A 127,621-nucleotide genomic window follows, 5' to 3' on the forward strand; every position below is an offset into this window, starting at 1 on the left:
ACAGGTGCAGAGAGAGATGGGGAGACAGGTGCAGAGAGACGGGGAGACGGGAACAGACAGGGGAGACCGTGGGGAGAAGAGAGAAAGGCAAAAGGAGGGACAGAGACAGAGGCCGAGTCAGAAAGGCAGAGGCGGGTGGCTCAAGGCCCCGGCGTTTGTGAGGGTGGTCCGGGTCCCGTAAGTCCCCCTGATCCCACCCACATCCCGAGCTGCTGCTTGCTCTCCTCGCTGCCCTTCCTGTGCTGAGTTGAGCCCGGGAGTCGGCAGCAGGAGGGGCTGTGGTCAGCCCCGAAGAAGGACTTCCAGGGAGTGGGGCAGTGGGCGTCCTCAGGTCTGGGGTGAGGGGTTCTCACGGTCCAGGTGGCTTTGGCGGATCCTGGCTGCATCCTGTCCGTGGACGAACTGGTAGCAGCTGCGGCCCACCAGCTCCGAGGGCCCCAGGTCCATGTGGTCGCTGACTCTGAGGGCAGGGGGGCGACAGAGAGAGGCGGGGAGGAGGGGTCCGAAACCAGGGGGTCGGGGAGAGAGACAGAGTTGGCTCCAGCAACACCCAGGGTCCAGACCCTTGCCCTGGAGTGCTCTGGGCCTCAGTTTCCCCTCTGTAAAAGGGGCGCGAGAATATTTACAATAAGAGGGTGGCTATGGGCGTTCAAGCACATGGCACTCCTGGGCGTGGGGTGGCCCAGCACCCCGGGGGGGCTCAGAGCGTGGGCACCATCTCACTAGGTAATTTTCCCCACCGCGTGGTGCCGGAGAGAGACGATGAGAGATGGAGACTGGAGAGGCCCAGAGAGCAAGGGGCTCTGCGGAAGGGAGGGCCCGGTCCCTCCTCCATCCCCAAAAGCCCCGCCCCCGCCCCCTCTCCCGGTCACCCCCGGTCCTCCGCTGCTCTGCCGCCTCCCGTGGCTCCCCAGTGCCCCAGCCCACAGACCGGGGCTCCCCCGTCCGCCCGCCTCGGCCCCCAACCCCGGTACCTGCTCTCACAGGCAAGGATGGTGAGCCCCAGGCTGAGACGGAAGACGATCGTGTGTCCGTGGAGGGGCAGCTCAGCCAGTGGCGCCGGGGGCAGCGTGTGCCCGAGGGCCACCAGCCCCAGCGCGCGGGCCCGGAGGCGGCCGGTCACGTGGATGACCTGCGGGCGGGGGGCGTGGCCAGGGGCCGGAGGACCACAGTCTGGCCGGGCCGGGCTCTGGCTGTCCCCCTCAGGTGCTGGGGCCCCGGGACAGAGCTGGCAGGAATGCAGGACTCTCCTGGGCGGGGAGGGGACGTGAGGGTCCGAGGCCGCGGCCACGAGCTCGCACCCACCTTGTACCCCGAGGCCTTGACGTGCAGCCCCCTCTTGGTGAGGGTTGATTTCATGCGGATGAAGAACGAGCGCTCCTGGACCCCGGAGGAGGGGGACCCCTCGGCGGGGCTGGCCTCTGGGGGGAGAGCGAGGGCGGTTGTGGGGTCCCCAAGAGGGAGCACACAGGCCGCCCTGCCCCCCCGCAGAGCCAGCCAGAAACGGGGTCACGGCCTCAGCTGCTCAGCGACAAACTCACTCACCTTGTCCACTACCCCCGCTCCCAGCAGCAGCCGGCCGGCCAGCCGCGTCTTTCTAAAGCTCGGGCCTGACCTTGTCCCTCCGCTGCTCTGAACCTGCCATGGCTCCCTAGGACTTCTGGGAGAAAGCCTAGCTACTCAGGGTGGCCTAAAAATTTGGTCTCCTGCAACCTCCAGGTCTCAGGTCAGACGTCCCTCCTTCTTGGAGGAGTCCAAGAAGCCCTCCTTAACGCCAGGCTGGGTCGGCCGCTCCCGCTGGGGTCTCCCATCCCAGCCCTGCCGCTCTGGGTCGCTACGGTCTGGAGACGGGTCAGTCTCCGCCACTGGACTGTGAGCCCTGGGGGCGGGGGGCAGCTGGGCTCTTGTCACGACTGTGTCCCCAGCTGGGCACAGATCAAGGGCTCAGGGTATAGCGACAAATAACACTCACGAATACAGATTAGTCCATAAACGCATCATACCGTCTTAGAAACACGCTCACACGCAGATGACCCTGGGCCTCAAACTTAGGTGCAAACACAGTCGCCCTCCCTGACAGTCCTGCACGTGTCACAAACATCTCCCAGGCTTGCCAGCACTGCTGATAGCCCAGGTGTTTCTGGAATTTTCCAGGGGAAAGGAGGGTTAGACGCACAGACCCTGGAGCCAGACAGACCTGGGCTGGAGTCCAACTCAACCACTTATAGCTGTGTGGCCTGGGGCAATTAACTTAACCTCTCTGTGCTGTGCCTCAGTTTCCTCCTCTGAAAAATGGAGATAGTAATACTTCCTGGTTTGTGGGGCTGGGGTTAGGATTCATGAAATTATGTATTAAAGGCACAGCACGTGTAAATGCCCCGTAAGCGTTGTTATTGTTCTTTACCAAAGTCTGGTTCCATCTGTCACGCACAGGCACCCTCCTCTCAGCAGCCAGAGGGGTTTTTCTTTTTCTTTTCTTTTTTTTTTTTTTTTTGAGGAAGATTAGCCCTGAGCTAACATCTGCCGCCAATCCTCCTCTTTTTGCTGAGGAAGACTGGCCCTGAGCTAACATCCGTGCCCATCTTCCTCTACTTTCTATGTGGGACGCCTGCCACAGCATGGCTTGATAAGCGGTGCCATGTCCGCCCCCGGGATCCGAACCCGCGAACCCTGGGCAGCCAAAGCGGAATGTGGTACTTAACCGCTGTGCCACTGGGCTGGCCCCCAGAGGGGTCTTTCTAAAGCTCAGATCTTGGGTGGGCAATCTTAGGGAGCTTCGGCAATTGTAGGGAGCCAAATCTTCCTGCCTCAGTTTAGACTTTGACTCATTTTATGAAAATTCGCTTTGCACAACGCTAACGAGAGCAGTCTTTGTCTAAATGAAACAGCTGGATACAGCGGACCCGGTGTCCCCTCAGACCTCATTCTTTGGGGGCCCCTGGAATTACCGATCTCGGGGGTATCCGTAAGCGAGGAAGACGAGGAGGACGAGGAGGAAGAGGAGGGGACGGAAGGCGGGGTGGGGGGCCCGGGGGTGGGGGCCCGCAGCCCCAGTTGCTCCAGCACCTCGGAGTGGTCCCCCGGATGGATGTAGTCAAAGACGCTGCTGCCCGTCAGCTCCACCTGCCGGCCACCGCGGGGAATGCAAGGGGCGGGTGAGGTGCGCGCGCAGTCACTCGCCCGCCGGTTCCGCCTCAGACTTACTCGCCTACGCGCAGGCGCGCTTCATGCCGGGCTTGTGTTTTTCTTAGGGTTTTTTTTTTTTTTTTCACCTTTTTAATGGAGGATACAAACTTAGGCTCTTCTCATGCCCTCCCGCTTTGAACTCAGTGATTATTAAGTATTTCCTGCCCCTACTCTATTAAGAAGGAGCCGTGCAGGGCTTGGGATGGGGGAGGTCAGAGCCTCCATTCACCCAACTCCTGCTTACTCGCTCCCACCTCCCTAAAGCAAACAAGCGTGCCCTGAAATGAATCACAGGGCGTCTCAGCAGGAATGGCACTCAGGACACAGCAGTGGAATGGTTCTCGAACTCGTTAAAGAGTTAGAACCTTTTAATCAGACAGACTTTTTCACTCAGTTTCACTCCCCAGGTCTCCTGCAGCAGTCCCCTTCTCTCCACGCCTCCCCCAGTCCAGGCCCCCATCTTCTCCCCGCTGCGTTCCTGCCCCAGCATCCTCACTGGTCTTCTGTCTTCAGTCCCTACTCAATATATCTTCACAAGTTACTCATCTGAACACAGCCCTCCTTCCAGATGCCTCGCATGTCTTCACTGCCCCTGGGCTTGGGGTCACAGGCTTCCCTCTATCCCTCACCCCTCTGAACTCCTCCCCTCACTAAACCCTTTCCTCCACTCTTCCTCCCTCCCTTCCTCTTGTCCATATGTCCCTTCCTTCAGAGTCTTCCTCCTCCAGGAATCTCTCATGACTCACTGAAAAGCTGCTCACAAAGGCCAAATACCAACACATCAAATTTTCTAAATTTACCATTTGCCAAAATCTTTGTAAAAACGATAAGAACTGATAGCAATTTGCGTTGAATAGATTGGCAAGGCCTAAGATGTCACAGGGAGCCAGGACTCCAGGGATGGGGCTTTTGGTCTCTCCCTGCCCTCCCTTTTTTTTTTTTTTTTTTTTTTTTGCTGAGGAAGATTAGCCCTGAGCTAACATCTGCCACCAATCCTCTTCTTTTTGCTGAGGAAGACTGGCCCTGAGCTAACATCCATGCCCATCTTCCTCCACTTATATGTGGGACGCCTGCCACAGCATGGCTTGCCAAGCGGTGCCATATCCGCACCCGGGATCCGAACCGGTGAACCGTGGGCCACCGAGAAGCGGAACGTGCAAACTTAACCGCTGCACCACCGGGCTGGCCCCTCCCTGCCCTCCTTTTGTCATTGGGCCACCAGCTGCAGGAGCTGGGGCAGAAACAAAGATAAAACAAAAGCCAGTCAACCAAAATGCCACAGAAAATCTTCCAAAGCTGGCCAAACCCAAACCCTTCCAATACTAATTGCTGTAAACCTTTAAAATTGTCAGAAGAATCAAAATTTTGGTGAATGTGGTACATTTGGCAACCATTCCCTGCCACACTGGTCTTTCTGCTCATTCGCTTTCTCCAAATTGACCCGTTACTTTAATAACCCTCCTCTGCCTGTGGGGAGGACCCAGATATTCGGTGCCATGTGGGGTTCCAGGGAACACACTTTGGGAGCCACAGATCTAGTCCGTTTTCATGCTGGGATGGCGAGGTCGGGAGAGAGAAAGGGCAAACACGGGCCGGCAGGGGAGTTGGTGGCCGAGCCAGTCCGGGCAGCCTGCTGCGGGCCCCTTACCTGTGAGAGACCCAGATAAATGGAGACGGTCTCCGAGATGTAGAGGAACTTCCCCTCCTGGTTCAAGGCAAACACGAAGCCGTCCAGGGACTAGAGCGGGGAGAGACAGGGAGGGAGGGGAGGGCCTGGCATCCGTCTGTCCAGCCGGCAAGTGGCAAGAGGTTCTGAAACCAGGATCTCCGGCTAGGAGGGATTACTCTGGGGGTGGGGAAAAGGGTCTTTGGTGGTCCTCGGCTGGGTCAGGTAGGAGGGGGAGCCCCAGTATTCGGCTCCCCAGTCCCGGGGCTCCCTGTGGGATGGATGCTGGAGAAAGGGGTGCTGTTCCCTGACGCGGCCACCAGGTGGCAGCAAGGAGCAGCAGGCAGGGAGGGGACCCACCTGCAGGATGTGTCCTCCCAGGTGTTGCTCAAAGATTTCGGAGACCAGCGCGGCGGGACCCCTGCGGCCGGGGGCTGCGGGCAGAGGGAGGGGTGGGGTGAGGCGGCCGGTCGGTCTGGCTGACCCCCCCCCCCCTTCTGCGCAGGCCCCCAGGGAGCCAGGCTCCAAATCTCCTTTTTCTCACCCGGGTCCTGCAGCCAGCTTGAGACACTGGGGGCCCTGGGCAGGGAGAGGCCAGGGGTGTGGGGAAGGATGGAAGGGGCAGGCTGGGCCGGACAGACAGACCGACAGACTGAGACACACAGAGACACCAGGAGGTGCAGAAAGGGATTCATTCATTCACTCATCATTCATTCATCCTGCAAACTCTCTCCAAGCACCGACCGTGCGCCAGGCCCTGTGCTGAGTGGTGCTGGGGACAGAGGTGGCCGGGACAGCCGGGTTCTGTCCTCACAGGGCACCCAGGCCAGGGGCAGGTAAACAACAAGCACCGAACAAAGAGAGAATTCTCAGCGGTGGCCGGTGCCGCAGAGAAGTGAGTAGGTGGCGTGACATAAAGAAGGACGGCCGAAGGCTTGTGGAAGGAGGGAGCGGTTGAGCTCAGACCTGGAGGATGAGAAGCAGACAGAGAGGAGACCCAACGGAGAGACAGACAGACAGAGAGGGAGGGAGAGAGACATTGAGAGACCAAGACAGAGACAGACAGATGGACAGAGAGACGCACAGAGAGATATAAAGGACTAGAGAAAGAGAGAAGGACGTCACAACTCGACAACAGAAAGCAAAACAACCCAATTCAAAAATGGGCAAAGGACTTGAATCGACATTTCTCCAAAGAAGACAGACACATGGCCAAGAAGCACCTGAAAAGATGCCCGACGTCACCAGTCATTAGCAAGATGTAAATCCAAACCACGAGAGACCGGTTCACACCCACCAGGAGACCGGGAAAAAGAAATAGAAGAGTGTTGCCGAGGAGGGGGAGAAATGGGAAACCCCACGCGTCAGCGGCGGAAAGGGACAGTGGGGCAGCTGCCCTGGAAAACAGTTTGGCGGCTCCTCAGTAAGTTAAACATAGACTTATCCTATGACTCGGCGATTCCACTCCTGGGTATAGACACAAAGGATTGAAAACAGATGCTCTAACAGGCACGTGAACATGTGTCCACGGCAGCATTATTCCTCTTAGTTGAAAGGTGGAAACAACCCGGATGTCCATCACCTGACAACCGGATAAACAAAATGTGGTCCATCCACACAATGGAATATTATGCAGCCACGAAAAGCAATGAAGCCATGACCCGTGTGATAACATGGATGAACCTTGAAAACGCTGTGCTGAGTGACAAGCCAGACACAAAAGGCCACATGGTGTGTGACACCGTTTATATGAAATGTCCAGAATAGGGAAATCCATGGAGAAAAACACGGATTAGTGCTTGCCAGGGGCTGGGGTAGAGGTTGGGGGTCTGGGGAGTGACTACGAATGGCTCCGAGGTTTTACTGGGGGTGGTGGAAATGTTCTGGAACTAGATAGAAGCGATGCTTGCACAACATTGTGACTGTATGAGATGCCACTGAAGTGAGCGCTTTAAAATGGTGAATTTCATGCCACATAAATTTTACCTCAGTAATTTTTTTAAAGAGATAGGGGCGGAGACATACATAGACACAGAGAAACCGAGACGGGGTAGAGAGACAGAAAGGGCCAGAGAGACATAACGAGATGGAGAGACAGAGGAAGAGAGACACACAGAGAGAGATACAGAGAAAGACAGATGGGGAAACTGAGGCAGAGAGAGACCCAGCCCCCCCTCAGTTGGGAGCAGAGGGCTCCAGACATTGGAGCTGGAGCTGGGTGGAAGCCCAGGTTGTCCTGGACCCTGTTCCCACCCAGGACCCCCCAAGGGGTCCTGTGCCCAGACCGGGGAGCCAGGGGGAGGTCTCCATGACCTGGAGGGTCCCCAGGTGCCTGGCTCCTGCAGGGCTAAGGGTCCAGGTTTGTTGTGCAGCCCCAGCGCTGTCCCTCCCCAGCTGTGTGCCCTGGGACCAGTCCCTTGGCCTCTCTGTGCCTCAGTTTCCTCCTCTGTCAAGCGGGTTTGCTAAGGGCGCTGACCTCCCTGGCGGGATGAGCGTTCAGGCAGCTTAAGGAACAGAAGAGCGAGGGCCGCCTGGCACCCAGCAGGCGCTGCTGGGATCAGTATTAATAGCGTGATGACTATTGTTATTTCCGGGCCATCAAAACACCGGGCGGGCTGCGAACCCCCGGCCCCGCCCCCTGTGGTCCAGGCCCCGCCTCCTCCTCTCCGGAGCCGCCCGCCCCCCACATCCTCCCGGCTGTGCGCACCCTTTTTCCACCCCCGCCGGAGCTCCAGGAACAATAACCCGCGGTGTGGGGTGGGGGGGTGGATGGGGACCCTCCCCCGAGATGCAGCGCGAACCAGCCGGGTGACAGTCGGGAACAATGCCGCCCGCTAATTGTCGCAATTTTCCCCTGTCATTTTTGCTAATTCCTTCATTTTCCCTCCCGCAGGATCAGCCCAGGTCAGGCTGAACAGGCTGCAATTAACGGCGCTAATGGGCACGTCGGGTGGGGGCGCAGGGGAGGCTCAGCCCCTGCTGGTCCCCCTCCGCGGGGGCCCGGGTGCGTCCCCACCCCTGACTGATGCCCCTTCTTACTCCAGCCTCCCACCTCCTCTGGCCCCCAAATCCAGCCGGTGGCTCTTCGCGGCTCCCGGATCTGCCCCCTCCTCACGTCCAGACCCCAACCCTCGCTCACTCATTCAACAAACACTGGCTGAGTTTCTCATCCAGCCCGACTCCGCTGGAGAAGAGAAGCTGTCCCAGTGTCACCGTCCCTTACACACGGCGGGGGCCGAGGGGCAGAGGGGGGAACCCGAGCCTCTCCCGGGCCTCAGGGGGCTCCTCTTCTCCTCTCCTTCTCCATGGCCCCGAGCAACATGCTGACGGGCATCGTGGGGATGAAGGGCTGGGACTCTGTCACCCTTCGGGAGTCTGAGAGGGGACCAGCCAAGTGATCAGAGTGCCTCGCTCCCGGGGAGCAGGTCTGCGGGCCGCAGGGGGCATTTCGGCCTCCACTTTCCTGAGCCTCATCCGTACAATGGGTCTAGCGACAGAGCAGACCGGGTTCCCCCGTAAGTGGCGCACAGTAGGTCCCTGATTCCTGAGTCCTCACTCTCTGCTTACCGGTGTTCTGTGGGCGACCTCGGAGCGCCTCTACCCTTCCAGATAGCTCCCTGCTGTCCCCCTGGGCCCCGCTCTTTCTCTGCACCCACGTCCATTTTCCTGAGTCCCACGGGCTCTGCCCTCCCTGCATCGCCAGACTCCAGCCACCTCTCACCGCACGGCTGGTCCCCACCCGGGTCTAGCTGCCTCCTCACTGGGCTCCCTGCTTCTACCCGCACCCCCAGCCCCTCCGTTCCCGTTTTTCTTGGGGTGACAGCCAAGGCCTCACCATGGCCGGTGAGGCCCTGCAGGACCAGCCCCGGCGACCACTGCCCGCCTCACTTACTCCTCTGCAGACCCCTGGCCTCGAGCCTGTGTCCTGCTCCCAGCAAGCTGATTCCTGCCTGCCTCAGGGCCTTTGTGCTTGCTGTTCCCTCTGCCTGTACAGCTCTTCCAGCTTTTCTCAGAGCTGGCTCCCTACTTCCTTCCAGTCTTGGCTCCAAGGTCGCTTCCTCAGAGAGCCAGTGCCTGACCTGTGAATTAAGATGTCACCCCCCCACACACACACACTCCATTCCAGTCACTCAGCTGGCGAACTGAGTCCTCACTGTGCCCAGGCAGGATTCTAGGCTCAGAGACAAGGTGCTGAGGGAGACACACAATAAACAAGAGAGAGAAGAATTATATAGTGTCTGGTGTCCGATGCCGGTCAGTGCTATGGAAAGATGGTGGGAAAGGAAGACAGGGGGTGTTGGGGGGGGGCGTTGTCATTTTTCACAGAGTGGTCAGGGAAGGCCTCACTGGAGAGCTGACATTCAGAAGGAAGGGAGTTCCTGGCAGAGGCACAGCACGTGCAAAGGCCCTGGGGTAGAGAACGCACACGTTTCTCTGGGGAAATGCAAGGTGGCCAGCATGTGTGGGGGGTTGGAAGAGGTGAGAGGTGGAACAGATGACAGCAGGGAGGTGGGGGCAGGGGACCTGCCATGCAGGGTTTGTAGGCCCACCCTCGAGGGCAGGGCTTTGCGCTGTTCCCTGCTCTGTCCCCAGGACAGCGCCTGGCACAGGGAAGGTGTTCAATGGGCGTTTGTTGAATGAATAACCAACGCTGATATGAGACCAAGGCTGTCTCCTCCCCTGACTCAGAGGCCCAGGGCTAGCCTCTCACATCTGTTGTGCTGTTTTACAGATGGCAGACTGAGGCCCCGAGAGAGGCCCAGACCTGCCAGGTAGGACCCATCCCTGGAGACCTATGAACGTGCCAGGTATGATCATTGAGAAGGTAGACCCTGGAGCCAGGCCGTCTGAGTTGAAAGCTCAGTGGGCCCGTTCCTGGCCTTGTGATCTTGGGCAAACAGCTTCACCTCTCTGGGTCTCAGTTTTCCACTTCAATAAAATGGGAATCCTAACGTTGCCTCCCTCCGAAGAGTTTTGAGCGGATTAAGTGAGTCAGTTTGTCTACAGGGCTCAGCCGTGGCTGCCATGCGTGTTATCGAGGAGGACATGGGGATCCCTCCTCTGCTATCTGACTTCAGGGAGCCACTGTCCTCAGTTTCCCCATCTGAACTATGGAATCAGGTGCTGGGCCTCTTGTTGGGGGCCCTGTAGAGCAGCAGAACCCCACGATTTCCTAATCGGGCAGGGGCGGGCGGGCGTCCACACAGGACCTGCCCCTGAGTCCGGGGCACGGGCAGGGAGTCCATGAAGTCGGTGGCCGTGGCCTCAGCGCTGGGCCTTGAGCCTCTGCCCCCCAGTTACCCATCCAGGCAATGGGGGGGCCTCCCCGGGGCTCTCCCACCCCCTCCCCCGGCTCAGGGACAATAGACAAGCTGTTTGTCCCCCCGCCGGCACACATGTTGTTCGCGGTAATGACAGTAATCAGCGACTAATGCCGCATTCTCTCGGCGCCAGTCAATTCGCCTAATTACCGCCTGGGAAGCCGGATTATTTAAATTTAAATGGTGATTTATTGCGAGCTTAATCAATGCTATTTTCTCTCCCTCTCCCCTCTGGGACCGGGGCAGAGGGAATTGGAGCCCCTCCAACCCCACCCTAAGGACACCCCTTCTTCTGGGGCGGGGGCGGGGAGAGGCCTGGGGTACCTGGTCCCTGTCACCTGCGACCTCAGCTTAACACTATTCACTGTCTTCTAGAAATAAGAATGAAGCAGTAATACATGAACTCGACTGACAATATCACACTTGCATGTATCTATCAATAAGAACGTCTGAATAATAATAAAAGGGGAAGTCTCTATATATATCTGTGTTTTACATATTCTATAGTTTTTACGGATGACAAATTGTATTTCTTTGTTTATTTCGTTGCTGTGTCTTGGGCCCTAGGATGGCGGCCTGTCCGGGGCCGGCACATTCCTCTAGTTCGCTTCCTGCCGGGGCCCAAGGGCTCAGCACGGACGCCGGCAAAGAGCAGATGCCCATAAACCGCAGCCCCACGACTCCACAAGGTGACCATCGATCCCCGGGGTCCCGCACATCCATCGCCTGCCCTGCACCAGGCACGTCCAGGGGCTTTACGCCCATCACCCGGGGGAGCCGCTTCTCAGCCCCCGGAGCGGAGCTTTCGTCACCATTCCCATGTCACAAATGAGCCCCAGAGAAGGGAGGCGTCCTGCCCGGGGTCACCACTCGGCCTCTGACCCCGGCTTTCCCGAACGGGGCGCGCAGACTCGAGTCCTTGGGTTCCCTCTGCGCCCCTCCGGGCTGAGTGCGCGGGAGGCCTCAGCCGGTCCCCTCCGGCCCGCCCAGGGCGCCGCGGGGCTCCTTTGGGATAATAATAATTCATCTCCTCTGATAAAAATAAGAGTATTTCCTAGTGGCGGGATCTCGGCCGTGGCCAGGCCCTCGCTCAGGCCAGAATTCCTGGAATCTTCCCTACCCGTTTTGCAGATGGATAAACTGAGGCTTGGAGACCAGAAGCGACCCGATAGGGACCCGCGAAAGGTCTGACTCGCTCGAAACCCGGTGGTCCCCCTGGATCAAGGAGCTGAGCGAGGGATGGCGCGGGGACCCCCCCCCACCGGCCTCCCCCGCGCGCGCACGCGCACTCACCCAGGCCGGCCGGCGGCCCCGCGGCCCGCAGCCCCCAGGGCGGCGCCCCGAGCGCAGCGAAGCGGCGCAGGCGGAGGTAGGTGACGCTGAGGCGCACGATGGACGCCTTGTCCAGTTGGCTCGAGATGGCCCCGGGCAGCGGGAGCAGCTTGGCCAGCTCGAAGAACTCCAGGTTCTCCTTCCCGCGCCGCGAGCGCGCCGCGTTCCGGGACTTCTCCTTGCGCTGCGCCTGCAGGCTGGGCGGGCGGCGCGCAGGGGGCGTCAGCCGGGCCCGGGATGGGGGGTCCGGGTCCTGGGGGCGAGCCCCGCCTCCTGGGGCCTCGGGGACGGGACGGGACGTTGGCAGTGGATTCAATACTCTGGAGGTGGGGGCAGAAGCTGAGTGGGGACTCTACACCGGGCCGTGGGGACAGAACCTTGGGTGTCAATTCTGGGGGACAGGAGGCAGAGGGGGAGATTGAGTGTTGGGTGTGAATTCCCAGGAAGGGGGGGTTACAGGACATCGGGTGAGAACTCAGGGTAAGAAATTCCAGCCCCTGGGGACGGGGACAGAAAGGGGTGTAGTCTCCGGAGGGGCGGGGCAGAAAGTGAGTGGGAATTCTCCCAGGACACCTCCTGGGGGGCGAGGCCAAGATCGAGGGGCGGGGCCATGACCCAGGGGCGGGGCTTTGCTCACCAGGGTCCCGGGGGTGCCTTGACCATGAGCCCCGGCAGAAAGTCCCAGGCGATGCTGCCGCCACGACCTCCCCCGCATTTGACCTCGCCGCCGCCGCCCCTGCCGCCGTAGGGCGCCGCCATCGCCGCGGGGACCGCTCAGACGGGCCCGGAGCAGCCTGCGGGCCTCGAGATCCGCGTCTCCTGCAGCGGGAAGGAGCCAGACGCGCTCATGGCCCGAGGGGGCCTCCGGGAGACCTGTGGGGAAACTGAGGCCCGTGCGCAGCTCAGGGTAGCAGCAAGGAGCTGGGGGTGGGGGGGGGGGGGGCTGGAGAGTGCCTCAGTTTCCCCTCCCTGCAGGCCCGGGTCCAGAGCCTGCAGCTCACTCCAGCTGGGCCTCGGGCGCAGCGCGGGGCGAGGACGTGCCCCGCCGCCGCCTCCCCCGCGCCGCCCGCCAGCGCGCCCGCCTCACGCCCGCGCCGGGCCGGCTCCCGCATACCAATAGGCGCACGCGGCGCGCATACGGATCCGGGCGGCCCGCGCGCTGCGTGCCAAGCATGCCCAAGCCGGGCGGGGGGCGGGCGCCTCGCCGGGCCCGGGCGCGCCCCGCGCCAGCCCGCAGAGCCCTCTGCCCCGGGGGTCCGCCCCGCAAGCCCATCCTGAGAGCCCGGTGCCCCGCATCTGCGGTGCGCCTATTTTCCAGGCTGGGCGAGGGAGGAGGTCGGAGGGCAGAGGGCAGGGACCCCACCCCAGGCTCTGCCCAAGGGCCACCCCCAGCTCCTCGGGGGTGGCGCCACGTGTCCCGGCCGCCAAATCTCCGCAACCACAACTTCCACCATGAAGACCCGGGCGTGGGAGCCACAGCCCCGACGCAGCGGCCACAGCCTCCGCCCGAGGACGCCCCCAGATGGACCCGACACTCCGGACCCAGGTGTCCTGGTGTCCAGATGCCCCAGAACCAGGAACGTGCTCAGTTAGGCTTCATTTCTCCAGGCCTGGGCATTCAGGACGCCCTCTCCCCCACCCACCGCCCCCAGGATCCAGGCTGCCCCCAAGCCTCCCCAACCAGGTGTTCAGATGCCCTAGACCTTGGCGTCCAAGTGCCCTGCCCTCTATTTCTCCAGGATCCCCCAAACCTCCGAGTACCCCATCCTCCGGCCTCAGGATGCAGGCGTTCTGATATCCTGGCCCCCAGGACGCTGGAGTTCCAGCCCCTGCTGCTGTAGGACCCAGGAGTTCCCCGTCCCCTCCTGCCAGCCTCCAGGCAGCGCCCCCCACCGCGGGACCCTCAGCCTCGTTACCTGGTCGCGGGGCGGGCTCCGGGCGCGGCGTGGGGCCGGCCAGGCGGCGCAGAGGGGCGACCCCATAGACCCCGGGGCCGGCGGTGCTCGGCGGGGCGCGCGGGCCGTGGCGCTCCGGTCCCCGCGCGCACGGCGGCCTCGCAGACTTGGAGACGCGCGGACAGCGCGGGCAGGGGCGTGGCCTGAAGGAGCCCCGCCCCCCGAGCCTCCGCCCCGCCAGCCTGGTCTGGGGGTTCCCGGCCCGGGAGTCCCCAGCTGCCTGGGGTCCGAGTCCCGTAAACCCCCGGCAGCATCGGGGGCCCAGCCCCCTCCCCCCAGGAAGAGAACCTCGGAGTCGGAGCCTGCCCACCCCGAGAGGGTGACCCGGCGTCCGGGCACTAACTGCACCCTATCGGGAGGAACGGGCGCCCCAGCTGCCCCAAGGGAAGCCGGTGACCCCGCGGGGGCCAGGCAGGCACCCGCCCCGAGCGCCCCCCAGGGGCGGAGGCCCAGACGGCAGTGCCCCCTGCAGGACGCGAGTCCAGGCGTGCGAGACCCTTCTCTAACTTCGGGGTGTCAGCACGCCCCCCCCCCCCCCCCCCCCCCCGCCCCGGGCAAGGAGGGGAGCCCGCACCCAAGCCCACCCTCCTGTACAAGGCCAGGATTTGGCATCCGGGCCTCTCAGGGACCGGGACACAGACATGCGAGGAGGAACTGCAGAGATCAGGGTCCTGGGGTCGTATCTTCAACCCCCTCACCGCCCCCTACACACACCGCAGGGACCGGAAGCCTGACATCCGAGCTCCGCATTAACTCATCAATAGGAACTCGGGGGTTGGAGCGCCTCCCACCCAGAAGGGGGACCCAGGCGTCCGAGCCAGGCCCTCCCCACTCTGATGGGAGGTCCCCCCATCCCCCTCCCAAGCCCCTTCAGCCCTGGCGTGGGGGTCTCCAAGCGCTTAAACGCTCCCGGGAGACCCCATTGCAACGGATGTCTTCAGAGAGGCGGGTAGGCGGGGGCTCCGCCTCGGGTTGCACAGATGGAGAAACTGAGGCATACACCTCTGAACAGCCGTGTGCCCCAGCTGATAGGAACACGCTTAACCCCGCGCCCGATAACCGCGCTTCACAAGTAGGGATCGCTGCGTTCCGTGAATCCTCTCCGGCTCTGAGCTGGCCTCCATTACTAAACCTATTTTACAGTTAGGGAAACTGAGGCACGCAGCGACTAGATAGCTGGGTCATGATGGTCTCTTGGCCAATAATATTTCCCTCTTTATCCCCAGAGAGACTTGGGAAGGCGTCAGAGTAGGGATTCAAGCTCAGACCACACTGATGTGTCCTGACACTGCTTCCTGGCTGTGTGGCCCAGGCAGGCGCCAGGCTGGGCCTTGAGATGTGCACTCATCCTGTGCAATTTCTTTAGGATTGCACACACTCTGATCTTGTCCAGGTTAAGAGCCTGATTGCTGGGGTTCAAATCGCAACTCTGCCACTCACTGCTGTGTGACTCTGGGCAAGTGGCTTCACCTCTCTGGGCCTCAGGTTTCTCTCTGGTAACGTGAGGAGAATTTGATCCCAGCACACACCTCATAGCACTGTTGTCAGCGCTGAATAAGGGCAGCCAGCAGTTCTCAAAGTGCAACCCTGAGACCCTCTCGGGGGTCTGCTAGGTCAAATTTCCATACCGAAATGTTTTCTGCTTTTTTCCTTTCATTCACCCGTGACTGCCCAGCGGAGCTTTCCAGAGGCTGCACGGCATTCGATGTCGCAACACGCTGCACACAGAAGCAGCCAGGGCACCCAGCTGGCTTCCGTCGCGCCGGACTTTCCGGAGATGTGCCAAAGTGTAAAGTAATGGCCCTCTTCTCACTCGGATGTTTTGTGTTGGAAAATATATTTTTCATAAATTACATTATTTATGTTAACCTGTACTGGGTTTATTATTGCTACTTAAAAATAACATTATCTTAAAAAATTCTCAGTTTTGGTTTCTGATGTGGCTTATAAAACCAGAATCAAAGCTCTCCAGTCTTCCCTGGGAATGGAAAGAAGTCGTGAGACCAAAAAGCTCAAAAACCGCTGAGTTACGCCATCTCAAGCTGAGAGCGAGCCTGGCATTAAATATGCTGGATACGATCGTCAACATCCTGGACGCAGACACCCTCCTGGACCCAGATGCACATGCTCTGACCACCACTCGTAGAGTCGCTGAGACTCACCCAGACACTGTTTGGGGGTCTTAGTTTCCCATCTGTGAAATGGGTGGGCTGCCCTGGATTTCCGCACCCCCAGAGGAGGGAGCTGGGGTGCTGCAGTGGGTAACCGAGGAGCGTTTGGTAAAGGCTTTTAACAAAGGTTTGGGGGGACCCACGAGGGTGGGTGCAGCACCCCAGGTCAGGCAAAGCAGGGAGCAGTTGCCATTTGGGGCTGGAAGCGGGAGGGGAGGGAGCCGGTAGGGGATCCTGGGGCTGTGGATGCTGAGACCTTTGTGGTCAAATCTCCCATCCCCCCTGCCTGGCCTGGCCACCTCTCAGCTGCATCCGGCTCTCCTTGGCCTTCCTCTGCTCTGAAGAGGCTCCCCAGTCAAAGTCCTGAGGCCCCAGTGCTCCCAGAGCAGCCTGGGTGGAAGAGATGAAGGACAGTGTGTGCCTTTTGGAGGTGGTGAGCTCCCTGTCGCTAGGGGAAATCAAGGAGAGGGGTAAGATTTTGGTGGGTTCTGAGAGCATGGGGGTGGTACGTGTAAGAGTGTGTGTGTTTGGGGGGATTCCAGTGACTTCCTAAACATTTTCATTCTTCTCTCTTGGCAGGTGGAGGGCATGTGACGCAAGGGCTCAAGTTCTAAATCTGGCTCCACTTGTGTGAGCTTGGGCCGCTTCCTTCATCTCCCAGTGCCTCGCCATCCCTCTCTGTAAAATGGGGGTATTCCAAGAGTACTCCCCAAATAAATGAACCCCTGCTCCCCACATCCACAGGAATCTCAAAAATAGAATATTGGTGAAAGAAAGAAATAGTGGAAGAATTCCTCCAGAATGAGTTCATTTTGATAAGGTCCAAACGCAGGCACCATCAAGGATTTCTTCCTTAGGGATGTGCCCCCGGGTGCTAGAAGAATAATGGATAGTAAACCAAAAGAATGAGTAATGGGGGAGTTTGCAGCGTGCCTGAGTCCGGGGTAAGGGGAGGAGGATGCAGGGGGGGGGGGGGGGGGGGGGGGGGGGGCCGTAGCAGGGGTCTTGAGGGGCCGGTGCGGCCCCAGATGGCCATTTAGTTATTATTATTACTTAATCCAGGCGGATGTATTTGTGCAATCTTTCGCCGGCACGACCTAGTTCGCAATGACAATAGGAAATGGGGAAGGGAGGGGTTTGGGGTTGAACTGTGTCCCCCCACAAGGATATGTTGCAATCTAACCCCTGGTACATCAGAACGTGACCTTATTTGGAGACGGGGTCTTTACAGAGATAATTTAGTTAAAGCAAGGTCAGTGGGGTGGGCCCTGATCCCATAAATATGACTGATGTCCTTCTAGAAAGGGGCCATCTGGACACAGAAGCACGGGGAGAATGCCGTGTGAAGATGGAGGCAGAGACAGGGGTGACATTTCCCAAAGATGCTGGCAAACCAGCAGAAGCTGGAGAGAGGCCGGGAACAGAGTGTCCCCCGCCAGCCTCAGAGGGAACCAGCCCAGCCGACACCTTGATCTTGATGCCTTCTGGCCCCCAGGACGGAGACAATCAAGGTCTGCGGTGTCCGTCCCCCGGTTGGTGGCCCTTTGTGATGGCGGCTCCAGAAGGAAGGCGGGGGGCGGGGAGTCACTGCTCATGGGCAGCGGGCTTCTTTTTGGGAGATGAAAATATTCTAAAGTTGACCGTGGTGATGGGTCTGCAACTCTGGATACCCTAACGACTGCTTTAAAAGAGTACAATGTATGGTGTGTGAAACAGCTCGATAAAGCTGCTATTAAAAAACGAATAGGAAAAAAACAAGAGGACATTCCTTCTAGAGTTGCTGCCGTCATTCAATAACTAATTCAACAAATGTTTATTGTGCTGAGCTCTGTGAAGCAGACAGACAGAAATCTTAGACCTCCCGGGGCTGACTTGTATGCGTGTGACAAGCTCAGCGCTGCGTCTGGCATGTGACAAGTGAGTGATACATTTTAGCATTCATCGCTGAGTGGGGCTGGTCCATCCTTCTTTCCTGAGGTGGCAGAAAGGGGATTCTGTCAATCTTGGCATTCTCCATCCTCATTTCTCCAAAGGCACTCAGTCACTTACTCATTCAACAAACACATCTGAAACAAACATGTATAAAAAACATGTGCGAAGGGCTGGCCCCGTGGCCGAGTGGTTGGGTTCGCGCGCTCCGCTGCAGGCGGCCGGTGTTTCGTTGGTTCGAGTCCTGGGCGCGGACATGGCACTGCTCATCGAACCACGCTGAGGCGGCGTCCCACGTGCCACAACTAGAAGGATCCACAACTAAAATATACAACTATGTACCGGGGGGCTTTGGGGGAAAAAAAAGAAAAAATAAAATCTTTAAAAAAAAAAAATGTGCAAAAAAAGGCAAAATAAACAACCCTTGACTGCCAAAGAGACTGTAAACAACGTGAAAAGATTAGCACCAGGATGGAAAAAACATACACAAACTATATAAGAGACAATGGATTAGTATACATCATAAATAAAGAACTCCTATCAATCAATAAGAAAAAGGGCAGACAACCCAATACAGTGAACTCCATGGGAAAAATGGTCAGTCCACACAGAGCCAATCGCAGAAGCAGTGTCATTGACAAATAAACCAATGAGAAGGGGCTAGACCATAACAGTAATCAGGGAACTTGAAATCAATAAGGCCACAAGTCATCTTTGGACCATAAAGTCCATATAGATGGACTTTATTTTTATTTATTTATTTTTGATTAAAGATTGGCCCTGAGATAACATCTGTTGCCAATCTTCTTTTTTTAAATTCTTCTCCCCAAAGCCCCCCAGTACGTAGCTGCATATTCTAGTTGTGGGTCCTTCTAGTTGTGGCATGTAGGACGCTGCCTCAGCGTGGCCTGATGAGCGGTGCCATGTCCACACCCAGGATCCGAACCGGTGAAACCCTGGGCTGCTGAAGAGGAGTGAGTGAACTTAATCATTCGGCCATGGGGCCAGCCTCAGACAAGGTGTTTATGTGTGTATGGGAGCAAACACAAACAAACAAATGAACAAATAAGAGGATTTTGGTTAACACAGAGTGCCAAGAAAGAGATAAAACAGGGGAAGGTGAGGGAATGACTGGAGGTGGTGACGGAGGCAGGGAAGGCTTCCCAGGGGAGGTGACATTTGCTGGGGAACTTGAGGTATGAGAAGAATCCATGCACCAGGCAGGAGGAATGGCAGGTGCAAAGGCCCTGAGGCGGGATGGAGGAACTAGGGGGCGGAGGGAGGATGCCTGCGTGTGTCCGGCAGGGAGAGAGCACAGAAGAGAGTGGAAGGAGGCAGGTGGGGATGTGCGGGGAGGGGTTTGGCTTTGGCTGGACCAAGACAAGACCGGAGGGTGCTAGGTTGGGAGGGGCCTTATCTGATTCCCGATTCTAAAGACAACTTTGGCTGCTGGGCCAAGAAAGGATGAAGAGGTGACAGTTGAAGCCGGGAGCCCCTTTGAGGAGGTGACTGGAGGAGTCCAGACAGGAGCTGAGTCTCCTTCCCCTCGGGACCTCCTGGGACATTCCTGCAGCCCCCGAGTCCCCAGCAGACCCCAGCCTTTCACTTCCCGGGAAGTCCTACCTCGTGTCTGATCCTCATCCCTGCTGCTTTCGCTCAGGGACTTTGTAAACCTGAACTGAGCATGCCTGGAGCCAGGCCTTGCTCAAGGCCAAGGTTCGGGTGCCGGGTTGCCAAGGAGAACCGAGAGGGAGACGTTTCCATTTAAAGCACAGTCAATGGATGACGAGGGCTCGTTTGAGACTGGGAGGCCTGGTTTGGCCCCAGAGTTGCCCTGTTTTTGTTTTTGCTCCAGCAAACATTTATTGAGCACCTACTGTGTGCCAGATGCTGAGCACCTACTGTGTGCCAGATGCTCTAGGGATCCAGCAGGGAAGAGATTCCTGTCACTAGAGCTCACAGCCTGGTGGGGCGTCAGACAACAGACAAACCAAGAAAAAATATAAGGCAGATGGAGTAAGTGCTGGAAAAATGAAGCGTGTGCATGTGTGTGTGCGCATGCGTGCATTTTTGGTCGGCTGGTCAAGCACTGATAGCTACTGGGAAGATACACAGGAGTCGGGAAATGAGAGAAAAACACCACTGACCAACTCAGCAAATGGCCCCACAGCTAAGCGTCACTCGGCCTGACACTGGGTGTCGTCCCCGTGCCTGCGTCTGCCTTACCTCTGCTTCCTGCCCACTGGGCCTCCCAACTCTGGGCCCCAGTCTTGTCCCCTTCAGGCCACCCGAGGTGTCAGTGGAGAACTCCAACCTCATAGAGGACGGCAGGGGCTAACCTGTCACCTGTCCACAGGTGTCCAAGAAGACAATGAGCCTCAGGGGAACAGAGGGTCGTGTTAGCATCAGCACAGCGCACAGCAGGAGCGGCAGCATCGTTGGGCTGCTGCCCTGGCCCCAGGGGACGCGGGGCGAGGCCGAGCGAGCGGATCCCAGGTGGATGCCGCAGCGCTGATTTCGGCAGCCAGCCGTAAAGAAGCCAGTTTGTCCCGGGGGAGCGAGCAGCGCCTGGTGGTCCACTCTGTCGTCGCCTCGATCTGCTCGCCTAGGGGACCGGGTACAGACACAGCTCGGGGTCTGGGGACAGTCAGGCCTCGTGGTCCTGTACACTCAGGAGAGACAGGCAGGGACACTTGGGGCACTGGGCCGACTGCCTCTCCCAACCAAGGGCCGCTCCCCCAGAGAGACAGGGCCTCTCTCTCTCCAGGACCCTGCGGAGTGCCCCCCCGGAGAAGGGATGAGACTGAGCGCCAGCTGGCAGGCAGCAGAGGAGGCAGAAGAATGATGCGACGCGCTCTGCGTCTATTAAGCACCTACTCCTTGCTGTCCCTCCCTTCTGGACGGCCCTCTCCAGGCTGCAGACTTTCCCTCCTTGGGCATCTCTCATGTCCTTCCAGCCCCGAGCTGCCCCTCAAGGTAACAGCACCAAGGACAGCGATGCTCCTGATAGCAGCAGGGGAAGAGTTGTAGGGCCCCCAGGAGATATGTCCTGGGCCCAACCCTGGGACGTGGGAATGTGGCCTTATTTGGCAAAAGCATCTTTGCAGATGTATTGCAATGAAGGACCTCGAGATGAGGTCATCCTGGATGATCGGGGTGGGCCCCAACTCCAGCGACAAGTGTCTTTCTAAGAGACAGAAGAGGAGCAATACCCCAGGAGAAAGGAGAAGGCCGTGTGAAGACAGAGGCCGAGACGGGAGAGACGTGGCTCCAAGCCAAGGAGCGCCTGGGGCCACTCGAGGCCGGAAAAGGCGAGGAAGAATTCTCTAGAGCCTTCGGAGGGAGCGCCGCCCTGCCCACTCGTTGGTTTTGGGCTTCTGGCCTCCACGTCCAGGAGAGACTGCACTGGTGTTGTTGAAGGCCAGCCAGCGGTGGGCATGTGTAATGGCAGCCGCAGGAAGGGCCGTGCGCTCTGGAGGCAGATGAGCAGGGTTCGAATCCTGGCCCCCATGTCCCAGCTTGTGATGTTGGACAAATCACTTGGCCTTTTTGTGCCTCAGTTTCCTGATCTGGAAAATGGAGACAATGAGAAGCCCTTCGTCATAGAGTTTGTGTGAAAATTATGTGAGTTGATACATGAAAAATGATTAAAACAGGGCCTGATACTTCTCACGTGTCCATCAATTGCTAGCTTTGATTCATATCACTTGTCTGGCTAGCATTTATGTCAACTGCATGCTCTGCGATCCCCACCTGGGAGGCAGGGTTCCCTGGAGCCTGTACCTGTCCATCCCCACTTTCTTCTCCCTCCTCTCCACTTCTGCAAATCTGACCCAGTCTCTCCCCTGCTCAAACGGCGTCCATGGCTCCCACGTGCACTCAGGACAAACTCTGAGCTTATCATCTGGCCCTACGAGGCCCTGTGTGGCCTGGTTTCTGACCTCCTTTGACTGGATAACCGAATAATGGATGGAGGCATGGATGGATGGACAGATGCATGGATGGATGGATGCACGGATGGATAGATGCATGGATACATGGATGCATGGATGGGTGGATGAATAGATGCATGGATGTATGGATGCATGGATGGAGGGATGGATAGATGCATGGATGGTTGGATGGATACATGGAGGCATGGATGGATGGACAGATGCATGGATGGATGGATGCACGGATGGATGGATGCATGGATACATGGATGCATGGATGGGTGGATGAATAGATGGATGGGTGGATGAATAGATGCATGGATGGATGGATGGATGCATACATGGACGGATGGACGGAGGCATAGATGGATGAAATGACAGGAACACTAGCTTGTCCTCTTGCTTCTGGGACACTTCCCACCCCTCCTTCCTAGTCCCCACCGCTCCCTCTAATCTTGCTTTCCTGGCCCCCTCCCTTAAAACACCACGAATCGAATCGCGCCTCCAACGCTCCCCAGGCGCCACCAGGGCCAGGCAGGGTGGCGCTCTGCTGACCCCTGGTGGCCACGTGGAGTGACACACCACATTCTCCACTCCCTGGCAGTGGGCCTGGAGCTCGGGAGCGCATGGGGTCCCTGCCAGGTGGCGGCTGCAGCTTGGGGAACACAGCTCCTGCCCCGTGGGTCCCACAGGGTGGTGGGGGAGCCGGATGGCAATCAGATACACGACTGTGTCACCCTGGAGTCATCCCACCTCCTCTCACAGGCTCGTGCCATCTTGAGCAAATTCTGTGGCCTCGACCCTCCAGACGTCCCCACTCCCACCTCCCCTCTCCCCTTTCACTGGCCCGCTCCGGTCTCACCCGCCATCGCAGCCCTCCCCCGATTCCTGGCTTCCTCTGACCCATTTCTCCTTTGCCTCAGGCTTCAATATGGCTCAGCACTGTTACTGAGTCTGTTTTTACCTAAAATTTTGATCTTTTTTTTGGTACTCATTTTGATTTTTAAAACACGGATTGCGATGAAACATTTTTATCCGGATCACTGAGGTTTTTTTGTGTCCCCTTAAAATTTGTACCCAGGGTGAGTGGGCCCCCGTTCTGCTGCAATGTCATCAGCTCCCTGACCAGGCTAACCCCCAGACCCACCTCCTCCTCATCTCCTCATCTGTGCCTGACGCGAGGGCCTCTGTCCATTTCTTTGCCTGCTACTCTGTCTGTCCCAGCTGTGTCCCGGGCACACTCCTTCCATAGCAAAGGAGTCCCTCTGGGTCTGGGGTAGGGTGGGAGGGTTTTGAGAGGAGGAACTGAAATCTGAAGGTTAAGGAGGGAGCGAGCGAGGAGGGGTGGGTAGGGGAGAGGACAGTGCCCAGGGGGGCAAGGCAGGTGTAACAGTGCAGACGGCCTGAGGCAGGCAGGCAGGCCCTCGGGGAGTCGGAAGGCCGGCACGCAGGGTGCGATGGGAGGCTCCCCGGGAGGTCCTCACAGGGCCTGCTGAAGAGCCTGGGCTTTTCTCTAAGGGCTCTGGGGAGCTCTGGAAGGTGTTAAGGGAGGGGTGACACGCCAGGTCCATTTTGAAAAGCTCCCTCTGGCTGCCACAGGGAGATGGAAGGGAGGGGTGAGACTGGACCCTGGGAGGCTGGGGCACATGTCTGGGTGAAGTTCACCAGGATGGTGGCAGGGCACGGGGAAGAGAGTGGTGGCGTTGGATGGCTATGTGGAAGATGAATCGGAAATTGGAGGTGGGTCGGGTTGATGGCAAAGGGAGGGGGCCCCCCCGAGGCCTCCAAGGTCTCTGTTTGTGGGGGACCGTGGGGCGTGAACAGGTGTGGAGAAAGGGGTCAGGAGTTTGGCCGTGGGTGTGTCACACTGGTGCCACCAGGTGGAGTGTCACAGGCAGGTGGACATGAGTGTGGCACTTGGACTGGCGGCCTGGCCTGGAGAGTCACATGGGAGAGGTGAGTTACAGACGGAGACTCAACCAGGGCAAGGTTGAGAGCATCACGTTCTGCAAACCGAGGGACACCTCGTCCAAGGCATCCTGGGAGGACAGATCGGGGAGCCACAGGCCCTGCCCCCAAAAAGCCCCGGACTTGGGTGAATGGTGCCTGAAAGGTACAAGTATACAAGTACACAGAACTTGAACAGCAAGAACTAGAGACAAAGACTGATTTATGTCAGCACACACACAGTGCCAACTGTATACCGTAGAGATGTTTTTAAAAGTGACCAAAGCTGAAACATTCATGGGGCATCACATAAACCCCCAGCGCAGGCGAATAGCGGACTCTGGGCGAATCAACGTGTGGAAGGGTCAGGGGAGAACCTCCAGGGAAAACCAGCCTTGAAGGACAGGCAAGGGTCTGAGGGGCAGAGCTGAGCTCAGGGGCGTGTGGATCACAGGAATCCCAGGCAGAGGGAACGTTCAAGCAGCACGAAGCAATCGAGAGCATTCACAGAATGAGAATCCAACTGTGACCGACGCTGAACATCTGGAGCAGCACGAGGGGGCAGGTTGGACCTAGAGGGCGCGGTTTCTGCATGGATCAGAGCCTGGGCCACAGTGGGCGCCCATTCGAGTGACTGCCCAGCGAGAAGCCAGCTCGTCGGTCAGCAGTGGTGGCCTGGAGGTGTGTGCAGGCCCGAGCACTGCGGGAATGTCCTCATCGATGAGTCACGTCTGCCACGGGAAAGAGGGGAGAGGCACCTTAAATGTTGTCTGGTTCCCATCCCCGCCCTAGGTAACAAGAAGGCAGGTCTTCCTTCTGGAGTAACTTTGGGGTATGAAGATGGACCGGAAGGGGCAAGACCGAGGGCAGGGAGGACACTGAGGGTGCGGGTGTCCCCGAGGCCAGTGAGCTGGAGTTAGGGCCTGTGCCTGAAGGGAGGCGGTGGGAAGAGGAACGGCCCGGCTGCCAGTGGACCTGGGGCCCTGGGAGGAGCCGGGAGGAGGGGCAGGGATGGGGCAGATCCAGGCTTCTCTGGGGGGCCGCCAACCTCCCCGCCAGGCCATGGCCTCAGTGAAGGTGCAGCGAGGCTGGGTCTCCAGGGCGGACTCCCAGCACCACTGGTGTGGCCTCAGACAACGGGGGTGTGTGTGTAAGAGAGAAAGGGAAGGACAGGGGCTGCCACTTTCAGCGTCCCCCGGGCCCGCTGGGTGCCTCCAGCCGTGGGTGTGCAGGATGCTTTGGGAACGAGCTCAAGTAGCCTTGAACGCAGGGACACCGTCCTTCTTGGGAAAGAGGCCACTCTGCTGGAGGAGGGGAGAGACGGCGTGTGGAGGGTGAGGGGGCGACTGGCCAGCCTGGGCCAGCGGTGGAAGGTGCCAGCAGCTCCCCAGACCAGCTCAGCCGGGGCCGCCTCCTGGGCTCTCTGGACCCCGCCCCGTGGCCAGAGAACCAACTCCTCCTGCTTGATGGTCACTGGCCACTGCCTCTGAGGATGAGCTGGCGGGCCCCCTGGCCGAGGGGCAGGAGCCCAGCCTGGTGGCCACACCCACAGGTGCTGGGGCCCAGGTGGAGGGGCCGCCTTCATTTCTCTCAGGTGTGGTTTTTTACAAGATTGATTTATTAACTATGATACATATCACATAAGGCCTTTTCAGTTTTTTACACCATTCCCATTGAGACAAGTACAATACTCTGTAGCAAATACATGATTTTAAAAAACAAAACCAAACAAAAACACCTCTGTCGGAGATGCCTCAGCCTTCGATGGCGGCTGACCATGCACTAATCAGGTTCGAGGCTCGAAAACCCACGACGTGTTCAAAGAAAAGTCTGGAAATTAAGCAAACATTCCTAACACCAACTAGAGGATGTCCTGGTTAAAGCCCCTAAGATACAAAGGAATAGCTGTTAGACTTTCTTTACAGACAGTTCTCCACTTTTGCTGCGAAACAGAACTGGGGCACACGGCCGGACTAACACATCTCAATACCATTAATATGCTTTTGTTTTTCTCAGGAAACTCAAAATATTTGTTAATTCAACATATATAAAGATCATTTAACATGTGAAAATACAAGTACCAGAAAAATAAGCTGGCAGCAGCACTATTCCAAATTTTCAAACAGGTTTTATTCCCATACAATTCAGAGACATCTTCTTCAATGTACACAGGGCACAGGACTCCTTCCGCCAACAATAACTTAGGCCCTGTCTAGACGGCACCGAAGTGTGACGCCACTGCCGGGGAGCTGCCCCTCCGGGAGCCAGGGCAGGCAGCCAGCTGAGGGTTCCCAGGGGAGGGGTCCCCCCGGGACAGCGACGGCAGGCCCGACCCTGTGAGCCCGGCCTTGAGCCCCGGGAGCCAAGCAGCCTTTCCCCTCACACCTCCCCCTCGGCTGTGATCCCCGGCAGTCCTGGGTGTGATTTAGGTTTCCGGCATACGCGACTCAGTCTGTCCCTTCACCTAAGCACACACGAGCGGCTTGAACCTGCCAAGCGATAGGAGTGACGGCAACTCCTCCGTGCACTGTCTGCGGACTCAGCCGTGTTTGGGAGCAGGCGCTGGGACTGTCCCCAGCAGATGTCAGAGGCTCTGGCCTCTGGGCCCATTCCCGCGCTCCACGGCCTGCCACGCCCCCAGCAGGGGGACTGTGGAGCGAGGGCACCTGCTCCCCCAGCACCCACCCAAGTCCCCAGAGCCGCCTCCTCTTGGAAAAGCAGCGCTGACTGAGCAGAGCCCTCCGCAGCAGGGGCGCCAGCTCCTGGCCACTGTCCAGGACTCTCTGCAGACCCTGCCGAAGCAGCGTGGCTCCCCTCCCAGGAGGCGGCGGGGGGGGGGGGGGCGCACAGGTGGAGGTGACTTGTTTTTATGAATGTTGCAGCTTGTTTCCAAGTTTCAGGGCTGAGCTAGATGCCCCACGGCCGCAAGGCCCGCAGACCTCCAACCAGTGCCCAGAAACGGGGGTGAGGGACCCCTTCCAGCTGCTCCTGTGATGTCACCCAACGTCCACCCTGGCAAAGGCAAAGAGTATGCCAGAGGAATCTCACCCGGTGGCAGGCTTCCTGCCTTAGGCAGGACACATCGAGGTGGCCGAGGTGCGGAACGGCAGTCCACCTCACGCCGCCAAGGGCAGGGAGGAACACATCGAGGAACGCAGGGAGAAGAGAGCCCCGTGGGACACTCAAGAGGGGACAGCCCAGAACCAGGGCCACTCACTAGCCACGCCTCCTGACCTGGCAGCCTCCCTCCGTGGAAGGCACTGGTGTCACAAACCCAGAGCCAGCCCCCACCAACAACCGTGTCTGCACTGGCGGACGTAGAGACCGCGCAGGGAGGGCAGGGCCGGGCACACCACACTTCGCCGTGGCCTGGAGCAGCCCCACGCCCGTGGCCTGCTCTGAGAACTGCGGTGCGGCTCCCGGAGACCCAGCTGTGAAAGCGCTTGCCAGAGCGTAACCGCAGGACGAACGTGCGGGCAGGCAGCCTGTCCTGACACTCGCCCAGGCTCTCCCATTTGGTCCGAATGCTGACCCCCCACCTGGAAGCTGAAGCCCAGGGCCGCCACCAGTGGCACAGCCAACTCAGAAGAGCGGAGAGCTGCCCTCCAGCCTGAGTCAGCCTGGAGAAGAGAAGAAGCTGCAGAGCTGGCAGAGAAAGGAGAAACAAGAGGGCCCCGGGCTCTGGCCACTGCAGCTCCTTCGGGGCATGAGCCAGCGACCCCGCCTGCACCCCTTTACGCCCTGGCAGGACTGCAGCTGCCCACGAGGGCTGGCGCAGGCACTGCTGGGCCAGAGGCCACCTGGGGAAGCCTGGTTTCCAATACTTCCGCACAGGCAAGAGCGCCAAGCACAGGGGTCCCCTCTCCCTTCCAACACAGCCAGCAAAGCCACCCACCCTCCACTCTCATCTGTGTCGTCTCAGGGCTGGGGGCGCGGGAGGATCCTGGTGCAGAGCTGAGGTTGCAAGCGGCAGCGTGGGGGGCGTGGCCTGGGGAGCCAGTGGGAGGGAACCGGGCCACCTCAAATGAAGGACAGTGGTCCCAGGCCACCCCCACCATCTTGAAGAGCTGACTGGGAGCGAGTGACTGTGTCCTTGAGAAAGGCTGAGATTACGTCAATGGAGGACTTTCCTCTGAGGCTCGGACTCAGAGCTGGGGAGAGGGAGCGCCAGAGAACCAGGGCTGTGACCGCAGGCAAGATGGCCCAAGCATCATCTTCCAGCCCGGGCTGCCACGGGCAGCAGGCCCGAGCCAGCAGGAGAGAAAACAGCGCCTCATGAGACAGTGACACGCCCTCCTGTACCTTGGCTCCATCTCTGACGTGCATTCTTACAAAAGGGGTAAGACGGGAGGGGACGGAGGATTTCGTTTCCCAAGCACCTGATTCTGCAATAGGACAGGAAGGCAGCCGCCCACCCAGGGGAGGGCAGGGCTGGCCGGCAGGAAGGGTTTGGGGGGCAGGGATGGTTCCGAGGCGCCTCCCACATTGTCAGGCCCCTGGCTGAAGTGCCCCGGGCCTCCTCAGACATAGCATGGGGGCTGCTTCTTAAAGTGCAAAGAGACCTGCGGGGCTGAGCGGCGTGCGGGGCCTCCAGCCCGTGCCCCGACGTCAGGTACCTTAGTGTTAGGCTGCTCGGTGCAGAGGCCGGGCTGGCAACCAGCGTGGGGGCGACCACCATCTGCAGCAGCCTCAGCAGGGTCGCTGTGTTTAGGGGGCAGGGGTGGGGCACGAGAAGGGTTCTCCCAGGGGCCAGTGCAAAGGCCAAGAAGCTCCGGGGAAAGCCACTGCCCAGGGAAAGGTGGCAGGGAGGCCACGGAGGGGCAAAGGGCGCAGTGCCCTCCTCGTGACTCTGACAGTCATTAGCTCCTGATGGGCACCAGCAGACAGCAGACTTCAGTTTCCCCCACACTGCCCACTTCCCAACAGCCCTGCTAGCGGCATTTGACAGCGCAGGAGGCAAACGATTCCATGTCAACACCGACCCCGAGTGTAGGCCAGCGCCCTCCAGCTGCCCCTCCCTCCCGGGCGAGCCCCTCCACGCACACGCATGCACGCAGTAGTGTTTCCACAGCACTGTAGTGTGTTCCAGGGCAGACCAGGGTCCGGGCTGGTCTGGCGGTCTCCCAGCCTTTCCCACCGAAGGCTCAAAGCAGCTCATTGGGGAAAGGGGTGTCTGGTGATGGGACATAAGTGGGACCCCCCAGCTCTCAGGCACCCGCCCCCACATCCCTGTTCTGCTGCCACAAAGACAAAGACCACCTTCCACCTGTTTGCCTCTCAGAGAGGGAGGAGAACCGAGTCTTGAGGTCTGTAGTGTCTTCCTTTTTCTTCTTTAGCTCAGCGGAGGGTTCTCTCCTTTTTCTTCCAGTGTTCCTTTGTTTAAAGGGAAGGCCTCCCCGAAGACTATGTGTGTGTGGGGGGGTGTCGAGGGGAAGCTGCACCCGCTCTCTTGGTCCAGGCACAAGGCGACCCTCCCTCTGTTCTGATCTGCCAGGCAAACGCCCTCAGCATTGTACCCTGGGGTGGCAGAGCCTCGGCTGACGTGTTCCCAAGGAGGGTGCTACACAGGCTGCAGCCCGCAGCTGGGAGGAGGGTGCAGACACGGAAGGCGGGGAGACAGACGAGCCAGGCGGGCAGTGTTCTCCTCAGGGGCTGCAGCCCTGCCCTGGGGTGGCCCGAACCTCGGCCCCTCCGCCTCCCTCTGCGGAGGCTGCGCCATTTCAGCAGCGGGCAGCCACCCTGAGGCTGGTGTGTGCAGACAGGCGGGCAGGTGGGGAGGCGGTCCAGAGAGCAGTGAGCATGTGGACGGCCACTGGGGCCGCTGCCTGGCCAGTTCAGTCCCCAGAGGGGTCCTAGTCAAAGGGCAGGGCCCCCTGGCCACTGCCTGTGGCCAGCCCCGGGCTCAGGGCCCTGACAGGCCAGCCGATGGTGGACTGCTGGCTGGTGCTACCGCTGAGGTCTTCAGGAGGCGACAGGGGAGAGGGGACCCCTCCCTGCCCCTGCCCCTGCCCCACGGAACCTCGTTTTGTTCAAGGCCAAATGCCACCCCATCAAAGAGAGAAGACGGAGCCCCCTGCAGCCCCAGGCCTCGGCGGCTCACAGCGTGTGTTCGGCTTGAAGCTGGGAGGGGAGCAGCGGCTGCATCGGGGACTGGGGGGTGGGTGGAGGGGACTGGGGCGGCGACGGCTGGCCGGCGACAGGTGTGGAAGTGAGGAGCGGCCCGGTGGGAGCCCCGGCGGAGGGGGAGCTGGGCGCGGCGCCGGGCGGCTCGGCGATGGGCCGGTTGTGGAAGAAGAAGGGGCACTGCTGGATGAAGAGCTCGATGATGGTCTGGTAGGTGCGCGTGGCCGTGAGCGCGTCCATGGTGCTGAAGTCGGGCCGCATCAGGGTGGGCCAGAAGCAGATGGACAGGTTCTCACTGGTCATGAGATTCACCTTGTTGTTGTGGCTGACCCTGCAGGCGACAGCAAACGCGTGCTCAGAGCCCTGATGCGGCGGGCCCGGCTGAGGCCCCATGCCAGCCGGGCCCCTGTACCGCCCCACACGCGCACGCAGCCACTGTCACCCCAGCTGCTCTTCCTGCCTGCTGCCCCACAGCCTGCAAACAGAAAAGGCCAGGCGCAGCTCGCTGCGGCCCCGGCCCCGCCCTCTGCTGCAGCCTCTCCACCCAGCAGAGCCCGAGGAGCGGCTCTGAGACCCGGGCTCACGGGAGGCCCCCGGCCCCGGGGGAGGATGGACCGCCTCAGGGCCTCTCACCCAGACCACAGAGGAGTGGCTATGCTCTGGCTGTGCAGAGAGAGGCAGCGTGCATGTCCCCAGCCACAGCTCCTTCAGACACCACTTTGCCAAGAGAGGAATCGGTTTACCTGAAAACACACCTCTTCTGTGTGTGACTAAGTCTGGGAGATGTCAGTTCACAGGCCTCCTGCCCACCGCCCTGCACACACTTGCCTGGTCGCTGCTCTGCTCCACAGGCCCTGCCTGGGCCCCGTGTGCTGTCACACCCCAGTCGGGAGACGTGAACACTGGAGAGAGGACTCAGGGCACACCTGGGGCCATGGAGGCCCCTCAGACAGAACGAGGACGGAAACCTGAGGACGCCCCTCGGCGAGCCAGACGCACCCGCAGCGATGGGGTGGACCAGCACCTGGCAGGCCAGGGCCCATCCCGTGGCTGGGCTGAGCCAGCGGCCTCGTCCTACTGCCACCTGGCCCTGGCTGGCGCCTTCCGCAGGAGAGGAGACCACGGCCAAGGCCTGCAGCGTACCTGTTGAGGTGCGAGATGACGTACTTGAAGACTTCGTGGTTCTCCTTCGGAAACTTCTTGAGCACCTCCTTGAGGGCATGCAGCTTCTGCTCCCGGTCGTTGATTTCTGAGGAGAGGGAAACCAAAGACTTGCACGGCCACTGCCGGCGGGTGTTCTGGGCCTCAGAGCAGATCCTGGTCCGGGGCAGAGGGTCACAGCAGGGGTCTGGCGGCCCCTGGAGGGTGCGCTCTGTGTTGGACCTTCTCTGAGGGCAGCCCTGGGCTCTTGGACAGGGCCATCCTCCTTCCTTCCCCCAAGTCTGTGCCCAAGGCCGGCACCTGGCAGTGGCACAGGCCCAGGGGCCAGGCGTACCTCTGGGTCCCAGGCCCCTGCTGAAGGGGAGCACTGTGCGCCTGGGCTTCCTGGCCCCCACCCTCAAGACTCCACGCTGCAGAGGGACTCCACCATAAAGAACACCATTCTTTGCTCATCGGGTTGCCCCTGGAGACAGGCGCCCCAATGCAGAAAGCCTGCCTGCTTCCTGACCAGACGCGAGAGCGCCGCCACCCACCCACGCCAACAGACTGTCTAGGGAGGAGTTTGTCACAAGACCAGGGCTCTGTCCTTTTGCTAGAGTCCCAGAGACCCTCCCCACATCTCCCTCTCGGAGGGGCTGACGGAAACAGTGGGGGAATTCTTATGCAGTCCACCAAAGGGACTACGCACCCCTTCCCCCACTACTGCCCACACTTTGCCCATCAGGGAATCCTAACGTCCCGGGAGAGCGAAAACAAGCGAACCCAAAAGACACGCTCCATCCAGGCCAGGCCTGGTTCAGCTGGTCCTCAGCATCCCACGAGGCAGGGGCCGTTACTGCCCCATTTCAAGGACAGGACTCTGAGGCCCAGTGAGGCTGCAGAGCTGGGAATCACACTCCGTCCGACTGGCCATGGGCTCTGAGCAAGGCCAGCTGTGCTCCCTGGGGTCCTGGCTCCCCTTGGCCGGGAGAGGGGGCCCGGGCTAGGGAGGCAAAAATGGTCGAGAGCCCACCTGGAACCAGCTGGCCAAGACAGCTTTCTCTGAGCATGGGGTTTTCCTCACGGCTACTTGTCGGAACGGAAGGCCATCTCTAGGACTCCAGGGCTCAGAAACCCACAGGAGGGCCCCATGACGAGACGGCAGCTATGCCACTAATGGCTGTGGGGGTGGGTGGACAGGTCCCTAACTGGTTTGGTGGTGTGGGCTCCTTGGGGATGGATGAGAGCGCTGGGCCCTCTGCCCACAGACAGACTGTGCACACATCTGCTGACGGCTCCTGGAGGCTCAGACTCCCCAAGCCCATGTATTCTAGGAAGCCTGTGCCCTCCGAGTTAAGAGCCTCTGCGGTAGGTGACCATGTGTCTAGAAAGTCAGGCCGGGAAGTGCGTGAGGAGCCCGGCTTGAGCTGGACTTGGAAGGACAGACGAGTGCAGATGGCTGGGGAGGGGTGGGGAGGTCCGGCAAGGGCTTGGCTGGGAGGAAGCGTTGTGTGGTGGTCCAGAACCCAAAGCCGACCCACACAGTCCTGGGTACGAATCCTGTCTGTGACACCAGTCAGCCAAGTGACACACCTGAGCGTCAGTCTCCTTGCCTGCGAAAGGGGCTGATGACAGCGCCTCCCCCTCCCTCCCTTGGTGACTCCACACTGTGAGATGAAGCGCTCACCCAGACACACAACAAGAGCCCGGGAGGCAGTCTGACTCGCAGGGAACTGGTGGAAGGGAGGCTGCGAAGATGGGTGGGGACAGAGCTATCGAGAGCTTGTGCTGGAAGGTTAATGAGCTGACACTGGTTGACTTTTTTGACTTGAAAAAAAACAGTGTTTGGTAACATGTGTCTGTTAGAAAATGACTAAAAAGCCCACAGGAACTAATTACATGGGGCCATTATCAGCTTCATTTCTCTGAACCCAAGATTTATTTTAAGGGCTCAACCTCAAGGGCACACTTTCTCTCTAGCCTTGAATTTGAGAACCCTTTACTGTTAAGTTTCAATGAAAAGTTCACCTAAAAACAGCAGCGCGCGCCCGGGCGGAGGCGCTGGTCCCGAGACAGCGGAGTATGTGCCTAGAGGCTCACTCCAGCTCAGGCCTCCCGGCACCCACATGGCGCATCCGCAGCGGCCTGTGCCCTCCTCGGGCTCTCAACCGCAGCCGCCCGGCTGGCCGCCCGGTGGAGGCAGGAAGAGGGCTGGCGAGGCCGCAGCCGCCCGGGATGCCCTCTCCTTCCTGTCCGCTGAGCAGCAAGGAGGGCTGCTTCCTCTGCCTCTTCCGCGGCGGGGGGGGGGGGGGGGGGGGGGGAGCGCGGAGGGAGATCGGCCCGGTGTGACAGTCACCCAGGGACCCTCCTCGGGACGCCAGCCTCCCGCCCATGGAGCACGTGGACGCAGTGCCTAACAAGGACGGAGACGTCCACCGCCTGGTGCTCTCCCCCTTTCTCCCGCCAGCTGTGTGGTGCAGGGGCTCCTGCGCCCCGAGGAGCATCCGGAGTTTGGCGAGAGGAGGAGGTATGCCACGGAGAGCAGCAGAAAGCCTCCCCGTGCAGAGCGGGCCCAGCGTCTGTCCCCATCTTGTGAGCGTCCTTCTGAGACTCGTTCACCTCCTCCTTTGTGCAAGCAGAGCCCCACCTGCCTGGAGGGACCTTCCCCGGGCTCAGGCTGGCAGCCTCTGCGCAGTGGCCGTGACACTGATTTCTCCCCTCTGGCCGGGGCTGCAACACTGGCAACACACCCTCACAGTCGCTCTCTGTGCAGCCCTTGCTACACAGCCGAGAGCAGGTAGGGCCAGGCTCACCCCACATGCTGGCTGAGAAAACCTGCTCAGGGCAACCCCAAGGACACGAGCTGGGGAGGGGACAGAGGCTGGGCACCAGGCTGTCCCCCAGCTCCACACGCCGCCCAGGATCGCTGGCCTTCCACCACGCTGCAGAGCCGGCTCCAACCTCACCGACCCTGTCTGAAAGGCAGAGGGCACCAGGCCTCGGGCCTCCCCCAAGGATACACCATCCCTTTTTTTTTTTTGAGGAAGATTAGCCCTGAGCTAACTACTGCCAATCCTCCTCTTTTTGCTGAGGAAGACTGGCCCTGAGCTAACATCCATGCCCATCTTCCTCTACTTTATATGTGGGATGCCTACCACAGCATGGCTTGCCAAGCGGTGCCATGTCCGCACCAGGGATCCGAAACGGCGAACCCTGGGCCGCTGAAGCGGAATGTGCGCACTTAACCACTGTGCCACCAGGCCGGCCCAAACACACCATACTTTTCAAATTAGATCTCACTCAGCTGAGACAGCAAAACAGGTTCAGGAGAGGCATTCTGCGGCCAGCCGAACCAAGATGCAGTCTGGACACAGACCAGGCAGTTTAGACCTGAGGCCTCAAGAACTTAGAGGGAAGAGGAGAGAGCTAGAGGCCACCGGGGACATAGAGGCTGGCTCGCCACACCCGTTATGGCCTACAGATAAACCAAGGCTCAAAGAAGTCAGAATACCGGTCCAAGGTCACAAAAATTGGTGTCAGGGAGCCTGACCCAAACCCTATTCTTGCCCTGGCTGTGCCACTCTGCGACCATCTTTAGCACCCAGGCTGTGAGCCAGGCTCCAGGCTGGGACCTGCTGCCGCCCAACTCAGGGCCCAGGGTAAAACCCCCATGGCCTTCGACCACCTCGCACACCTGCACCGCCAGGAAGGGAAACACCCGGCTCGGGGTCACAGCCCTCAGTGGTGTGTGCAGGCCCCAACTCTCCCTCGGTGGGGGGGATGCCTCCCAGGCTGTCACTCTGCTGGACCCAGAACGGAGGACCTCAGGTGTCCTCCTGGAGGCGTGACATTGCAGTAACCTGCTCAATGTCTCCTATTCCACCAGACCGAGGCAGGGACTGCCCCCGTGTCTGTCCCTGTCCCACACAGGGCCCGGCATGTGCTGGGAGGTGAGGAATAGCCCTGGGCCCTTAAGCAGCTATCTGGCAGAAAAGAGGCAGCAGGATCCCTGAGCAGCAAAGCCGGCGACCTTGCAGGGCCGGCACTGATGCTCTCCAGCCCCGAGGTGGCTCATGTGTGAGGGCAAGGGTGAGATGGCAAGCTGGCCTCCGGAACCACTCTGGGCCACACATCCCCTTGACAATCTGAGAAGAGCTCTGGCCCTCTCCACAGGCTAAAACGCACACATACAACCTTATATGCAGTAACGGGGGCTGACGGGGCCCTGGAACCAAAGGTCCTTAGGCTCAGAAGCTCCGGATATGACAGAGCCAGCTCTAGGAGGCGTTCCAGCACAAAGACAGGGGACAGGGCCTGGCTGCAGCGGAGGGAATTGAGAGAGGAGGCGGTGGGGTCGGGGGGTGTTGTGAGGGGAAAAGATGCGGGGAATAACTGACGGTACTTCTGGAAGGCCGGGGCGAGGCACGAGGACGAGACGGAAGGTTCACAGCCTTCCCCTCTGCTTCCTGAGATGCCGGTCCTACCTGAGGCCACCCCTGCAGGCAGGACCTGAGGGTCTGGTGCCACCCCTTCCACGAAGCCCTCCCCCTCAGTCCCTGCTCCCTGCGCGTTCCGTGCTGCCCGCTCCGCCTGCAGGTACCGGCACCAGGGAGGCCAGGGACAAGGGCTCAGCACAGGAGGCCGCGCCCCAGCTGGCCGCGCCCCAGCAGCGAGGCTACGGCTGCTGCTCTGTCCACTTCCGAGTCTCCCTCACGTCACCGTGAACGTAGCAGGAAGATAACGGGTGAAAAATCACAAAAATTTTCCTTTGTGGGCGCATTTTCAGTAATGTTCAATGTTGTGAAATCTGGAGCTAACAAAACAATTTGATAGCGACCTTGATATTTGCTGTGATGGACCCGAAACCATTTCCAAGGCCTGAACACACGCACACACAACAGCTCTTAGGTATTAAGTGGAAAGAGCTGGGCAAGTTGACGTTGCCATGGAAACCCTGCCAGGCTGGGAACAGCTACTGGGGGCTGGAGGACCTTCCTTGCATAACGACCCTCAACACTAACTTTCGCACTGCTAGGCTGGGGCCTGCTCAGTGAAACGCACCCCGTGATACACATGGCCCCACTCGTCACTCAAACGCCTTGGCCGTGAGGGATGCTCTGCCAGCGAGGTACACTCCCCCTGCCGCCAGGTTCAAGCCGCGGAGCCCCAGCTAAGCAGCCTGGGGCACAGGAAGCACACAATGGGAAGAGGAAGTGGAAACTGCCCGCCCTCTTCCAGGCTGCAGGAGAAGCCGGCAGCTCCCTTCCTCAGCAGCGGAGGCTGGGGAGCTGCTGTGGAAGGTGGGGAGCTGATCCCCATCAATGACACCTCCCTCTCCCCACCCCTCCAGGAAACAAGGAGATGCTATGTCAGCAGTTCCCGCAGAAACAATGGGAGGCCGTGGGGTGCCGGGCCGCCACCAGCCTCTAGATGGCGCCAAGTCATGACAAATGCTGACAGGAAGGCTCGGGCCTCCAGCAGGTGGGCCAGCCCACACCTTCTCTTCTACCTTGCGTCCGAGGCATGCTAGGAGGAAAGCAAGCCTGCTCCAGACGGAGGTCTGCTCTGTGTTTCACATCTGGGCAGGCCTGGAGCCTGCTGGAGAAGGGACCGAAGGGAGGGCCTCTCTCTCTGGACGGAGGATCAGAGCAGAAGCCGGCACCTGTCCCCACCCCGACTCATCTGGGGAACTCTGACTCCTGTCTCCAGAAGGCAGATGGGAAAGAAGGCCAGGCAACCCAGTGACAGTCCTAGAACTCCGTGCTTCCCCCATCCCTGGAGGTCTTAGGTAAGGTTAGGAGCCGTGCACAATTTCAACCCACCGAGTGCGTGGGTAACACGAGGCAAAGGGGTCCTCCCGGTGGTGGAAACACACCCCATGCAGAGGTGGCCCGGAGGCCCCGCAGCCCGCAGCAGCCAGGCTCTGACGAGCACCTCCACAGTTCAGGGACGGCCTGCTGGCAGCACCTCCATCTCGCGAACCCACTAAGAGCCCGTGACCCAGGACTCACAGCCCCATGGACTCGTGACCTCCCCTGTCTCTGCCCACCCTGTCAGCTTTGTGAGTGAACCGTGTTGCTTCAATCTCCCTCTTTTGAGTTGGACAGTGACAACATGAGACCAAAGTCCTGTGGCCCACGGCACACAGCTCCCTTTCCTCTCCCCCACCGCCCTGGCCGCTGGCAGACACACCCTCTTGCAGCTGCATAGCAGCGGCTGCTTCCGGGGGTCTTGGCCCACCAGCGGTGCAAATCGGGAAGGCTGCCTTTGGCTGACAAGGGAGAAAGTGCTAGACGGTGGGAAGCGCCCAAGTCAGGCCCGCTGCAGCAGTACACAAAGTGCAGGAAAGACTGCCCAGTGGGAAGGCTCCCAACTGGGTGGACAAATGCCTCTTGAGAGAGGCGGGCCAGGGTGGAAACAGCTGTCATGGAAGGCGAGATGGCACGCAAAGGTGGCCATGGCAAGCAGAGGTGCTAACTTGCTGCAGCCCAAGTGATCCTATGTCCAGGGCCCCTGGAGCTGTCCCTCTGCCTCCAGAGGCTGCCTGGCCCCAGACCCCGTGCCAACTTCCTTACAAGAGAGAGGAGAAAAGAGGGGCAAGAGGGGAGAGGAAAGTGACCCGAAACGCTCAAGAGGGGTTCCAGCCTTGCCTCCAGGCCGCTCCTATCCACATCCCGCACACAGCAGGACGGGTAGTACCTGGAGGAAACGAGGGGTTGGGGAAGGCTCCACTGGCCATGCTTACACCATGAACAGCCAAGAAGCAGGGACTTGACCCAAGTCTGACCCCCAAATCAGGCTCTTCACTCCTGGAGTTCGGGAGGAGCCCGCCACTCTCTTGATGGAGCCCTCAGGGAAGCACTGTGGCCGCGAAGCAGGGGCCTAGTATGCCAAGTCCTTTGGCGTTTACCTGTTGGTTCTCTTTCCTTACATCCTTTGAGCCTCAGCTCCAAGAGCCATGGAGCCTGCCGGCTGGGGGCAGGACCCATTCCCCTGGGGCTGCACCCCTCTCCCTCAGTGCGCCCAACAGAGTCCGTGCACGCTGCCGCGGCCTGAGAGCCAGGCGGCAGCCAGTACTCACTGTGCGCCTCCACCAGATCAATCTGCATGTTGTACGGGACCAGGGGGTCTGGCAGCTCTGAGAAAAAGCTCTTCATGGCACCTGCCACCGTGTTCACTGTGAAGTCCTTCTCCGCCAAGTCCAGGTTGTGGTCTGAAAGGAAGTTGGGAGAGTGAGGCCAGACCAATCAGAGCTGGGCAGAAGCAAAGGGAAAACTCAGCGCCCGGGGGAAGGCAGAGAAACCTCGAGGTGCCTGGGTGGCCGCCCAGGGCTGGCCTGGCGCCTGGGCAGAGACTTGGGTTATGACAGACTGCACGGGAGGGGGCACCCCCAGGCGCTGCTGAGAAAAGTTCTGAGATCCAGACAGAGGCTGCCACGCGCCGTCCCCGTCCAAGGCCACCCTCCGTGCAGAGGAGCTGCACTCCTTCCCTCCCAGTCCCCGGGTCTGGCGTGGATGTGCTTTTCCTCACACCCTCTCCACCACGGAAAAAAGGAGGGCGTGTTCCTAAAAGGCCGGCTCACTGTCCACAGCGGGTTATAAAAATGGTACCATCATGGAAGGAGGGCAAGCAGACTCGCTGTTCTCCCTCGGGCCCCTCCCAGCTATGACACCACTGACTTCGGTCTCCAACTTTTCCTTCATACTTTATTGTGTTCCTGATTTGTAAGAAACCATCCACTGACAGGGAGGAGCTGTCACCGGTGGGGGGTATAAACTGGGTTACAGACTCTCGTGTATATGCAAGCGCGTGGTCAAGTGCATGGCGATAACCTCGTTGTGACCTCCTGAATCCTCTCCCGTGAGATTAACAGGTGTTTCCCTCCTCTCGTGCGTCACCCCCTCCCACGGCTAGCAGAGACTGACCGTGGTGTCGCAGAGCGCTCTGGCCCTGGGGCCTGGGCGGGAGTCTGCTTCCTGCAGCTGCGCACTGGAAGCCGCCCTGTCCCGCGGGCCTGCACAGGCTGCCTGGCTTCTGGGCCAGGCTTGGTCCCCTCAGGCCCAGCTACAGGTGTGGCGGACCCTACCTCAGGCGACCTTCCTCTCTGGCCACTGACATCCGGGAACTGTTACTGCTTTGGTCATCTGCTTCTGGCATGGGCGGGGGTGACTTCTCCTCCACACCATGCTCAGTTCTAAGAGGCAGGGGCCTGGCCGCTGGGTTAGGGTGAAGCAGATCCGGCTGCTGACTCCAGGCCTCTCAAAGCCGAGCTGGCTAGGAGACGGGAGTCCCCGCCGAGAGCTGGGCTAACTCACCGGAGCTCAGCTGTGGGAGTCTGGGTCCCAAGGCTCAGCTAATCACAAACGTCCCCTCGCTGTGTTTCTCTTGTGCAGGGACTTTGTGAGGAAGGTAGTCATGGTTGCGGGTACTCCGGGGGCCCCAGCAAAAGAGAACTGTCACCTGACTTTGATACCACGCGTCTGCAGTCATGCCTGCATGGCCCAGGCCCCGGGAAGCAAAGCTCTTGCGTGGAGAATGCGGCACACGCCAGTGTGACCTGGGACAGTGCTGTGGGCTGCTTGGCGGGGATGATGCTCCGCGTGCTGACAGGCCCGCCCCCTCCTCTGTGGGGGTGTGACCATGGAGGCAAGGCTAACCCGGCCAGACGCTTGCTCTTCCTCAGTCCCCAAGCCAGCACCTCTTGGCCTGGGGGGCGTGGGGCAGGAGCAGCCCCGAGGCCCCCAGAGCGCAAGTGCAGCTCCCGCCCTGACCGGCTCCAGCCTCTGACGCTGGCAGGGCTGTGGCCTTACCTTGGTCGAACTGCCTCTGCAGACTCTCCATCTCGGACTTGTTCCCGCTCACCCGGTAGATGCCTTCGGTGCTCAGTCCTGGGGAGACACAAGCAGGCTCTTGGGCGCAGGAAGCGGAGAGCAGAGGGCGGGAGGCCCGGCCCCGAGGAAGGTGACCGCTTCCAGAGGCACCCACCGTGCGACGGGGCTGCGCGCCCTGCTTTTCCTCGATGCTTCAAGCCACTTTCCCCCATTTTCTTCTTCAGTTAAAAATTTTAAAATACTTGTTTTTTTGTAAAAGTTACAATAATATAGAAGAACATCAGCCAAAGATAACTTTTGTCTATATTTTGATGTATACTCTTAAATTTTAATTTTTTAAACAAAATGGAGATAATACTTTTAACCCACTCTTTTTACTTACAAAGTACGTTGTAAATTCACTTTCATCATTAAATAGTCTTATTCTTTACAACATGATTTTAAAGACATCAAAGTATATAATAACTTTAAAAATAGTCCCATTGTTAATCATTTAGGTTTTTCCAAGTTTTCACTGTTAGAAATAACCTATATTATGTATTTTGGATTGTAGTAAGTTTACCAGATTTGGGCAGTGTGCATTTCTTTGTGAATTTTCTATTCACGCTCTTGTTCATGTTCCTATAGGAGCGGTTTTTCTCATTTTATACTCTTCCTATTCCTACATCAGATATCCTCTATTTCTTCCTTATTTTTTAATATTTTTTTTTTTTTTTAGATTTAACTTCGTGATTCTTCTGGAACTTGCTTGGAGGACAAGTGTTAGGTAGGGAAAAAAATACTAAAATTCAATCAAATAATACAGAAGAATGGGGCTGGCTCCATAGCCGAGTGGTTAAGTTTGCGTGCTCCTCTTCAGTGGCCCAGAAGTTCACCCGTTCAGATCCTGGGCATGGGCATGGCACCGCTCACCAAGCCATGCTGTGGCAGTGTCCCACACAGAAGAGCTAAAGTGACCTATAACTAGGATATAAAACTATGTACTGGGGCTTGCGGAAGAAAAAAAAAGGAGCAAGATTGGCAACAAATGTTAGCCCAGGGCCAATCTTCCTTACGAAAAAGCATACTTAAAATATATATATACACAAGGGCTGGCCTGTGGCTGAGTAGTTAAGTTCACAAGCTCCGCTTCGGCAGCCCAGGGTTTCGCTGGTTCGGATCCTGGGCATGGACATGGCACCGCTCGTCAGGCCACACTGAGGTGGTGTCCCATATGGCACAACTAGAAGGACCCACAACTAAAGAATATACAACTACGTACTGGGGAGATTTTGGGAGAAAAAGCAGGTGGACCTAAAATATATATATATATATATATATGTGTATAAGAATATAAAGCATCAAGTGAGAGACTGACACCCTGCACCCTCCACTCCCGCCCTCGGCAGAGAGTGCTGTTCAGCCTGGAGTGGATTCCAAGCGCTGCTGACCGACCCCGTCTCTTGTCTTGGGGAAGAAAAGCCCACTGTTGCACCCCCTGGGTTACAGTCTAAAGGACAGTGAAGTCATCGTGAAAACAAGACAGGATCTCATGGCCAAACCAACGCTGGGTCCCTTCTGAAGACTGTGGCTCTGGGCAGCTCGGGTTAGCCAAAGGGGCACTGAGGCGGTGCCCGGAGCTACCACTGAGCACCAGAAGGCGGTGTGGGCAGCGCAGAGAGGACCAGGCCCTGACGTCCGTTAGCAGGCTCCTGAGCGCCAAGCGTCTCAAAGCCAGTTATCACTGTCACTGCTGCCTCTGGAGAGGCACTCATCAGGCGAGATGAGAACAGTCAGCCTGTTTCCGGGGCCTCGGATTGGTGGCAGGTGAACTTTGAAAACCATCCCAGCAAATCATCAATTCCCTCTTAAACACCATTAACTGCACACGCCTTTCACCCCACAGCAAAGGGGTTAACGGATCACCTGGACACCCTACCGTGTGATGCCCAGCCACAGAGGAGCCGCCATCATTGCACTGCCCAAGAAGTGTAGACCCTTCCCAAGCCGGGGCCCCAGGTGCACCCTGGCTCAGCGGTGCCCTTCCTGCTGCCCTCCCTTTGGGGGTGGCCATTTCCTGAGCGGTCACTATGCTGTGCACTGGGCTAGGTGCTTTCTTGCATCCATTCACCACTCACTCATTTTTTAAATGAATGATGATGCCATCGAATCCTCAGCCCCTTATGGCAGGAGCTACCGGATAGAGAGAGAATACAGATGAAAAGCAAGGTTCAGAGAGGTGAAGTCCTTGCCCCAAACTGCACAGCTGATAAGAGGCAGAGTGGCCTACGCCCACAGTCAGAGGTCAGGACTGGAGCCCGCTCAGCACCCCTACTCAGTAATTCTACAACGGTCTCTTTGCTCAGTGACTTTTCTAAACGGTTCTCAGACATGTTTAAATTTTCTATCTAGTTCGCATTTCGGGTAACACATGTCGCACACTTCCACATGAACTCATCCACATTTGGCAAGCCCTGAGCATGTGTCAGCAGGCTCGAGCCTTCACCCAGGTTGAAAAAATGACTATTTCCTGTATGCTCTTCCCTTTACCTGATATCAGCCTTCTCTGAGACAAAAAGAAAACAATGCTACAAGTGAAGTGGCAGGAGCTTAGAAAGCCCTTGATAAAGCAGCAGGGCCCAGTTCCTGAGCGCCGGCGCAGGAGGCGCGCTCTGACTGCAGGTCCCCCAGCCTCACGCCGTCCGTCACCTTCTGGCAACCCTGACCCTCGGCGTGGACGGCGGGGTCCTCTGCACTGTCTCCTGATGACCGCCTGCCCCGGCATCCCCGGGTGGAAGACAAAGGGCAGATGAGCTCCCTGGGACTGATCAGAGGTGTGGGCCTGCTGACACCTCACCAGATGACGATCACAAAAATGCAAGCATGTGAAAGCGCAAGGCCAGCTCCAGAGCGCCAATTCATCATCAACTTAGTATTTCCTGTAATCTGGATGCATGTTTATTTTACGAAATCCCGCTTCAAAATAGCAATTCTGCCGCTGCCCTGCACAACACCACAGCATAATTTAGGAAGGTGTCATTTGCTTGGCCAGCACAATTTTTTCACAACTACTAATTAGACATCAATTAAATGAAAACAAAACCTTAGAGCAGACTGCAAACCCTACAACGGCTGCTAGTGAAACAGGGCGAGCACCGCAGGTGAGAACCAGGCCGCCTGACGGCACACGCGCAGCTTGCCAAGGAGCCGAGCACAGCGCAGGGGGAGGGCTGGGGGCCTGCAGCAGGCCGCCGGGCAGAGACGCTGGACTCTCAGGGGTGTGCGTCCTGAGACCCACGGCCCTACACAGAAGCAGTCGGGGGCGACCCTGGCTCACGCCTGCCAACAGAAAGCCAAGTCCTTACCGACAGTAACCGCAAACCACACTCTCTACCCCACGCCCACGAGCCCAGCTGAGAAAGTTCTGACCGTAAACTCTGAGGCCTCTCTAGCCATCAGAACTCTCCCAAGATCCACCGCCAAAGCAGGGGCCTGGCTACAGCTCTTTTCTCTTCCTTTTTTTAAAAAAGCCCTGCTGGTTTCAAAATCTTCTCTGTTTCAGTTACTTTGGGAATGGAACAAGAGAAAGTTCAGAATGGCCAAGGTCACTATCTTCAAAGATCTGGTCAAGCGCCACGGAGGACAATCTTGTTCCAACAGCTCGAGGACAGAGGCACGACTAAGAATGGGAATTCAGGAGGGCAACATTCTCTCAATGTGTAAGATGACTATGAAGAGCGGCGGCGTCATTCGGCAGAACGGCCAAAGCTGGTGACCTTGCTCCTCCCCTGAGAGCCCTCTGGGAGCTGTCTGGCAAGATTAATACCTGGTGCAGGAAGATAGCTAACAACAACACCAAACCCTTTACTGTATGCTTACTGTGTGTGCGGCACACGAGAAGCGCTCACAAAGCATTCTGACGTGAGTTCTCACAGCCCCTTCAGAGAGGTTGTCACTAACCCCATTTTACACGCGGCAACGCAGAGGCTAAGAGGTTAAGGAACAAGGTCAGAGAGCTAGTGAGTTGCCATCTGAACCTCACCTGACTCTAGAACCTGCATTTTTCCTACTATGTCCTCAATCGCCAGCTCTCAAAATTGGGCAGGCATCAGAATGCCCTGGAGGGCTTGTTATAATACACGTTCCAGGGCTGGCTCCGGGGCCGAGCGGTTAAGTTCGCGCGCTCTGCTGCGGCGGCCTGGGGTTTCGCTGGTTTGGATCCTGGGCGCGGACATGGCACCACTCATCAGGCCACACTGAGGCGGTGTCCCACATGCCACAACTAGAAGGACCCACAACTAAAAATATATATGTACAACTATGTATTTAGGGGGCTTTGGGGAGAACAAGGAAAAATAAAATCTTAACAAAAAGAAAAGAATACAGGTTCCAGGGCCCTGCCCGTTGAGTCTGAGGCTGCTGGTTTGGGGTGGGGCCCAAGAACCTGCATTCCCACATGCCCCGGGGTGATCCTGATGCTGCTGGTCAAGGCAGCATGCTTGGAGAACTGCCACTCGAGAAGACAGCCCAGGCCTGAGGTGTCTCTGACTCCTGAATTCTATGACTCAGTAAAATCGGGGGCAATACACAAGGAAAAATAGGTGGCAGATACTTTAAACAAAGCCTTCCCCAAAAGTATTAAAATTGTTGCTTTTTCTATGTAAGCAAGAACTTCCGCATTATTTACATTTTGACCATGGCCATGTATGACTTTCACAAAAACATTAGAAACAGTCAAGAGAAAAGTAGAGACTTACTCTTTCTTTCGGTAAACATGTACTGAGCGCCCTCATGGCAGACAGGCTCCTTTACAGAGCTCTCAGGCGTCGTCTTCCTCAGCACTATTCTGGTGGGATAAGAAGGCTGGATGGCCCACAGTGCCAGCCACGAGGCGGTCCCCATGGCTGAGAACTGGCATATTTCACCCCGACTTCCAGTCGGAGCGGCTGCCGCTGGCCCCGACTCCCGAGAGATGCCTGCGGCACTTGGCAGGAGGGCACTAGGAAAATGGACGGGTGCCCCGCGGGAGCCCGGACAGCACGGGGAGAATCCCCCCCTGCCGTGGTGTGTCTGACTTCTGAAACGCCCACACAAGTTTCCACTCCTGGATCCCGAGCCCCGCTCCCCAGCGCCAGCGGCCCTGGCGGCCGTCTGTCCGCAGCCTGCCGGGTCAGGCTTCGCCTCAGCTCATCGCACCAGGACCCAGTTCCTTCTAAGTGTCCTTTCTAGCAACAAATCAATACTTCCTCCAAGACAAATTCTGACTTGTTTATTTTTTACTTTCTATATTTAGATACGAAAACTCAGCACTTTAGTCCTTTAAAAAAATTTTAATTGGTGCTGCCAAGTGCTCCAAATATCCTCACACCAGACAGGTCTCAGCTACTGAACAGTTTTTGCCGACTTTCCTGGAGGCTGCAAATACATCTAGTGGGCCAGTCCCCTTCTCGTTCATCCGTCCCCGAGCTGCGTCGCAGGCAGGCTAAGTTTCAGGCCAGCGCGATGCCGGGCACTCAGGGAGAGAAGGAGACCCGCGTAGGCAAGAAATCCAAATTGTCTTGAAGAGGGCTGGCCTCTGGGGAACTGCAGGAAGCTGTCCCGGCGGGTCCAATGCCAACGGTACATCCAGGGCCTTCTTTCGGGGATGGCAGGGCAGCACCCGCCTCGACGGAAGACCAAAGGGCTAGGGGGCAGCAGAGCGCCGAGGGGAGAGACAGGAGCAACTCGCTGGCTGGAAGGCTGGGCCGGGGCTCCACGTCCTCCCAGTACAACAGAGAAGCCTGCCCCGCCCCGGGGGGCGCATTTAAGATCTTAGCACAGGCTAAGGGGGCAGCCGGTACCCTAACGAGGGCAGTGGAAAGCAAGCTGGCGGGTGGAGGAGCACCGAACTGTGCTGTCAGGGAGCCCGGGGTTCGAGCCCTGCCTTCTTAGGCTGCTGCGGGAACGATGGGGAGCCCCCAGGCAAAGCCCCAGCAGAGCACCGGCCTCCTGTGCCTCCCCCCTGCCCTCTCAACAAGCCTCGACAGCAGCACCCGCCTTAGGCAGGGCCGTTTCTCAGGGCTTAGCCAAAACACGCCGGTCCGCAGAAAAATACTTACAAACACGAATGGGCTCTGACACTAGAGTGACCACAGGCTCTGTCTTAGAGCCTGCTGGGGGACAGGACAAGTCACTCCAGAGTCTTGGGTCCCTCATCAAAAATGGGGGTGTTGATTAATGACGCTGTTGAGACGTGGTGAATACTGAGATTACTTCTATGAAAGTAAATAATACAAATGGCTGGCACACTGAAATAATAAAGGCAATAAAATAATAATTTTGCTGAGGACTTACTATATACCAGGCACTTTTCTAAGCTCTTCACTAGAATTGTCAGTGAATCTGCCCAATAATTCCTTGAGGTAAATATTATTTTTATTCCCACTCTACAGACAGCAAATGAAGGCTCAGGGAGGCTAAGTCAGCTGCCCAAGGCTACAGAGCTGAGTAAACAAAGGGGACAGGATCTGAACGGGCTCACTCAGGTCTCTGTCTTAGATGATTGTGCTTCTAAATGTTATGCTCCTAAGTCCGACGTTCACCCCTGTTCCCTTCTCCCTTAAACGTTCTACGGAAGACACATCCTACAGACGCCAGATTCCTTCTGGGCTACACGGACTCCGATCGCCCTGTGTTCAGTCATCTGCACTCATCTCCTCACTCACACCCACTCAGTGTTCGTCTGTCCACTGGAGAGGGAGTGGGTAGAGCTGGAGACGAGGGCCGGGCCAGTGGCGCAGCGGTTAAGTGCGCACGTTCCGCTTCAGCGGCCCGGGGTTCCCCGGTTCGGATCCCGGGTACAGACATGGCACCACTTGGTAAAAGGCATGCCGTGGCAGCTGTCCCACGTATAAAATAGAGGGAAGATGGACACAGATGTTAGCTCAGGGCTGATCTTCCTCAAAAAAAAGAGCTGCAGACGAGGGGTCATCAGCCCCCCCAACCCCCTCGGCAGAAGGCAGCCAACGGGAGTGCCCTGCTCTCCCCCTGCGATGAAGGCCCGCTCCTGAGCACATCAGAGTCCCCATCCCTGTGGCTCCCTGTGCTGGAAGGGTTTTCTGGCTCTTCTGCTACTTGAACGCTAGTGTCGCTCTCGCCCCTCCAGAGCCCCTTTGTGAGCTGTCTTCCCTGGTAATTCCCCCGTCACTCAAGATCTGTTTCTGGCAATGCCAGACGCCCTTTCTCCCCACGACAGAGTGCCACTAACACTCTATTATGACTGCTTGACCAGTGCCAGCCCCACAACTAGGCGTGGTGGCTTTACAAATTTCTAGCATCACCATCCGTACACACAGCCACGCCATAAATCTCCAGGCTGAGGGGGAGGGAAAGGAGAGATCTGGGGGGAAGAGAGGAAAATATCACACCAGCTCTGGGGCATCATATGGCTCCAGCATCTGGCTGATCCTTGCTCAGCTACCCATGTATTTACTGTCATTAACTGTGAAAGAGGGCTTCTGGGCCCTGCTCGGAGCCAAACAAGGGGCTGGTTTTTTCCTGACTTTCAAGGAAATGCAAACCCCAATAGAGGTGCTTAAGAAAGCACACTGGCAAAGTGACCTCCAGGCCAGCCTAGAGTTGATGCAGCCCGGTACCGGCAGCCGGGATGGGAGGGCAGAGGAGTGTGACCCCTGATCGAGGGGAGCAGACTGCACTCTGCAGAGCGGCAGTGCGTGTTCAAAGCGAGGAGCAGCTGGGAGACCCTCCTGCCAACAACACGCGCGTCCTTTGGGCTCCGAGTGTGACTTCGCCAGCACACCCACGCAAGCCCCATGGCACAAGGGTGATGGCAGGTTGGCTCTGAAGAGAGCTGCTGCCACCATAGCGAGGGGTCTCCCTAGCTAAACAAAGAGCTCCCAACAAAGCAAGCGCCCCAGCCAGCACACACAGGTACAGTCACCCACTACCGCAGCTCCCCGCGCACGATGCCCAGTTCACACGCACGGCTGCCCCAGGGGAAAAGGCCCTGAGGTCACAGGCAGATTCCTCCCCAGAGATAATGAAGGCAGAGGTTGACTTCCTTCAGGTTCCTGATTCCCAACGAACCACGACAGCAACACAGATGTCACCAATCACAGCCTAGTGTCCTCCCGCTCCTAGTCTCTCTTCTTCACTAAGGAAGAGCACTTTCCACAGGTGAGAAGCCCAGAATCCTCTGGCAGAGAAGCTGACTGTGGTCCCCACTGGCCTACAATCCTTCCATTCTGCGTCTAGAATAAAATACCAACTTCTCCACACGTGGCCTGGGTGGCCTGCGTCACTAGGTGGCCTGCTGCCACCCCCCACCCCATTCACTCCAATCCCGCTGGCCTTCCAGGGCCTCAGAGCACGGGCCCCTTCCTGCCCCAGGGCCTTTCCACATGTTGATTCTTCTACTTATGCCTCCATTTTTGGCCGGCTAACCACTGCTCCCTCAGAGAGGACTCCCAGACCGAAATTAAGTTTTATGATAACAATAATCGCTGACATTTACTCAGTGCTTATCCTGAGGGCCAGGCACAAGGAGAAGCATTTTCCACGCATTATCTCAGCGACCCCTCATGACAAGTCTATGAGTTGGGTACGACCATTATTATTCCCATTTCACCACGGAAGAAACTGAGCCACATGGCAAACCCACAGCAGGGCTGCGATTCGAACCCAGGCACCCGGAGCCTCCTTAGTTTAACCCTCACACTCCACGGCCTCCATACTTCTCCTCCATAGCACTGGGCAAAATCTGAAAGTCACCGTACACTTGTGATTATTTGCTGAGTGCTGGTCCCCCCAGGAGCCCACGAGAGCAGGCAGGGTTTTCTGATTACCCTTCTGTGAACCTGGACCCTATCCGGAAACGGCATTCAGTATGCATTCATGGAAAGGAGGGAAGGAGGGATGAATGCTGGAAAATGAACGTGCGGCGCTTCTGTAGTCAAAGAGAGGGAGGAAGTGGACTCAAGCAGCTTGTTTTCCACCAGCCTGGTGCGTCAAGGCACACCGGCGGGCCTTCCCAGCCCACGTAATGAGGGAAAGAGAAAGCCTCAGGCTGGCCAGCATCCAGCAGGTGTCTCATAAACAAGCGCACACCCCCCACCTGCCGCCATGGACTGGCTGAGGGCCTCCTCCTCTCCTCCCCCTCTAGTGAGGTCACAGGACTCAGGACGCCCAGGATCTCACCAGAGTCGCTCATCTGCTGTTCTGTGTGTTCTCCCGATTTGGGCTGCTCACTCTTAGAGGGCAGAACCACAGTGTGGCTCTGGTTGGGATCTCTTACAAGAGGGCTGTGACACCCCTTTCCATAAGCTGGACAGAAACACACACACACACACACACACACACAAGGGGAGAGACAGTGAGGGACAAAGGGGCTCCCCAGGTAACAAGCGGACGGCAGCACCAGGCCAGCTCCACGAGGCCCAGAGGAGGCCCTGCAGCCAAGAGCGGGGGCTGTTCCCTGGGCCGCTCCGCCTGCTGTCCGGCCTGTCGGGGCAGACACAGTCTCCTCTCCTCTCAGCCTGCTAAGGGCAGGGCAGCCTGTCCGTCCAGGCCCCCGGCTGCCGAGGGAAAGTGCAACAGAACAGCCAGGCCCGGCAGGCCTGTCGGAGCTGTCTCTGGGATGTGGGCTTCCACCCAGACTATTTGTGTCTTGGATGGAAGGGCAGCATGACTCTGTGAAACGAGTCCTACTTCTCTTTGGCTGCTGGGCTCTCCAGGCAGCCTGCCAGGGCATGCTGCTCTGCGATCAGGGCATTGGGTCCTGAGGAAATCCGCTAGCAACGCTGAGCCACAAGCCACACGAACTCCTCCTATCTGGAAGAGGCAGAGCGGAGCTGGCTGCTGCTTTTGTGGTTCGGGGGCTTCTGGAATGCAAGTGACTCGTGTTTAACTCACAAGCAAGCAGAAAATGGGAGGGTGGTGAGAAACGTGCACAGGGGAGGTAGTCAAAAAAAGTGGAGAAAGCTTTGTTTTAAAACTATTTGGATCCTGGGAAAGTGACTCGCTAACGAACCTAGAATTACAGGGCGAGGGCGAGATTGAGTAAGAGAACACCCACCAACGCCACGGCTACGAAACCGCACACCCGTCTCAGCACTTTACCATCAACTCACGGCAGCAGAAATACGGCAATTACTCACGTAAAGCCTGCTGGTACACTCAGGCTGCAACTGCGCCTATTAGACAGCTACCGTGAGGGGTGGGAGGACCCACACCGAAACGAGCGGCCTTCTCTGAAAAACAGAATTACAGAGGTCCAGGCTGACTGCGGGAAATCGCTGACTGGATCTAAAGCTCAGTCCCGCCAATCTCCTCCACGACAGCCCTAGAAGGGGGCGGTGATGAATGTGGGTGGAACTCCGGAGCCTTTTTATGGTAGCTGCTTCTCAAGTGAGAAGGAACTTGGTAAAATTCCGAATCCGTTCACTCACGCGATGAAGCTCACAGTTTCACCAGCCTGAAGCACCGAAGAAAGGGCTGGAATGCGGGCCCTTTCCGTTCTGACGGGCAGGAGGGGTGTCGGTTTCCTCTCTTAGAAAGAGAGATCAGTGCCACTTTGAGATTAAGACCATCTCCAAGTCACGGGAAATGAGCTAACGCAGCATGTAGGAGCCTCGGGAAGCAGATGTCCTGCGTGAGCCCAGCTTCTCTGGGGCTGCTGCTGCCACAGGCAGGCTGGCCCAGCGCGCGGCTCTTCCCGTCCAGGGCACAGGGCCTGCTCAGCCCTCGGGGCGCTCAGAGGGGCAGAGGAAGCCCACTGGCAAGGTCTCAAATTTGGGAACTTTGTGGGGAGGGCAGGAGCATAATAGGTAATATGTATTTGGTCTTTGTCCCTAGTTCCTGGCACAGAGCTCCTAAAACCCTTGGAATTTCCTGAGGGATAGAAGCAACCTTTGTTATTCACAACAAGCGCCTTCCAACCATATCTGAGTTTCCGATAATGAGGGGGCTCTTGGGAGCCTCCAGACAGCTTCTGGACGGGGACTGCTCACCAGAAAGACCCAGCCTCGATGAAAGGGTGAGTAGTTCCAGCCCCTGCCCCGCGGAAGGCTGGAGACGGAGCTGGATCAATCCTGCCGCCGCAGTGGAAGCTCCCTAGAGCCCTGAACGCAGGGACAGGAGTGCTCCCGGCTGGCAGACACGCAGAAGTGCCGAGAGGGTGGCGTCTCAGGGGGCGGGGGTGTGGGGGTGGGCAGCAGGGAGCTCTGTGCTCTTTAGCACAGACCTCGTCCTCCACGTCTCTTGCAGTCCTTTGTTCTGGAGGTGTGCCTTTTATAATAAACTCTAACAGTAACAGTAACTAGCATTTTCCTGAGTTCTGTGAGTGGTTCTAGCAAATTCCTGAAGCTATGGGGAGGGTGCGGGAACCCCTGCCTCTGTGGCCATACAGACATAAACGTGGGCAAAGGCCCCGATACTTCGAACTGGTGCCTGAGTGAAGGCACTCGTGTGGGACTGAGCTCCCTCACCTGTAGAGTCTGATGCCAACTGAGGAGCTGGTGTCAGAACTGAATCCTAGGACACCAGGCTGGCGTCAGAGAGATGGAGAAGCGGTGTTGGAGAAGACCCCAGGTATTTAGTGTCAGAAGGAAAAAAAAAAAAAAGAAGCTGTGAGGCATGAGAGAGAAAGAAGGCTGGTCTGATGCAGGGTCAGCACGTAGTAAGCAGAGCCCAGGATGCGCTGGCCCGAGTCCCCTGCTCCAGGAGTTGTCAGGGCCCACCTGATCTGTCCTCTTTGGGCTTCAAATTTCCCCAGTGAAGGGAGGCAACACGGCCCAGGAGGCAGCGGCTCTGGGTTAGAAGCCCAGCTCCGATCTGCATCGTTCTGATCTCATTTTCCTCATTGCAACACTGGAAGTTACACCTACCTCAGAGGACTGCCATGAGAACGAAGTCAGACGCACGGAAACACGGAGCACAGGACCTGGCAATGTGAGCTCCAAACGGGCACCTGGTGCATATCCTCTCCCTTAACACGCACGACTACCCTGCAAGGAAGCTATTTTTATCCTCATTTTACAGCCAAGGAAACCGAGACTCAGAGATGCTGAGGAACTTGCTCAGGGTCACACCTGCCACACTGCTCAGCCGCCGCTCGGGCACCCTGGACGGCTCTGTGCCGCATGCTAGGGCTAAATAAAGAGCGCTTCCCAGTCGATTACGCAATCTGGGAGTTCACCACCAGCTGTAGGAAATCAGCTCAAGTAATAGCTTGGCCTTTTGTCCCGCTGTCTCCCAGCAGGGCAACGTTCTAATTCGCTCTCAGTTAGCTGTGAGGCTGAAATCTAGGCATGTGACTTCTTCCAAACCCTCAGCAGCCATCTCCATTTACAGTGTGGCGGGGTTGGGGAGGGCAGTTCCAGGAAGCACGGGGCTGGTGCCTGCTGAAGAACCGCGTACCACCCGTCCAAGCGCTCCCTGACGCCGGGCGTCTGCTTCCTGTGATCACTGTGAAAACACGTCTCTCTGTGGGGAGGACAAAGCGAGAGTCACTGGACTCGGGGCACCCCAGACGGCTGTGTATTTTCAATCTCTACTGTGGAGATGAGATAGTGGAAGAAAGCCAGGAGCTAACATTGCCACATTCAAACGGCTTTACTATTGCTGTTACTGCCGTGTGTCCTGAGTGCAGGTGACGAGTGACTCTCCACTCTGGAGAGGAGCCGAGGGGCGGCGTGGGGCACACCGTGGGGCCGGCATGGACGGTGAGCACTGTCGGCTGCAGGGCCACGGCGTCTGTGGGAGTCAGAAGGGCTCCTGCCTGGGGAGCTGTGAGGACAGGACTCTTTGATCCAGACTCAATCATGTCAGCCCTCCTCATCCTCGAAGTCCCAACAACCCCACCTCCCTGCCCTCAAGGATCTCTTTCGCAAGCTTCAAGTGCCTGAGGGCCAAACCTCTGCCCTCTCCTGGGCCATGAGCCCCTGGAGGGCGGGGTCATGGCATGTGGGGGCTGCGCTGCTCTGCTCTCCAACCTTCGGGAGCAGGCGGCCCTCTCACCCTGACAGCCTAACAGGGGCTGCAGGCTCTGCTCCACCCACGGCGCACACAATCTCTGCGCTGATTTTTAGGCCTTCACAGACCTCCAAAGGCCTACCACACACCCTGGGTTAAGTACCTCTAAGTAAAAAGCACCCCTTTTGCACAATGCTTCAAGTCATGGATTCTAGGGGTCTGAGAATCTGCTTTCCCCCAAGTTACCTGCTCTGACTGCACTAGGTCCCTCACACAACAAATATTTAAGCCAGCTCCACAGACGGCCCTTGTGGCAGCGGCACCTGCAGCCTTCAAAGGTAAAGCTGACTTGTATGCTACACGCCGCTGATGGAAGCAGTCTGAGCCCGGGAAAGGAAACAGAAAGGCCAAAGTGGAGACAGACTCCCGCCAGCAAGAGATCTGAGTGACCACCCTTCAGAATTCCTCTGCCTCTAGGGATGTTATTTTCTTACCCACCCTAATCTAAAGTACGGAGGTAGAACCACTCACTCGTTCCGCCCATAAATGCCTGAGTGCCTATTATGCGTCAGCTGCTGTTCCAGGTGATGGTCCCTGCCCTCGAGTCCCTTACAGTGTCACAGAGCGGCAGGAAATAAGCACAGTGGCAGAGACAGCGCAGAGAGATGGCACTCCCCCAGGGCTGCGCACCCGCGATCGATCGAGAGCCTACTGGTTCTTCCAGCAGCGAACCCAGACCTTGCCGTGGGCAGGCGGGAGGGGGATATTCAAGGAAGGATTCCTGAAAATGGAGCAGACAGACAGAAAAACAGAGACGGAGAGAACTCAGAGGCTGACTCCCGCCCAGGAGCCCCTGGAGCAGAGAGCTCTAACACTGGTGTGTGGAGCTCCCCTCCAGGGGGGCTAGCAGAGGAAACCGGCCGCTCCTCTGAGGCCAAGGACACCCACAGACCATTCACTCCGCGGTCATTTAGGACGGGACGGTCAAGCTCTCGGTCTTCAAACCCTCGACGCTGAGAAGAGAGTGTCCTCTAACAGTCTGCCCTGCCGACGGCTGCTCAGACCGGCCCGGATGCCAATGTTCACTTTTGTGAGTGCCTGCGGCTCTGACACCATCTCTGCCCAGCCCCTGCTAGCAGTCCCAGGGGGCGTGAGGGAGACGAGAGGAATCAGCAGGCAGTGAGGAACCCTGGTGAGAGCAGGGCTCCTAAGGCTCCACTCGGAATTAACACAGGCTGCTGTGGACCCTGGAAACTCCGAAGTACCAGACCCGGAGTAAACATCTGCCCGTCCATCCACCACTTACTGCTCTGACTGCTCTTTCACGACAGCTTCATTAACATATAATTCACATACAGCTCGCCCACTGCGAGCACACATTTCAGTGGTTTTTCTTAGTAAATCTACAGAGTTGTGTAACCATCACCACGATCAATTTTAGAACATTTTCATCAACCCAAAAAGAAACTCCGAGCCCCTGAGCAGCCACTCTGAATGCCTCCCTCCCTAAAGCTCCTGGCAACCACTAATCTACTTTCTGTCTGTACATATTTGGTTATTCTGGACATCTCATATACACGGAATCCTACAAGACGTGGTCTTTCGTGACTGGCTTCTTTCACTCGGCTCACTGTTTTCGAGATCTATCCACGTGTAGCGCGTATCGGTACTTCGTTACTTTTTGTGGTTGAATAGTATTCCATTGTATGGCTGGGCCGCATTACGCTTATCTCAGCTGGGCATTTGGGTTCTCACGACTTTTTGCCTACTGTGAACAATGCCGCCTCTCCATACTATTTGGAACCCTAAATTCTAAAGTGCTCTACAGACACTTCCCCCAAACTGGGGAAGGATGCGTTTGGATCTCCACAGCCAGCCCCCTCAGGACAGCCCCCTCGGTCCCAGCAGCCTGTCGCTTCCTGTTCCTCTGCTCCGCTGACTCGCAGCTCCTTTCCTTCCAAGCCCGTCTATTTAAACGTCTCAGCTCAAAAGTTTCACACACATCCCCTGGACCGGTAGCGACACGCCCTCCACCCCGTGCAGCAAGAACACAGGGAAATTTGTTCCCGCTAAGGCTACAGCCTTGCTCAAGCCCTTACTATCGCGTGCATCTCTTTACGTCTCCTCTTCTCGGTGCACAAGTCCACATTCCCGCTGAATGGAACTTTTGAGGGAAGAGGTCTTCTGAATGTGTCTACACCATTCGGCCATTCACAATCAGTTAGAGGAGCCCTGTGTCCCTGGTTTGGAGGACACAATGAGGAAGACCCAGTCCCTTCCCTCAAGCAACTTAGGGCCCATTGAGGAAGGAAGATAATCGGAGTCCAGTGTCAGTGTTCACTGAAGACTGCACAGAGCGCCACCGAGCACAGGGTGGGGGCCCTGGCTCAGGGTCGGTCAGAGGAGGACTCCAGGAGGGAACCCGTGAAATGGAACCGCAAGCAAAAATGCTGTGGTCAGAACTATCACGAAAGCTTAAGCACTCTCTGTCGTTCTCATGTGTGCGGCTGCAGGTGATCATCTTGGATGAAGGAAAGGGCCAGAAGTGAGGCCAGACGATGGGCAGGGCAGGGTCCTCCCGGCAACAGCACTGAAATTTACCCGGTGGCGACGGAGAGCCACTGAAGGGTTTTAAACAGGGCAAGTGACGTGATCTCATCTATTCTAGAAAGATACTGGCGGCAGTGCGGAAAAGGGACTCAATGGACGTGAGACCACAAGCAGAAAGACCAATCACCAAGAGGCTCTCACCAGAAACCGGGAAGAGGAGACTTCACGCAGGGGCAGCTCGAGAGCCAGCGGTGCTCAGAGCAGGCTGCGGACTCGGTTGACCGCCGCGGGGAGGCACCGAGGGACAGGGCTCCGAGCGCTCCACGCTGAACAGCTCAGCAACTCTCTCGGACGAAACCTTCAAACCCCACCTTCCCAGTGACGACAGCAATGCTGACGAGCTTTCTTCGGGGTGACAAAAGCCTTTTTCCAAATGAAATATTAAACTGACCCTTAAGGGTGAGGGACCCACAGTCCTGGTGGCCTCCTTCCCTCTCCCTCAGCAGAAGCACTTCCTTACAACCTAGGGATCCAAGAGCGGCGGTTTGGAGCCTGAGAAGCCCTAGCCAGGCCCCAGTGCTGGAGCCTGACAGTCAAAGGACGCTGGGACAACACAGCTCTGTGGCCAACAGCACCTCTCACCTCCCCACCTCACTCGTTCGGCCCACGGTCCCTGCCGAGAAGACTCTTCCCCATCCTCTGTTACAGAATCCAACTTATTTTCAGGCCAACCCCCCACTCTAGGTCTTTACCGAGCCAGCTCACGGGATGTCCTCCTCCTCTGACGTCCACCTAACACCTCGGCCTCGTGGACCCCAGGCAAACTCACTACCGCGAACTACTAACTAGCAATTTTCTCTTCTGTGCAGCCGTCTCTCCAGCGGGACCTGGCCTCAGGCTCCCTCAGGATCTCCTCAGCACTGCAAGCGCCTCGTGCTCGACAGGGCCAGAAATATTTATAGACTGCCAAACATCTTTATTGCACTCCCCAACCCCACTCACCCTAGAAAAGCACAAACACACAACTGCACTGATTAAATGTGAGAAAAACGAGGGAAAAAAAGGTAGAGAGATACCGCGATCTTGGATTGCAAAACCATACATTACAAAGATGGTCAACTTCATTTTAAACATACACCAAATAAAAATCCCAATAGAATGGTTAAAATGCATCAAATGAAATAATTCCAAAAATTGCACAGATATTTTGCAAAAAAAGAAACAAAATAGTAAAACTATTTTAAAAGATCCAAAAGAAAACATCACACCGGGGCAGGTTGGAGGGCTGCCCAGGGCCCCCAGGGAAATGAAGCTGGGCACGCCGGCTGGAGGAAGAGGGAAGGGCAGGTTTGCAACCAACGACTCCCTTCCCTGACTTGGTCTTCTGGCCGGGGAGCCCTTCCGGGGCAAGCTGAGTGTCCTGTGCCTCTCTCCATCTCCAGTGCCTGAAGGAACTGGCACGTAACAGGTCCTTAATTATTCTTTGAGGATGGTAAAAAGTAAACATTGTGAGGCTACAGAATATTCTGGTCAAGAAAACCATTGAGGGGTGGGAAGTAGAACTGAAAAAGATGAATTCTACTATCTATTAGAACATATCATAAAACAATTTAGGAAACATAATTTTGGTATAAAAACAAGAAAGTGAAATCTGTAACACAATAAAAATCTTACAAAAGACCCAATTTTTAGGATTTAATAGCTGATAAAGTAACTGTCACAAAATATAAGGGAAGGCTATCAAAAGGTGGTCTTCTGATAACTGAATGAAAATACGGAGGGGAAAGAATCCTTTAGACCCATGCTTTATATGTGGACAGGCTATCAAAGACGGGCTAGGACTGCTCATTCTGTAAATTTCTGAGACTTGTGGCCTCACGTTAGGTCCATGTGGCTTTGTGCCCGTTCTTTCTTCTCAAAGAATTCACATACTGGCATTAGGACCCAGGTGAAATCCTCTTCCACTAAGCCCCACGAGCCAGGGCAGCCCTGCACTGAGCTGACACGGCTGGTCAGGCAAACACTACCCCAAATTCAGAGGGTCCGCTGAGTCAGCTGGAACTTAAAAACTATTTGTCACAGTTTTTTAATGGAATTTGGCCTATGCTATAAAGGAAAACTTAAAGACGCCACCTGCTCAAGTTCACAAAATAAATTAGGAATTGGATTTTCAATTTATGATAATCTCCTCTCTGAGGATACGGTATGACCTACAGTGGCATTTGGGCACCCGGGTATCACCACAACAAACCAGTGCTGAAAGCGCACTACCTGGGTCACGCTACACTAAATCCCATACATCTGTGGATGCAGAAATGAACAGCACTGCCGTCTCCTTTCAGGGAGACAAGATAAAGATGTGAAAAGTGAAATCACACAAAGATAGTAAAAGATAAGCCACAGACAGGGCATGGTGACTGCTAAGCAGAGCACAGAGACAAGGACTGGCACAGAAGCCCAGAGGAGGGGCGGCGAGGTGAATTCCACTGAGAATGGTCGTCAGCGGAAGGCATGAGTCGAGCAGGGTCTCTGATAACAGAGGGATTTGCTGAGGCCAGAGTGGAGGGGCGAAGGCAAGTCAAAGAAGAAAGCGGCGGGGTGGGCTAGGGGCTCGGAGTGAGGTCCCACGTGGGAACCCTCTAGTGAGAGAGTGTCCAACCCAGCTATTCAAAATAAGGACTCAACCAATTTGGTGTTTCTTCAATATCACACCTGGCCTGTTTCCCCCCAGTGCTGTACCCACCTACCAGCGCCGCTTTAGAACAGATCAACAGCCTTCTCTAACATTTCCTCCACGTGTCAGGGACGTTTACGATCTAAGAGGAGGCCAGCCTGGACTTTACACACTTACCTGAAGCTTATGCAAATCTCTTGGTCTTGTAAGGACAGGGAACAGACCATCTAGCGAGGGTGTCATATTAAGAGGGCTGGCTCCTGGAAATCAGCCATTACTCTAACTCAGGACCAAACAGGGCAGTTCACACAGATGGGCTACCGGCACTAGCAAAGGCGACAGCGTGTGCATGCCAGCAAGAACACAGCAGAATACCTCTTCATCTCTACTCAGCGGCAACAATTTTTGACCACGGGTAATGCTCGAAGACCCAGCTATGCTTTGATGCACAGAAACTTCCAGAGAGAATCTGCAGAGCAAAATGAAGGGTCCTGGAGGCTGGCAGCTCCCGTCTCCGAGTCACACAGCACGTGGACGGTTCCTCGGAATCCACTCCACCCCCTCCCAAAGCAGGCCAGGGAGGGTACAACAGAAAGAAACCTGTTTCTTTTTATTTTCAGCAAATAATTGTACTGAAAAGATACATTCTCGGAAACAGGCACTGGCCTGAAGAGGACTAAGCAGCAGGGGAGCGTAGAGACTAGGACGCAGGGAAAAGGCTCGAGCACGAGACATCCCGAGTGAGAGGCCGGCTGGCATGGCGGGGCGCCGGACTGGTCCTCAGCAGCAACCTTCTGGAGCTCGCCTACGGACTTGGTGCGAGGCCTTGTGTGGGGTTCCCCCACACACAGCAGGGTGAGCTATCAAACCAGAAATCCATTTGACACAGCAGCGGGCTCTCAGACACACCATGCTTCTCCCAGGGCCTCAAGGCGAGAGACACCGCCACACACTCACAGCCCTCCCGAGTGCCAACAGCGTTGCTAGCCCCACTGTGCAGACAGGCGAGGGCTCCAGCACAAGGCCCTCGGGACATCTCAGCTGCAGACGGCGGGGAGGGAGGAAACCCTTCAACTCTTGGGGTTTCATCTGTAATGTGAAAGCGCTGGGCTAGATGCTTAAAAGAACTTTTACTGAAGTGTGACACACATTTATGAGTTTATGGAGAAGCGTACCATGATGCATTTTAACACAGTGAACACACCCATGTAAACAGATCGAGTCAGGACATACTCAGCATTCCAGAAGCCCCCTTCCAGTCTCTACTCCCCACCAAGGATAACCACTATCTTGACTTCTAATAGCACAGGAAAATACATCCACTTTATAGAAACAGAATCATACAGTATATATTCTTTTGTTTCTGACTTCTTTTGTTCAACATGTTCGCGACATTTACTCATATTGTAGAGAGTGGAACCAGATGATTTTTAAGGCACCTTCCAATTCTAACATATCACTGTTTAAAACACTCCACGCTACCATAAGACACTGTTGATGGGAGTGGTATATAGACAGTATTTTGGCAATATTCATCAAAATATAAAATGTATATACCCTTTGCCCATTCTGAGGTATTTATCCTACAGATATATTTGCACACACACATTTGTGCATATGTGTATTTACACTCCTACAGACAGATGTCCATTGCAGTACTGTTTATAATAAAAGACTGGAAACAATGTCCCCCAACAGGATACATTATGATATATCCAGACGAAGAAACATTATGCAGCGAACAAAGAGGAGGAAGGGGAGGAGGAAGAGGAACATTTAGAAAGTAGGAAGACAAAGAGGGAGAGGAAGAGGAGGAGGAAGGGGGGAGGAAGGGGGGAGGAAGGGGGGGAGGAAGAGGGGGAGGAAGAGGAGGAGGTGGGAGCGCAGCAACAGTGTATCTGTATCTACTGATGCGGGGAAACGCCCACAATACATTTTTAGGTGGAAAAAGAGAAAGTCAGAGAACAGTGTGTTTGGTGCTGCCACATTTGCGTGACAAGTCGCCCTTGTTACACATTATGTGTATGTATGTGCAGAGAAAGCAAGTCTCCGCAAGGGGCCAATCCAAACTCCTCATAGCGCATCACTCTGAGGCAGGGAAGTGGCCTGACTTTTTTACTTCAAACAATTCTACACCGTTCAATTTTTTTACAAAATTACATACATTGTTAAATTTATTTTCATATAATATAGCGACTATATATAAATAGTAAAAACCCTATTTTTTACCACTACCCCTATTGAAAATCTCCCTCCCCTCCCAGAGCCGCTGGGGAGACACTCCTGAAATCTTTTCTACTTCTAGACCTTTCCCCATCAAGTCATGAGCATAAACACACAGGTTTTTCTACCTTATAAATGGGATCATGCTACACACATTACTTTGCTTTTCTTATTTTACAATAAATCGTGGATATGGTCTCATATTGGTACATAAACCTAACCTTTTAACACCCGCCCAGTACTCCAGAGTACGGATGCACGGTTCTCCTGTTAATACACACCCCTGCACAGACCTTTGTGGACACATGCAAACATTTCTACAGGACAAATGCCCAGAAGGGCCAGTGGCTAGGACCAAGGACATATGAGTTCAAACTTTTTAAAAGACACCGCCAAATTGTTTTTCTTTTTTCTTTTTAAAGATTGGCACCTGAGCTAACATCTGTTGCCAATCTTTTTTTTCTTCTTCTCCCCAAGGCCCCCCAGTACGTAGTTGTATACTCTAGTTGTAGGTCATTCTAGTTGTGGCATGTGGGACGCCGCCTCAGCATGATGAGCGGTGCCACGTCTGCACCCAGGATCCGAACCTGCAAACCCTGGCCCACCGAAGTGGAGCACGCGAACTTAAACACTCGGCCATGGGGCCAGCCCCCCAAATTGTCTTTTTTTTTCTTTTCCAAATTGTCTTTTTAAATAGCCATATCTATTTGTATTCCCACAACAGTACACGAGTGCACCAATTTCTAAACACCCTGCCTTTGATTATTTTTAACAAGGAGTATCTATTTTACAACAAAAATAACAAAAGCTTTAAAAAGGAGATTGAAACCTGAAGACCTGGCAAAGAATCCAGTCTTAAGTTTAACCTATTTTAAAAGCTGGTCTCCCAACTGCCAGATTTACGTAGAAGGCCAGAGAAAGCACGTGACGTATTGTTGTACATATATCCCCCACCTACAAAGAACGCCGGCTCTGGACATTTCCATCAAACGCAGCAAGCCACCACGACTGCTGGCTGCCAAGGTTCACACTACAATCGGGCAAGAAAGGAATAGCCAGTGCCACCAAGAATCACGTTTCTCTGCCCTGTCGAGAGTTCCTCTTTAAAATCATTCCGCTGCAGCCTGTTTCCGTTCGCAGGCCAAATCCGCAGGGCAGCGTTTCAAAGCATGGTCACCCAGGGCTGCTGTGCTGGGTCTGGCAAGGAGGACAGACCTCCACCTCAGTGAGGCCCTGGGAGACGAGCTAGTCCAACAAGCCACTCATTTCAAAGTTGCGGACACTCAGGCCTCACGATATAAATAAATACGATTAAGAGTTTGAGCTTTGGAATTAGATCAACATTTGAGCTGAGTCTGCTACTTATTAGTTAAGCCGCTTTTGGGCAAATGATTTAATTTTCCTCAATACCAGCTCATCATTAAACTAGGAAAACAGTAGTCTCTACCTCACAGGACTGTACGGGGATTAAGTAAGATCATGCAGAAAAGGGGAAAGAGATTAGCGCAGAACATTCTTCCTCCAAAAGATCACCCAGGAAGTTCTCTGCACAACTAAGGGCACAGGTGTTCCACTCTGCTGGTGTGCTAAGAGGAAAATGTACAAACGCAGACACCAGAAACTCTAAACGGAGCTCAAACAATGACAGGCGGCTGTGTCGTCGTCACGGCTTCTCCCACTGTCCCACTCTCCTCTCCCAGGACCAAGGGAGCGAACTCCCTTGCCCACTGTGGTCAGGCGAGGTCACATGACCAGTTCTGACCAACGACTTGTGAGCAGAAGCGAAGGGAGGCCGAGGCATGAACCGCTGGCAGGGGACCCTCCTGAAGTCTCTCCCTCTGCCAAGAGCAGCATTCAGGAGGGTGGCTGCTCCACTGCCGGGTCCCTGAGTGATGACAACACCCAGCGGAGGCCCCTGGACAAACATCGTGGGTGAGAAAGACACCTTTGCTCTTTTAAGCCAGTGAAATTTTAACCTGGCCTAACCTGACTGAAATACTGTGGTCAGCGGAGGAGAAAAATTTAGCTAAAGAAATAACAGTGATAATTAAGACTGGGATGAAGAAGGAAATCTGTTCTCTGTATGTAGACTACAGAGTGCAAACCTGTACAACCCTCCACACCGCATGGGGGCCGCGGGTCTGGCCCCCACAAGCTCACCAAGAGCTTCCTGGGCTGGGCATTATGCTGGCCTGCTTTCTGCTCCCAGCACACTCTGCCTGGGCACAGGGGACACATGTTTCCTCCAGGGTCTGGAGCAGAGGAATATAAATCCACACACACACGCACAAGAAGACGGGGGCCCGCGGACAAAGGTCTAACTGAAAGGTAGTAAAATCAGAGGCAGACGGAAACAGCCAGGCTAACGGAGAGAAGGTAGGGCAGGGTCTAAACACGCGGTCTCGGTACACCCTGCAGCCACTCCCTCAACAAGAGCAGGTGACCTTGAAATGACACAAAAGCAGCAATTTCCCAACCAATGGTAGCGAGGAAGTTCTCAGCAGTAGGCAAAAAATAAGGACCCTAAAAATGAGTTTCTGAGAACGCTCAATCTATTTAAGGGAGAAGACTGCACTCAGTTTCCAAGGGGCAGAATACAGAAGACTACGCCGTCTCCTCTAGAGCAGCACACAGAAGCAACCAGCGGGATGAGAAACAGAAACACCACGTCTTTGACAAAACTAGAGGCATGTGCGACCCCAAAGCCCAGTATGAGAGTAAGAACCGCCGCATGCTGCAGAGGTCAGCTGAGGGTGTGGGAACGCGATGAAAGAGGACGCCTGCTGTTCCAGATGTCGGACAAAGCGCGCATTCCATCTCTGCAAAGTGAACGCCTCACTCCGCGGCGGCAACACCAGCAGCCCATTGTTTCTGACAGTGGGAACTGGCCCCGGGCCTGGTGCCCGAGCCTGCCTCCGACCAGCTGGCACGAGGAGTCAGACCCACGAGGAAACCTGCAGGAAGCAGCCTATCAGGAGGGAGGGCACAGAGAGACCGCCTGGGGCCTGACCAGAGCCAATTCCAGATGTCCCAGGGCAAGAAAGGCTACCAGTCCCCTTCACAGAGAGAATATGTAAGGAAAACTCCTGCTGGGCTAGCCCCTCCTCGAAAGAATTTTCTAGAGATTGCTAGACTAGGAAGGAATCACCTTGTTCAGACATGAATGACAGTTTTACAGGGATTCAGCACATACTGAACTGCACACTTAAAAATGGTGAATATGGTAAATTTTGTTATATTTTACCACAATTTAAAAAAAGGTGGTGGGGGGGGCGGCTCCATGGCCCAGTGGTTAAGTTTGGTGCACTCTGCTTCCGCAGCCCAGTTTCAGGTCCCAGGCGCAGATCTACACTACTCATCAGCAGCTACGCTGTGGCAGCAACCCACACAAAATAGAGGAAGAAGACCAGCATAGATGTTAGCTCAGGACAAATCTTCCCCAGGAAAAAGAAAAGGAAAAAAGGAACCAGCACAAGATCTCCAGAAAGACCACCAGCAAAAAGGGAAGATGGTTAGATTTGTGCACTCCAATTCGGCAGCCCAGGGTTTGCAGGTTTGGATCCTGGACACAGACCTACACACCGCTCATCAAGCCACGCTGTGGAGCTGTCCCACATACAAAATGGAAGAAGACTGGCACAGATGTTAGCTCAGTGACAATCTTCCTCAAGCAAAAAGACGAAGATTGGCAACAGATGTTAGATCGGGGGCAATAGTCCTCACCAGAAAAAAAAAGGGGAGGGGGAAGATACAAGAAAACTAACTGCAAAGAACCTTCATCAAAAATGTTGCCATCAGGCCAGACCCGTGGCCGACTGGTTAAGTTCGTGCGCTCTGCTTCGGTGGCCCAGGGTTTCGCTGGTTTGGATCCTGGGCAGAGACACAGCACCGCTCATCAGGCCACGCTGAGGTGGCATCCCTTAGGCCACAACTAGAAGGAGCCACAACTAAAAATATACAGCCGTGTGCCGGGGGGTTTTGGGGAGAAAAAGGAAAAATAAAGTTGCCACGTACAAAATAAAAATATATTCCCATGAATTAAAAAAAAAGAACAATGCAATCCCTCTGTGGACAGCGTTTCAAGCACAGACACAGCACTTGAAAAAGACAGGAGACAACAGAAGTAGATAAAACACTCAGGCGCAGAGCTCCGAGAAGCAGAGGAGGAAATTAATGTTCTTCCATTACAGAAATAAAACACAGGGAAAAGACAAGACACTGGGACACGCAGAGCGCCCGATAAACGACACGCAGGCTGACGTTACCGGGACTCAGATCTACAGGTGAAAAGGGCTCACTATTTTTCCAAGAAAAATGGACTTTGTCAATTAACAAGACATGTCCTAGGAAACTTACTGACTTAAAACAAAAGAGAAAAGGATCTTTGGGGGCAGTCAAGCAAACCACAGCTGGCCTCACCTCTCCAACGCACAGCCCGTGCTAGAAGACAGCAGAGACAGGCATCTGACGTCCTCAAGGGGAGATGGGCTAACCCGGTAATTTTATATCCAGCAAAACTGCCATTTGAATATAAAGACAATACACATTTCTGGGCATTCAAGAGGAAAAATATTTCTACAGCGTGACCGTGTTTATGAATACTAATGCGCAACTATCAGCAAACAGCATTCAGCAGCACATGTGAAGAAAATATTCCATGAGCAAGCGACCTGTTTTCACTCACAGCACTTCTGACGCCAACTGTTGAGTGGGATTTTTCCTCACACCAACCAATTCTCCAGCTCTCTGGACACCAGCTGGGCGCCCAACAAGTCAATTCAACTCTGACATAACTGCCTGGAGGGAGCGCAGAGCCTGAGCTAAGGGCAGGCCCACCAGACCGTCCCCACTTCAGATGTCAACTGCAAGCCCTAGGCCTTGCGTCCTTCCGACAGACAGACCATAAGTCCGAGGTTCCCACACCTCCTCCTCAGCTCTGACAATTCGCCGGAAGAGCCCACAGAGCCCAGGGACACGTTTCACTTACTGTCACCGGTTCATAAGAAAGGACACCACTGAGGAACAGTTAGACGGAAGAGACACAGAGGGCAAGGTGTGGGGGACGAGTGTGGAGCTCCCACGCCCTCCCTGAGCATGCCGACCCCCAGCACCCCAACCGGGAGGCTCTGAGAGCCTCCCCACCGAGGGTTCATGAAGGGCTCACTACACAGACACAGGCAGGACTGGCTGGTCCCGGGAGACTGAACGCCATCTCCAGCCTCCTCACCTCTCTGGACATTGGGGGCTGGGTCCAAAAGTTCCAACTCTGTCCTTGCTTGGCAGAACAAAAAGCTGGCCACCCTCTGTTACCCCTAAAATGCCGAGAGGACCCGTACTGGTCCACTAAACCAAAAAGTCTAGGAGCCGCTGCAGTGCAGGCCATGATTAAATTGACAACCTCTTACCAGGCAAGAAACACACGAAATCAGACCAAAGCTGTGATGACCCAGCTCCCCGCCTGGGAAGGCACCAGCAGAAGGCTGCCATCACCCCTAAGGATTTGGGCATCAGCCGAAGGCCGGCCTCACGGGGCTGCTGGGAGAGGAGCCGGGACAGCGCACCCGGCACCAACCCAGCCAAGAGCAGCCGGAGGCCCGGCTTCTGCTTTCCAACGATGAGACCCACACGCCTCAGGACAAGAAGAGCCGCAAAGGGTTACAATTTACCAACACTGCTGTGGGTCTCGATCTTCAATAGCACCCATCACGCAGCACAGGTAAGGCAGATCCTATCTCCACTCTCCGTTGGAGAAATTCAGGATGAGAGAGATGAAATGACTCCAGCTTCCGCTCTGGGTGCTCAGCCTTTTGAACACAGGCACAGCCTTCCTCCTACACCAAGCGCCTCACTCTCATCTCCTAGTCCTAAGGGCAGGGACCGTGTCCTGCCCATTGTCTACTAAAGACACTCACTCAACATCCTCACTGCCTGACTGAACGACAGATGCACAACTAAAAGTGCCACATTCTGACGCCGCATCAGTCGCCCTGCCGCCAGACCAAAATGGTTACTGTGCCCAACCTCACAAATCTGAAGCAACTGAGAAAGCCTATTTGAAGGAATAAATCATCTAAACTACACACTTAATAGATTAAATCAGACTGAGAAAAAAGGATGAAGGATGGTCCCACCTAAATGGCAGTGTTAGAAGGTCCGCTTTAAGAACAGCTAAGAACCGTTTGTAATTAGTATGTTGAGAGCCATGAACGAGTGTTTCTCAAATGCTTAGAAACAGTAGGTAAATCCAGGAAGATATATGAATATATAAAAATACTCTTTTTATCATCATCCCCATTCAACAGATGAGCAAACTGAGGCTGAGACAGGTAAGTAACTTGTCCCAAATCACAGAGCCGAGGAGGTGGCAACCAGGCCTGGCATGCGAGCGGACGGCCTGCAGTGGGCGGCTCTTAACCACTCTGCTGTAATCTCGCTCTTGTTAAATGATGGTTATAACTGGGTGGCAGCATTAAGGCTCATTTCTACTTGCTTCTTCATATTTTTCAAGAAGAAAAGCATGAGGACAATCCAGCAGTTTCCATTTTGTAAAACACGACCATTTCTTTCAAATGGTGTAAGGGGTCCCCTGTCATCTTGCTTCTATTATTTAAATGCTGGGTAAGCCCTTCCCTTTAAAGATCACTCTAAAGATAAAACTTCCTTACCCCAAACACAGGAAATATGAAGCAGTGCTGTTCAGATTAGGAAGATCCCGTCGGCTTTACATAAATTGCTGCTGAGAAGGCTGCTGAACGGTTAGCTGTGTGTGGGCAAGGGCGACTCCTCTGGGACTCTACCCCTCGCGGTGAGGAGGGAACGAAATAATGCTCATCAACAGCTGAGACCCGGGCCCCTAAACCTTAACTATCCTCCTCATCACTGTTGTTGAAACTGCCACCACCACACCCCTTCCATCTGAGGATGTACGTCTCAGCCCACTTTAATGTTTTCCAAACCAGGCTAACATACGTTAATACCCATCCTTCCTGTACCGCCCACAACCTTTCCCCCAATAGCTGGTATCGCACGGATGGGGGCAGCTTAGAATCCAGAGGCTTCTTAGAATTAAGAATCGCTTCATTTAGCTCAGTTCAGGCTAAGTGTTTTCACCTTACTTTTCCTCCTCTAGTCTCAGTGACATTAAACAGCAACAACAACAAATACATAATCTACATTTTTCAAGGCTTGGAAGAATTCTGAATTTACCCAGCCTTGAGGTCCTCCTCTCCCTTCAGAGAGGAGAGCGCCCAGCCCAGGAAGGCAAACAGCTCAGAGATTAAGTTTCTACAAAGACTCTCGCGCTGCCACAGCTCAAATGCTGGCTCCTGACCACCACGACAGAAGAAAGAGTTTTCTGTTGTGGCTTTTGAAACACACCAAAAAGATCACAAAACAGAAACACTGATTGTCGTTCCGGTTATCAGGAGCTCTGGACTACATACTAGAAAGGTCTTGTTTCAACCAAATTGCAGCTTACGTGAAAAGATAAATGGTATGAGTTTGTTTTTTTAAACTGTTGGGAGGGCAGCAAATTTAAAAAGCCAAAGGATTCCAGCCAAGAGTAAAAGAATGCAAACTGGGGTGAAATCACAAGGCCTTGCACCATCTCTGTTTGAAAAAGTGGGATTCAATTGTCTGATACCCAAGTCATCTTACATTTCAAACAAATAAACCACTCGGGAGCCAGGTGCTACACAAAGGGCGAGCTTATCTTTCTAGACCAGGAGTCTCGAGCGACATTCTTCCACGTCTTCTGCCATCAGTCTCAGTCCTCCTGACTTTCTGTTGCCTCAGTTCCCACTCCTGCTGACCCAGTTGCTCTGTTCTGGTCATGTGAACACAAAGATCTCTGCCAGAGGTCTCTGGGGCGCCAGGCCCCATAGGGATGCAGCAATGAAGAAAGGACCAGCCGTAGCTTAAGGACCTCAGGAGTTCTGATGCCTGCAGTCACCTTGCCACCTGTTTCACCTGCTCGGAGGACGGTGACAAAATACCACAGACCGGGGGGCTTAAACAACAGAGTTATCTTCTCAAAGTTCTGACGTCCAGGAAGTCCACGATCAAGGAGCTGGCCGATCTGGTGTCTGGTGAGCACTCCGTCGTGTCTCTCCGTATAAGGACACTAATCCTCCGGGATCAGGGCCCCTCCCTTACGACCTCATTTAACCCAAATACAGGGGAAATGTGCTACAATAGAGGCATGTGTAGAGAGGGAGGCTTTAGAAAGAGCGGCGACTTGTCAGGCGGGAGGAGAAGCAACATGTGAGGCAGTAAGAACAGCGATGAGCAAACACGTGGAGGCACGAAACCGAGGAGTGAGAAGGGGAGGCTGGAGAGGCCAGCCAGGGGGGGAGCAGGCCCAGCCGCTCCCTCTTTCTTGCACTCCCCCAGTTCGGGCTCTAACCCAGGCGGCCCCCAGGCTGTTATATACCCTCCACAGCTTCAGGTCTAAACTAAGGGCCCAGGGGAACCCGTGCCAGCTCTGTGGAGGCCTGGGCACGCACTCAGAGAAGGAAGGGCAGAACGGGGCAGACAGGCAGCTGGGTGGCGAGCATTCAAGCCCTTGCACGTCAGAGCTGCTCTCCACACAGCGGGTAGTTATTTTATTAAACAAATGCCAAATAGCGCCCCCCCAACCGAACCCTCCAGTGGCTTCTCACCTCCTCAGAGTCAAAGCCAAGGTCCCCACCACCAATGTTCCAGTCTCAGGAACTTTATACTCGCTCTTCTCTCCGTCTCAAAGGTTCTTCCCCAGGTAACAGCACAGCCCCCTCCCTCATTTCCTTCGGGTTCTCATCAAACGCCACTCTCCCCCAGCCCTCCATATTTAAAATGTTAACGCTCACCCCAGACACTGCACAGCCCACTGTCCTGCTTCACTTTTATCCTCTCGAGCACTAGTCACTAAGATTCTTTCTATTTTACTTATCGTCTGTCTCCCTCTAAAGTGCACTGTACGCCACCTGAGGGCAAGGAGTTTAGCTGTGCTGTCCAACACTGCATCAGCAGCATCCCGAAGCGTGCTGGCACACGGTCCATCAGGTGCTCAGCACCCACACGCTGAATGAAGGAAGAAAGGGCAGAATCCTCCTGGCTCGAGGCCCTCCAGGCCCCTGGCACTCTGAAACCAGGCGGAGAACCAAACACACAGAGGGCTACTGATCTAAAGAGTGCGCGCAAACGGGGTGAAGAGGGCTCATGTGGACAAACGCCTCCCCTGTAACCATGGAGAGGACCTAGACGGACAGGAAACAAGATCTCCGCCCATGAGGACTGAAGCTCTGAGCAGGGACTCCAAACTAACCCACGGAATAATCAGATGAGCAAGCAGCTGGCCCTGAAAATTGCACCACAAATCACAACAGCTCCCCCTTCTGAGTGTCCACCACGCGCACCAGGCCAAGGAGCTTGTGTGCATGAGCTCTTCAATCCTCACAGCCCTAATAAGGTGGGTGTTGTCACAGCCGCATTTGACAGAGGAAGCACACGGCTCGGAGCCGTGGAGCAGCTGAGCTAAGAAAAGCAGCAGAGCTGGGATTTTCAACTAAGAGCCACTGGTTCCAAAGTCCATGCTTGACCCACCCGGCTACAGGGCCTCAGGAACTCAGACAGGGCAGCGAGGCACTGGGCTGCTCTCCCCTGAGGAGAAGCCTGAGCTGGACCTTGAAGGCGAGGGGCCTCTGCACAGGGGGAGGGGAACAGACCCAGGGGAAGCAGGGCTTGGCGAATGTGGGCTCCAGCAAGCTGAGGGGCCCGGCGCGAGTGGAAGATGCAACTTGGACAGTGTCGGTGATAGCAGCAGCAAACGCTACCTGAGCGCTTACAGCCTGCCAGGTACTGTCATGAGGTCTTTAACATACTGAATCATCTCAGAGGCAAGTACTATCTTTATCCCCATTTTACAGTCAAGGAAACTGTCACAGAGAGGTTAAATATTTGTTCATAAGCAGCAGAGCAGAGATTTGAATCAAGGCAGTTAGTCTGGCTCCAGGTTCATCCTGTACAGATTACTCAGTAGCAAGAAAACAAGGGGAAAAAGGCAGCCGAAACATACCTAACATGTATGTGCACATGCGCACGGTCCCCACGGGGACAGGGCAAAAGTCCTCCCTCGGCTTCTCGGGGGGCCATCCCCCAGGTACTAATGACAGCTGCACTATGTCCCCACCCCATCTCCACCCCCGGCCTGCAGCTGCCCTGATGCGTTTGTTGCCAGGCTGTCTCCCAAAGGCCTCTGATCTAATGGCAAGCGATTCTCCCTAAAGATGCTCCCCTCAATTAGCGGTGAAATTTAAATCTGCCACGCAGAGGCACTCTGCTCATTCACCCAGGCAGCTGAGCTAAACCGGGAGGGAGGTCACGGCTAAGTGTTCTGTCAAAGGCCGTTCTTACAGACGACTTCCACTCTGACCTGCAAACGAGCAGACAGGCTGATCTACAGCCTCGGCCGCAAGCCAGGGCCGCAGGGCTGGTGCGCGCCCTCTGCGACACGGGGCAGGAGCCTTGCTTGCTTCCGGACTCTTCCCCGCCCTTCCTCGCCTCACAAACTGCCCGCAGTGCCGAATCTTTCCTTCTGGAGCCTCGCTGGTAGGGGTCAATAAGAACATCTACTTATCTATGTTACAAACAGCCAAAATTTCATCAGAGCAGTGCCCTACAAGCAAAAGACGGCCTGGCGAGGAAAACCACAGGGTTATCAGGATCTGTGCTAACCACAGTCTCAACTGGAAACCACAGGGAGAGACCCAGCAAAGCAAAGAGCTACACCACAAGGTATTGGAAGAATGCAAGACTGTTCCAGCTAGGCACACTCTGCAGACGGGAAGGATGCAGCTGCTAAAAGACTGTGTGAGACAGCTCTGTGCACCCATGTACACCCCTGCCACGACCCCCATGTCCCTCAGCAGATACGGAACACAAAGTCGTAAACAGGCAGCAGAGAGCCCCCACCACTTCAGCCCCCAGCCTCATGGATTATGCCCCTTCAGGGCTGGGATGGGCTTCAGGACATCTTTTAAACCACATGTTCAACACGCTCCAATTAATTATTAAAAACTGCCTCCCTCCTAGGTATATACTCGAAGCACGTGAGTACACACATATGCAACAAAATCCTTGTACACGAATGTTCATGGCAGCCCTATTCACAATAGCCCCAAACTGGAGGGTGCCCAAATGTCCACGAAGGGTAGAATGAATGAGCAAATTGGGGGTTATTCACATGACCGAACAGTCTACAGCAATGCGAGCGAATGATCTACAGTCAAACACAGCCATAGCTGAACTTATGGATTCACTGCACATGAATCTCAGAGACATAACGGCAAGCGCAAGAAGCTAGACCAAAACTGTGCGTTTGATAGGAGTCCATTTTTAAAGTACAAAAGCAGACAAAACTATTCTCTGATTGCTAGAAACCAGGATAGTGGTTTTCCCCACTAAGAGGTACGGGGTCGGGGAGAGGGGGCTGGTCACCTTCTGTTTCTCGGTCTGGGTACCGGTCACACAGACGTCTTCCGTTTGTGGCTATTCACTGAGCTGTGCTTAGGATGGGTGCGCTTTCTTAACAGATGCTATACTTCACGGAGAAGTCTTAAAAAACTGCCTACAGACATTGTGCAATCTCACCCTTCCTGTTCTGGGGAAATGTCCTGCCTGGATTTCCACAACCATAGCAAATCAGTGACAAGAGCCAGCAAAATAATGGCTAACGTCAACTGGGCGATTACTAAGAGCTAGGGATTTCATCCAATTCTCACCAATTCCCTTCTCAGGAGCTATTACTGTTGTGCTGGATCTGAAGGAACAGGAACACGTGGTTGAGAGCGCCCGTGCTTGCCTCGAGTGGGCCAGCTACTGCACAGGACAGTCAGGACTCCAAAGCTCACCGACACCCCCGGCCATCTGGACGGAAAGGGGTCGTGCCGTAAGTGTGGAAGCTGTAGTAGGCCCCTAAAAGCTTTTCTGTTTCATGGTACTTTTTTATAAAAGTCCAGGCTAGTTATCTTGTAAAATGTAACACATTCTAGAGTTGTCTGATTGTTTCCTCATGATACGATTCCGATTAAATATTTCTGGCAAGGAGGCACACGTTAGGTTCAACCACTAGTGGGGGCGCCAGGTCTGATCACTTTAAGGTGGTACCCCCCAGAATTCTCACCATTAGGTACACTTCCCCTTTGTAATTAGTAATTAATGTGCTGGGTGATATTTTGAGACCATGTAAATACCAAGTTCCCTCAAACCCTTTCCGCAATGACTTTTTTTCATTCTTAAAAAGCAACTTACTGAGCATAATTCATATACAATAAACTGTATCCATTTGAAGAGTACAATTTGATAATTTTGAAACACGTATACATGAGTGAAATCATCTCTGCAGGCAAGACATGGAACATTCCCACCACCCCAAAAGTCTTCCCAGGCCCGTCGCAACCAATTCCTCTCACCGCTCCCAGCTGCAGGCAACTGCGGATCCACCTGCTGTCACAACAGACGGGCGTGCGTCTTCCAGAGCTGGAGATAAATGGATCAGGATGTTGGTCTCCGGGTCCGCTTCTCACGCTCAGCAGACAGTGACTGTGGGCTTCCACCGCGCTGCCGCGTGGAGTGGGGAGTCGGCCCCGGGGCCCAAGTGGCATTCCAGGGGGCAGATGGGCCAGTTTGCTCATCCACCTGTTCATGGACATCGGGTGGTCTCCAGTCTGGGGCTCTCATGAACAAAGCTGCTAGAAACAGCTGAGTACAAACCTTTGTGTGAACATGTTTTCATTTCCCTAGGGCAAATACCTACGAGTGGAATGGTAAGTACATTTAACTTTTTAATTAACTGCCAAAGAGTTTTTCCAAAGTGAGTCTATCCTTTTTTTTTTTTTTTTTGAGGAAGACTGTTGCTGAGCTAACATCTGTGCCCATCTTCCTCTATTTCGTGTGGGATGCCTCCACAGCACGGCTTGTCGAGAGGTGGTAGGTCTGCGCCTGCGACCCGAACCTGTGAACCCTGGGCAGCTACAGCGGAGGGCACGAACCTGACCCCCACGTCACTGGGCTGGCCCCTAACTCTTTAATAAACTGCCAAAGAGTTTCCCAAAGACAGTCTCCCCTGTATGTCCCGGCAGCAGCGTGTGAGGTTCAACCGCTCCAGGTCTTCACTGGGTCTTGTCCGCCGTTTTACTCCCCAGGGACTTTACATCCAGTCACATTCTTCACCTGAGTTCATTACGCTTTTGTGTGACTGTCTGTCTCACCCAGCCCTGGACATCACGGGGAGACTTCAGTTCAACACAGTTCTGATGGTGCTTAGTTAACATAAATATTCACTAAATATCTGGTGAACGAATGAAATCTGCCACACAAACACCCCCCAAAAAGAGAGTAAGCTAACTATTTTTAGACCTGTTAACAACTTATCTGGAAGTTTCTGTCCTTCGACAGCCAGCTGGTGCTGTCTCTGCATTTCCCCACACCCAGAGACGAGAGGTCCCGCTTGGCCTGACTCTGCTGCCCATCAAGGAACCGTGTCCCTGGAAGGCAAATAAAAACGGCCCCTCCTGCACGACAGCCTGCGAAGTGCGGGCACTGAAAGCCCAAGGCAGGCTGTGTGGCTGCTCCAGGCCCTCTAGCAAAGGGCTCTGAAATCCCCGTGACTTCCAGGGCAGTCCTGTGCCCAGGGAGGCAGAGCCTGGGGCTGCTGCCAGGTTTTGTGCTGGATTCCTGCCGAGGGAGAGGGCAAGAGAACGTGAGCGCTGCCGCCTTCTCTCCAGCCAGGCCAACCGTGGGCTTGACCAACACCAAGACCCACCGCGCAGTGATCGACTGCGACGCGCGCGGGCCCCTCGTGCGACCGGCTCCCCGAACAGCTGGACTCTGAGCAATGCGATCACACAGCCCAGGGCCCAGCAATGCCTGCATCATAGCAAGCACTCAGTACACGGGTCAGGAATAGAAAGCGGCGAGAGGTAACGCGTGGCAAACCATCTTTGGCATTATTATTTTCAACAGCTGCCAGGCTTCCTTGACTACAGGGCGTTTTTCACTCTACGGGCACTCACGGAAACTAAGACGCACTCACAAAACCGTGGCCCACCAGTCATTTACAGGGGATGGTCTGAATACATTATCATTCACGAGGCCCAAAGGAAACTGCTTCTCCCTGGGAACAGCTCGTTTTCTCCGCCCTATGCGGCACCTGCTACAGGTGCTGGGGGCCGAGCACCTCTCAGTAAGCAAAGCAATTAAGAAAAGGACTGCTGGATGGGAGATGGTTTCTGCTACTGTCACCCTGCCCCCTCCCACTGCCGAGAGCAAAAGGTTAAAAATAACAGAGAGAGGGAAGCAGGAGGTTTGGTCTCACTCATTATTCAAAGAAGTCATCCCCAGAGAATGCTCTTTTGAGTTAGGGGGCGGACAAGGGAGGCTGCAGGCCTGGGGAACACGCAATGCAGCAGAGCCCAGCCGAGCAGGGCCCTTGGCATCCAGCCCCGGGACGCTGGGCTTCCGGGAGGCGGCAGGCTGGCCCGTGGAAGCTCCCTCGGGCGTTTCTGTGCCATATGGATACCTCCCCCAGCTGTGGGAGCGAAGCCTTCACTCAAAACGGGCCGAGAAGCCGCACTGAAATCCTTAGTTTTGTGAGCACACTGCGGTGTAAGGGCCGCGCACTCATCCCGGGAAATTATCAGGAGGACTGAGCAGACTCCGCCAGGGAGCCCTCACCCTGACTCCAGCCAGACACTCTGGACAAAGCGGACTATTCCGAGCCCTGCCACGCGTCGGACAGCACAGATTACTCGGCCGCCGTCTCGGTCACGCAGGACTCCACTGCTGTCCAAGGGAGGCAGTGACTCCACCGCCACGACCCCTTTTCCACACGAAGGAAAACTGGAAGCAAAAGACGTCCTGGCCAGAAATGCCAGTCAGTCCAAAGCCCAGCGCCCCCTCCTTGGCGACCCCAGAGCAGCTGTGGGAGGGACCGGGGCTGGAAGAGCGGGAAGCTGACCCCCTCGAGCCAGCGAGCAGAGGTCGCCCCGGCCGGCCTGGGCTGAGGGCGCCTGCACGGCCATGCGAAGGTGCAGGGAGAGACAGGTGGGACCGAACCAATCTCACCCACGACGCCGGGAGCGGACCCAAGACCGTGCGCGGGCAGCGCCGGCAGTCCTGGCGACCCAGAGCAGAAGCAGGGAAGTTTGAGGCGAGAAGGCACGGTCCTCTCCTCGTGACCTGTGTTTAGGAGGAGCTGGCGAGTCGACTCTCGAACTACGGGGAGGGATGCAGCAGGCCCCTCTGGAAGGTGGAGCGGGCTGCAGACAAAGCCCCTCTCCCTGTGCCCCCAGAGCCTCTCCTCGGACGCACTCTTGCCACCCTCTCAGGTCAACGGGTACAATGCAGTTGGCCTGCAGATGGAATTCAAAACACGATGCCCAAGGTATATGGAGCATTAGATTAAAACAAACAGAAACCAAGCTGCCGAACAGCATGCACATGCTCCCACGCTGTCTAACATCCCAGGGGTAGTATCAGCAGACACCACAGTCACAGTCCACCTGCTAAGCAGACGATGGGGGATGGGGTCACGAGGGACTGTCACATTCTGTGCTGTATCTTCATAACACCTATCTGTACTTATAATGACTACATTTTTCTACAGTGAGCAAGTATATTACTCTTGTAATTAGAAAAAATATTTGCAAGGTCACGAGATGGTTCAAGTTGTCCCAGTTCCTAACGGTCACGCCAGCCCCTCTCCACTGCGCAGTTTTGGGTTGGTTGGTTAGTTTTCTACACTGCCGCTGGCTGTGACACTGGCTGCCAAGTGGCAGGTGGGGCGTGAAAGGAGAAGGGTGCTGGGTTTCTTTCCCATCACGGCCGGCAGGAGAGTGAACTCCCAACTCTGCCCTTGAAAGTGATGACGCACTATTTTACGTACCTGCCAGGACAAGCAAGTGCTGAGGTGTATGAGACAGACACCAACACAGGGCCACAATGACCTTTGACTCTGAACTGCTTGGGGCAGGGCTGGCACACATTTCATTTGGAGTATCACCTCCAACTGGCTAGATGTGACTGCCTGGACCACCACGTGGAAACTGGGGCCATGTGGCAATTTCTGCCACGAGCAAGAGACAGGAGATGGGATGGGGGTCAGGTGGGGCTTTCCTTAAGAACAGTGCAAGTTCAGTAAGAGTTAGTCAGACCTGGAAAAAACCCTAATCCATAATTCCTCCAATCACTGAATCAAGTCTTAGCCCCTATGCCCAATGCACAGCTGCGCTCTGTCCAGGGACGGAGGCAGCAATCCCGCCACCCTGTCCACCGTGTCACAGTCCCAGCCTCTGCTCAGACAGGAGCCATAGGATGAGGCAGCCACGGGCGGTGTCAGGAGTGGGCTGAGGATGACGGACCGGGACAGAAGCAGACCACACAGGGGACATTCTACAAGACAACCGTCTAGACTTCAAAAAAGGTCATCATTAAAATAATTTTTTAAAAAAGGCAGAGCGCTCTGTTCTGGACTGAAGGGGCTGACGGAGGCAATAGCCAAACGCACTGTGAATACTGATGGGGTCCGGGAAGAAAAACTCAGCTGCGAGAGGCTCAGTTTTAAGTCAACTGAGTAAATTTAAACATAGGCGGTATGTGAAATACTACTGGATTAATGCTAATGTTCCGAAAAGTGATAATGTTACTGCAGTTATGGCAGAGAAAGTCCTTAGGGATATATGCTGAGATTTTTCAGGCGCGAAGTGACACGGTGTCTGCATTCAAAGGCTTTAACAATTATAAAAATTAGGGGAAGAAAGGGCAAATGTGGCAAAATGTCAATCACTGGTGCATACGGGGTGATCACTGCACTACGCTTTCAACTTTTCAATGGGTTTTACCATTTACAAATTTAAAACATGGGGAGAAAAGAAAAAGTCCCAGGTATTTACTGAACGGTCAAGCCCAACCAGCCAGAGGGAGGAGACGGAACGTGGGAGGAGCGAGGCCTCAGCGGCCCTGAGCTCAGAGTGCATGGCGCCACGCTCAGGGCCTTCCTCGCGAGGCTCCCAGACCCCCCGGGCAGCCCTAGCAGGACATCCCGTCATCACCCTCCGTCTACAGATGAGCCAACGACAGAAGGAAGACTCCACCCCAGGTCCATGCGCAGACCTGAAGCTGTTATCACCACACTCAAGCACCTCTCCGAGCTCATCTGCTCCCTAAGCATAGGAGGAAAGAACAGCTCAATACTCTGATACAGCCATCCAATGGAACAGCATGCAGCAACTGAACGTCACCTTTTCACAGAGCGTTTGATGACAGGGGAACAGGCTCACAAAACAATCTCTGCTTTAAAAAGTAGTGGTTCTCAGGGCTGGCCCGGTGGCGCAGTGGTTAAGTTTGCATGTTGCAGTTTGGCGGCCTGGGGTTCGCCAGTTTGGATCTCGGGTGCGGACATGGCACCGATTGGCAAGCCATGCTGTGGTAGGCATCCCACATAGAAAGTAGAGGAAGATGGGCACGGATGTTAGCTCAGGGCCAGTCTTCCTCAGCAAAAAGAGGAGGATTGGCAGCAGTTAGCTCAGGGCTAATCTTCATCAAAAAAAAACAAAAAAAGTAGTGTTTCTCAAAAACTAGCCCTCCAACATAACTTTTGGTTACTGAATTCTTTTTTTGAAGGAAAACGAGCGTAGGTAAGCTGGTGAACTCAGGGCTCTTTTGCGTCATCTAAGTGAGTTATGCTCAAAAAGTTTTGAGAACTATCATACTACACAGTCTGAATTACGTAAAAGTAAAAACCTATACACATATGCAGAGAAATAGTCTCAAACCAATAACAGTGGTTTTCACTAAGTGGAAGATCAATGAGTTTTTAAATTCTTTTTCAGTTTTTGCCTTTTGCTGAATTTTTACAGTGGACATGCTTTCATTTTATAAAGAGGAAAAAAAGTCCTCTTAGGAAACAGATCACACAAAGACATCCCCAGCACACACACTAAGCTCACGGATACCAGAGTTAATTGTTTTCCTGAAATTCTATACAAGTACAAACTAATGCCAACTAAGGGAAGTAGATGACCAAAATTTAAAAGCACAAAGAAGCAGCAGCAAACAATGGCAGTGAGGTATTCCAGGCTGAAAACCACTCGTCCACTCGACAGTTACCGTCCACTGTGGCCAGGTTCCCGGGCACCAGGAAAACAGAGACTCATGTCTCAGGAAGTTGAAATGTGCTGAGAAGAACTGCCACGGAGACCACATGAAAAGTGCTCCCGGGGGCAGGGAGGTCCTGAGGAATGAGGACAAGTTCCGGAGGCAAGGAGGAATGTGGGACACATTTCAAATCACACGAAGGGCACACACAAAGCAGAGGAATATAAAGAAATGCTGCTGGGTCCATGTCCTTCTAACACACTGTTTGTATTCTTGTCAAACAGTTGTAAAATTAATGCCTGCAGAAGTGGGGAGAAAAGGAAGGATGAAGGAGGGAGGGAAAGGCGCGGGCGCGGAGGGAGGCAGGCAGACAGGCACAGCGTCACAGCGCTGCGTGCGGGAGGAGGAGTCAAGCGTGTGGCCGCATCTGGCAGGCACTGAGGAAGCAAGCAGAGGTTTTTAGTAGAGGAACTGCCACCAGTCAGGATGGCCTGAGGCGGGCAACGGTGGGGCAGCGGAGAGGCGGTGGAGGGCACAGAGCCAAGAGACGACGTCAAAGAGCCAGATACGGGAACTGATGAGAAGAGTGGAGAGGACGCTGACACTCCGACCATTTTGGTGGCAGCGTGGACAGTGGCGGTCTAACAGGGCTTTAAGACAAAGAGGGCTTGGGAGTGGCTGGTGGTGGATTAGGGGCGGGGCTGAAGAGGTCTTCATCCGGAAGGATGCATGAGTAAAAGGCAAAGAGAGGTACAATTGTGTCACTGGCTGTAAAAAAAGTTAATCATGTCCACAGTGTAAGAAGCAAGGGGGGTGGGGTAGGTCAAGGCCACTGCCATGCTCAGCTAGAGGGCGGGCGGCTGACATTCAAGCGCCTGGTGCTACACAGGCGAGCCTCTCGAGGCGGCCGTTCACAAAGGCTCCCCCTGGGAAGAGAAAGCTCGCCCTGACAGGGGAACCCCAACTAAGAAACGCTGAAGGAAGGAGAGTTAGAAAAACTCCTTGCCACTGTCTCAGGCAAGAATCATGAATGGACGCTGAGACTAGGGGTGAAGCACAAGGAGAAACCAGCTACTTACAGCCTCAAAGCATCTCCCCACAGAACAGGTGCTTCCCCGAAGGGGAAAGAGCAGCTTCTGGGGGAGAAGCAGGGCAGCACCGAGACCTTAGCCAAGGGATCGAAGCTGACATCTCCAGCGATGGACCAACCGACATCACGTGCCACCTGGTGTGAGGCACCGAGCGGGACACAGCATCACTTCCACCTTGTTTCTGCCAAAAGTGCAAATAGGAATCGAATCATGAGGAAACATCAAAAAACCTCACAATGAGGAATATCCTACAAAATAACCGATCTCTATCCTTTCAAACTATCAAGGCCATGAAAACCAGACTGAAATGTTCGAGATTAAAGGAGATAAAGAGACTCGACAACTAATGCAGCAAGTGGTCCAAGCTTAGCTTCTGCCCAAAAAACGTTTGTCTTTTGCTATAAAGCATGTTAACGACAAGTGATGAAATGACGACGTCTACGGATGCGACAGGTCAGCACGGGGCCCATGTGAAGGCCCTAGCTTCGATGAGCGCGTGGTGGCTCCGTAAGAGCGCATCTCTAGGAAACACCCACTGGGTATTTACAAGCAAAGGTGCAGCACATCTGCAACTTTCAAACCTTTCAGAAAAAAGACACAAATGGACAGAAAGAACCATACAGGGAATGCGGGTAAAATGTTAACATTTAGGAAACCTGGGAATTTTTGTAACTTTCAATTGGTTACAACTTATAATTTCTGTAACTTTCCTATAAATCTGAAATAATTTCTAAATAAAAAGTTCAGGAAAAAAGTGTTCCCCTCTCCCCACAAATGACACAGCCTCTCTGAAGTGCTGGGCAGACAAGGAGGACAGGCTGCCATCACTCACGGTGAGTCTCTGAGCGGACGCTCTCCTCGCCCAAAGGAGAGGTGCCAGGAAGACATGGACAGAAAGCCAGGGTCCAAAAGATGGGCTCTGGGGCCACTGGACCAAACAAGGCTGCAGAAGCGCTATGACGACGCAAAGCGCTCGCTGTGGTTCAGCCCGGTGTGCTGCAGAGAAACCCCGGCAATAACGGCAGCCTCGGTGGGCTTCCCCGGAACCCTAGCTCCCGTGCTCTGGCGCCTCCTCAGTAAACATTAACGCCTTCCCTCAGCACAGCGCGATGCTGCGGAACTCATCAGCAGGGCCTGTCCACACCACACGACACTTCTCATCATCACAGACGACTCTGGATTCAGGAAGAACATGCAGGAAAGCTATAGTCCCGACCTCGGCTACCTCAGTTTCAAATTAGCTTAAGCCTATATTCTTCCATATTCTTGAGCTCAGCCACTAATGCTCAAGACTCCACAGAACCATGCGCCCGCTGCACCATCTTCTCCTCAAAACCCGTCAGCCTTCACAGCATCCAGGAGAAAATCAAGGGAAACGACGGCATGAAACTGGAAGCTCCAGGAGTTTCCACAGAGAGGCCCAAGAGACACGTCATGGGAACTCTAAATGAATGAAATAAATGTTTTTAACATAAGTAAAAATTTTGTCACTTCCAGAAAACTGTGGAAAATTTTGAGACAGCTGGCCTTTGTGATCCCACCATGTTGTCAGAGGAGCCGAAATGCAGCTGCTTGACCAGAAGACATCCAAGCATCCTAGCTGGTTTTTTACCTCAGGAAAAATTCTATCAACACATGAATCTCAGGCACCTGATCACTGGCCAGGGGCTCTAACAGTCACAATTACTCATTCATTTCACTAAACCAAAACGTATCAGCATTTGTGTCCAGTACAGTGCTAAGGACCCGATGATAAATGAAACCTGTTCCCTGGCCTCCAGGAGCTGACAGATCTGTAGAGGACACAGACAAACAGGCTGCATGCTGTGACAGAGAGCTGAGGGGCACAGAGAAGGTACTAGACCAGCCCCAAGGGCAGTCCTGAGAACAGGATTGCTCCCGCACTCTGAAAGCTCTGATAATCCCACACGACAGCCTCAGACCACGTGAAGATGGAGGATCCAGGAGCCTGGCAGCTGTTGGGACTGCTCAGCTCCTTCTCAGAGCGCGTCTCACACCAAATGAGAGCTGATTCCAGAATCTCCAGACGGCTTATTCCTCTAGAAAGCAGCCTGGAGACAGCGAAAGCTGTGATGGGCTCTCAGGGAGCACTCTTACCTGTGGCTTCAATGTACTCAATGCATCTCTCAATAAAGACAGGGATCGGCTTCTCCGGAGTCACGACGGTTGTTAAGGGCACCCCAAAATAGTTACTCTCCCAGGTTGCCTTTGTGATGGATGGCTGGGGTTTGGGCTTTGGTTTCTGTCCAGGAAGAGAAAAGAAAGCACAAAAACAAAGTGAGTCTCAACACGCACTTAAACATCAGTAAGGCTTCCAGAGGAGAACTCACAATGGTGTGGAAACTACTGGAAAGATTCCAAGCAGGATAAGGGGACTCACTTGCTCATCTCACTAATTTTGTATTTTCTAGCCTCCAAATATCACACAAGATGCTGGCCAGCCGCCATACAGTCACACCTTGAGTGTGAGGCTGCATTATCAGAACAAAGGTGCTTATCCGAAGCGGGCCATGTTTACTTCCTAACAATGAGGTGGCGACCCACATCCTTTATCAGGGCACTGGAGGCAACAGGAAGTTTTCCAAGCATCCCATACGAACAATAGATGTCATACACTCAAAGATGGCTCAATCTTAAACAAGATAAAAGATGGAATTGACAACTAATAATTTCCACTTTGCAGAAAAGAGATAGGGCATGCGTTCTGCCCGGGGTAAAAGCCCCAAGTGAGGAGTCCCTTTGACACATTAGCCTGGGGTTAATTCCCAATGGCTTCCGCATTAGGAAAGAGTAAAACCAGGTCCTCACCCGCCGACAACGACAACTACGATGACTCTTCTATCTCCTCTTTCCCAGCAGTCCCCTTCCTCATGTGGTAGGAGCAGCGGCAGCAACTGCTTGAGAGCGTTCTATGCACCACGCAAGTCCCAAATATTCTTTCCTTTAAACCTCACGACATTCCATTTTACCAAGGCAAAATGGCTCACATGCCGAAATGACACAACTAGTAAGCGACAGTGGCAGGAGTGAAGCCCAGGAGGGCCTGAGGTCTGCAAAGCCCGTGCTCATAAATATTATTGAGATATCCAAAGCTATTCAATCCTCTTATTTTGAAGCTCACATGAGGAAAAAATGCTCTAAACAAATGTTAAATTTCCTAAAGCCACAGAAATGCACTGAAATTTTGCCCTTTTGTTAAAAAATCTTCTAAAGGGGCTGACCCCGTGGCTGAATGTTTAAGTTCGCGCACTCCACTGCAGGCGGCCCAGCGTTTCGTTGGTTCGAATCCTGGGCGCGGACATGGCACTGCTCATCAGGCCACGCTGAGGCGGCGTCCCACATGCCACAACTAGAAGGACCCACAACGAAGAATATACAACTATGTACCGGGGGGCTTTGGGAAGAAAAAGGAAAAAAATAAAATCTTTAAAAAAAAAAAACTTCTAAAGAGGAGGGTAACCAAATAGGATCAAGGTAAATGGAGCCAGGTGTACCTCCAGCAATCCGGTTTCATTTCCAAGTTAACAGACAAAGTCAGAACGGCAGGTTTACTTACAAACGTACACAACCTATACACTTAAAAGCGCTTAGAGATCCTTGCACAAAATCCACTGAAGGGAACAACTAACTAGCTTCTAAGTCAGGGTCAACCATCCCCTCTCCTGATCCTGTCCATGCTCATTCCTTTCGGTACCCTGTTTATGTGGGAACAAATCAATTCCTGTTTAGTCTGAGAGTCTGAGGACTTCCTGTGCAAACAAGTGGCAAAAAAAACGACAGTTGAGAATCAAGCACACACGAAAGAAGGACGAAGCCCACTTCGGGGCTGCTGGTTCACGTTACCTGAAATGACAACCCAAAGGCAAAGACAATAAGGTCTCCGTGCAGCCCGCCACGTGATTCAGCGTGGAGGCCTGTAACGCAAGGTGACTGGACCCAGAGCAGCCCCAGGCACGCCCCCGAACCCGCCCCGCCCCTCGGCGACATGACTCTCCTCCTCAGTAAGCCGGTGACACAGCCTCACAGCCTCTGAGGCTGCAGGGGCAGCTGCCGCTATCTCCCCTTACGGGCTGCCCGAGTGAGGCAGACAGATCTGACTTCAGACTTCTTACCAAAGGAGTAAGGAAAAGCAAATGGGCGACTTATGATGCATCTTTGCACGAAATAATGTAACCAATCTAGGCTCTCTCCCTACCGCCTTCTACTTACATGAAGTACAACAAAGAATTTAAGCTTTGAAATCTAAGACGCGGGTTTGAATCCTGACGGACAAGCTCTGTGGCTCTGGCCAAGTGACTTCACGGCCTGGGGACAGCACCCTCCTCCTAAGGTGGCTGTGAGGGTGCAATGATACGGCCTACGGGAAGGAGCTCAGTGCCCAGCATACAGCAGTCGCCCTTACTAATGCGAGCTCTTCCACGTGGACAGAGAGGGCCTGGGTGCGCCTCCTGCACACACTGTCGCCAAGCAGACAATGAGTCAGGGACCGCCCTCCCTTAACAAGGCCACACCATTTAAACTGAAGATCCAAAGAGGACCCGGATTTAGGAGACATTCTTATCAATCTCAATCCTGCAGAATTTGCCTGTCAGAACTAACACAGGTGAGGCTTCCAAATAAACTGTTGCTGAGGAATAAAAAACGGAACTTTAAGAGAAGCTGCAGGAAGCAATTTCTAATCACCATATAGCCTCTAACCAGACTTCTAGTAAACAGATAGTAACTTTTAATCCCACACTTCCTCCACCCTCTCAATGCTGGAACAAGAGGATGCGCTGTGTTCTAACGATCTAAGCCAGCCAGAGAGTTCAGCCTGCATCAACTGAACACCCACCACGTACCACACCCTTGCGTAAGTTCTTTACACGCGTTATCTCATTCTAGATTCACAACAGCTCCGTGGGCATTAAGAACGCCATTTTACAGAAGCAGCAGCTGAGTCCTACAAAAATTTAGTTCCTTGCCCAAGTCGGTTTTGTGTGACTGCAAAGCCCATGCTCTTAGCCATTTCGGTGCTCGGCCTTCTCCTATCGTGGGGCAGCAGAAGACACGGATGATACAGTATACCATTAAGGGGAAGCTGATGATCTGGAGAACTTCTAAAGGTGACAAAGACCCACTCACATAACAGACCAAGGAGCTTCAAGCAGGAAAAGGGAGGAATGGGGCACTGTGACAGCAACTCTCAAAGAGCTGTAGGACTCGCTCATGGAAAGAGGGCGGGCTGTTCTGTGAAGCTGCAGAGCATCATATTGGGAGAGAGAGGAGGAAGACACAGAGGCAATTTTGGCCAATATAAAGAGAAATTTTAAAAACACCACTCCTCCTGCCCCCCCACCCCCCGCCCCGGAGCTGTTTAAAAAGGAAGGGACTGCTCTGCATGTATTCAAAGCAGAGGTTGCAACCACCCTGCCGTCCTCACTGTCCTGGAGACTCTGCCATCAGCTGGAAGGTGCAAATGGACAGCTGCCCCTCCCCCCACCTCAAAGAGACCCCGATCTAGCTCCTCGCTAGAGGTTACAAAGGCGAGAATGGAGTCAGCTTTGGCAAGAGCATCAACTCGCCTTGCTGAACGACATGGATTCATCCTCACTCTCTAAGATTTACACAAACTCTGGTTTACACGATGTCAAAATACTTCTTCCAATAACTAACTGAAGGCTCTCTAGGGTGTTACAAAATTAGGCAGAGAATTCCCGCATGACTGATTCTAACCCTCCCTCGTAAGGAAATCCAAGAGCTGGGCCAGACCGCTGAGACGGCCAGCAACACGTCAGGCACCTGAAGGGCTCCCGGGCGCACGTCGCACGGAAAGGCCATTCTGCTGAGTGGTCTGCCAGGTGTCTCGTCCCTGGCCAGACACACGTCACTCACGAGGAGCCCCTGGAGCAGTGTCAGTAGCAGGTCCTCGGAGGTGAGAGAGTCACACCCATCCCAACACCCACCTTCTTTCGGGGGCACTCACTTAGCAAGCCGAACTGCAAAAAGCACCCGGCCAGAGGAAGCCGAGCCCGGAGGACAGTCCACACATCTGCGCCTCTAAGTTTAGAGACGGACTGGGTCAAAAATGGAAACTAATAGTCATTAACTGCAAGAAACTGTGCCAGGTGCTCTGCACAACCATCTAAAACCTCACAGCCACCCTGCACAGTAAGGATTATCAGTCCCGTTTCACAGATGAGAAAACAGAGGCTCGGAGAGATTCACACGCAGCACTGAGAGTGAGGATTCAGAGGCCCATGATCTATGAAGGCCAAGGCCCCACGTTCTTTCTCAAACTTCAGGAACTACCTCTGTGATGAAACACCATTGACACATACAAAGGACTGAGTCAGCTTCAACTTTTGGATAGTTTTTTCCCCCTGAGGAAGATCTGCCCTGAGCTCACATCTGTGCCAGTCTTCCTCTATTCTGTATGTGGGTCACTGCCTCAGCATGGCCACTCACAAGTGGTGTAGGTCTGCACCTGGGAACCGAGCCTGGGCCACTGAAGTGAAGCACTCCAAACTTAACCACTAGGCCACAGGGGTGGCTCCCGGACAGATAATTTTTTAATAAATAACATACTCCATTGTTCTTTACTTCACAGTTTTCTAAAAAACATGCCTGATTCTTAGCCCTCATCCTAACCGGGTGGCAAAGGAGACAAAGAAATGAACCACAAGTTTATGCCAGTGCGGCACGGGGGAGAAACAGTGAGCACAACGTGCCTCTGGCCTCTTGGCTTTTCCGAAACAAGAAAAGAGCATCAAGGAAATTCCCAGCCTCGGCAGAGGAGGAAGGGCCCCCTCTGTCAGCTGGAAGATGACGGGGCTCCAGAGCCTGAGGTGCAGGAGGCGCTCAGTCCATTTGCTGAACAAACACGGTCTCCAGTAACGCACAGGGCCACTGTCCCCCTACCCTGCTTCAAGTGTCGCTGAGATGCGGACTGCCTCTGCGGGTCCAGAGGCTTTTCCTGCTCCTGACTTCGTGCTGCTCTCACTAGATGTGAGGAATGAGGCTCAGAAGGTCTTGTTCACACTGAGTACTAGATCACAGATGCCCTTTTAAAAACAGATGAGGGAATCAACCCCCTGTATCATTGTGTGGGCACTGATCAAGGGACGGTCATTTATGTATACAGACAACCGTCCTCCTACTGGGTTACATTCCTAGAAGGCAAGAGTCTTGGCACCTTTTTTTAACGAATTATCCCTGAGGTCACACAGTGAACTAGCAGCAGAGCTAATACTAGGACCAAAAGCATCTTTTGCCCTCAACGCACTTACAATCTGGTTGGTAAGAGAGACACAGATGCACAGGAAGCAAAGCTGATCGAGATACCAGACACATGCACACCAACTGAGCCACAGAGGGAAAGTCTCCCACGGCGAGGATGGCGCGGTCAGCCACCCTTTCTGGATGAAGAACATTCCACCTCCCGTGGGAACAGCAGGTACAGCTATTCAGTGATCCTAAACTGTCAACGTCACACATTCTCCCCTGGTCTCCATAAACACCCTTACACACGGCTAATTACTTATCTAGATTTTAGGGTCAGAAAGTATGGTTGCTAGAGTTGTACCACCTAGCACAGCCTTTTAAATGCCTGGTAATGTATCTGATAAGGGAAATAAAAAACAGAACCCAGGTGGTTGGATTCTCCGTTCTGTTTTTTTTTTTTTTAAAGGAGGAATCCCATAGACGGAATGTAGTCTGGAATAGGGACAGCGTCCTCTGAATGGGGACAGTTCTCCCTCTCAAGAGAGCAATAGACATAAGCGAAGCCCTGGAAGGTCACACGCATGGTTTGCGATGTTGTGTCGTAGCACGCCCTGGACTGAGTGGAGCCCGTGGGAGCTCAGGACCGAAGGATCCATAAAGCCCGTCAGTACAGGTCCCCAGAGCACTCCCCTGCACTCTGTCTTCAAGATCACAGCTTTCCGATGGGCCACGACTCTCTCGTGTTTCCAACACAGCTTCCAAAGGACCTTTTCAATTAAGTCAGTCGCTCATGCCCAAATGTATTCTCGGTTAGCTGGTGCTCCCGCTTCCAGCTCTGAAAAGAATCGAAGCCCAAATTTCAGAGAACACCCGAGGGTGGACTTGCTCTTACCGGCGAAGTCTATCGTGAAAGCGCGAGTGCTCAGACCTGGTCTCCTTCAAGCTGGTACCATGTTACACGGCACAGTGAGTACCATGACCTGGTCACTCACCATCCCGGAGCATCTTCGGCTGGGGATGGAACAGGAAGTAGCATGAAGTCTCGGCCTTCCTAGCGTCCTTAATCCTCTCACATGATGGGAAAAGAAGGAAAGGCATGTCATCCCCTCACAGGCCCCAAACGAACTGAGATCATAGCCTTTTGCTCCATAAAGGCATGAAGTCTGGCAGATCTGGGTCAAGCCCTGTTGCTCTCTCAGACGGAATGGCCAGTGCGAGAGGGGGCTAAGTGGGGAGAAGGGTCCGCCCATTCCAGGAAAGCTTTTACAAACATTCCTGCCTGAGCCAACACTCACTGAATGTGGACTTCGCAGAGCTGTGGCTCAGTTTCTACCTGCTTGCCTCCTCTCCAGTACTGGATAAAGGACATTCAGAAGCCCTTTCTCTGTGGAAGGAGAGGTAATTCTTTACTTAAGCTGAAATAATTGGGTCCCTACAAAGACATTTCAGTATCACTTGGTGAAGGAAGAGAATACGTTGGCTCAGCGAAGATCAGAGCAATTCTCTATCCTTTGAAAAGTAGATATGGGCTGCCTATTGTAATTTTTTTTTTAAAGAACAGGTGTGCTGTAAGCTAAGGCAGATAGTTAAAGATAGTCTATTTTTGTCACCAAAAACACACTACAGCAGTTCTTCGGGCTTAAAATAAACTGAGAAATGAGTGACAGCAGTTCACAACAATTTCTCAAAGTTCCAGTTGCTATTTCAGCGTCTCCATGCCTTTTTTGTCCTCTGTTCAACTCAACTCTGAAGCTGGGAACAAACAGCACCACGCTGTTCTTAGAGGGCAGTGGGGGAAGCGGATTTTCTTAGATAATAATCCAAGTCCTTTGTCTGAAATGAACAAATTGACTGGACTGATTGAGTGGCCCAAATGTGCGCCTGGCTATCGAAGACTACTCTCTCGGAGACTGCGTTCTAAAAACCCCCTGGAAGCGGAAGTCAGAAGACTGGGGGTCAGGAATCTCGGCTCCCCCACCTAGGAACACGCTAACTCAGGCAAGGTGTTTTCTCTCTCTCAGCCTCTGTTTCCCCGTCTCTAAAACAAGGATTTTGAGAGCTATTTCCTTAAGACTGATAAGAGAAATGGGTGACGAACTGATGTGGAAATGCCTGCTACTTCACCTGGCACACAGCAGGTGTTCAGCGAAGTGGGAAAGCACAGACTCTTTCACACGCCCCCTGAGGCCCTCTGCTGTTCGGCCTGGTTCCCCCTTACTCTCTGCAGTAGCTGCTCCAGGTTTCTCTCAACTCTTTGGACCCGCCAAGTTTTGCAGCTCCAAGTTCCATACTGCTTTCTCAGCAGCTCTCTCCACGAGCCCCCAGCTTCGCTGACTTTGCCTGCCCCCTTTAAGCCGCAGCTTTAGACACTATTTCCCTGCGGAGCTTTCCTGGACGCCCTAGTTGAGGTTAAAACTTCTAACTTCTCAGTACCCCGTCCTCCCCTCTAGTAACCTTCAAAATTGGTCTAAGTGCACATTTAAAGTCCGTCACCCCCGTGTCTGTAAACTGAGCCCAACACAGCTGCCACACGTACAGCACTTAGCACAACGCCAGGTACACAGCAAGTGCTCACTAAATGCCCATGCCTTGAATGCTTCCCGCCTAAAAGAATGAACGAGCATGTGCTTCGGAGCAGAAGTACTTTTAAAAAATAAAATTCTTTCCGGAATCAGAAAACCCAAGGTCAAGTTGGCACCCCCACCCCATTCTGAAGACCCAGGTGTTCAGGTGGCCTCAGGCTCACCGAGGAGGACGAGCCTTTTCGGAAGCACACACTGAGAGTCCTTCCTGAGCAGGTTACAAAGAGCTCATATTTCATACCATTCAGCCTGTCTGTCAAAACGCAACAGCCCTCCCTGGGGAGCGAGTGGTCCAGTTCCCCAGCTGGTTTTTATTCACACTGGAAACTTTAACTCCGTTCTCGGCCTCACAAAGTGAGAGCTGTGTCCACACAAAGCCACAACAACCAGCCAATTCACTGAATCCAGTGAAATAAGCCAATTCACTGGGGGGGACACAAACTGTCAAACTGGTTACTTGGTGCCTTATAGACCAAACAATGCGTGATTGAATTGGTTTGCGTTTCAATAGGTTGTCTTGTCATGTGGTAGCTACAGTGTGTGAAAGATTTTCTTTATCATTCTGTGTTGTGTCTTTTTTTTTTACACAAAAATAAGAGCATATCAGATAGAAGAGTAAACAGCCAATAATGTCCTCTCTTTAAATCTGTGGTCAGACGCACTACACTCGGCAATTCGAGCTTGCCCGAGAGGCGCATTTTGTAGAGCAAGGCACCCAGCCTGTTTTTTGGCTTTAAAATAAGACCCTGTCGGTCCTGATCTCATCTTTGCAAACGCATGGCACTGGGAGACAGAGACCATGCGCAACAACTCCTTACAGACAAAGCGCCTATTCACGGGCCCGCTGAAGTGCAATCGTAGATTTCCAGCCTCATTCAGCGGAGCGCGGCAGGCTCCCACCATGAGGGTGGGCTGCTAACGGCTCAGCGGGGAAACGACCCGGAGGACAGAGCGCTGTACAGCCCACACTTCCACCCGCAGAACGAGAGCAAGCCCCCCACGCCCACTCCCATTTACAGTAAGGAGCTAATCCAGCAAGTGAGCCGAGGGTGCCCAGCAATCCCTCTTTTTCCACATCACACCGGCATCCAGAGCACAGCTTTGTCGTCGTTAGGGCTGTTGCTGGGGTAAGTGCTGAGAAAGCAGCTCAGTAGCACACCGGGTTAAAACTCACACAAAAGGGAGGGACAATGTTGGTCCCTCAAGCTCTTGCTAGACCAGACCAGTTTTCTGCTTTCCTCGATACGACGTGCATATTTTCTCACTTTCGAGCCTTTCCTCCCCTCAGACCACTTCTCCAGTTCTACTGAGCCCTCAAGGTCTAGTTAAATAATACTAATGGTAGCTAACACTTACCCAGCATGCAGTAAGCTCAGTGTTTTACATGCCAAATCTTAACTCCATTTCTCACAACCGAATGAGAAAGGCATGAGGACAGGGCTACTACGGTCTCCCTCTGGCCAAAGGGACACGGAGAGGTGAACTGCAGGCCCAAAGTCCCAGGCAGGAGGTGGCAGGGCTGGGACTTGACTTTGGGTCCCTAATTCCCAGAGCCTGACCCCCTCCTTAACTGCCCCCAACGTGGGATTTCTGCTCTGCCCCACACAGCCCCTTGGGCAGACACTTATTGTCAGGAGCTGTGCAGGGCTGGCCAGAAGCGTCTGTGCCGCCTCCCCAGCGGTGTGTGGCATGCAGCAGGCACTAAGTGCGCTTTCCATTACCAACTGGCTCCCCCCTCACTTCAAATAAACACTGTATTGCTTTGTCATGCCAATAAAAATCAAAAGCCAAATTCCCCACGTAGGGGCTGGCTTGGCATTCCCTGCCGCATAGCATCTCGCTCTTCCAGTAAAACAAGTGTCAGTCCGTGTTCTCAGGGCAGCAGTTTAACAGAGGTCTGCCCCAGCCGGGAGGCGAACGAAGGCTGTGCTCATCTTTGCAGCATGAGGATGACAAAGCAGCTACCTCAACTCAAAGCCCCATCTTGCAGGGCAGGAAAAGACAACCCCACCTTTACGCACTCCTCTCAAAGGGCACTCCCGAGCTGACTTCTGGCACGCTACTGCTCTTGGGCCAGAGGTATCACCTTTGTTTGACTTGCAGGGTGTGGCCCCGTAAATGGGACAGACGGAAGCCGAGCCCTCCCTGCGTGCTGACCTGGCGGCCCTGGGTAAGGAGGCTCCGGGTTAGTGAGTGCCATGACCAGCAGGGCCAGCGCTCTCCCAGGCTCACGGCAACCAGCTCTTTTCTGCCGAGCCCACAACGTGTGTTCTGTCAAGCATGGCTTGTTTGAGAATGTGTTTTGAAAGCACTATTTTCAACAAGTATTAAAATGCAGTTGGAAGTCAGAAAAATTGTTATAATTCACAGTGTGCTTACTGTGCCGCCCTCTCAATTCCCAGGTGTGCAAACACCCCAAATCAGAAGACTGCCAGCATTCAGGGAAGCTCCGAGGCAGCCGTCTGCTTGGGGAGCGGAGGACGGAGAAAGAAAGTCACAGCGTTCAAAGCGTTGGATGTCAGGATCGCGCCACAGGAGGGCCTCGGGGAACACTGGGAGGGGGGCGAGGCTCCTGTCTGGCTTCCTGAACAGAACTGGGCCTGCCCACTCCAACCTTCAGAGAACGAGACACCAAAGGCAGATGAAGAAATCCAAGTGGAAAAGCAAACTGAGGGGAAACCAAGCCAGAGAAGATGCCCATGATATTTATTAACATTCAGCTCAGAGGGGAGGGGAAAACGATACCATCCTGCCCTTTCCAAAACTGCATGGCTAAGAACATTCTGGAAGCTCCAGTGGATGGTGACCGGGGAGCACGCTATGCTATCAGGGCACCAACGTGAATACATTTTCTTTGTGAGGGCCACGGCACCATGTTCCTCCATCTCCAAGGGCCCTCTTAGCTACTAAGAGCCGCAGCACTGGCATCCAGGTGCTATCTGACAACAGATGTCAGCTCCCCAAACAGCCTGGGCTCCAGATCCTTTTGATTGGGTCCGTCTCACAATAACACAAGCTTTTGGCAACCTCTCTTCCAAAGTCCCCTGAAATACTTTCAGACAAGCAACTTGACTTTCTGCCGTTTCATGGTAGGCAGAGGAGCGAAAGAACTCAGCACAGAGAAATCACTCTGTGTATCACAATGCTGACCAAGGGCTGGCATGTGACACAGCTCCATGGTGGCATCTCACCGCCGTGTCTTTCTCTGAAAAACAAATAGCATTTCCCCCCACTCTAAATGGGGGAAAAAGAAAAAGTCGGGAAATCTCTTCTCTCTCTCAAAGCCTTGGCCCAAGGGGACAGGGTGCTCTGCCCTGCACGCTGCAATCCTCACAAGACAGAGAGACTTCCTCTGCTGCTGCACGCGGGACTGCGGCCTCGACAGCTGACAGCAGGCCTGACACTCATGATCCATCCGGTCAGCTTTTTTCCTCCTCTCCCGCTCCCTGCCCCAACCGCGGTCCCTAAGCTAATCTGAGGCTCTCACGGATACGGCAGCGACTCACTTCCAGCACGGAGCTGGAGGGCGCTCCAACTTTACAAACATGACACAGATTCCTAACTCACAGTGGCAAGCTTCTTTCTCATTTATGTACCTGAAGACCCTTCACTGATTCGTGTGTACAAATGAAATCATCACCCGATCTTTCCTAACCCAAGATGCAGCAGCCCGTCTGGCTCAGCAACGGGCAGAGGGAGCAGTGAGGAGGTGTATGGATGAGATGTGTGTCCAGCAGGCAGCGACGGGGGCAGGCAATTTTGGATTCTGGTGTTTCAGTGAAGGAAGAGGCAGCATAACGTCACCGGCTTGGCTACCTGTCAGGTCCCTGACAGCTTCTACCCTCATTTTGGTAATTACCTAACTATTGCTTTGGACAAAGACAACTCAGGCCATCTGTCCAAGGTCCTTACTACTTCAGAGCCGCCAGTAGTAGCTGTCTGAGACCCTGTTTATCTTTCTAAGCTAAGTCAGACAAGGAGTAAACATATACACACACACGGCAGTTTTTCTACCAGAATAAGTTATCCTTGAACACCACCGTCCTCATCAGTCAGCTCTCGCCGAGACACTGTGCACGCCACTCCTATGACTCACTCCTAACCCGGCCTCTTACCTTAGTGTTCCTTCTCAAACTGCGGAGAATATTCCTCCTCCTCGGGTCCTCGTCTGTTTCATAGGGAATGACGGCATTGTCCCCTTTATAACCTTGGGATGCCTGATCCTCCTCCTTCTTCCGGATGGGCCCCAGCTCATCATTGCTCCCGACGCTGAAGCTGGTTCGGTAACTGGCGAACCTCCCCAGCCGGCTGCATCTCGTCCTGTACAGCACGGGCTTGCTCACGATGGACACCTTGCGGCCTCGCTCCAGGGAGCTGGTGTCCATTTCACTGTCGGAACCATTCCCACTGCCATTGGACTGAGCTTTGTTGATATTCCGAATGGTGATGATTTTGCCTTGGGTGCTGTCATGGGGCACTGAGTATATGTTCTCTTCTTCGTTCCTTGGCTTGACCACAGCATCCATGGGTTCGGCGTAATCAGAAGGATCAAACCCATCCGGAGGTAGCCAGGTGCTAGAAGACACAGACTTCCTCTGTCCATCTCGGTGGCCCTGGTCTAAGTAGGCCAGATCCCCCTTTGTAATTTCAAAGTGGACGGGAGGCTTTGGTTTGACGGGTGGAGGTACTTTGTTGTTCAGTTTGCTCTCGAAGTTGCTCATGATGAAAGACAGCCCGTCGTTGCCCTCCAGTTCCATGGAGAGCTTAGAGTGGTCTTTGGACAGAGAGGGCAGCGATGCGTCTTCCCGAAACAGGCTGTAAGAAGGGGGCTCGATGTCTTCTTCGGAATCCTGCAGGTTGGAGTTGCAGAGCGGCGAGCCCGCACGCGGGGAGTTGAACACCTCTTCCGTGGTGCTGCAGGCCTCGGCAGCGTTATCGTACATGTGAGTGGCTTCGATGATGTTCTTTTTGTCCACCACATCTTTAAAGAACGGGTGGAAGATGTCGAGCTTATGCTGGGGTTGGCTGCAGGGGATGCTTGTGAACCTTCCGTCAATTTCTTGAGCAATCTCCTCCCCCTCGGTCAGCTGTTCCCGACTTAAGTCATTATCCAGGACATCGATAGCGCCGTCAGTGAGTGCCACCAGCTGAATGGGGATAATATCCTGCACTTCACAGAGAAAGGCACGTAACATAGCCAGGGAGGCCTTACGTTTGGCTGAATAAAAAACAATGTACCCATGGACCAACCGGCTCTTTCTGATGCTAAACGAGGAATGGTACGAAAGAAGAGACAGTTCGATGCGCTTCTTGTGTGGTCCGATTGGCAGTTCAAGTAAAACAGAATTGCTGCTTCCACAATGGGAAGACTTGCAGGTTTGGGACTGAAGGACAGGAAGGAGCATGTCATCTGCACTAAAAGGATCTCCACACATCAGACACATGACAATCCGCAGGTCGGCATCAGCCAGGTCTTTGATGCTGGCGGTAGAAGTGACCAGGTTTAAGTTGCGCTTGGAGTCCAGGAGTCCTTTGAGAACTTGACTGATTTGCTTTTCGTTAATGTTGCGCCCATAACCGATGCCGGCAGCAGCAGGGTCGACAAAGACACACTGCAGTTTGCTGGCAATCTGCTGGCCTTGCTGTATTAAGCTGTGCAGGGTCTCTCCGCTGGTGTCTCCTCTCTTGTTAACCAAAATTAACGTCAGGGGGAGATGGACTAAATGATTATCTCGCCTGCCAAGAGTGGACTCTCTACTCTTCTCTATACTCTCCACCACGTAGGAGAGGGACTCCTTTGAATTGTAAAGGCAGAGACAGCCATGGGGCTGAAACGTTGGCGTCTGGAAAGAGTTCACAGGCAGCCTGACATTCCCCTCTATGGGCCTCAGGGAAAGCTCATACATTTTACCGTCTATCACATACTTGTCATCATTTGTACAAAGAGCTCGAATCTCATTGGCCAACTCGCGCGCGAGGCCATCTTTGCCCAAGATAACCAAGTTGATCCTATCAATGTTGGGGTCAGAGAGCGAGTTCTTCTGATTCCGGTCAGACGGTCGGATAAAGCGAGAAGTGACCAAGTGCTCAATCTTCGCATCCACACACGCGGGGCAGCTGGGGCACGTCTCCTTCGTGGGGTGGTACACGAAATGGATGTGCTTCAGAATAAGGGCGTCGCGCTCCGCCTGGAGCTTCTGCAGCGCTTTAAATCGCTGTTCCTCCCCCAGAACATCCTGAATGACACCCATCTTCTCCTTGCTGGGCTTCGCATCCAGCTCCAGCTCATAAAACAATTCCGAATACTCCAAAAGCAGCTCCTGAAACTCTTCCTTCGCTTTCTCTATAATTTGCTTTTGGTGTTTGCTGTAAATCTCCATGTACACAGGTTCTTCCAGCCACTGGTAGAAATCTTCATTCATTATAAAGCTCCGGGCCTCTTCCCAAGGCTTCCCAGGAGTTATGAAAGGAGAGGTCTCCAGGTTTTCTTTAAACGCCCTCCTCATCTCAGCCCTCTTCCTCTCGTTCCGCAGCTTCTCTAAGTGGGCTTCGTACAGCTGCTCAGCAGGGACGGTATCCATTAAGTCAAAGGGGATCCGCTCGTTCTCCATGTTGTCAATGTGGCTGGTGGCATCCCACGGCGTCTCTTCAAGCACGACGAACCACTTCAAGAACTCCGGCTTGGTCTCCAAGAGCTTTTTGGCTTTTATGCAGCTCAGGTGGTCTATCTCCTCTAGATTGGGTATGAGAGCTTCAAAAGCAAGCGGCAGGGCTGCCAGGTACAGCTTTCTCCGGCGCTCGATATGCTCGTGCTTGAGGCGGTGGATGTGCTGGAGAAAGAGCTTCTTGGCTTTCTGAGTCCCTTCCAGGTAGACATAGTCCTGGTACTCGGGCGAGGCCTGCATCTTTCGGCTGACACTGAGCCAGTTCTCATTGTGGTTCTTCACGATGCGACTCACCAGCCACTCATACTTGTCTTTTGCAGTGGCTATCTGCTGGCTCTGCTGCTTGAGAGCTTCAAAGTAAGGGATGATTTTTGTCTTTCCCCGACTTTTATCAATGAGTTGCACTAAGGTGCTAAAAGCCAAGTCCACGTTCACGTTGGATCTTGCTGAGGTCTCCACAACCTGGAGGTTCTTCTTGCTTAAGGCAAAAGTATGCGCATCTCTAATGTACCGCTCAACACCCTCATCACACTTGGTCAGGACCACCACTATGGGCTTTTTCGTTTTTGCAAGCTGATTGTAGAGATTGGAGACAAACTTGAGCTGATCATCAAAGTTCCTATTCATGCCCCTGCTAACGTCAATACCCAGAAGAAAACCATCAATCAGCAGCTTTCCATCCGGCATTTGCTTCTGCTCGAAGTCCTGCTCCAGCCCCAGCTGATCAGTGCAGAAGTACATGAGCTTCTCTGCTGAGGCGAGCTTGGTCGCAGCAGCTCTCTTGATATAGGGCTGCAGGGCCGTGCTTCGATGAGGTTGAAAAGTCTGATCATCGATGAACTCCGTCTGCTCCACAATGTGCATCTTACATTCCACACAATCCTCCAGGGAACGGCTAACTTCTCCCCAGTAGAGAAAGTGGTCATTATTGACCACTCGCCCGCCAAAGTCACTGGTGCTGAGCACCGAGGTGTGGTCCAAGTGAAACTCATCGGCGCTCGGGCGCACGAAGCGGTTGCACAGACAAGACTTCCCAATGCCACACTGGCCCTTCTCCTTCTCGGTCCCGGACAATCCCACCACACTGATGTTGTAGGTGGGAATGCGGACATCTTGCTTTCTTGCCATCATCATCGTCGACACATCCTGCCACTATCAGCCACTTCCAAGATCAGATTAGTGTTTTCCAGTGGACCCAATGGCTTCCCGACATTATCAGTGGGGGCCGGCTGCCCATGCAGCAAAATTGTGAGGTCCCGTAGTGCCTGTATACCAGGACGAGGTCAGTTTTTGCACTTCTCATCGCCAAATAGCCAACATTTCTTCCTAGATGGGAGGGAAAAAAGAAAACCCATCAGCATCATAATTTTGGAACCCAATTTTAATCACTGAACTATAGCAAAAATCAATTTTCTTATTCAATAAAAACTGAGAGTCAACATCGAATGTGAAAGGCCTTATGCTGAGTGAAGTTCTAAGAGCGCATAAGACCGACAGCTCTGTACCCCCAGAGGCACAAGATCTAACGGAGGAAGACACATGAGGAAGCACACTGCAGTGTGCTAAGTGCGAAAACAAGGGTTTGAGGGCTCCCTGGGAAAATGGCTGATTCCAGGACTAGCGCAGGGATGGTACGAGATGAGCCTGGAACATCTTGTTTTGCAAGAAAGGAAGGAAGTGTTCGGAAAAATGACAGGACATCTCATCTCCCAAGGACACAGGAGCCAGCCTGCAGGGGCTCCCACTGGTCAGATCCGGGACACCTGAAGCACCACAATGATTAAGGACAGTCATGAATTCTAAGTCACTGCCAAAGAACCGGAGTTCATGCTACTGGATCAGACAAGAAGCATCACTTGATGCTAAATGCAGGGGAAATTTTGATCAGGAGCAGGATATGTGCCTGGAATCGAGGTGTCTCCTGATAGAGCTTATTAGTTGCAAAGGGAAGGAATGCCCTCCCCCCAACTAATTCTACAGTGGAGAAATCGGGCAACACTCTGCCTGGGCGATGAAACTCATCACCACCGGAGGGCCAGAAAGACCTCCCGGGCCTCCAGATGGGAGCCCCCGGGAGCACGCAACAGCACTATGCAGCGTGACAGCCTAGAACGCAGGGCCTCAACCTAGCACAAGGAAACAGCAGACAGACACAAAACGAGCACGAGTCTATTAAGAAGGGGGCTTGGGGGACTCCGTACTTTAAAAAAAAAATCACTGTCATAATAGACAAAGAATGGCTATGTAAATATTCCAGACTAAAGGAGGCTAAAGAGACGTCATAACTAAATGCAATTATCTGAGCCCAGACTGAATTCTGTGCCAGAGCTGGGGGGCAGGAGGGGGCCTAAACGGGACATTATCACATCAATTAACACCACTGGACTATGAACAGAATACCAGATCAAAGTATTTTGTTAATGTGAATTTATGAAGTTGATACCTATCACGTGAGAGAATAGCCCTAGTCTTAGGAAATACGCACTGAAGTATTTTGAGGAAGATCATAACGTACGTGACTAGTCCAGAAAAAAAATTATACATATTGGGAAATAATAAGAATGCAAATGAGGCAAAATGTTAACAATAGGTGAATCTAGGTCAAGTGCACAGACTATTCCTTTGTCCTATTTTAATTTTTGTGACTTTCTATAAGTTTGTAATTATTTCCCAATAAAAAGTTTTTTTAAAGGGTGCGAATATGGAGTGGTTTCCCTGACAGGAACACAGGCTCTGTCTGTGAGGGTAAGGCCCACCCTGTCTGGTTCTCTTCTGTGTCCTCAAGCCTAGGACACAGGGCTTCACACAAATCTTTCCTGACGGGGTGAATAAATGGATGACTCTTAGAGCACATTAAAGAGTCCCCAAACCCAGCCTTTTAGATTTAGGAAAGCCTTTCTGAAGGAACTGCTGTCTCAGGTGAGACCTGCAGTGGAGACAGTGAAACGTGCAGACCCCTCTCTCCCCAGGGAAAGCACGGCCCCCGGGGAACCAGCTGGAGGAAAGTGCGCTCGGGGAGGAGAGGGGCAACCACGTTCAGCGCTGGGACTCCTTCCCTCCTGAAGGCTGTGGGAAACCACAGAAGGTGGCTGCCGAGTGGCACTTTAAAGGACCTAAAGTTTGAATCGCTGAAGCAATGAAACGTTACGACGTCTTACAAAGTCTGCGGCAACTTTCCAGCTGAAATAAGGACAGTATGGAGTCTTTGCCTCTACATAAATGGTCTTCTGGCTACCGTTGTTTACACGGCACTGCCGTCTGCGCGCGCGTACACACGACTGCGCAACTGCTGAGCCTGGGGCCAAAGGAACAGTCTCCTGAAATACTCCCGAAGAGGAGAATCTAAAATACGTGAACGGAGCAATTTTGCTCTGATTTCACTTATGCCTGGTAGGAACCGGCATTTCCACAACCTTAATATGTCATCGTGGCCCGTCTCACAAGAAACGCCACAGGAAGTCAGCCCACCACCCGTTACGCTAACTGAGATGAGGGCAGAACGCAGAGGGAAGCACAGCTGTCCCCTATGATAACCTCAGAAGGTCACAGGCCTTTCCCAAACATCCATATCTTCCTTTGATAACCCAGAAAGCCAAACCCTCTACGGAAACAAAGACTGGTATGCAAAAATTGTCTGACCATTTTCAAAAGAGAAATCGGGATGATTGTCAGCAACGACTCCAGACAACCTAAGGGCTCACGGCCAGGGAGGGAGCTCGGCCTCCAGCTTACCCAGGGGACACAGGGGGACTGCTCCCCAAGCAAAACCATAAGATGCTTCTGAATATCTAAAGCGTGTTTACACACGTAAGAGGTGAGAGACCTGCAAAGGGAAGCTCTGTACCAAACCCAAGTGCTCTTGCACGCTGCTCTGTAGCACACGTCTACGATGGTGTCTCCGTCCCTGAGGAGGCCAGAGTTGAACAGAGCAGCAGGGAGGAGGGGTGAGGAAGTCGAGGTGCTCCCAGGACAGAGCCCTCCCTAGCCATCCTCATCACGGAGCCTGGCAGGACTCAAGGCCACCACTCAACCAATCGTGAAATGCAATTTGGCAATGTGACGCCTACTTCAAGTGACCGCTGCCTGCGCCGGCCATCACCCCACTTCTCTGTACAGTGGGTCCAACGATCTCTCTCCACAGAGATCGCAGGAAGCCAAAACACTAACCTGCTCTTAACCCTCAAGAACTAAAGACAGCCACTCCATTCTGAACTAAACTCAAATGTACTCCCATTCGACAGCTCGCTGCAGTGCGGTTTGTAAATGGCGTGGCATCCTATTCAGTCCACTCACGTCAGAGTCTCGGTCACCTGAAGGACGCTAAGGAGAGAAAGCAACACTCAACTCTCAAGAACACAGCAACGGGGGCTAGCCCGGTGGCCGAGTGGTTAAGTTTGCCCACTCCGCTGCAGGCGGCCCAGTGTTTCGTTGGTTCGAATCCTGGGTGCGGACATGGCACTGCTCATCAAACCACGCTGAGGCAGCGCCCCACATGCCACAACTAGAAGGACCCACAACGAAGAATATACAACTAGGTACCGGGGGGCTTTGGGGAGAAAAAGGAAAAAATAAAATCTTTAAAAAAAAAAAAAGAACACAACAACAGACATTCAAAGCCAATGCCTCGAACCGACTAAATTAAACAGCTAGGAAGACGAGCACTGGCAGGCCCGGGAGGGGCTGATCCTCGGACACCTGGAGACCTCCATTGCTAGAACCTAACAGGCTCCCTGGAATAAGCACGCTCGCTTACACGGCTGTCTCTGATGTCTGGATAATACAGTTCTGCTAGTTCCTCAATTGGACTGAATTACATGGTAAACAAAGACTGTTCGAAATCTAAAAACGTCTCCAACACTTGCTTTAAAGGAAATAAGCTTAAGTGCTTGATCACAAACACGTTGGACTTTTCTAAGAGGTGGGTAAAAAAAACTAGCTGAGTCACTAAATTGAATGATCTGAAGGCCACAAAGAACCAGAAAGTAGAAGACAGGGCATGTCCAAGACTTTGCAATATCTTTAGTTCAAATGTGATGGAACCAGCACTCTGAGTGGGCAACTCAGCTAATCACACAGCAAAATCTGAATTTCCATTCTAAGAATTGGCCAATACTACTCCTTTGAAAACAGAAAAGTTAGAGAAAAGAGGGGAAAAAGTATTCCTTAAAATAGTCAACTCCTTTTATCCTTGAGCTTTACAGAGCTACCTGTATTAAAAAAGAAAAACACAGAACCTAACATTTAGTTAGTTGTGCAGAGTAAGTCAACTACTTCAGAAAGGCAAACCCTTCAGGAGTATTTTCAATGCTCTGCCTGAAACATATGGTGTACCAAAACACAACGCAAACACCTGAGCGCTTGTTTGGAACCTGTCACCAGGCTTCCGGAGTTGTTCGCGTGACCTGTTTACCAAGACACCAGCTCCCCACAGGAGCGCCACAACTGGAAGGCAGGAGGAGGGCGTTTTCTGTTTAACAGCTCCACGGGACACCCAGGGCAAGAAGTGGTGACGTGCCCAAGATGGTGCACATTTCACAGGACACAGAAACGCCCCTGTGACCCAGCATTACTATGACTGCTCGAGTTCAGGGTCAACAGCTTCACCCTCCCATCCTGCAGCCTCGAGCCACGCCCCCAGCAGGAAATGGCTCTGGACTGTGGGATCTGGAATGCCCTGTAGACACAAATGTCACCATTATCATAACCAAAACTACCATCTCTACCTATGAGAATAGCCAAGCAATTCTGAAAATGCATTTAGTTTCAAACAACCATATACAGAACACCACCCAACCAATAATATTATATCATATAATCATAGAACAAGAAAATAATTTCATAGGGAGCTGCTAGCAAAGGAAGTAAAATACTTGCTAACATAATTTGTCTTAACCTCAGTAGGGGAAAGGAATGGCAATAAGCATGGTAACTGACGGAACGCACAGAGCATTTTCTAAGCCTCCTTGATACCGCGTACTTCTCCCCACCTTGCGTTTCTGAATGGGTTTTCAAAGCTATGACACACACGAGCAGCTGGTGGGAATGCCGCGCTCTCATGAGGCACACGATCAGACTCACAGCTGCAGGGGGAAAGGATGGGCACAGGCCGGGAGGGAACTGGGAACATTCTCCCTGTAAGAGAGACTCCCACAGGAGAATTCCCTAGAGGAATTCACTTTCTAAATGAGCCAGGAAAGATGGGATAAAACAGCCCCAGTAAGAAGAGGACGCTTCTCTGTGGTCTACTGAACCACTGAATTTAAACGAAATATTCTTTAAAAATCCAACGTTTCCATTTTCATATTAATAAATGTTAAAGTATATGTTCTTAAGGTGTTTGTTTTTCCTTTAAAAACTAGACAAATCAGAGAAGAAAAGTTGGAAGTGAAGTCCAAGGTCCTTATCCGTCCAATTCATTCACCTGTGAATCCCGGTGACTTTACAGAACCTTAGTCAGGCGCACACAGGACACGCCGGGGCACTTGGCTGTGGGAGGAACTGCAATCTTTACGAAGCTGACTGATGCAGGATGAGTCCTCACTTCCTCTGCGCGATTCTGGTGGAATGTGCAGCAATACGGCCCTGATTCTGCTCATCTCTACCGCGCGAGAAGAGTCTGAGGAAACAAGCGTGTCAAACTCAGCAAGCACAACACAGCGCTTCTCGTGCCAGAGAGAGAGACAGGCAGGGACCTGATGGCCCAGCCACAGAGCAGCGGACCTCTCTCCTTCCTTCATAGCCTCTCAGAGGAGCTAGCCATTTTGGCACTACTCTAGTCTCTAATCTTTACAACTGAGAACTGACCTGTCCATCAACCAAATCAAATATGTATTTATAGAGCTAAGACAACGTAATGAAACAGGAAAAAATAGGGCTCTGTCCTTGCTGATGACAATCTTAATTTATTTGAGACAATATTTTTACTTAAAAAATAACTAAGCCACAGGACAATAAATGGCATAGACCATTACCCGGGATCGAGAGAAAGGAAGAGGAGACCATTTATATCTGGGGAGGCTGGGGAAGGGGTCAGAGCGGAATTAAATTCAAACTGGTTCATAAAAGACCGGCAGGGTTTGGAGAGATGGCCCAGGCATTCCAAAGACGTGAAAGGGTATGAACAATGGAGACCAAAATGGAAAAGCACCAGCTGCGTGTGGGGACGGACTGACTGGACCAGAATTCCCACGCATGCGAGGTGGAATACAAGAAGGGCAGCTGGGCCCAGACTATGAATACAGGGCATTCTTACCTGTGAGGATCTCAGAGGAACGGAATCTCTTATCCCACCATCGTTATTCACTGGTTATAACACTGTCGCTTCAACTCCTTAGCCACCAAACTGACTAAGGAGTTGATCATTTTACACAAAAGAAAGCTCTATTTGATTGTGGCAATTATATTTCTACCTATCAGTCCAATGCAAATTCAAATAATAAATGGGGAAGGGGGCAGAAAACCGTGCATTTACAAAGGAAGCAAAGAGCAAACATTTGTCCAGGACGTTCCCGCTGGTTGCTCCCACTAGTACAGGCTCCACACACCTCCTCCTGTTCAGTGTAGGAGGGAGGAGTTCCTCAGATCACGGAATCTCACTATGTCCCCAGGCTCGGGGGACAGGAAATCTCTGAAATGGGTCATCTGGATCTTTGGAAAGACTGAGGTAAGTGTTTAACCATCTGGTCTTGAAACATGTTCTCTCCTGCAACAGGCAGGCTATTCTTGGACCCCGGCTCTGCGTCTGCACTCAGCTTTCACCATACCCTCTGCAAACTCCATGGGCGGCGCTCTCCAGAGCCCAGCGAGGACAACAGGGGCATCAAAGACAGTGTGTGAGGGCTGATACCTCAGATGTCTGATTTGAAAATAACCTGGCCTCAAGTTAATTTTTAAAAGAGCAGTTATGAAAGATTCTGTGCCGTCCCATCTATAATTTTCGCAAATGTCCCTTCCTGTTCCTCTTGACTCCTTTTTTCCCCAAGCCCTGGTGAAGGGACCTCTGAATTCCCGGGTAGGAAAGACAGAACTATGCTGCTGTTCCACCATCCTAGGTGGCCCATCTGTCACCCTGACAAGTTCTCGCACATTGAGGAGGGCAGAACTCCACAAGCCAGTCCCACAGAAACCAAATTTCTAAGCCGAGTTATCCACAGGATGAGATCGAATTCCCCGTGATGGATGAAGGGGCCGCTTCCAGCAGAGGCACTGCCTTAAACTCCTCCTCAGCCGCTTTCCGCCAGGCAGCTCTGGACTTCTGACCAAGCCAGCGGATCACAGCAACTCGAGACCAAGCAGACCAACGGCTGAGCACTCTTCTCACTGACGCAGCCCCATTCCCTGGGTTACCTATCCAAAGAAAGCGACGACAAAACAGGATTTCTGATAAGCTGTAAAAATACTCAGTGCCAAAGGAGAGACACAAACACGCCCGAGTCTCACCTGTCAATCTCCTGGTTCAGACCAGTTTTACAGTGATTTCTGAAATGGTAAAGAAAACCCACACAATGATTTAAGCAGTTGCTTCTGAGCACTTAGGATCTATTCAGATTTTTTTTAACTTCTCAGTAGAAAAGAGGTTATTTTTGAAAGAGGGTTCTCCATCAAATTTCTCTGAATATGGAGGAAGAGTGGAGGTACCATCCAGGCAAAAGTGCCTCGCAAACAGACACCAGTGCTGAAGAAACAGGCATATCTGTCAATTGGGAAAAACGGGTGAGCTTATTTCCAAGTCCAACAGTAAGCCTTGCCATTCTATTCCCCTGATGGCATCTGAGGCGACAGGAGGATTTCAGCCCGTCACTTCTAATTGTTCCTCACTACTCGTTTGCATTCTTCTATAAATTGCCAGTTCTAAAACAGGCTACCGCAAGTAATAAAAGCTATCCCACATGCACAAACTTTTAAAAAAAGAACGGCTGGCTTTATCTTATTTAAAGCACCTGTACTGAAGATAAGACCAGTGGTCACACGGAAACAGAATAAACAGAGCCAACTTCTAAATCCAGCAAATTTTAGTAGGGAACAATCTGTATCCATAGATTAAAGAACTAATTTAGGACTCACACGAGCAAAATCAATACTCATACTCCTCTCTTCCCTTTTCTGGCCTCCACAATTACTCACATACTTGTCTTGTTTCAAATGAAGTTACAAACTGAGGTCTGAGAGCGATGAAACAGTGACAGAAGACAGAACCCGGGCAGGGGCCCGAAATCCCCAAAATTGTGCTCTAGGCTCAATTAACCATATTTGAAAATCTTTTAAATCGAGGAGTTTATCTCTGTCTTCTTCAAGAGATGAATATATGAGTTAATATGTTTAAAACTGGATTTTTCTGAATGAAAAAATGATATATGCATGCACTATTAAAAGTTGATATGAAAAATACTATTTCTTATTCAAATATTTATCACCTCAGTGTTTGAAAGGCACATTTCAGGTTCCTACTCTGAGGCCAGGAGAGGAGACATGATAGAAAAGGACACAGTCCTCTATTCCTTGATGGGTTGGTTACACAGGTATTCGCTTCTCAACTGTTCATACGTACATGTTTTACACTCTTTTCTCTATAGTTGTTTAAAAGGGGACAATTCAGAGAAATGAGGAAATGCAAGTTCACAGAGCCAGCAAGTCGAGCTGGGCCGTGAGCCTGGCCTCTCTCAAGCACTGCGGTCCATGTCCCCTTCTACTCTAGGCCTCTGCTGGGGTCCTGGCGAACAGGTGACCCTTATCCCCGAGGCAGCGAGCAAGAGGAAATGCTGAGGGGCAGGAACCTGGAGGGCCCAGGTGGCAATGACGGTTCCTCAGGGCCACGGGGAAGGCTGAACAGGTGGCACATGAGACCTTCCAGCCTTAAAACAGAGCAACTCAATTTGACCTGTTTTATATGGTGGGAGCCCACAGAAAAAGAAATTTTCTTAAGTTCTATCGTTTTTTTAAAAAGCTCAAAAAACTTCACAGTTCGAAAAGCCATTTAACAATCAGACATTTGGCGGTCTCAATTCCAAGATTTTGCCCAGAGCTAAGAGTTAAAAAGAGCCCCCAATCGGGGCTGGCCCCGTGGCCGAGTGGTTAAGTTCGTGCACTCCGCAGCAGGCGGCCCAGTGTTTCGTTGGTTCGAATCCTGGGCGCGGACATGGCACTGCTCATCAGACCACGCTGAGGCAGCGTCCCACATGCCACAACTAGAAGAACCCACAACGAAGAATATGCAACTATGTACTGGGGGGCTTTGGGGAGAAAAAGGAAAAAGTAAAATCATTAAAAAAAAAAAAAAAGAGCCCCCAATCTGTCCCCACCCCCATCTTCCCCCCTTTCATTCGGGAAACGGCCCGGATGAGGGACTACTGAGACAGAGGGAAAGAGCTCCGCTCACGAAGAGCCGGGGCGGGAACCCAGCGGGCCCTCGGCCCAGCCACGCTGGGAGCCGCCCGCATACTCCGAGGGCCCCAGGCGGCCGGGCAGGACTGGCAAGGACTCCCAAAGCACCTGCACGCTGGCCCTCGGGAGCCGCTTCCCTGGAAGGCCACCGCAGCCTGCGCGTAAGAAGCACGGGGAAAGCACGTGCTCCCGGGGAAAGGCCGCCACAGAGGTTGGGGGAGCCGCCCAGGGAGGGCCCTGCCAGGGCCGCCTTTGTCACTGAGCGGGCGCACAGGAAGCACCTTCCAACTGTGCTCAGGGCCGTCATTTCCTCCCTAGACTGAAACCCAGGACCCTGCATCTCACTGTCAAGGGAGCCTGCCAAGGGGAAAGGGCAGACAAATAAGCAGCAAAATCTGAAGAAAACTGGCTGATCTGAGAAAATTCCTAAAATTCTTCTTGGGATTAACAACTAAAAGGACTTCCGATGAACTGCTCTGTGTCTCTAAATCAAAGTCCCTTGAAGGCAGGAGCGGGGAGAGCCGTGGAGCCCGGAGGAGCAGGGAAGCCAGCCACAGCAGCAGCTGTCACACCCGCGCCGGGGCACACCTCTCTGCCAGCCCACTCCCACCCGGGCTGGGTCTGCGCACCACTCTCTGCCGCGCATGCGTGTGTGGAGACAAGAAGACTGACTGAGACCTTAGAATCAAAATGACCAGGAAGGGACGAGAAAGAGGGACAGGGACAGTCGGCCAGTACCATCTATCACCAATGCAACCTCCACGTCTCCTCACACGTGTACTTTCACGAACTTGCGCTGTATGTTCTATATAGCACCTATCGATCACCTACTACTTCAAGACAAATTTCAAACTAGCACAATAACACACCCTGGAAAGGGAACAGGTCAGTGGGGAAGAACCAGAGGGAAGGGGGAGGGGGTGGGCGAATGGGGTAAAGGGCACATAATATACATGGTGACGGATAAAAACGAGACTATCAGTGGTGAGCATGATGCAGTCTATACCGAAGCTGATATGTAATAATGTACACTGGAAATTACACAATGTTATAAACCAATATGACCTCAATAAAAAACAAAAACAAACATGTCCTGTTGGGAAGTCCAAAAATAACTAAGAAAACACTTGTGATCATATAAGGAATTTAAAAAGTGAGATTTTCTATAAAATGCTAGATTCATGATTTTCCCTTAGATAACAGACCAGAATAGTAACCAGTTCCTCCTTATCAACCACAATTCCTTGGGAGTCCTTGGCCAGTAATTTTCACGAAGATCACTCAGTCACCTTTTATCACTACTTCAGCCCTCAGACTTAAGAAGGAAAACAGGTCCAGCCTACTCTTCCGTGACAGCTGTCCTATCTACCAGAGGAAACCACCTTGACCTCATGTATTCGGCTGCTATTCACAAAACCATGTCTCTGAGTTCAAATGATCAAAAATATACTCACACTAGGTGATAACATACCTTTCTCAGTTACATATGCACAGAATGCCCGCACTGTTTCATCCCAACATAAACCCACTGAGTGTTCCCTTCTGGTGACCTCACTCCTCACTCCCCAGGTGACACATGGCCCTGGGAACACATCGCAGCTACTTTCTTTTGAAAAGTCTTAAAATCAATGTACAACAAATAGCTCCTGCTGATTTCTAACTCACTTTAGAGAGAATGAAACAGAAAAATATACCACCATTATAAAACCTTATCAGCAGACTGACTGTGGCCACCCACAGCATCGACTACGTTAAAACCTTAAATGAACCTTAAATGAACACTTTTATCAGGTGGCTAACGTGACGACCAGTCTGCAAAAGGAACAGAGGATCTGGTGGTGAACAGAGGTGACTCCACCCAGCCCCTTCACCTCTGCACAGACCCCCCCACCTCCTCAGACCACTCACCCACTCCTGCATCTGTCTGTTCTTGCGACTTTCTGCTCAGAAACCCCACGTGTAAGACAGCCTGTCAGGGTCTCAATTTTGCTGTCCACAACAAGACGATCCTTCTGGCTACCAGCGCGCCTTAAGAGCACAGGGGTCAGCACGGTAACTTGCTTGTACACAAACACCCATCAAAAGCACCGACCCTTTTCTTGATTAAGTATGGCCTGGGTCACACCTGGGCCAAGAGATGATACGTTCCTGAGCCCTTCCAGCCCAATGAAGAATCGTACACAGTAGAATAATGTGGGGTTTCTCTGGGTTTTTCTTGGGGGGGGGGTAGTTATATTGTAATAACTTGTCAGTCCGTGAATTCATATATCCTTCAACTGTCTTATTTAAAACATTAGAGTGGGCCATTTCAAAGATGACGATTAAAATCTATGTATCATGGCTTGTCAAATTTTGTAATTACGTGAGTTCAAAAAGCTCAGGCTACCTAACTCCATTCTCCATACTGACTATGTAACAGGAAGCTCAGCTCAACCAGCTGAGTCACGAGAGCTCAAAGCCCAGTCAGGAGCAAATCCAAAGCAATCAAGAGCAACCAGGAGCGTGAAAGCCGTATGTCCACATTCCACACTGCTCAGGCAGCAGTGAGAAGATGGCAGGACGGGGCCAGAATGTTCCATACAGCTTCTCACACCTCTGCTCCATTCCCCTCCAAAACCCGCCTTCCTGCAGGCGCAAACCTCACTCCATAACCTCATACAGTAAGGCCAGTGTTGTCTGGAGTCACAAAGTTTTATATGTGCTTGCTTCTAATTAAAGACCATTCGATTTTAAGAACTTAATAAAAAGGCCGTAAACCTGTATCATTCCACAAGAACGCCAAGAATGCTAAGTAGCCAACTAATATTCTTCCAAAGTGACCTCTAGTAAGGGCCACCTCTACTACTTTGCCAACTAACATGTCAGGAGGCGGAAACATTCCGACCTGTCACAGGCTCCTCCACCCAATCTTAAAAAGCAAAGGCAAGTGAAAAGGCCTTCTTCCAGGGACCAAAGCAACCCAAATTCCTACAGGGGAAAGAGCTAGTACAAACAGTCGCAAAAGTGGCAAAACCAAAGTTTAAAAAGCGACTTACATGCCAGCAAACGATTCAGAAGGATTCTGAGAGGTAATACAGACATTTTAGTGGCGGAACACTTGGAGAGGAGCCGGGCAGCCTGGACTTTCTCCCTCAGCAGGCCATTAAACCCTGCAGCGGGGAGGGGAGGCGCACGCACAAACTAGGAACCGGCAGCTCACAGCCAGCCTATCTTGACAGCTGCCAGCCGTCAGCAGGATACCGGACAAGGATGTTCTTCACCGAGACAGGGAGGGCACTCCGGGCTAATGATAACCCAAGTGCACGCAATTATAATCAGACTGATAAGGATCGATCCCTACCCTTGGAGCAGACACAGATCCAACCGCCAAGGAAGAGGCCCTGTGTGCTGGAGGGAAGCTAGCTTACCCAGACGCCCACAGCCTCACGTGTCCCTTCCCACACTTACTCTCGCTCTCTACGATCCACACTGTGTGGAGCAGCAAATTATGTCCTTGAAGGACAGACCCGATCCTGTCAAGCCCTGAGTACAAGCCCTCAGAGCTTCCCTCTGCCCTCCCAACGGCACCCGTACATGCCCCCTGTGAGCTCACCTCCACCATTCTGCTGTTTCCTCACTAGACTCTGGCCACCGTGGCCTTCCCTCCTGCAGCTCCTGGCTGACCCCGCTCATTCATTCTCACTCACTCATTCACCAGAAAATGACTGGGACCATGTAAATCACCCACTGCTGCATGAGGCATGGCACCGGGCGCTGCAGACACAGCAGTGAGCAAAAAGACAAGCCCCGCCCCAGGGGCTCCCACGCCAGCAGGGAGGGACAGGCGACTGCAAAACGAAAAGCGCGAGGGAGTGAATCACGGGGGAAACTGGGCCAGCCCGGGCCGAGCGGTTAAGCTCTCACACGCTCCGCTTCGGCGGCCCGGGGTCTTGCTGGTTCGGATCCTGGGCACGGACATGGCGCTGCTCATCAGGCCACGCTGAGGCGGCGTCCCACATGCCACAACTAGAAGGACCCACAACTAAAATATACAACTATGTACGGGGCGGGCTTTGGGGAGAAAAAGGAAAAATAAAATCTTTAAAAAATAATAATAATAATGTGGGAAGCTGGGAGGAGAGTGTTCCACACAGAGTAAGCGGCAATGCAAAGGCTCTAAGGCCCAGTAATATTTCTCCTTTAATGTGTTTCTTGTTAAATTGTTAACTCCAAGAAGATGGGGACCTAGTGTCTTATCTATCCTGCTCCCCATCCAACCTCAGCACTAAACATAGTACCTGGCTCCAAATTACCTGCTAAACGTGATAAGTGAATTAGTGTCTACAGGAAAAGCCAAAAAAGCACCCCAAGTAACAAAAGTGTCCCCTCAACTTATCAAGGCGCCTGCAGAGGTCACACGGGTTCCACATTTACTTACACGGTTTATGATCGAAGTGAATTCAGTGCCACTTCAAGAGAAATCCTAGCAGTATGGTGATGCGTTTCCTCACCAAGGCATCATCCCGGAGAGAGGTAAGAGCAGAGTAGAGAACAAAGAGCCTCAAAGCCCATACAGTAATCAATACATCAATTTACATGGGCAACTAACCAAGTCCGAATACAGTCATTGTCCCCATGGCTGCCCCAGCCCACTGACAGCTACGCCAGCTCCCCGTGGACGGGCTGTTCCTCTCCAACGCCACCGTCACGGCCTGGGTTGTGCCCTTTCTTGATTCCAAAGCTTGGATCATCGTGAGTGTTTCCTCACTGGTCTCTCCCAGGCCAAATCATCGTGTACCAAGGCTCTGTGTTAATTTTAAAAGTTTTTGTCACAACACTTCCACCGGAGTTTGCCTCCAACCTAGCTTTCCAACTACCCTTCAACAAGAGCTCCCGGCCCCAGCTAACCTGTGCCCCGAACATGCCTGGTGCACGCGCGCCTCCACACCCCCACACAGGTGATCCCTCACCTGGAATGCCATTATAGTTCTTCTCCACCCTTCTGAACGTCACCAGCTCAAAATAATGCCTTCTCGGCCCAGCCCAGTGTGACAAACGGATCACCCCCAAGCAATGACCGCATTCATCTGGCCACACCTGTACTTCCTATACTCTTCTCTGTGTCACCAGAGCTGGAAATCTGCAAACCACATTTCCCAGCCTCCTTTGCCAGCTGGTTCTGCCAAAGGCTGGAGACTCTGGCAGGAAGAGCGATACGACACTTTTTTCTGCTATTGGTCTGTGCGCAGCAGCAGCAGCAAGCAACCGTGAAGGACTGCGGGCGCTGCGCGCGCACACACTCTCACAGCATCTGCGCTCCTGCTGAATCGCGGCAGTGTGGCTCCAACAGCAGCAGCCAGTCAGCAGCTCACGGCAGCCGACTCGCGGGCTCCAGCCCAAAGGTGGCTTCCTGATCTTGGGGTAACAACTCCCTTCTCCCTCTCACACCTCCACACACACCCTCCTCTCCTTCTTTTGCTCCTCCAGCCCTCCCAACATCTCCCTAACAAACCCCTTGCATTTAAATACTTCTCTGCCTGAAGTATCTAGAGTGGTGCCCACTTTCCTGATTGGACAATAACACACAAAAGTAGATGATGTGGAAATTAAAACAGCAATATCAACTGAGATGGAAAATGAGATATATGGCAAAAGAATGAAGACTGCCAATTTCTTTTTAAAATACCATACGATGAAATCCTGGAAAACATCTCCCTAGGTATATTACAATGTAAGTTTGCAGTTCTAAAGATTAAGATGCCAGTTTAGCTATATCCTTAGCTGCACACTTTTCTAAAAGGAAGGAAGAATCACACCTCTCCACAGCCGAGTTTCTATGGACTAGGGAGAATCGAAAGAGTCCTTCTTTTTTCCCCAGAACCTCAGACATGGGAGGTCCTTCTTAGGTTTCTGGTGTCTGACTGATAACTCATATAAAGCTTCAGAATTCACAGAAACTGGGGGTGGAGGCCAAGTAAACAGTCACTCTCGTTCTAAAAAGCAACTTGAAAACCAATCTCAACCACAGCACTCGGCAAAGGGTTCCGGAGCTCCTGCAGCCCTGAAACGCAGCCCCTGAGGGCAGGCGGCGGAGTGCCACTGGCACACGGGGCAGGCGTTTCTGCCTCATCCTCGCTGAAGCCACCACTGACCCTGGAAAGGCCACTGTCTACACTTCTGATGAGGGCCTCTATTTTCTGGTTAAGATCACACCTGAAAATCCCATTACAAAAAACTGCCCAGAACGTGGTTCAATCACCTTTCTTAGGCCGAAGAACTGAGTTCATCTCGAGCAGAATCAAAGCTCTGGCTCCTGAAAGTCTGTGGCTTCCCACCTGCTCAGAGATCACTCAGATGTCGCCAAGTCTTATCTTAAATTCATCTTCAGCTATTATATTCAACCAAGATAAGGGAATGAAGTGTTGGACGGCATAATTTTTTTTAAAGGCTAAATAAAAGCGGCTAACTTCGGAGGTTAACAACGATTCAAACCACACCTATGGCCCGTCATCACATCATCTGCTGACCCAGTTTTCCATTAACAAAAAATCTTTCATGAAATGGAAACCTTGGGGAAGACGTAAACCCCAGCGAGAGCCCAAAGAAGCCGGACTCTCGCCGACTGCCAGGCTGACTGGGGAAACTGGGCCATCGGCTGTCGTCATTTTCATACTGCATTTGCCAACATGCCTAACAGATAAACACTTGAACATTTTTAGCTGGTCCATCATTTCTCTAACCTCCTTACCCCAGGAAACTATGTCCTGCAACCCCATTTAAGCATTTTCCAAGTATTCGGCACAATAAACTCCTTTCAGAGACTGACAAATGAAGAGTTCTGGTAAAATGGGATTCAGTGAATGCCTCATAGGTAATCAACTCTCAACAAGATGGAACACACAAAACCCATCCAGCAATTACACAACCCTATCTTTCTCTGATAACGGGGTCAGTGCTTCACAGGGATGGCTCCAGGCTCGGCCCTCATTTAACACCTACTGAGCCTTCCTGGGGCCTGGTGAGAACCGGGAGGACCATGAGAGCAGGAGTGCCACAGCCATGTGCCGTCTCCTCACTGCACAGTGAGTGGGGTAAGGGAAGGAACAGCCGCTGGCCTAGAGCCGGCTCTACAGACACATGCGCACACCACTTGTTTTCCCACTTAATTATCTCTCTCTCTCTCTTTTTTTCTCTTTCAAAGATTGGCACCTGAGCTAACGTCTGTTGCCAATCTTTTTTTTCCTCTTCTTCTCCGCAAAGCCCCCCAAGTGCATAGCAGTATATTCTAGTTGTAGGTCCTCTGGTTGTGGCATGTGGGACGCCGCCTCAGCGTGGCCTGATGAGCAGTGCGAGGTCCGCGCCCAGGATCCAAACCGGTGAAACCCAGGGCCACCGAAGCGGAGCGCGTGAACTCAACCACTCGGCCACGGGGCCAGCCCCTAGTTACCTCTCATTTATGTAAGTAATAACAGCAAATATTCACAAGCCAGGCACAGTAGCAAGTGAACAATACGCATATGTGATTTCATTTCATTTTTCACAATAACTCAACAGGCAGGTACTACTATAATCCCCATTTTATAGATGAGAAAACAGTCTCAGAGAGGCCAGGTGACTCGTTCTAGATGATCCAGCCTCCTGTGGCCCTAGCTGCCTGCCTCTGAAGCCTATGCGCCTGGCTGAACCCCACACTGCACTGCTGCAAAGACAGAATGGGCAAAAACAGCTGGGTAGCTGGAGTTTTCCCAAGAAAACAGAAGTGGCTAGTGCTGTAATCCACTTTCTCTCTAGCAGCGCTCTCCACCGAGAGGGGACAGTCTCTCACCTACCCACAGGCAAACCTTAGTAACACACTGCCCCAACGACGTCTGTGTGCCTAGGCCGCTCACAGTACTATTCTGAACCTTGCCCTCCAGCTTCTTACCTCCACCCAGGAAGGGTAGGTGTTCTCTTCATTCCATAAACAAGAAAACTGAGACGTGGAAATTCACCGGCTCCCCCAGGTCAGAAGGATTCACTATGCTGTCTCCTCAATGGGAACACTGATGTCACCCAAGACTCACGGAAGAAACAGAAAGTCTACCATAGTTTTAATCACAAAGACCATTTCCAAAATGAGACTTGATGGAAAATAGTTGTCTGTAAACTTCAGTAATTTGCAATTAAGGATTAATATAACTTTAGTTGCCTGAGCATTTAATTGCGAGAAAACATTAACTTGCAACTTTCTTCATTTCTCAAACCATGGAAGGGAGAAAATGCTATAGGACTTAACCTCATTTTTTTTTTTCATCCCATTGAAAAATTTCATTTCTACTCACACAGAAAGTACACCTGAAAAATCACCAAAAAAAGTAATTATGTGACTTCACTGTTCTGGAAATACTCTTTCAAGCTTCCAGAAAAAGCATCTTTCTTATCAACTGGACAACAGTGTTCATATGAATCTTGAGGGGCTCGGCCCCCTCATAAGGACGATCATAAAATTAAATACCATGGGAAGAAAATCAGTCTCAAATTTAAAGGAATTAAAGTAGCAATGCTAAAACCCAGTGGGGAGGTGGAAATCCATCCCTCTGCTCTCAATCTCAAGAACTCACAAAACAGCAGACTAAGAGGACACAGGAGACAGCAGGGAAAGACCCACGTGGTTCCTCTCAGCAAAAGTGAAAAACACCAGGATACAGTGTAAACAGTCAATTCCACTTACAGTTTCAAAGAAAAAAACAAAACCAGTGCAAAGAATGAATCCGAAGCAACATTTTATTCAGAAGTCAAAGCTACCTTAGAAATTTCACATCACTACCTCACACTCAAAAACTCTAACTTCAAGGGAGGAGTCTCGCCTTAGCAGGTCATTTTCGACAAATCCTCCAGATCCAAAAGGAAGCTTTGACTTTGCCCGTGAGTTTCCAAGTTGTGTGGAAAATAATCTTCCTTGAAGTCCACAGGCAATGGATTGCATCCTAATTGCATCATTTGCTCTTTGTTTTGAGGCTACTGGGGACAATTTGAAGGGCAAGGGAGTTGTGCTTGAAAATCCTCAGGCTAATCACAAAACGGAAGCAAGTGGAGAACAAGGCATCCTGAATTTAAGGTCAAGAAAGCCCCAAATCGGGCCCAGCCCCATGGCTGAGTGGTTCAAGTTCTGCATGCTCTGCTTCGGCGGCCTGGGTTCACATACTCGGATCCCAGGCACAGACTACACCACTCACCAGCCATGCTGTGGAGGTGTCCCACAGACAAGAAAATAGAGGAGGACTGGCACAGATGTTAGCTCAGGACTAACCTTCCTCAAACAAAAAAAGAGGAGGACTGGCAGTGGATATTAGCTCAGGGCAAATCTTCCTCAGCAAAAAAGAAAAAAAAAAAAAAGCCCCAAATCAGTAGAGGAGTTTGGTTTTCCCCAACATGCAGCCTTCACCAATGTGAAACTGTATTTAAGAAGTTAAGAGCTGTCAGTCTGACATCTTTAAAAAAAAAAAAGATGGGGAGAATTCAAAAGAAAGGCAGAAACAAACCTAATGTAGACACACTTTAAAAATATTTGTAAGTCAATGTACTTTCTCCTCAAATACATTTTTAGTTGGTGAAGATGGTATTACAAATCTACATCCCAATCCTGTTAAGGGATTCCCTTATAATGGAAAGAATTAAATCCCTGAATCTACCTAAACCCTGGGATCACGACTTCACACTCCTGCTGTGCAAAAAGCTTCTATCCAATCTTCCTGTGCTAATTTGCTTACAGCATGGTGCGAAACCTCACTGGGGACTGGCTAGTGTAAAAATGCTGGCAGTGACCTTGGCACACATTTCAAACATTTTTAATCTGTTTAAGTTCTAGGTCAAAGGTGGAGAGAGGGCGGTACTCACAATAAACAAGAGAAGCGCGCTTTATAATCTTCAAAATGCTTTCTCACTTAATTCTCACACCACCACCAAGCAGAGGCTGGTGTGCATTCTCCAGATCACAGAATATGTGTGTGTGTGTGTGTGTGTGTGTGTGTGTGTGTGTGAGGAAGACTGGCCCTGAGCTAACATCTATGCTGATCTTCCTCTACTTTATGTGGGATGCTGCCACAGCATGGCTTGATGAGTAGTCCTAGGTCCATGCCTGGGATCTGAACCTGCAACCCCAGGCCGCCGAAGCGGAGCATGCCAACTTAACCACTACGCCACCAGGCCGGCCCTGGATCACAGAATTTTAAGGCTGGTGAAGGGACTAACATCCACCCAATACATTCCACTGGAACAGAGGCAGAGGGTCTTGTCTGGTGGCTCCCTACTGTATTCTCAGCACCTAGAAGAGTACCTGGTACACAGTACTGCGCATCAACATCAACTTTACCAGACTTTCAACAAGTCCAGTCCACGTTCCGCGGAAGAGAACCCCAGTCCAGAAGTGCCACGACCTGCCCACGGCCATGATGCTGGCTGCGTGTTCCCCACTCTCCCGCTTCCCAGTTCGCGGTGGGTTCCTCCCCCTACTCAGGCTGTCCCTGAGGCTAGAAAGGGTTCCCCAAACTCTCGCCCAGAACTCAAAACTCGCACTGGCATCCGGTCATTTTTCACGTTTTCACTAATTGTAACCTACACCCTTTTCCTCCCTCACGCAGGTACCTGGTTTCTTCCTACGCATCACTCTTCACTCTAGCTCCACGGTCCTTTATTTAGCGCCTAAGTCTATACAAAGGACCACGCCTATGGAGGATAAGAGACAAATGAGAGTCAGTGCTCTCAAGGGACTTCCAAGCCGACGACAAGAAAGGCAGCACCAGGAAGGAGCTCTGCAGCACAGAGAACTGGACCTGCAAATTATGGGGGACGGCGGAGGGACCAACGTGAGCAGATAAAACCTGAACACGTGTCCAGGGGACAGCAAGTGGTCCGGGAGGACTAGCAGACTGGCAGCTCCGGCGCACGGGGAGGCGCTGAGGGGCACCCCGGAGGCCACCCGCGGAAAGAACCGACTAGGAGGGCAAGCAGCCGGCACCGAACTCTTCAGGCAGTTTCTGACTCCCTCCTGATACCTCTCCTTCTTTCCTACTTGCCCCACTTCCTCTCTGCCAAAAAAAAGCACAGAAAAGCTTTTGAGTATTCACTCTGTAACTGCATTATCTTAAAAGTTCTCTTACTAACATCTTATTAAGATGGGCAACTTCAGGATCAAGGGTACCGCGTGCGCTCCACACCCCTCCGATCAGCCCCCCATTCTTAATCTCTTGGCAGTGCAGGATCCCTCTGACGATCTGATGAAGATCTGGACCCTCTCTCGGCAAAACGAACTTACACAAAAATTCAGGAACCCCAAATTAAAACTTGCCCCAGCAGAAATTATGGAACAAACAGGCCAAAAAAAAAAAAAGACTTAGCCACTGTTTCTAATACTAATCAGGAGCACCCAATTCCCTCATTCACATAAGTAGAATATTCTTTCTTCTGAGTGACAGAGTAATTATCCTTAGTGAATAAATAAAATGAGGGAATGTCTCCAAGCTTTATAATCCTTCCCCACTAGGAACGATACAGCTTCCTTTATCGGGCCCCACGCTGTGACAGGCCCACTGAAAAGCAGCTGACAGGCAGCACATAACGCCGAAGTCCTATATGGCGGGTGACAGCTACAGCCCTGTTTACACACGAGGAAACCGAAGCTCAGAGGGGTCAACGGACCCGACTCAAGGCTGCCCAGCTGGAAAATGGCAGAGCTGCCTCTGGAACGCTGGCGTATTGACTTCCAAAGCCCATCCAGACTGCCTCCCAGCAGAGGAGACCTTGTCACCATATTGATTACGGGGAGAGACCAAAAGCTACTGCCATCTCCTAGTAAGTAAACAGTCCAGTCCAAGGGTCCAGTCCAGAATCACACACCCTCGAGGTGTCCAATAAATGCCTGCTGAGTGACTAAGGCAAAGAGAACCTCGTCCACAGGACGGGGAAAGGTGTCAACAGTTTTAAAGAGTTCCGTGTGAAGGCATGTGTCACAGTCGGGGCCTCAGTCACTGTCGTGATTCCGACTGGACCTCTCCAGCTTGGCAGGGCCCCGAGCACCTAAGCTGTTACGACGCTGGCCTGCAGAGGTCTGCAACATCTCCATTAGGGAATGAGCAAATCAACAGTGAAACGTCAGTGCAGCACAGTCCAGGTCGCCCTTCGCCCGTGTTCCTTTCTCCCTGTGCGCCCTCCAAGACTGCAGCTATGATGCTGCAAGACAGCGGCTCCCACGAGACCACGAGCTCCCATTTCTGAGCAGTCACGTCGTGCATCACTGGAAGCCTATGTAGGGCCAGGACCTAGTCATTATCCTCATTATATGACCACTGCTCAGCGAATATAAAGACATTTTTACCAAACAATGAGAGAACAGATGAAGGCTAAGAGCCATAATCCTAGGCTTCCCAAAAAGGGCAGTTTCTACAGTCCTCCCTTAGCCGTTCGACAGCAGAGCTCCTCGCACCTAGGACTCCTCACACAAGTATGGGGGCAAGACAGAAGGCAGCGCCCGACCTAGAGTGCAGAAAGAAAGGGAGACCGACGTCCGAGGCCACAGGTCCCAGGGGACTCTAACCCAGCAGGACTAACCTTTTTTGGGTCATGGATTCCTTTGAGAATTTAAGGGAAGCTACAGATCCTCTCTCCACAGAAAAGAGACCGACCCCAACTGCAGCATCGTGGACACTGCCCTGTCCCAACCACTTATGGGGCCACACACCCTCGGGTTCACAACCTTTGCTTAGAATCTGCATTTCTAACTAGAGGCAATCCAAAAGCAGCGACCACGGTGCCGTCAGAGGACGCGAAGGGAAACTGAAGACAGAGGCCTTAGCCCCGGCAGCGCCTCACTGCCCACCAGGGCCCCGACTCCTCCTGCTGCTCCAGGTCCTTAAGGCAGGGTAACAAACCGGGGGGAAGGATGCTCCAGCTCCCACGAGAACGGAAGAAGGCCAAAGGCAGGGGCCACATCTGACAGTAGCTTGCATTCCAACCAGGGCTGGACACAATCTACATATTCATAACTGTGGACTGCTTTACTAAATAACACATCTAAAATACTCTACACGTTATACCTTATCTCTTAGAGAGTGAAATGACATATAAATTCATGTAGTACAGGAAAAGATAACGATACATAACTAGCAGATTCTGAAATAAAATATTTTCCTAAATTGGACCCCTGGGAGCTTCAAATATAAGAAAAAGCCTATAAATGATGTGCTTTCTGGGGCTGGCCCCGTGGCCAAGTGGTTAAGTTCACACGCTCCGCTGCAGGCAGCCCAGTGTTTCATTGGTTCGAATCCTGTGCGTGGACATGGCACTGCTCATCAAACCACACTGAGGTGGCATCGCACATGCCACAACTAGAAGGACCCACAACGAAGAATATACAACTATGTTCCAGGGGGCCTTGGGGAGGAAAAGGAAAAATAAAAAAATCTAAATTAAGGGAAAAAAAAAAGACGTGCTTTCTCATCTCTCTAGTCCTGATTTCTCTCTCTCTGGCGGGGACTTGCAACATCGATGACACCTACATTGGTATCCAGTGAACTGCGGCCACCATTCCCTAAGGGCCTGCGGGAAACGGCCAGGGGGCCCGAGAGGTGTGACCAGGAATCCTGCTTCTTCCCGTGGAGGTATTTATCCAAGAAACATTTCCTGAACATGAGCGTCCCAGATTCCTGGGTTATGTGCTTAGAGAGAAAAAGATGAAAAGCACAGCCTTTGCCTTCAAGGAGCTTAAGGTACAGCTGGAGAAACAGAAAAGAAAAGAGGCAATGGGAACAGAGCAGGAAGCGCCAGTCGGGGGTAAACCCAAGAGGCAAACGTCCACAGGGGGCTGACCAGTGAGGTCAGGGGAGGCCTTCTGAGAGCTAGATCGAAGCCTGCCCTGGAGAATTAACAGGAATTAGGTAAGCTTGTCTTTGGTTTTCAGAGGTTCTTTGTTTCTTGCGGTTTTTGCTTTGGTCCAGCTGTGGGCAGGGAATGGCAGGAGAACAGACAATAAACACGGAACAGCATGTGAAAAGGCCCAGAAGCAAGGGTCTCTGGGAGAGCACAGTCATCCAACTCGGCAGGGACACCCGTGCAGGGAGGGAGGGCACAGAGACAGGCAGCGCTCCTGGAGGGCCCTCAAATCCCATTTATGCACACCCCCCCTGGTGGAGTCACAGCCTTGAATGCTCTCGCTTTTCCCAGCTTTTTCTTCTTTTTTAACTTATTTTGGAGTAATTTTAGATTTACAGAAGAGCTGCAGAGATTAGAGGGTTCCCGTGTGCCCTTCACACACTTCCACAATGTTAAGAGAACCAGCGTACACGTGTTCAAAGCAAAGAAATTATCTTTGGTACAAAAAACGAAACTACAGGCTTTATTTGGATTTCACCAGTTTTTCCATTAATTCTCTTTTCTGTTCCAGGATCCAATCCAAGACCCCACATTCCACTTAATTCAGAGACTTTTTAAAATTCCTTCCTTCACTTCTAAGCACCGGAGTCTCACTGTTTACCATCGCTCCCTCCACCTACGCCTGCCCACCCCAACGTCACCAGCCCGCTCAGAAGGAAACGCATCATCTCAGAGCAGAATGGAAGTTACCAAAACAGATGACGCAGAGGAGGCAGAACTACTGAGGATTCAAGGAAATTTAACAAAAAGTGAAACCAGTGACATCTTTACACAGGAAAGATGTGCGTGTGCACACACACCCCCCACATCATTTACAAAAAGAACTTGGCCTAAGGTGCTGCTTCCACTATGGAAGAGCAAAGAAATTTAAGCAGACGCGTTTCTGTTTCTTGAGTCTCACCAGCAAGTAAGAAATCCCCTTCAATTTCTCTCTCTTCGAATACCCCAACCACCCCAAGAAGGAGTCAAGCCAAAGTTACTTGAACATTCAACTCATCCTCAAAAGAAATGTGGTAAAATCATCTGGGCTACAGAAGAGGAGCGCAGGCTGACTCACCCTCCTTTCCCAAACTCGCACTAAGGGAAGGGCTCCAACCGCTAGGGCAGAATTCCATTGTCACAACAATCTTTACGAAAGCGCTTGACCAATACTAGCCACACTTCTTTCTGTTATGTTTACGAGCTGCATTCTAAGCCTCCATCTCCTAAACTCCTAAACCTACAACAGTCTTGATCAACGTCGATTTCTAGAATCAAGGATAAATCCTTACAGGAATCACTGCAACGTCAATAAAAACTGTCAATTTTTTCTACAAATTAAAACACAATTGTTGGGTGGTGAACATGATGTAACCTACACAGAAACTGAAATATAATGATGTACACTTGAAATTTATATAATGTTATAAACCAACGTTACTGCAATAAAAAAATAAATAAGAAATTTTTAAAAACACAGTTGTTAACAATGGTTATTCTTGGGAGGTAGAATTTCAGGAATATTTTAACTTTCCTTACAGATTTCAGCCACTGAAGGCTATTTAGCAAACGTCCATCACACACATAAGGAGCACGGTCCTAAGCCAGAGTCAGGGGAAAGAGGAGAAAGAAAACCCGTCTCTCGTGAAGCATTCAGTCTACATCTGCGCTCTCTAATACTCTGGCTCTTTAAATTTCAATTGAAATTAAATAAAATTGAAAATTCAGTTTCTCAGTCCCACTAGCTACATTTCAAGGAGAAATGTGGCTGGTGGCTACTGTAAAGGATGGTGCAGAAAGTTCCACCCACTGGGGCAGATCTCAAAAGCTCTGATGCTCACTCAGACGCTGGAAACAGAGAAGGTGATGTGGGGAGGGCTTCTGGGAAGACGTGCGTTTGGAATGGGTATTAAAGCCAGCATTCCAGGCTGGGTGACGACAGACAATGCAGGTCACTGGCCCTTCCCTTCAGCCTCACGCAATACCAGAATTTCCAGGGCTATTCCCCAAAACCAAAAGCAAAATACTTCAAGGAAGCATCATAGAAATGAACTGGCTTTGACTGTATTTTGCTAAGATAAGCTGAGATGCAAATACCCTAAAATGAAAAAACTAAATTCTAAAGTCCAATTAGGATCTCAGTAAAAAGGAGGAAGGGAAAACGGAACTGGAATTAACTGCGAGATCATTCTGGAAATCTTTAACGAGTAAGCTAAACTAGGGATCAAGGGGACAAACCAAAGAATGCACTATGCTCATGCAAATACCTTTCAGTCAGTAGGAGAAACATTTCCCAATAATCAAGGTCGCTATGTGAAATCACAGGCGATTAACCCCAGAGAGAGAGAGAAAGAGGAGATAGCACATGCACAAAGCCAGACCGGCAGAGTTCTGTAACAACTTCGTACTTTCCAAGGGGCGGGGTCAAATTTCCCTTCTCTGAACCCACCTACATTACCTAACCTGTGCCTCAGTTTCCTCGTCTGTAAAATGAATACAAAGATAATACCTATTTCTGAGGGCTGTTGATCGAAAGTAAAAGGGCCTCCCTAGGGGTGAGCCCACAGAGGAGAGGGATGTTGCAATGACTGTCATATTAGGAGGGGGGTCTTGAAAAGTGCCCTCCGTCCTAAGCTATATAGACTCCTTCCACCAATGGCCCCTGGGCTAATATAATGCCCAAAGCCACAGGCGCACAGCTGCCAGCACCTGGGCAGGCCTTAGGGTTTAGCTGTGATCCAGGATATCAGTGTTCAATTTTTTTCAAACATCTGTCTTGTCTGCCCAGCTCTTCTACTCTATTCTTCATTCAGGCGTTCAATAGGAACCCATGACAAGTTAGCACTTTACTAGGCAAAGTGGAAAACAAAAAACCAAAACTCTAGCTTCAAGAAGTACAAGACTACTCTACTTCTAGGAATTTCTCCTACAGGTATAATCTCACACGTGCAAAATGATATATATTCAAGTTTTCCCTGCAGCACTGAACACGAGAGCAAAGAACTGGAAACAAGTTAAATGCCCATCAACAGGAGATCGGCTAATTACAGTCAATTTGTATAACGGAATCCCACGAGGCTGTAAAAAAGAAGGAAGAAGGTTTCTTTATGCTAACACAGAACAATCTCCCAAAATCCTAAGTGAAGAAAAGGCAGGCGCAGAACAGTAATTACAGCACGCTCCTGTTTATGCAGAGGGGTGGGGAGGTCATCCATATTCACATTTACTTGTTGTATGCGCGTAAAGTATCCCCGGAAGAAAAAAACCTCCCTAGTAAAAGACGATGTCTCTGAAGGGGACAGGGGTGGCTGGGGGACAGGGATAAGGAAACAGGAGGGGCGTAGCGCGATCACGGACGCTGAACCACACAAACATATCACTACACAAAACTGAGTGATACGCGGAACACCACCAGCAAGGTGCGAATGGAACACCGCTGAGGACAACCCCAGGCAGAAAGGGCTGGGAACAGCGCCACTGAGGGGACGCGGACGATGTAGGGAAGTCACCAACCAGGGAAGGCTGGTGAGGGCGCTCTCCAGAGGAACCGGCCTCCTCAAGGACAGAGGCCGGGGAGAACACAGCACGTCCTGGAGAAGCAGGGGGCGGGGGGGCGGGACGGCGGGACGGGCCCAGCTGTAAAGGACTTCGCGGGCCGCACGACCCTCTAGACTTTGCCTTGTAGCAAGCAAAAAGCACTGGAGGTTTCTAGGTAGGGGTGCAACAGCCAGCCTCTTGTTTAATGACTCCAGTGACTTGGAGAGAGAGTAGATGACGGAGGAAAGGATGGAGAGAAGGACACCTCCAAGGAGACTTCCGCAGCCAAGGGCGGCCCCCGCCTTCCTGGAATTCCCAGCGGTACACAGCACAGCGGATTCCACTTAGCTGGCACCCAGTGAACCCTTACCTTCCCACTGGAAAATAACGATCCCCATCCACCGAGCACTTGATAGGCCGACACTTCCCATACATCCCCTCCGTTTCTCACAACAGCCCTGTAAGGTAGTGTCTTTGTTTTACACCAAAGAAAACCAAGCCCAGAGAAGTCAAATAGCTTGTTTAAGGTGACAGAAAAAACAGAGGAACTGGGACATGAATCTGTCTATCTAAACACCTGTCCACAATTATCAGTGTTGGCCTGTGGCAAAGTTTCCCCCAGTCTATGTAAAAATGAGAATTAGACCCACATACGTACACGTCGTCATAAGGCTGCCAACTTCCTTGAGAAGGGCTAGCTTTTACTCTAATATTGGATCCAATTTTTTAAATAAAACAATGCTTTTTCTTTTTTTAATGCCGTCCTCGTCCAAACTAGAAACTGGTGAGTCTGTATTTGCTCTCCCACCCCATATTCTTCAACTGGTCTGTAAGAGCCCAAGCCAGGCACTGTCACACTGGCAATGACCCCGATGGAGCACTCACTGTGACCCAGGCATTACTTTGAGCTTCTTAAACACACTCTCCGTTTTAATTCGCACAAGAGACCCTGTGGGTAGACACTACCCTATCCCCCTGTTATAGATGAGCTGCCTACAGCACCAAAAGTCTAAATGTCCTGTGAGGGTGCAGAGGCGGCAAGGGGCGGGACGGGGACCCAAACCGAGGCCGCGTGTCGTGATGAGAGAGAGTAACGGTATTCGGCAATACCAAACAGACCCCAACTGCTATGCGGCCCGTGACGCAGGTTCCCATGTGTGAGACACGTCCCGAAAGACCCTAAAGCTGACTGCTACCTGGGCCAAGTGCCGAGCTGACAGACGGCCAGGCCACGCTGCTCTGAGGACCCAAACCCGCGGCCGCCCGCGCCTGGCAGCGCTCTAACAGGCGGGCCACCTCGAGGGCTGAGGCCCTGCACCGCTCCTCCATTCTCCGGAGACCCAAAGGCGGGCCACCTTCCCGGACGCGCCACGGTCGCTCGTCACATTCAGCTCTCAAAAAATCTGCAGTTACAACGCAGAAAGCCGGCCCGTGGCCAAGTGGTTAAGTTCATGCGCTCCGCTTCGGCGGCCCAGGGTTTCGCCGGATCAAATCCTGGGCGCGGACCCGGCACCGCTCATCAGGCCACGCTGAGGCGGCATCCCACATACCACAACCAGAAGGACCCACAACTAGAATATACAACTACGTACCAGGGGGCTTTGGGGAGAAAAAGGAAAAAAATAATAATAAAATATTTTTTTAAAAAAGAGGAATTTAATAAAAATATAATTTAAAAAAAAGAAAGAAAGAAAGCCTTTGGGGCAGGCAGAGTAGGTATTTACGGCCATTTTACAGATGAGAACTCAAATTAAAATGACTTGTCCAAGGTGACAAAGTTGGTAAGAAACGGCAGAAAGGTTTCTTTGCATCACTTGAGGAATCTAAGAATCTAAGGACTGAAAAGCCCCAGAGACCTTACTTTTTCCAGGTTCTCTCAAAAATTCATAACTTTAACTGAAGAAGTATTGTACTCCTATTGATGAGTTCTGGGATAAAGGTGATGGGTTCAAGAGTAAATGGCAGAACCAGAACAAAACAGAAAAGAATCCGGCGGCAGTTCCTTTCCCCCTGACGTCTGCCTTGAAGCCCCTCGCGCTGCAAGCGGGCAGCGGGTCTTCCCGACTCCTCCCTGGGAAAGCAAGCACGACCATGTGTGTGCAAAGGTACTGCTAAACGACAACAATAAAAACACACGAACTTTCTAGAGCTCCAAATTATTCCTCAATCAAGATAAAAAACGAACTTGGACCACTTTCTTCACCAGTTCTTTCTCAGCGTAAGACGAAGTTTATCTTCCTAGCTGCATCCTTGTGTTGAAATGTTTAGTCACACTTAATTCTTTAAGATAAGATCAGGGAAGAAACCAGGCCACTGGCTTTCTAAATTTTTCACTTTCTGGTACAGAAACAGGGTGCTCCTTCTGTTACCTGTAAGGGAACAAACTGCTTTTGTTTTCTAAACAGAGTATCAGCTCTCTGCGAGAGGTGGCACGGTTTGTATAACTGGTGCTCGAAACGGTGTGGACACCCACACGCTGGCGGAATGGGGAGGAAAAGGGAAGAACAGAACTTCTCTCCCCATGTCTCTACCCTCTGGACCTACAAAGAATTAGTTTCTCTTTTCTGTTTAATAGCTCTTCGTTATTTAAGTTATTTAAATAAAAAGTAATTAAGTATATTAAATAAATAAAACTACTTAAATCTTGCTTAAAGATTTCTGGCCTGTAAAAGGGAAGATATAACTAATTTCATGGCCATTCCTGATTTTCTTTTTTTTTTAAAGATTAGCACCTGAGCTAACAACTGTTGCCAATCTTTTTTTTTTCTGCTTTTTTCTCCCCAGATCCCCCCAGTATACAGTTGTATATTTTAGTTGTGGGTCCTTCTAGTTGTGGCATGTGGGACGCCACCTCAGCGTGGCCTGATGAGCAGCGCCATGTCCACCCCCAGGATCCGAACTGGCGAAACCCTGGGCCGCTGAAGCGGAGCGCACAGTCGCGGGGACGGCCCCCCCATTCCTGATTTTGACCAAGAAAAGGAAAAAACAATATACTAACTGCTCCTTTCTCTTAAAACACGCACAGCTGGGGCCTGGCTGAAGCGAACTGAGGGCCGAGCCGCAGCTACCCCTGTGAAGGAGAGCTGAGTGCGCCCCCTCTGGGGTACGATCAGCTCTGTAAAGCGTAAAGCACACCAGAGAGGGTGGCAGAGAGCGGGGCTCACAGTAAAGGCTCTGGACCAGACCGCCTCGGGGCCCTAGGGCCCTGTGACCCTGGGAGAGCCCCTCTGGAAGCCTCAGTTCCCCAGCTGGGAAATGAAAAGCCCCCACCTCAGAGGGTTACTGTGAGAAGGGCATGAGGGACCCCCGAGCAGGCTCCTGGGACTCAGTAAGCATTGCTGTTATTAACCGGTAATGCTGCTAATATTAATTCAGTTATCGTCCTAAGGAAGGTGCCAGCCTCGCCTCCAAAGGTAGACTGGAGTCCAAAGGATCCCACTACGACGGATGTCTCGCTTTCCAACTGCATTTTTCTTTCATATTTTCCTTCCTTTTTTATATACATCACTATAGTTAACATCTTTGCACTACAGTCGTGGCGCTCATCTCTATTCCTTGGTCCCTATAGAGTCTTATAAGTAGACCAAGGATTGTATGTCTCTTAAAACATTGCCAAACTGCTTTCCGGAAAGTTCACACCAGTTTGCATGCCCGACAGTCCCATTATGATATCAACAGCAGTGACCACCACCTATTTCCTTTTAATTCCCAGCACAGAGAGACCAAAAAATCTGGAATTACAACATCAGCAGGGAAGATCTGTTATTAAAAGAATGCTTTCAACACTTGTGGTAATCTGTGAGAGATCACTATTCTTATCACTCTTGTATCTTTATTCTGATCATTCTTTATCATCTACGTGACCTTGAACGAACTTGGTAAAGTTATAAATATCGTCCTCCTCATTCACATTCGTATATCAAAGTCATGACGTAAGTGCCCTACATATACTCTCAAATAATTTCCAACTTATTAAACAGAACCGAGTAGGGGCCAGCCCTGTGGCATCGTGGTTAAGTTTGGTGCGCTCCACTTCAGGGCCCAGGTTCATGGGTTGGGATCCCAGGTGTGGACCTACACCACTCAACAGCCATGCTGTGGAGGTGACCCACACAGAAAGTGGAGGAAGACTGGCACAGATGTTAGCTCAGGGCTAATCTTCCTCAAGCAAAAAGAGGAGGATTGGCAACAGATGTTAGCTCAGGGCTAATCTTCCTCA

At 53.1% G+C, this 127,621-nt stretch overlaps 2 protein-coding genes across 5 annotated transcripts in view; both read right to left on the reverse strand.

Moving 5' to 3' along the window:
* NPAS1 (neuronal PAS domain protein 1) overlaps positions 1-13,577 on the reverse strand; it is a 16,263-nt gene extending 2,686 nt beyond the window's left edge. For 2 of the 4 annotated variants that reach the window (XR_006891410.1, XR_006891411.1), the window contains exons 1-9: positions 13,422-13,577; positions 12,143-12,389; positions 11,467-11,702; positions 5,213-5,286; positions 4,835-4,924; positions 2,949-3,123; positions 1,306-1,421; positions 975-1,132; positions 354-460 (exon numbers count right to left, since the gene is read on the reverse strand). Coding sequence is in view for 2 of the 4 variants with exons in the window: in XM_046680472.1 (XP_046536428.1) it covers positions 354-460; positions 975-1,132; positions 1,306-1,421; positions 2,949-3,123; positions 4,835-4,924; positions 5,213-5,286; positions 11,467-11,702; positions 12,143-12,264 (1,078 nt within the window). In the remaining 2 variants the exon portion in view is untranslated. The remainder of the gene's footprint in view (positions 1-353; positions 461-974; positions 1,133-1,305; positions 1,422-2,948; positions 3,124-4,834; positions 4,925-5,212; positions 5,287-11,466; positions 11,703-12,142; positions 12,390-13,421) is intronic. The other 2 variants (XM_046680472.1, XM_046680469.1) reach the window with 2 other exon arrangements.
* Positions 13,578-25,547: 11,970 nt separating this feature from the next.
* On the reverse strand, positions 25,548-102,228 carry ARHGAP35 (Rho GTPase activating protein 35). Its single transcript, XM_046682787.1, has 7 exons — positions 102,044-102,228; positions 93,073-96,948; positions 81,270-81,414; positions 39,513-39,590; positions 37,784-37,915; positions 30,706-30,811; positions 25,548-29,893 (listed from the first exon to the last, which is right to left on the reverse strand). The coding sequence occupies exons 2-7, from the start codon at positions 96,754-96,756 to the stop codon at positions 29,536-29,538; spliced, it is 4,503 nt and encodes a 1,500-aa protein (XP_046538743.1). The 5' UTR covers positions 96,757-96,948; positions 102,044-102,228; the 3' UTR covers positions 25,548-29,535.
* Between the last annotated feature and the right edge of the window lie 25,393 nt (positions 102,229-127,621).

This window comes from Equus quagga, chromosome 13 (assembly GCF_021613505.1).
Source record: "Equus quagga isolate Etosha38 chromosome 13, UCLA_HA_Equagga_1.0, whole genome shotgun sequence".
Classification (NCBI taxonomy): Eukaryota; Metazoa; Chordata; class Mammalia; order Perissodactyla; family Equidae; genus Equus; species Equus quagga.

Excerpts from the sequence above, each read along its gene's own strand:
- ARHGAP35 (XM_046682787.1), bottom strand. The coding sequence starts at position 96,756 with ATGATGATGGCAAGAAAGCAAGATGTCCGCATTCCCACCTACAACATC. Across the intron at positions 81,415-93,072 it reads GTTTGAGAAGGAACACTAAG|AAACCAAAGCCCAAACCCCA; the intron begins GTAAGAGGCCGG and ends CTTCCTGGACAG. Across the intron at positions 37,916-39,512 it reads GCAGAGGCAGTTCGACCAAG|ACCACAACCTGGACTTGGCG; the intron begins GTAAGGCCACAG and ends ACTTCCTTTCAG.